At 41.4% G+C, this 144,179-nt stretch overlaps 1 protein-coding gene, 1 long non-coding RNA gene and 2 pseudogenes across 2 annotated transcripts; 3 read left to right on the top strand and 1 right to left on the bottom strand.

Annotated features, from left to right (window-relative positions):
- The first annotated feature begins 26,394 nt into the window (after positions 1-26,394).
- Positions 26,395-34,902, top strand: LOC147644196 (uncharacterized; annotated as a pseudogene).
- A 5,950-nt stretch (positions 34,903-40,852) lies between these two features.
- On the top strand, positions 40,853-41,948 carry LOC147644195 (uncharacterized; annotated as a pseudogene).
- Positions 41,949-63,727: 21,779 nt separating this feature from the next.
- Positions 63,728-133,826, top strand: LOC147644194 (uncharacterized). The gene is made up of 7 exons (XM_086829846.1): positions 63,728-63,967; positions 64,970-65,067; positions 65,133-65,214; positions 65,277-65,455; positions 75,490-75,603; positions 124,025-124,138; positions 133,710-133,826. Exons 2-7 carry the CDS (start codon positions 65,038-65,040, stop codon positions 133,767-133,769), a joined length of 579 nt encoding a protein of 192 aa, XP_086685972.1. The 5' UTR covers positions 63,728-63,967; positions 64,970-65,037; the 3' UTR covers positions 133,770-133,826.
- On the bottom strand, positions 108,159-109,303 carry LOC110183986 (uncharacterized). Its single transcript, XR_015270959.1, has 2 exons — positions 108,597-109,303; positions 108,159-108,532 (listed from the first exon to the last, which is right to left on the bottom strand). It is a non-coding gene; the product is annotated as an uncharacterized LOC110183986 (long non-coding RNA).
- Positions 133,827-144,179: the final 10,353 nt, after the last annotated feature.

Below are 144,179 nucleotides of genomic sequence, written 5' to 3'. Positions count from 1 at the left end.
CCACTATGGCACAGACGCGGATCTCGCAGCCGCCCATTTTGGGGTTGGGGCGGAAAAAAGCGGCCAGTGCACTTTCGGGGTCCAACGTTGGCCAGGAGTTTCCACGTGACTGAGCTGGTGGGAGTTATACCGCTCCTTCTCGAACGCCAGAGCCATACTACCATCAGGCCCCCCAGAACAGTCTAGGGCTCGGGTTTCACCCAATTCTCAGTACCTCATGCCAAGGATCAAGAGTAGCAGCCCAAAAAGGTATGCTACATCCAGCATATGCGGGTTTCAGCCAATTCTCAGCACCTCATGCCAAGGATCTAGAGCAGCAGCCCAAAAAGGTATGTTACATCCAGCATATGCGGAGCAGACGTGGAAGTCATATCACGAAGCTTTCTTCAGCGCGAGCAAGGGCTTGACAGCGCCACCTGCCGGTCTAGTAGCCCGAAGCCACCTGTGGCGGCGGGGGGTTGCCAGACCGGTGTGGTTCCAGACGCCCGTCAACACTAGTCGCAGCTGATCTCGCCAAGCAGCTGACGTGACTGCCAAATGCATTGGGGGCAGCCACATTCACCGCGGGAGAAGTGACTCGAAAAAAGAGGACACAACAAGGTATGACGATCTTCGGGGGAAATGCTCTTACCACTCTTTCCGCCAACCTAGATTTCTGGAATCTATAATCTTTGTACTTGTTTGTATTTGTTCTTTTTTTTTCTTTTTATAAGTAATGCACGATATATAAATACTTAATGGGCTTTGCCTCTACTGTCAAGAAAAGACGTCTACTTCTCCAAACTCTAAACAGAAAAAAATAAAATAATAAATACAAGTAAAAACCTACAAGAACTACCAACAACCGCAAGTGCAAGTACAAGTGGAAGTGCAAGTACAAGTTCAAGTGCAAGTACAAGTGCAAGAGAAGTGAAAAACTACCAACGGTACAAGTCAGAGTCGTAGGGATGGGGGACTCCCCCGACCCCGACCCAGCAAATGCTGTATCAACTGGACAGCTCCTAAAATCCCCAGGACCTAAATATCTAATTGTCTCCAGATCTGACCCCGGCCTTGACCTCAACAACGTCAACCTTTTCCTCATTAAAAAACAAATTGATGTTGCCTGTGGTGGAGAAATTGAAGAATGCAAGAAACTCCGCAACGGATCACTGCTCATTAAAACAAAAACAAATGTACAAGCGTTGAAACTCATGCAGCTCAAAACTTTCACTCCTACCATAAACGTCACAGTCACACTACACAGCTCTCTTAACTGCACCAAAGGTGTAATATACTCCAACGACTTAAGAGGAATTGAAGAGAACATCATAATACAAGAATTAGCGGCACAACAAGTAACTGACGTACGGAAGATACTAAAACGAGACAACGGCTCTCTTAAAGAGACTGGACTCATTATTATCACCTTTAACACACACAACCTTCCCGACTACATCATGATTGGCTACCAGAGAACAGCGGTCAGGACCTATATTCCTTTTGCCGCTAAGATGTTACAATTGCTTTAAATTCGGCCACCTTAACAAATTCTGCAATAACAACAAAATTTGTTACAACTGCGGATCACTGCAACACCTAGACCCATTTACAAACGAAAAATGCTCAAGACCCCAGAAATGCATCAATTGTAACGAAGAGCAACAACAAACAAGCCCACACAACTCCTCTAGCAAAAAATGCCCAGTATTCCTCACGCAACAAGAGCTTCAAGCCATAAAAACGACACACAAATGCGACAACAAAACAGCCCACGCAATCCTCAAGGCCCGCACCTCAGATAACACACCGCACTCCTACTCATCTGTCATCAAGAACCAAAATTCCCAGCAAAGCCGGAACGCAGATGGACCTCAACAACTCAAAGGACCCGGACCCAACAACCACGAAATAACCAGATCACCACCTATATCATACGCCGACATCTACCCCAGCTCCAGTAACAACGTAACCAATAAGATTACACCCTCCACAACCACTAAATCCACAAACAAATCCATAAAAATCCTACCCCTAAACACACCTAAAAGATTACTTGCTTCCATGAAAAAAGATGCTAAAAAACCTAAACCAAACACCATTTTAAACAAAAACAAATCAAACAACTAACCAAAACATGTTAAATATTATACAATGGAATATCAAAGGCTACAGAAACAACTACCCAGAATTACAAATCCTCATTAAGCACCACCACCCCCAAATCATAGCACTCCAAGAAACCCACCTCACCAATACATCTTCCCTACCAATCCCCATAAACTTCTCCCTATACTGCAGTGACAGCACCAATGCTTTCGGAGGAGCAGCACTATTGGTGCATAACTCCATCTCACACTCCAATAAAACCCTCAGCCCAGACTTTGAAGCCACTTGCGTCACAATTAATTCAAAAAGAAAAATAGATCTCATATGCACATACATTTCCCCCACCAAACAATTCAACATTAAAAACTTTGAAAATGTTCTAACCCCTACATCCCCCTCTCCTATCGTACTAGGGGATTTTAACAGCTGGCATCCTTATTGGGGGTCCCCTAGATCCAACTCCAGAGGAAACACAATAGCTAAATTCCTTGACAGATCCGACTACACATTACTAAATGACAAATCTCCAACCCACTATTCGACACACAACACATTTACACACATCGACCTTTCTCTCGCCACAGCCAATATCGCTCCAGAGATCTATTGGAAGGTCCTCAATGATCTACACGGTAGTGACCACTTTCCTATTCTAATTTCAATGTTCCCTACACATTCATCCCCGAACCTCACATCCAAACCCTCCTTCAATCTGAAAAATGCCAATTGGGACCTCTTTAGTACTCATATTTCCAATCAGTCCACTCATAATCAACCCACTAGTAACACAAACAAGGAAGCAGCTACTCTTAAAAAAATCCTAATCCAATCTGCCCACCTATCCATACCCCAGAACACCACCTACTCCCTCCCACACACTGTTCCCTGGTGGAACAAAACTCTAGCTCTACAGAAACAAAATAGAAACCTCAAATGGCGAACTTTAAAAAACAACATCAGCACTGAAAATATAATCGAATACAAAAAAGCTAACGCCATCTTCAGAAAATCCATTAGGGAAGCCAAAAAATCCTCCATCTTAAAATTCACATCTGCAATCCACCCAAACTCCGACCCAACAAAAATGTGGGCGAACATTAAACGACTCTGTGGAATATACCCTTCCAAACACATACATAGCATTCACAACCCCTCCACTCAAACAACTTCTGTAGATCCAACCGAAATAGGCAACACACTCGGAGACCTATGGTCAAAAGAGGCAAAGGACTCCAACTTCCACACCGAATTCCGCCGCAACAAAATTCTCCTTACACCACCCTGTCCCTACCCCTTATCCCCAACAGCCCTGGAAATTAAAAAAAACATTACACTTATTGAACTTAACGCAGCCATAAACTCTCTAAAAACACACCTGGCCTAGACCGCATTTCTTATCCTATGATTAAATGCACCCATCTCCTATAAGCTTCGAATCCTCCACCACTTCAACAACATCCTAGACTCCCACATCCCCCAATCCTATAAAATCAGCCTCGTACTACCCATCCTCAAGCCCAATAAACCCCAAACCAACCCCAACTCCTACCGCCCCATCTCACTCAACCCTTGCATGGCCAAAGTTCTCGACAAAATCCTAGCGAAAAGGTTATGGTGGTTTGTTTTAACAAACAAACTCATTCATAACAACCAATTCGGCTTCAAAAGAGGCAAATCTGTTCTAGATAGTCTACTTTACGTAGATCATCTAGCAACCAGATCTTTGTCTCTTAAAAAACACTTAACAATAATATCTCTTGACTTTGCTAAAGCCTTTGATAAAATTGGCATCCACACCTTCATCCGCCAATTGGAGGAATGGAAACTAGGCCCACGCATTATAAGATACGTCCACAACTTCATGTCCAACCGGAAAATAATAATAAAAAACGGCACATCCCTCTCCCATAGCTTCCCCCTCGATAATGGTATCCCACAAGGTTCCCCTATCTCAGTCATCCTCTTCCTAATAGCCTACAATTCCCTAACCGACATTATCTCCCTTTCAAAACAAATCAAGTTCACTGCCTACGCCGACGACTTCCATCTTATTATACAACACAACCGGAACAAAAACCCCGAAATCAATCTTTCAACCCTATTATAACATATCCGAGAATGGTGCTCATCCTCTGGATCCTCCCTCTCTCTAGAAAAATGTCAAGTCCTACATATATGCCGAAAAAGAAACTGCACAGCAAAAATAGTCACTGGCTCAATTAACATCCCTACCACCGACTCCATAAAAATCCTTGGCCTGACAATCAACAACCGGTACAACTGGCATTCTCACATAAACAACCTAAAAACATCCCTCTCCCGTCCCCTTAACATCATTAAACACCTCTCCTCAAAAAAATACAATTGCAACACCGCCACCCTCATCCAAATCACAAACTCCCTCCTCATCTCCAAAATAGACTACTGCCTACCCATCTACGGGAAAGCTCCAACCTCCATCCTTAACCGACTCAAATCCTCACAAAACACAGCTATAAGAGCATCGCTTGGTGCCTTCAGAACAACACCAACAAATAATCTACTGACTGAATCAAAAATAAGCCCTATTCTAATCAAACAAAAATACCACACTAGCAAACTAGCAACTAAACTGATCCACTCGCATGACTCCCCAATTGGCAAATTCCTCCAACAAAAAAAAAAAAAATACAGATACCCCAGCACAATTGATACAATAATTGACTCCTGCAAATCCCTATCCCTCCATCTCTCCTCTGCTAAAAACTACCCATCCAAAAAATACAACCCAGAAATAATCATAAAAGCCACAAACACATCCCTATCCCACTACAACAAAAACACCACACCCCCTATAACCTTCCACCAACTTTTCCATTCTATAAAAAACTCCCTCCCCAACCATCAATTCCTCTACACCGACGGCTCAAAGACTAACGACATTGTTAGCTTTAGCATAACCAACGACCACAACACCATTAAAACCGGACTCCTACCCTATTACTCTTCTGTCCTCACAAGCGAAGCTATAGCCATACTAGAAGCGGTACAATTCTGCAAGAAAAATTCAGGGAAGTTCGCTATATGCTCTGATTCCCTATCTTCCTTAAGAGCCATAACCAACTCCAACAACCACTCCTACTACCCCAGCACAATCAGAAATATAATAACCAAACTCTTCCCCAAAATTATTCTTATCTGGATCCCAAGCCACATAGGCATAAAAGGGAATGAGAGAGCCGATAGAACAGTTAAGGAAGCTTACAATTATCCACTCATTCTTACCCAAAACTTCAACTCCAAAGATATCACACAACACCTCAAAAATTACTACAGTCACATAGAAAAAGATCTGCAAAACCAATGCAACCATTGGTACAAACATATTGCACTCAATACCCCTTCAAACTACTCCCTGAAAACCACAAACCTTAACAGACAACAACAAATAATAATCAATAGACTACGTCTAGGCCACACACAAATCACAAACGCCCACTATATTAATAGAACAATACAAAACACTTGCCCTTTATGCAATAATGCCACAATAGATATAAAACACATATTAATCGACTGCACTACACTTTCCCAACATAGAACTTCATCCTTCTCCCACGAAAACCCAACCCAACTCCTCGCAAACCCAACAACAGAAAACTCAATGAAAATCCTGTCCTTTCTCCACAAAGCCAACCTCACCCACAAAATCTAGCCTATAAGTCCTTTGTATAATACTAAAATCTGTATACATTTAATCGAGCGGTAGGCCACAGCAGCCAATGCTCAATATCCTTTGTTAGCCTTTAGTTTTCAACCAACCGCTAGCTTTATATAAATAAATAAATAAATGAATAAATACTTAATGTTTAATTTCAATATTTAATTTAAATCTATACGTATTTATGTCACAATAATAATATTAAAAATAATACAAAAATATTCATTTTATAATAAATATTGGTTTAAATCGTGTCCCCACCACCATAGAGGTAGACTTTCTGACGCGTTTTATTTATTGTGGTATCCCCAATAGACCTAGTCCACATTCATTATCAAATCATCAAAATCGTTACCTTTTCTTATTTATGAAATAAAATTCTGAGCTTAGGTTGCTTCTTCCACCGATCAGCTATCACAGTTCAGTTACAATGCTTAAAAAGTAAAGCTTTTACAAGTTTATTTTAGAGATCTATCTTATGCACATAACATTCATTATTTATATAAAACCATAATGAGTATTGCCAAAAAAAATTTCCATATTTTTGTCAACGTACCTCTCATTGTCTTGGACAATTTCTGAATATTATACAGAATACTCTTGCTTCTGTATTTCTTTATGTGTACAAGCGCTCGCACGTTTGTATGCGTGTGAAAATTTCTGCCCTGCAGTATCTGTCATCAGTAATTCATCAACGTTTCATCAACAGTCAAGAGGGTGCGGTTGATTTTTCATCGATGACAGCCCATACAAACTGTTGATTTATTTAACATGGGCATGTCCTAGGCTGTCATCAATAAAAATTCATCAACAATTAATCGATGATTCATCAACAATTCATCATTAATTCATCGATGATTCATCAACAATTCGATAATGTTTCATCAACAAATTTCTCAACGGTCGGGCCATGGTACTGCCGGCGACTGCCGTCTAGACTACCGCCGTAACTGTATCGTGGGCAGAGGGTCGTAGTAGAAGTCGCAGTCGGCAGAGAATCGACTCGGTAGAAGTCGCAGTCGGCAGAGCGTCGCCTAGGTAGAAATCGCAGTCAGCGATCCTGCCGCTAAAGATGCTGTACTGGAAAATAGCACCCGCGACGCAGTTAGAAAGTACATAACCCGTTGTGGTTAAAATCATAAGTCGGGAACGTCGTTTAGCTCGAATAATTGCTTAAGCCTTATTACGCATCATATATTGAACTAACTAGCTTAAACATAAGAGCTGCGCTCCTGACCGATAAGCTAAGCTTAACTGTGCGAGAGCAGGCCCGCGAAGTGGAGCGCGAACTAGCCGTCTCTCAGCTAGCTTAGCAGCGAGCGAGGCTCGGGAGCTCGGGAGCGGGCGTTCGCGAACATCGAAGAGTGAAGCGCGGGAGCGCTTAGACTAGCACGATGAGCAGTGCGCGAAGGGCCGACTTGCGGGAGTGCAAGAGCGGCAAATCTTTGAAAACTCGGTGGACAGAGGCGGCGCCGCGGCCGCCGCGAAGGGCCTCCTGACGTGAACATTCTTCCCCCTTGCAATCACTCGGGTTGCAACATATTTGTCCTTTTTAAACTCTGCCGTGTTCTGCAGGGTGTCCTGACTAGCGGCGGAAATTTCCTATGCGTACCGGAGTGAGGTGAGGAGCGGTGGACGACGGCCGTGGAGTAGCTGAGGAGTGCCGGGGAGAGGCGCAGGATCCTAGGGGAGACGTCGACGTCGGTAGCGGATGAAGTTCGGGGGCACCCTCGGCATTGGTTGGATTGGACCTCTGATCAGAGCGTTCGCGTTTTGCGAAGCGGTGGGCATCTACTAGAAACGGACTGGAAAAAAATGTATCATTTATAAGAGCGGTCAGCAAATAAGCACGGAGTCATCCGATGCTGCGATCGGGGTACGGGAACTGGACTTCCAGGCATATGCAGCAGCATGTAGTGATGCTGATTGCACGTCTTGCACTTCACCACTGCGGCACTTGCCTTGGGAATGTTCGTGAGACAAACAGTTCGAACAGTAGCGGTTGGTGGACACCGCGCTGAGCCTCTTCTCAGCACTAAGCCTAAGGAGCTTGTGGCATTTTCGAAGCGGATGGATTCCGCTGCAGACTCGGCATGGGTAGGATAAAATTCCTCGGGAACGTCTGCTCTTGATGTCGTAGGGTACCCAGTAATTGAAGGCGTTGGGAGTAGTGATTCGCGTTGAGAACGCGGATATCCTTTGGATCGGTGAGGTTACTGGGCTGATAGGTTTTGGAGCAATCTGAACACTAGAGGAGCAGTTTCTGGGATGGAGCAGGGTGTGATGCCGTCTGCGGCATGTAAGGCAGGAGTGGACACTGGGGAAATCCCGCTGCTGATGGCCTCGTGCCAAACAATTTAAGCATAGTTGCTTTATTCGGATGATATTTGATCTCTCGACTACGGTCATTTTGAGGAAACGGGGACATCTACGCAGGGGATGGTTTTCCCTGGAACACAGGTCACACCTTCTGGGTGTTGGAGTCACCCTGAAGTCGGAAGAATGAAGCCGGGGTGCTGGGGCCCTCGGAGTCGACAACTTTGGCGAAAAACGCCCTGAGTTGTTAAGCGTAATATCGTCGATGGCCTCCAGCGTACGATGGCGTTCGGTCAGAAACGCGTCTAGCTCGTTCCAAGTTGGAATTTTGTCTTTGTTGTGGATGGATCCCAAGCCTCAACTTTAATGGAGGACATCTCTAGGGCGGTCAGGCAGCTTTGGATGGTGCTTTGCAGCTGTTTCAGCGCGACTCCCGATTCTTGAGCGAAAGCCTGGATGTTGAAGTGGATTTTCAACTGGCTGTTAACCAATAATCTTCGATTTTCGAAGCGGTCGGTGAGGCTTGGCCACGCCGAGACGAAACCTTCATTGGCGAGCGGGGCCTTGGAATCTATGGCGTTCGCGTCGCCACTTGTTTTCGACAGCAGGTGGAACAATTTTTCGACTGGTGTGACACGCGAGTTGTTGATATAAATCGCCGTGAACAGGTCCCTGAAGGTGGGCCAGCAAAGATAGTCGCCCGCAAACACCTCGGTGTCTACCGGTGGTAAACGACAACCGGTGGAAGGGGGTGTGTGGACGCTGCTGGAAGCCAGAGTTGACTGGGCCGCGCCCCTCTCTATTATCTTCTGCAGCTGGGTCACACACCTGGAATAGACAGAGCAGCAGTAGCTATACTTAGCTTCTAACACCGTTGAAGTGACCGCGCCGTCGTCGGCCACGGAGAGCAGCTCGGAGCAGCTCTCGTAACTCTTCTCCACCTTTTCCCACAAAGCCCGGATTTGGTCGCGACGCACTTGACACGTGGAAGGAGAGGGCTGGGTGATTTCTGGGGCGCTTTGAGTTTGGATCTTTGTCTCAAATTGACTCTCACGGTCTGACGTAGCAATTAACTTCCTCAACGCAATGTCGATGGCTGTTTGAGCCATTTTTGTGGTCGTCCGAGAGTGAGTGAGTGAGCCTTGACGATAGAGCTGGGCTAGTATTTAAAGCTGTTTGCTCTTGAGCGGACAACAGTGGACTTTGATTTAAGCGGAGAGGGTCGCGGAGATGCGGATCGGGATCTTCCAGAACGGATTGACGGAATCGGCCGTGGATAAAATACGGGCATATGTTTTTTTTTTTAATTTGAAATTACAATTCTTTAGTATTGGAATATATATGTGTCGGGTCAGCCATGAGATTTAGAGTCCATTTCTTTTACTAAACGTTTCTTTTGGCGATTCTTGTGACGGCAAATATCAACTGCATTCATCATCTTCATCACTATTACCATCTCGCTTACTCACACACGCCAAACAACACAAGGGACCACGTACAGCGACAAGTAGCCTTATCTCGCTCAGTCTCAAAATTATCTACGATTAATCGTCTGAGTATAACATAAGAAATAACGGAACTAAAAAAACGGACAACGTATTAGAGATGTGTGGCGCGGAACGGCCGTTTAACTGAAGTAATATAATCGTGGCACGATACGGCTATCCTGACAATTTACACGTCCTCGTGTAGTCGTTTTTATCAAACAGATTCAATTTTCTTCTGTATTCAAGTCTTAAACTTTTTTGTTAATGTTTTTCACATTTTGCTCTGTACACCAAGTTTAGCTTTACAAACAATTTTCTTCATAACAAACTCTCTTATACCTATTTTACAAACGTAATTAATTTAATTTTCGAAGTATTTTCAGTTCACTTTCTTCATTATAAACTAGATTATAACTTTCAAAATGCCTCACTTGGGCCTTCCGCCATTACACTATATTCGTCTTTTCAATTCATTAAATTCATCGTTTCTCTTAACGGATTACACATCATCCTCTCTCACGGATAACACATCGTCCTCGTTGACGGATAACACATCATCTCGCTTGGATGGATTACTTTCTGTCCGAACTGGACTCATTGGCAGACTTAACTCTTCATTTTCGATATCAAACTCATTTGGTATTTCACTATCTGACATTTTTCGAATATCTTCGTGACAATACTTGAACAAGCGTTTATTTTTTAGGGAGTTCAACATGTTCCTATCACCATCCAAGACTTCTGTTACTAAAAGCGGTCCTCTAAATTTTGAATCTGACTTAGTTTGGTGTCGCTCTTCATTTTTTAGTAACACGTAATCACCTACATTGTGTTTGACAACAGTTGCCTTGCTTTTATCGAATCTAGATTTATCATAAGAGGCTGAAGATTTCATTCTATCGGTGCGTTAGCTCTAAGTCTAGCTAAGTCTATTTCTCTTTCTGTTTCCAGCGGAGGAACTAATCCCAGGGGTCAAGCCTCTTTTCCGATCAACATTTCTAATGGGCTTGCCTCAGTTGCTCGGGTAATTGTTCAGTTTAATGCAAGCTGTACTTCACCAAGTGCGTCTTGCCAAGATCGCTGACTAGCTTCTAAGGCAGTCAACAAATTCTTTAGACGTTCAGACGTTCAACTTGGCCATTGGCACGGCTTGCTCCAGTGGCAATTAAATTAAGTTTTATTTTTTGAGAGTTGCAAAACTCTAAGAATTTCGAACAAGCAAAACACCTACCCTGGTCTGCTATGATGCGATTTGGTTCCCCAAATAATGTTACGGCAGATTTCACTGACTTAATACAACTTTCAGCATCTAACTTTAGAACGTGATGCAAATAAACGTATTTTGTATAAGCATCGATCTGAACAATGACGTACTCTTTTAAATCGCTTTTTCCGCTTAGCTTTCCTGTAATGATAGGATGATGCTCAGCTTGGACTTTCCCAGAAGGAGGTTTAGAAGTCCGACAAGTTATACAGTTTGAGACAAATTTACAAACGTACTTGTTCATTTTAGCAAACCAGTAATATTGATCAACTTTGTCAAGTGTCTTTTGCCAACCAAGGTGCGTAATCGATTCGTGTACTTGGTTAATTATTGACCATTTGAACGCTCCTGGCACAACCGGCAAGCAACGTGCCCTACCAATCCGCTGTACCTTACGATGCAAGACTCCTTTTCGCAAATCAAATATGTTGGCCAAGTCTACGGAGAACTCATCGGAGTTTAATTTAGAGACAATTTCTATTATTTCGGAATCTAAACGCTGTTCGGCGAGATGCCAGTCGCAAGAAATTTCAGCTAAATTTACTCTCTTTCGGGAATTTCAGATACAGCTGGATGTGATTCGGGAGGCAATGGGTTTTTGGACAAAAAGTTAACATAAGGCCATACGCTTTCCTTCTCTATATTGAATATCAAAATTGAACGATTGTAAACAGGCCCGCCAACGATGTACCCTTGGAGTCAAATCTATATTGGTACGAGAAGCCTTCAAAGAATTACAATCGGTAAACACAACGAAATGGCGACCAAGAAGGTAATGACGAAAATGTTTTATTGCCTGAACCACAGCTAAGGTTTCCAATTCGTAAGAATGATACCTAGACTCCGCAAAAGAGGTGGTTTTACTAAAATATTCTACAACATGAGATCTATTTTGTATTCGATGTATAAGCATCGCCCCATATCCCATGGAGCTTGCGTCTGTAAGCAACCCAATAGGGTATTGAGGGTCAAATATTACTAATACAGGGTCGTTTGTAAGAATGTCCACGATGTGTTTTCTAACTTTTTCCAATTCAGGATTCCAAGTAATACTCCCATTTCCAGAAGATAGAGAATATAACGGTTTCATAACTTGAGAGAAGTTGGGCGCAAACTTTCGGAAATATGAGGCCAGACCAATAAATTGTCTAATGCCAGTGGCAGTTAGTGGCGGAGGCAATGAACCTAACGCAGATATTTTCCGTGAATTGGGCCGAACTTCCCCCGGCCGTATCTCATAGCCTAAACACTGAACTTCTGTTTTAAGGAAACTGCACTTATTAATGTTAAAAGTGAATGTTTAAACAATTTTTAACCTTTCCATTCCTGACTCCTTTGTTGGTGACACAACCATAATATCGTCCATATAAACGATTACGAAAGTATGAGCAAGATCACCCAGAGCGTTCATTACAGAACGCTGAAAGACTGCTGGCGCGTTTTTAAGACCGAAAGGCATTGTTAAAAATTCAAATTGGCCATCTAGAGTCACAAATGCGGTATATTCTATTGAGTCGGGGTGAATTGGGATTTGATGGAAGCCACTCGCCATATCTAAACACGAAAAAAAGTTAGCTTCGGAAAGTCTAGCTATCTGGTCATTGATAAGCGGCAACGGGTATTTGTCTGAAACTGTATTTGAATTTAGTTCCCTGTAATCGACACAAAGGCGATCTGACCCGTTCTTCTTTTTGACGAGCAACATGGGGCTTGCAAAAGGGGAGCAACTAGGGCGTATGATATTACATTTAGTCAACTCGCTCAACTGATTTCTAACTGTTTCTCTCTCTTGAGGACTAAGCCTATAAGGGGGTCGCTGAACAGTTTTACTGGGGTCGATTAAACCTGTGCTAACTCATGTACATGGAATTTCTTCAATAAATGCTGTCGAATAAGTTTCAATTAGTTTAATTAATAAATTTTTCTCGTTACCGACGAATTCGGTGTCTAAGTCGTATAAGTTAAATGTTGGCTTAGTTAAAGAACAAATATTTACAGTTTTCGATTATACGAGTTCAAACTTATCTGATGAAATAACAACATTAAGGCCCTGGCTCAGGATCTCTCGCCCGATTACAATATCGTTTTTCAATTGCATATCTCTTACAACATGGAACAATATTTCATTTACATTTTCATTAATTTTAACTTGACTTAATATTTGCAACGTACTGTATATACCGGTATCACCAATACCTTTCAACATTACAATATTATTGGTGCGTTTTCCAGATAATTTGTTGCTGATTGTCTCCTTAATTATTGAACATTCGGCGCCGGAGTCAAAGCAAGTTGGATAGAGCTCACCTTGGTGTTCCATAACTGCGGTTGGTTCTGCAACAAAACATTGGTTGACACTCTTCTGCTGGATCTTTCCGGGTAAAGCTGGTGTTCCGTTACTTGAGCACTTGTTTACGAAATGCCCTGGTTGGCCACATTTGAAACACGTGAGACTTGACTTCTCGCGCTGTGGCTTCATCTCTCTCTCTTGACGCATTTTCGATCGGCATTCTGCAATTTTATGTCCTTGTTTTCCACAAAAATGACACACCCCAGATAACACTCTTCTTTTCTTTTGGTCTGATTGAGTGTGTTCGTCACGACAGCCGCACCGTTTCTTATCAAAGAGAACGCCTTCAATTCGGTTTGTAATTTACTTCGGGATTGCACGTTTGAAGTAAAAACAATTCGCTGCAAGCGGCTATCGATATTCGCCAAGTGTGCAAGCACGGTAGAAACGGCGATTTCTTCGTGGCTCTTATTTCGCCATTTCGTTGTCAATGACGTCATTAAACGACTTGCATAAATTGCGAAACATTCGTCATCGGCAGAGCGGCTGTTTAGCAAATTGAAAAACATGGCCGCCATCGTCTCTTCTTCTTCGAAGCGCTGAGGAAACAATTCTCGAAACTCATTCCATTTCATGCCAGGATAGGAGATTTGTGTTAACCAATGCGAAGAGATCCCCTCCATGGAATTACTCAATGCCATAATAAGTTTACTACCTTCCAGTGGGTGCTCCGATAGTATTATGTCGGCAGTCGCGCACCATTTTGAGGCTTCTACTCCAGCAGTGTTAGGGTTGAATTAGGGCAAAGTGACGTCACGGCATTGTTGCTGCTCTTTTGTCGTTGCCTGCATTGATTTCAGGAGCTTGATCATATTCCGATTTTGTAAGTCAAGAACTTCACGCCACTGTTCTCCAGATAATGCAGGAGCTGGCACGGATCCCACTTCTGATGTCGGGTCAGCCATGAGGTTAGAGTCCATTTCTTTTACTAAACGTTTCTTTTGGCTTTGCACACGAAAACGAATTCCCTTGTGTCTGTTACAGTGAACGTTCTAGACTACCGCTGGCTCGTGCCAGCGATTCTTATGACGGCAAATATCAACTGCATTCATCATCTTCATCACTATTACCATCTCGCTTACTCACACAAGCTAGCAACACAAGGGACCACGTAAAGCGACAAGTAGCCTTACATATCTCGCTCAGTCTCAAAATTATCTACGCTTAATCGTCTGAATAATATAAGAAATAACGGAACTAAAAAATCTGACAATGAATTAGAGATGTGTGGCGCGCAACGGCCGTTTAACTCAAGTAATATCATCGTGTCACGACATATTGTATTGAATAGTAGGGAATTTGCGAATTAAAATCCTTGTATTTTACACTTAACCTTTGGTGTGTATTAAGTAGCTCGGACGTGGAGTTTGCTTATAATTTAATTGGTCACGAATTGTGGATGGATCCAGTAATAAATTAAATACGGATGTAGGAACATATTGACCGAAAGAAATTGTTGCCAAATTTATTCTTCACGGATCCGAAATGGTCGAAGTAAGACCTTGGCTTTGTTCGAGAGAAAAACTCAGTGGGTCATGCCGTCGGAAAAGCAGTGCATATGTGCGGGACTCAAAAGAAGCAAACGGCACGAACAACACGACCGTTGCGGCGGCTAAGTTGAAAAGAATAACTTAAAAATTAATTAACTTAAATTAATTAATCAAAATTTAATTTCTGGATCTATTGATGGAGGTTGAACTATTTGTTAATTTTTAAAGTTATGAGGCGCAGATGTTCAATTATTTAAACGCCGGGAAGGTAGAATTTAAAAACAAACATCCGTTTTTGGTCGCGAAGAAGAGCCCACTGGGATAAGCCGTCGGCAAAGCAGTGGTGAGTGAGGGACCCAAAGAACTACGGGGCAAGAACAACACGGCCGTGTCGGCTGCTAAATTAGAGACAATTAAAAACACTCATTTGTGTTTGGGTTTTGCTGCTTAGCTCAGAATAGTGCGAAGCTTGTCCAATATATGGATGTATGTAAAATAATTGTGGAGATCGATGCTCAGCGCAGAATAGCGCGAAGCTTGCCCAATATATATGTATGGTTGCCCAATATATATGTTGGTATGTAAATATGTAGGGTTTGTATTGGCACAGTGGAGCTTCGAGAAGTGGACTGTTTTGAATTGTGCGAACTGAAAAAATGTGTATGGATACAGCACAAAAATTAGGCTGGCCAATATTAATTATCCCTTTCTTTTTGTAACACAATTTCACTGTTCACGGAGAACTTTTTTTTGTACGGAAATATTAGCACTAGTTTAGAATGCGTATGTGGCTGCACATAGGCCTCGACCGTTGGCAAGTGGATGAACGACGGGGAATCGAAGATACGGCGAGGAAGATGGCGGCGCACACAAAACGGACACGGATGGAAAATTTCGAAGTTCGGAGGCGAATAGAAAGTGGAATTTCTCACAGCCGTGGTGTCAAGAAAACTCGGACGAGGAGTTGACACGAACAAATCTAATTTTGCAGCGGTGCGACCGAAATTAAATGTTCGGCCCACTGTTGAAGACCGGCAGCGAGAACAAGTCAGAAGCAAGCATATACTTATCTCTAGCGGAAAAATCACCGGGAACTGCTGGTGAAAGGACGGAAAGATATCCGGATCCGACTCGAAGGACCAATGTTTGTAGAGGGGGATCCTGCCGCTAAAGATCCTGTACTGGAAAATAGCTCCCGCGACGCAGTTAGAAAGTACATAACCCGTTGTGGTAAAAATCATAAGTCGGGGGCGTCGTGGAGCTCGAATGAGTGCTTCCGCTTTATTGCGGATCATACATAGAACTAACTAGTTTAAACATAAAGGCTGCGCTCCTGACCGATACGCTAAGTTTAACAGTGCGAGAGCGGGCCCGAGAAGTGGAGTACGAACTGGCCGTCCCTTAGCTCGCCTAGTAGCGAGCGAAGCTCGGGAACTCGGGAGCGGGCGTTCGCGAACATCGAAGAGTGGGCGCGGGAGCGCTTAGACTAGCCAGATGGGCAGTCCGCGAAGGGCCGACTTGCGGGAGTGCAAGAGCGGCAAAGCTTTGGAAACTCCGTGGACAGAGGCGGCGCCGCCGCTGCCGCGAAGGGCCTCCTGCCGTGAACAGATTACATGTTGGCCTATTGATGACACGCGGTACTGTAGGGTTATGTCAATATCAATGTATGGATGTATGTATGCATATTTGGGCGCGCTTTTGTTTTAGCGCACTTGCACTATTGCTGTGACGTCATAAGCAAGTGAGCCGCCGCCGCGGCACACTGGCTGTGGCCATCCGAAATGTATGAAAAAGACTCTGCTTGCAGAAATTTGCACACGCATACAAACGTGCGAGCGCTTGTACAAATATACACATATACAAAGAAACGAGAGCACAGCGCAAAGAAACGCACCCCTGCTCATCGTTCCACGGTCGATCTTCCACTGAATAGTGAATTCTTGTTGTGCTCGGTTTTGAACGAATGATTCGAACTCGAAAAAGCCGAACGGACTCTGGGGTAATTATTCATTAACTGAAGGGTTTCTGCAGTTACCACCTATTGGACGAACACACGCAAATATTTTTTCAAGCGGATCCTGGTTAACTCGACTAGTTAAGAAGAAAAAGTGACCCTTGTGGTCTTTAAAAAAATCTTTAACGAGTCCAAACATAGCCTTAGTAGTTTGGAGCAAGCCATCAAGACAATATATATTATTTCCTTGGTATTTAACGTTCTTTAGGTATTCCTGCATTTCCTTCAGTTTGGACTTTCCCAGAAGGAGGTTTAGAAGTCCGACAAGTTATACAGTTTGAGACAAATTTACAAACGTACTTGTTCATTTTAGCAAACCAGTAATATTGATCAACTTTGTCAAGTGTCTTTTGCCAACCAAGGTGCGTAATCGATTCGTGTACTTGGTTAATTATTGACCATTTGAACGCTCCTGGCACAACCGGCAAGCAACGTGCCCTACCAATCCGCTGTACCTTACGATGCAAGACTCCTTTTCGCAAATCAAATGTGTTGGCCAAGTCTACGGAGAACTCATCGGAGTTTAATTTAGAGACAATTTCTATTATTTCGGAATCTAAACGCTGTTCGGCGAGATGCCAGTCGCAAGAAATTTCAGCTAAATTTACTCTCTTTCGGGAATTTCAGATACAGCTGGATGTGATTCGGGAGGCAATGGGTTTTTGGACAAAAAGTCAACATAAGGCCATACGCTTTCCTTCTCTATATTGAATATCAAAATTGAACGATTGTAAACAGGCCCGCCAACGATGTACCCTTGGAGTCAAATCTATATTGGTACGAGAAGCCTTCAAAGAATTACAATCGGTAAACACAACGAAATGGCGACCAAGAAGGTAATGACGAAAATGTTTTATTGCCTGAACCACAGCTAAGGTTTCCAATTCGTAAGAATGATACCTAGACTCCGCAAAAGAGGTGGTTTTACTAAAATATTCTACAACATGAGATCTATTTTGTATTCGATGTATAAGCATCGCCCCATATCCCATGGAGCTTGCGTCTGTAGCAACCCAATGGGGTATTGAGGGTCAAATATTACTAATACAGGGTCGTTTGTAAGAATGTCCACGATGTGTTTTCTAACTTTTTCCAATTCAGGATTCCAAGTAATACTCCCATTTCCAGAAGATAGAGAATATAACGGTTTCATAACTTGAGAGAAGTTGGGCACAAACTTTCGGAAATATGAGGCCAGACCAATAAATTGTCTAATGCCAGTGGCAGTTAGTGGCGGAGGCAATGAACCTAACGCAGATATTTTCCGTGAATTGGGCCGAACTTCCCCCGGCCGTATCTCATAGCCTAAACACTGAACTTCTGTTTTAAGGAAACTGCACTTATTAATGTTAAAAGTGAATCCAGCATTTGTAAGAATGTTTAAACAATTTTTAACCTTTCCATTCCTGACTCCTTTGTTGGTGACACAACCATAATATCGTCCATATAAACGATTAAGAAAGTATGAGCAAGATCACCCAGAGCGTTCATTACAGAACGCTGAAAGACTGCTGGCGCGTTTTTAAGACCGAAAGGCATTGTTAAAAATTCAAATTCAAAATTCGCCATATCTAAACACGAAAAAAAGTTAGCTTCGGAAAGTCTAGCTATCTGGTCATTGATAAGCGGCAACGGGTATTTGTCTGAAACTGTATTTGAATTTAGTTCCCTGTAATCGACACAAAGGCGATCTGACCCGTTCTTCTTTTTGACGAGCAACATGGGGCTTGCAAAAGGGGAGCAACTAGGGCGTATGATATTACATTTAGTCAACTCGCTCAACTGATTTCTAACTGTTTCTCTCTCTTGAGGACTAAGCCTATAAGGGGGTCGCTGAACAGTTTTACTGGGGTCGATTAAACCTGTGCTAACTCATGTACATGGAATTTCTTCAATAAATGCTGTCGAATAAGTTTCAATTAGTTTAATTAATAAATTTTTCTCGTTACCGACGAATTCGGTGTCTAAGTCGTATAAGTTAAATGTTGGCTTAGTTAAAGAACAAATATTTACAGTTTTCGATTATACGAGTTCAAACTTATCTGATGAAATAACAACATTAAGGCCCTGGCTCAGGATCTCTCGCCCGATTATAATATCGTTTTTCAATTGCATATCTCTTACAACATGGAACAATATTTCATTTACATTTTCATTAATTTTAACTTGACTTAATATTTGCAACGTACTGTATATACCGGTATCACCAATACCTTTCAACATTACAATATTATTGGTGCGTTTTCCAGATAATTTGTTGCTGATTGTCTCCTTAATTATTGAACATTCGGCGCCGGAGTCAAAGCAAGTTGGATAGAGCTCACCTTGGTGTTCCATAACTGCGGTTGGTTCTGCAACAAAACATTGGTTGACACTCTTCTGCTGGATCTTTCCGGGTAAAGCTGGTGTTCCGTTACTTGAGCACTTGTTTACGAAATGCCCTGGTTGGCCACATTTGAAACACGTGAGACTTGACTTCTCGCGCTGTGGCTTCATCTCTCTCTCTTGACGCATTTTCGATCGGCATTCTGCAATTTTATGTCCTTGTTTTCCACAAAAATGACACACCCCAGATAACACTCTTCTTTTCTTTTGGTCTGATTGAGTGTGTTCGTCACGACAGCCGCACCGTTTCTTATCAAAGAGAACGCCTTCAATTCGGTTTGTAATTTACTTCGGGATTGCACGTTTGAAGTAAAAACAATTCGCTGCAAGCGGCTATCGATATTCGCCAAGTGTGCAAGCACGGTAGAAACGGCGATTTCTTCGTGGCTCTTATTTCGCCATTTCGTTGTCAATGACGTCATTAAACGACTTGCATAAATTGCGAAACATTCGTCATCGGCAGAGCGGCTGTTTAGCAAATTGAAAAACATGGCCGCCATCGTCTCTTCTTCTTCGAAGCGCTGAGGAAACAATTCTCGAAACTCATTCCATTTCATGCCAGGATAGGAGATTTGTGTTAACCAATGCGAAGAGATCCCCTCCATGGAATTACTCAATGCCATAATAAGTTTACTACCTTCCAGTGGGTGCTCCGATAGTATTATGTCGGCAGTCGCGCACCATTTTGAGGCTTCTACTCCAGCAGTGTTAGGGTTGAATTAGGGCAAAGTGACGTCACGGCATTGTTGCTGCTCTTTTGTCGTTGCCTGCATTGATTTCAGGAGCTTGATCATATTCCGATTTTGTAAGTCAAGAACTTCACGCCACTGTTCTCCAGATAATGCAGGAGCTGGCACGGATCCCACTTCTGATGTCGGGTCAGCCATGAGGTTAGAGTCCATTTCTTTTACTAAACGTTTCTTTTGGCTTTGCACACGAAAACGAATTCCCTTGTGTCTGTTACAGTGAACGTTCTAGACTACCGCTGGCTCGTGCCAGCGATTCTTGTGACGGCAAATATCAACTGCATTCATCATCTTCATCACTATTACCATCTCGCTTACTCACACACGCTAGCAACACAAGGGACCACGTACAGCGACAAGTAGCCTTACATATCTCGCTCAGTCTCAAAATTATCTACGCTTAATCGTCTGAATAATATAAGAAATAACGGAACTAAAAAATCGGACAATGAATTAGAGATGTGTGGCGCGCAACGGCCGTTTAACTCAAGTAATATCATCGTGTCACGACATATTGTATTGAATAGTAGGGAATTTGCGAATTAAAATCCTTGTATTTTACACTTAACCTTTGGTGTGTATTAAGTAGCTCGGACGTGGAGTTTGCTTATAATTTAATTGGTCACGAATTGTGGATGGATCCAGTAATAAATTAAATACGGATGTAGGAACATATTGACCGAAAGAAATTGTTGCCAAATTTATTCTTCACGGATCCGAAATGGTCGAAGTAAGACCTTGGCTTTGTTCGAGAGAAAAACTCAGTGGGTCATGCCGTCGGAAAAGCAGTGCATATGTGCGGGACTCAAAAGAAGCAAACGGCACGAACAACACGACCGTTGCGGCGGCTAAGTTGAAAAGAATAACTTAAAAATTAATTAACTTAAATTAATTAATCAAAATTTAATTTCTGGATCTATTGATGAAGGTTGAACTATTTGTTAATTTTTAAAGTTATGAGGCGCAGATGTTCAATTATTTAAACGCCGGGAAGGTAGAATTTAAAAACAAACATCCGTTTTTGGTCGCGAAGAAGAGCCCACTGGGATAAGCCGTCGGCAAAGCAGTGGTGAGTGAGGGACCCAAAGAACTACGGGGCAAGAACAACACGGCCGTGTCGGCTGCTAAATTAGAGACAATTAAAAACACTCATTTGTGTTTGGGTTTTGCTGCTTAGCTCAGAATAGTGCGAAGCTTGTCCAATATATGGATGTATGTAAAATAATTGTGGAGATCGATGCTCAGCGCAGAATAGCGCGAAGCTTGCCCAATATATATGTATGGTTGCCCAATATATATGTTGGTATGTAAATATGTAGGGTTTGTATTGGCACAGTGGAGCTTCGAGAAGTGGACTGTTTTGAATTGTGCGAACTGAAAAAATGTGTATGGATACAGCACAAAAATTAGGCTGGCCAATATTAATTATCCCTTTCTTTTTGTAACACAATTTCACTGTTCACGGAGAACTTTTTTTTGTACGGAAATATTAGCACTAGTTTAGAATGCGTATGTGGCTGCACATAGGCCTCGACCGTTGGCAAGTGGATGAACGACGGGGAATCGAAGATACGGCGAGGAAGATGGCGGCGCACACAAAACGGACACGGATGGAAAATTTCGAAGTTCGGAGGCGAATAGAAAGTGGAATTTCTCACAGCCGTGGTGTCAAGAAAACTCGGACGAGGAGTTGAAACGAACAAATCTAATTTTGCAGCGGTGCGACCGAAATTAAATGTTCGGCCCACTGTTGAAGACCGGCAGCGAGAACAAGACAGAAGCAAGCATATACTTATCTCTAGCGGAAAAATCACCGGGAACTGCTGGTGAAAGGACGGAAAGATATCCGGATCCGACTCGAAGGACCAATGTTTGTAGAGGGGGATCCTGCCGCTAAAGATCCTGTACTGGAAAATAGCTCCCGCGACGCAGTTAGAAAGTACATAACCCGTTGTGGTAAAAATCATAAGTCGGGGGCGTCGTGGAGCTCGAATGAGTGCTTCCGCTTTATTGCGGATCATACATAGAACTAACTAGTTTAAACATAAAGGCTGCGCTCCTGACCGATACGCTAAGTTTAACAGTGCGAGAGCGGGCCCGAGAAGTGGAGTACGAACTGGCCGTCCCTTAGCTCGCCTAGTAGCGAGCGAAGCTCGGGAACTCGGGAGCGGGCGTTCGCGAACATCGAAGAGTGGGCGCGGGAGCGCTTAGACTAGCCAGATGGGCAGTCCGCGAAGGGCCGACTTGCGGGAGTGCAAGAGCGGCAAAGCTTTGGAAACTCCGTGGACAGAGGCGGCGCCGCCGCTGCCGCGAAGGGCCTCCTGCCGTGAACAGATTACATGTTGGCCTATTGATGACACGCGGTACTGTAGGGTTATGTCAATATCAATGTATGGATGTATGTATGCATATTTGGGCGCGCTTTTGTTTTAGCGCACTTGCACTATTGCTGTGACGTCATAAGCAAGTGAGCCGCCGCCGCGGCACACTGGCTGTGGCCATCCGAAATGTATGAAAAAGACTCTGCTTGCAGAAATTTGCACACGCATACAAACGTGCGAGCGCTTGTACAAATATACACATATACAAAGAAACGAGAGCACAGCGCAAAGAAACGCACCCCTGCTCATCGTTCCACGGTCGATCTTCCACTGAATAGTGAATTCTTGTTGTGCTCGGTTTTGAACGAATGATTCGAACTCGAAAAAGCCGAACGGACGGAACGGAATTATTCATTAACTGAAGGGTTTCTGCAGTTACCACCTATTGGACGAACACACGCAAATATTTTTTCAAGCGGATCCTGGTTAACTCGACTAGTTAAGAAGAAAAAGTGACCCTTGTGGTCTTTAAAAAAATCTTTAACGAGTCCAAACATAGCCTTAGTAGTTTGGAGCAAGGCATCAAGACAATATATATTATTTCCTTGGTATTTAACGTTCTTTAGGTATTCCTGCATTTCCTTCAGTTTGTTCCGAACCATATTATCAGTTTGAAGCGCGCATTTCATGGGGTTTTTGTCAGTTAATACTCTGCTATTTAGGCATTCAAAGTAATCATGAACTCTTCGGACATGTGCAGCAGTAGAGGCTGCCACTCTGAACTATTTCGATGGAGCTGCTTGTTTTGATTACAAGCTTTAATTTCCGCAGAAACAATGTGACTAAATACCTCTGTTGCCAAACTTACCCGCATAAGCTCAAATCTATTTGGATTAACGTGACTTCTTGTTAATTTAGCCATTCTCGTTACTGATCCCTGCTCTAATTCGTATCCCTCTCGTATAACATCAAAATCAACTATTCCGTCAGGGGTTTCAAACTAAGATTTTAGTAAGTTAATTCTTATAGATTTAAAAAGATGCGGAATGTCATAAAACATTTTTCTGATTATTGAAGCTAAAGTAAGTTTTCTCATTCGTGACTTCAAGTAACTAAGTACATTTTCTATTGTTACCTCCTTGATCATACACAACGCCTCTTACTTAAAACCCAATATTTTCAGCAATAATAATGTTTTTATAAATAAGGCTTTTAAGGCATTATCCTTTAATGGTACAAAATAGTTCAATATAAATTTCCATTTTTAACACGCTTTTATTAGTTCGGGATGTATGTATGAATGTAACGGAATCTTTCAACACTATTTTCAAGGGTTTCCAAATATCTGATAAACTTGAAAATTTGCATATTTCTCAAAGACCGATGACAATGCAATAATTTTATAAAAAATTTTCATTATCCTGATTAGGATCGTCAGGATTGATAAATTCTTTTATAGATCCTCCGTAAAGGAGTAAGAGAGACAGAGCTAGCGCGCGATCTGCGCATCATGAAATAATGAGATTACGAAATAGTTCGTAAGATATTTCATAATAACATGTCGGCAAAAATTGATTATTGATAAATCGAACTAAAATACGAAAAATAACTGATAGCTTAGAAGATTAAAAAAAACTCGCGTTTATAGGTACCCACACTAAAAAATAGAAGATAAATAACAAATAATAGTTCGAACAAAACTAAAAAAACACGCTTTAATAAATAACCAAACTAAAAAGAACATAATTTATAATTACAAATAAAATTATTAAATTCAGAGCAATAGTATATAATTATAAACAATATCACTAAATTCAGAGTGAAAAGCGTGGGGTGCATCTATAATCAATGTTACAATTATTCTAAGGGGAGAATTATGAAATGAAAAAATCCTACAAATAAAGGTTTCACTGTACAATGTTTAACTGTACATGTTTAATTATTGTTACAAACAATGATAAATGTGTTTCTGTGCACATTAAATATAAAAGAAAATATCTGATATTTACAAAAAATCATTAGATTAACAAAAAGAGTGCAGCTGTAGAATATCTCGTTACGTATGTATTTAAACGTTGTGCTTAGTGACAGCATTATGTATATCAGTCAAATGACAAATTCACAGCAATAGTCGAACTGAATACATCTTAAAACAATGATTGATATAATTAATTAAAGAAAAAAAAACAGGTACTTGGCGCGAGATACTATCGTGTCTCCGGATCCACCCCACGCTTTTAACTCTGAATTTAGTGATCTTGTTTATAATTATATACTATTGCTATTGCACGTAAAATTGGCGCGCAAAGTTCCGTAATAACGAAAAAAGTTGTAAGTTGCTATTTATACCACTTATTTGCACAATTTTTATACTCATTTATGATAGTTTTTGTCACAAATGCAACGGGTTAAATTTTATTTGAAAGAAAGCGCTTGAATAATTAATAATCCTATTAATCGTCACTCTATGCTGTTGTAGACTTTTAGCGAACGAAAGAAGGAAAACATCCGGACGAAAACAAAGAACTGGTGTGCTTCACACACAAACAAACCAAATTTAAATTACAGAAAATCATTTAACTAAATTTTATTTTCATATCACATACTAAAAATGGGTTAAATATGTATGTATATTATATATTTGAATTATTAAATATATATATTAAATATTAATATTATTATAACAAAAAAAAAAGATCATTTAAATTCATAATTGTATATGTACAACACTTATTTTCAGACCATATGTACATATTCTTCGGAATTTCGATGCCGACACATGGGACAACGCCAAAGCGCAATCCCCGCAACACTGACTGGGACAAGTACTTGAAAATTGTCCAGTCTAAGGTGAGAAACAAAAGGACCAAGGTTCGGTCTACCACAGAAGGAATCGACAGAAGAATTACCAGAAACACTACTGGACACACACTTCCCAGGAAACCGGATACAAAAATCTGGAACAACGGAAAGGCATAGAGCAGTCCAACAAATACGAGTGGCAGAGATAGTCACTATAGAAAGGATCCATTAGGCAATCGACTCCTTCGACAAGTACAAAAGTCCGGGTCCGGACGGAATTATACCAGCAATGCTACGAAAACAGAAAAACATGTATGGGTGGCTACAAGCAGTCTTTAGAGCAAGCATAAAAATAGCACACTTACTACTTGAGTGGAAGAAAGCAAGAGTAGTTTTCATACTCAAATCAGGGAGAAGAGGACAAATTCATGCCAAGGATTACAGGCCGATTAGCCTGACCTCATTCCTCATGAAAACAGTGGAACGGATACTGGATATCCACATCAGAGGTAAAACGGAGAAAAACGGATGCACAACATGCATATAGGAAGGCAGATCCGCAGAGACCGCATGACATGAAGTGGTACGATACATAAGAAAGGCACTGCTCTTCAAGAATTACACTTTGGCCACCTTCTTAGACATAGAGGTGGCCTTCAATAACGTAAACGCAGACTCCATCCTGAGGTAGGAGTTAAAGAAGTCATCAGAGCCTGGATCGGAGAAATACTAACGAGCAGACGGATAACAGCCGAGCTGAGTGGCGCTTATCATACAATATTTGTGAAGAGAGGCACACCTTAGAAGGGAGTGGTGTCTCCGCTGCTTTGGCTGATTAATATGGATGATATATTGAAAGCGCTTAACAATGAAAGTGTAAAAGTGGTAGCATATGTAGACGACGTAGTCCTACTGACTTAAAAACCCTTCTCCGACGTCATCAGCAAACTGATGGCAAGGGAGCCAAACTCAATGCATGGGCAAAAGCCTGTGGATTGGGCATCAACCCAGGTAAAACGGAGCTTATGCTCTTCACAAGAAGAACAAAGATCCCTAATTTCAATAAACCTCAGATAGAAGGCATAGAACTTGGACTATCGCTACAAGCAAAGTATCTGCGAGTGATACTAGCTGCAAAGCTGTCATTGAAACAAAACATCAACTAAAAAGTTAAAAAAGCTAGCATGCTTTTTACTCCTGTAGGAAAATGTTTGGAAAAAACACCCATACTCACATATGGGGCACTAGTGTGGTAACCAGCATTAACTAAGACCTAAAACATCCACAAACTGACAAGAATTCATTTCATGTCCCGCGGCAGTGCTTAATGTCATCCTAAACATTACTCCAATAGAACATTTCATCAGGAATACAGCAGCCCAAAATACCACACCAGGCACTGTAAGATCCTCGACGAGATCTGTTGACGAGATGAGCTATCGGATGACAGAAGACACTGATTATATGACAACCAAACTGCGATTCGGTAATGCATACACCACGACATACCCAACAAGGAAAGAATGGAGAAGAGGGAAGGTATAGTAGCCAGATGATTTATCACACTACACCTAATGCTCAAGGATGAGCTGCGTCAGCGACTGTATTCCAGGCGGAGGTTCTTGCAATACTGAAAGCAGTCGAACTCCCATTAAATCGAGACCTCCGGAATACCAAGGTATGGATCTTCTCAGACAGCCAAGCGGTCATCAAAACCCACTCAACTGCAAGGGCCAAATGCAAAGTGGCACTAAATAGACTTGCACAGGACAACAGGGTACAAATAATTTGGGTACCCAGACATAACGACATTCCAGGAAACGAGAAAGCGGACGAGCTGGCCAGTAAAGTGTCAGAGGAAAGCTCCAATACAACAGACACACTGGTCTCTTTGAACTAAGTCTGGACGGAAATTCATGAGCATTTTAAGCTATTAGTCAGCAAGGAATGGTCAAAGAAGACAGAGCACAGAAGATCGAAGCTATGCTGGCCTAATTAGAACGGGAGAAGGACCGGTGAGCTGATCTCCAAGAGTAAAAAAGACATTAGAAGGATAACGGCAACTATCTCTGGCTACTGGCCAATAGGCACGCACGCCGACAAGATGGGCCAACCCTACAACACACACTGAAAAAGTTGGAAGGAAGCGGGAGAGTCTGAGACACCAGTGCTTTTACTGTGTCACTGCCTAGTGCTCAACCAAATCACTTCGGAGCTCACCAGATTAGGTCACTAGGGGAAGTGGGGAGACAGTCAGTGACTGCAATCCTATCCTTCCTGAATGACATGGGCTGGTACTGAAGAGGAAGCGTGGACTATGACCTACGAGGTTGCGGATTAAAACGGTGCTCAGCTTTAATAGAAGGCTACTAGAGAAGCCTCACCACTTTAACCTATCCTAACCTTGAAGAAGCGGGAAATTTCTACTGACACCCTCATCTTGGCTTCGTCAAGATTCTTAAGTACTCAATCTACGTGACATGGGATTTTTCGCTTTCCGAAAAACTAATCACTTCATCCACATATACGTAAAAAAAATTGCCGATTTGTTCCAACAAAATGTCAAGTTTCCGTCATTTTTTGAGTCCGGTTTGGGAAAAACTTCCGTTCTGTATCATATAATCGATGTAGGGGATGCAAAGCCCGTAAAGCAGCATTATTTTGTGACAACTGCCAAGGGCTGTGTACATATCCAGCTTGGATCTAAAGGATCCAAGTGGCAAGTGCCTGTGGATACAGCTTTTCGCAAGAAAACGGAGTTTACGAAACTCGTAAAGGTATGATTTTCGGGCTGACCAATGGATCGCAAACAATGACGCTGTTAATGGATAAAGTTATTCAAGCGGAATTGCGGAATGAAGTCTTTGTCTATTTGGATGATTTGTTAATTGTATCAGATTGTATTAAGTCACATATAAAAGTGTTGGTGGTAGTGGCGGGGCATGTAAAGGCGGCGGGGCTCACGTTGAACGTGAAGAAGAGTAAAATTTGTTCGCGTTCCGTGAAATATCTGGGGCATATTGTGGAAGAAGGCGTCATAAAAACCATTCCTGAAAACGTATCAGCCATGACCGATTTTCCTCTGCCAACTTCTCTTAAGAGTCTTCGGAGATTTTTGGGCATGTTCGGCTGGTATTGTAAATTCATTACTGGGGAAGGAAAGAAGGCATTTAAACGATTAAAGACGATGTTATGTTTAGCTCCGGTTCTTTGCAGATTTCGAAAAGCCATTCTTTGTGCAGTGCTACCCTTGGAACTTAGAGCTCGGATGAGTCTTAGTGCAAAACACTTCCAATGGTGACGAATATCCGATAGCGTTTGTGTCGAAGAAGCTGAGCAAAGTTTAACGCAATTACTCTGTTACGGGGCCTCTAGCGGCAATAGTTAGCATAAACAGATTTAGCGGTTACGTGAAATACCACGAGTTTACGATCATTACAGACCTTGCCTCCCTCAAATGTCTGATGTCGCATCCTGATTTACACTTGCGATTGTCTCGTTGGGCTTTGAAGTTGCAGCGATACAACTAAAATCGAGCATCGTAATGGCAAGTTAAATGTCGTTCCGGATGCGTTATCTAGAGTAAATAAGGAGGTTGAGGCATTGGGAGTCAGCAGGGGCCACAGGTCGATCTAAACTCGGAAGTTGTACATTCTATAAGATTAAATCCAGGAGGTTCTAGAGAAGATCCACGATCATCCGTTGGCGTTGCATGGGGGAATTCACAAAACGTTGGAGCTGGTACGGAGGCATTGTTATTGTCCAGGGTTAATAAAATATGTAAAATCCTATGTTCTTGCTTGTGATATATGTAAAATGACAAAGGCTCCTAATACAGTTCAGAGACCAACGATGGGGGTTCCACCGGAGTCAGAAAGATTCTTCCCATTATTATTTTTTTTGTGTCGCTTCCGAAGACTGTATACGGACTTTTTATGCCCATATCCGCGCTCGAAAGTTGGGAATATTGGAATTTTCATCGTTTTGGACCATTACTCGAAATTCGTGTTTCTAAAGGCGGTCGAAAAGCTATCGAACGAGGTGCTTATACAGTATCTGCGACAGGAAATCTTTCATACTTATTGGGTGCCGGAAAAGATTATTTCTGATAATGGGTCGCAGTTTAAATCAAACCTTATCCGGGAGTATTAGGTCAGTCATGTTAGAACAGCAGTGTGTTCCCCACAATCGAATGCGTCAGAGCGAGTAAACAGGTCGGTGATCCTGACCATAAGATCGTATGTTTGCCCTGAACAAAGGAATTGGGACAAATAGCTGAGTAGTAGTCGGTGGATCTCCTGAACTCTGGTGAGTGATCTTATCACGGTATTATTTTAGATGGTTCCAAAGAAAAATATATAAGCCAAAATATTTCTCGTTCAGCTGTTCGTCGTGGTTGAAATGAAGTAAACAGCTCAAGGGCGTTCTTAAAATAAAGAAGAGGAACGTAAGTTCAAAGCCTATCGCCGGCACTGAAGGCTAATTTTTGTTTTCCATAATTTGCCTACCTTCTGCCACTATAAAACGTTCATCTGTTTATATTTTTCTGCTTGTTTAATTTGGAGCATACACAAATGCCTAAGATCGAATTTTTGCTTTGGAATATTGAATTTGAATCTGAAAGTAGCTGCATGAATATTGTCGCCTACATTTTTATTATTGGTATGTTTCCTTATTTGGCCGCACGAGATTTTATTACATTATGTTTAGATGAGGCCCACTTGCGACGTTGGAATTTTCATTGGGCTACAATTTTCCAGGATCTTGCGGCAGAACGCCCCCTACACATTTGGTCCTTCGAGCCGGATTTCTACAGGATATCCTTCCGCCGTCTTACCAGCAGTTCCCGGCAACTGTCCGCCAAGATAAGTACGCCTTCTTCCGTTTTTCGTTCTCGGTGCCGGTCTTCAACAGTGGGCCGAACATTTTTTTTTCTTCGTGTCAACTCCCCGTCCGAGTTTTTCCTGACACAGCGGCGGTGAGAAATTCCACCTGATATTCGCCTCTGAACTTCGAAATTTTCCATCCGTGTCCGTTTTGTGTGCGCCGCCATCTTCCTCGCCGTCTCTTCGATTCCCCGTTATTCATCCACTTGCCAACGGTAACCACAGATAGGGTTAGCCACTTCGAGGCTACGATCCAGACTCCGGGCGCCCTTGAGACTGAACGATTCTCCCCCTACATGTGCCAGGTTCATAGGGACCAAATCCGGGCTTTGTGGGAAAAGGTGGAGACGAGTTACGAGAGCTGCTCCGAACTGCTCTTCGGGTCCGACGACGGCGCGGACACTTCAACGGTGTTCGAAGCTAAGTATAGCTTCTGTTACTCCGTCTACTCCAGGTGTGTGGCCTAGCTGCAGGAGATAATAAAACGGGGCGCGGCCCAGTCAACTCTGGCTTCAAGCAGCGTCCACACACCCCCTTCCACCGATTGTCGTTTACCACCGGTAGACACCGAGGTGTTTGCGGGCGACTATCTTCGCTGGCCCACCTTCAGGGACTTGTTCACGGCGATTTATATCAACAACTCTCGTGTCACACCAGTCGAAAAATTGTTCCAGCTATTGTCGAAAACAAGTGGCGACGCGAACGCCATAGTTTCCAAGGCCCCGCTTACCAATGAAGGTTCCGTCTCGGCGTGGCGAAGCCTCACCGACCGCTTCGAAAATCGAAGATTATTGGTTAACAGCCAGTTGAAAATCCTTTTCAACATCCTGGCTGTCCCTCAAGAATCGGGAGTCGCGCTGAAATAACTGCAAAGCACCATCCAAAGCTGCTTGATCGCGCTAGAAATGTCCTCCATTCAAGTTGAGGCTTGGGATTGTCTTTTGGTGTATATGGTTTCCTCAAAGCTTCCCAAAGTAACCTTTTTTCTGTGGGAACAATCCATCCACAACAAAGCCGAAATCCCAACCTGGAAGGAGTTGGATGCTTTTTTGACCGAGCGTCATTGCACTCTGGAGGCCATCGACGATGTCAGATCGGCACCCACGAGCCCTCCGGTTCGCAGGCTCAACTCCTACGAGACCCGAGTGGCTCCAGCCACCAAGGGGTGCGATCTCTGTTCCCGAGAGATCCACCCCGTGCGCTTATGTCCACGGTTCCTTGAAATGAACGTGAGTGGGCGCTCCGAATACATTAAGAGAAAGCAGTTCTGCCTGAACTGTTTTGCACGAGGGCATCAGCAGCGGGACTGCCCCAGTGCTCATAGCTGCTCTACCTGCCACAGCCGTCAGCACACGCTCCTGCACCGCGGCAATCCGTTTGCAACCGGACCAAATCCGTTGGCGTCGACCAGGCCCCGGCCCGGGCCTACTACCAGAGGGACGGGAGATACAGACGAGCACTCAGATGTACAGGTGTGTTTCGCTAACGGCTCAGGAGCCGTTTTGTTGGGCACCGCCCTCATCACTGTGTGCCATTTGCGGTGCAGTTTCCAAGCGCGAGCCTTAATAGACTCGGGGTCAGAGGCGACGTTCATTACGGAGCGGCTGTTCAACCTGGTTAAGCTTCCCTTCAAGACGATCCAAGCCCAAGTGTCCGGCCTTAATCAGTCTGTGTCCGCTCAGTCCACCAAAATGTGCCACGCCAGTCAGACCCGGGTTACAACTTGAAGCCGCAGCTTACGTTCTCCCGCAGCTGTCAGGCAATCTGCCCTCGTACCCGATTCCGCGGGCTCTTCTCATGGGGCTTCCCGACGTCCCCTTGGCAGATCCCAAGTTCTTCGAGAGCTCCCAAATCGACGTCTTGATAGGAGCTGACATTCTCCCGTCAGTCTTCCTCGGCAACTTCATCTGCGGGTCGCTTCTCGGCCAGGAGACCATTTTTGGATGGGTGTTGACAGGGCCCTTGTCTCCGGCCACTCCCCGCAGTCTTTCTGCCTTTTCCACACGAGTGTCCTGCGCCCCCGGCGACTCGCTGGATAAGCTCCTGACCAAATTCTGGGAGGTGGAGGAAGTGTCAACACGAATCGGCCCAGAATCGGATGGAGTCTGTGAACTCAATTTTGTCCGAACTATTCAGAGAGACGGTTGTGGCAGGTATGTCGTGTCGCTTCCCTTGCGTGACCCTGAGCACCATGGTTCTGAATTAGCGTCTCCACGATCCTTTGCTCTTGCCCAATTCCTGCGTAATGAGCAGCGCCTGAAATGGGACCCGCCCCTCAAGGCCAGGTATGACGCGGTGATTCGGGAGTACCTTGACTTGGGGCACATGATCAAGGTTTCTCCGACTAGCCACTTCGCAACTTACTACCTTCCGCACCACGCGGTTCTCAAACCCGAAAGTACGACCACCAAGGTGCAGGTGGTCTTTAACGCATCAAGCCCTTCCGCAAACGGGATTAGCCTGAATGATATCCTTTATGCAGGCCCAGTCTTACAGTCCGACCTAACCATTCAGAGCCTAAAGTGGCGGTATTTTAAGTTTGTTTTTAATGCTGATTCGAAATACACTCCTCTCCAACGTATCCTCTTTCGCAATTCCGATGGGGAAGTCCGGGACTATGAGTTAAGGACTGTCACCTTTGGAGTCAATTGCGCCCTCTTTCTAGCGATCCGTGTCCTACAGCAGCTCACCGACGACGAAGCCTCGAGGTTTCCGCGGGCCAGTCAAATTATACGGCGTTTTATGTATGTCGTCGGCCCTGGGTTCGGCAGGGTTCCCACTTCGAAAATGGACCTCCAATAGCAAGACGATACTGGCGGGCATTAAGAGCGACCATCTCCTCCGAGCTGATTTCCTTGAAATAAACGCAGAGAGCACGGCCAAGACTCTGGGGGTGCGATGGAAGGCGACAACGGACGAGTTTTTTTTCATTCTGCCAAAATTGACCTTAGAGACGGTATTCACGAAGCGCCAGGTCCTTTCCCATATTGCCAAATTGTTCGACCCAGCAGGCTAACTCGCCCCCTTTATTGTCCGGGCAAAGATGTTCAAGCAGGACCTTTGGTTCCAGGATTTAGGGTGGGACGACGTCCTTCCCCAAGATTTCTCGCAACGATGGGTTGACTTCTTAGAGAATTACTCCGCGCTCGACCAAGTCCGCATTCCTCGATGGGTCGCGTTCCGCCCTCATTTAAAAATCGAGCACCACGGGTTCTGCGACGCTTCGCAGAAGGCATATGGCGCCGCCATCTACGTCCGCGTGGAGGTCAAGTCCACGATAATGACGAGCCTGCTAACGGCAAGGACACGAGTGTCCCCAGTGAAAACGATGTGACTCCCTCGGTTGGAGTTGTGCGGAGCTCTGTTGTTATCCGAAATGGCCAGTGCCGTGCTTCCTGAAGTGCCAGGGCCGGCATTCACCCAACACTGTTTGACAGACTCGACGATTGTCCTCGCCTGGTTGCGCAGACCGGCGTGTCACTGGACGATATTTGTAGCCAATCGGGTGATCAAGATTACCCAGCTGACCGAGGTGGACAAATGGGCACATGTCAGCTCCGAGCAAAACCCAGCGGATCTCGCCAGCGGGGGGGCAACGCTTCAAGACCTCGCAAACAGTCAGCTGTGGTGGCATGGGCCTCCCTTGTTGACGAAGCCGCGTTGCGAGTGGCCGAGTCAAAGCACCGACTGAAGCACCGTGACTGAACTCGAGATACGAGCAGTCAAGGCCCACGTCGCGATGGCTCCCCCGGAAGACATCCTGGAGCGTTTCTAAACCCTCGACAAGGCCTTGCGGGTCCTGGCTTATGTCTATCGCTTCATCCAGCGAACTCGCAAGATCAAGCTTCCGGCTGAGGATCCCCTGACGGCTACAGAGATTGCGTCGGCCGAACGACTGCTGGTGCCGGCTGCGTAACGCAGCGCGTTCACCCCTGAGATTAGCTGCTTAAGCCACAATCGACCACTACCGGCATCCAGTCCCATTCAAAATTTGAACCCGTTTATTGACGCACAGGGGCTCATGAGAGCCTGTCAGGGTCACGGCCTCCGATCTTCTCCAATATGACGAGCGGCATCCGCTAATCCTCCCGTACAATTGCCGTTTGTCCCGACTACTTGTCCACTTTACGCATCGCATAACGCTACACGGCGGTAATCAGCTAATGATCCGTCTGATCCGCTTCAAATTCTGGATTCCGAGGGTAAGGAATCTGGTAAAGTTCGTCATCCATTCGTGTAAAGTGTGTGTCATTCACCAGAAGAAGGTGCAGACGCAACTTATGGGAGAATTGCCCAAGGGACGGACGTCGTTCTCGCGTCCCTTCACCTACACCGGTATGGACAAATCCGGCCCCTTCGACATTAAGAACTACACGGGTCGGGCCTGTCTCATTACAAAGGGATATGTTTTGGTGTTCGTGTGCTTCTCAACTAGGGCCATCCATTTAGAGCCTACCTCGGACCTTACGACGGAGAAATTCCTCGCCGCTTTCGCTCGGTTCGTGTCCCGAAGAGGATGCCTCCTTTAAGTGCAGTCGGACAACGGGAAGACCTTTGTAGGGGCCGCGAAGTTACTCTCCCGTGATTTTTTTCAAGGCTTAAAGGGGGCTGTAACGAGTGCCTATAGTCATCAACAGCTTATCTGGCATTTCATTCCCCCGGGGAGCCCCCCACATGGGAGGCCTGTGGTAAGCAAGTGTCAAAAGCTTTAAGATCCTCTTTTACAAGTCGACGGCAACAAGGAAATACACCTTTGAAGAGCTGTCCACCTTCTTGGCTAAGATAGAAGCGTGCCTGAATTCGCGCCCGATTGCGTCCATGTCCGAAGACCCCGCCGACCTCTTGGCTCTTACTCCGGGTCTTTTTCTGGTTGGGGGGCCCCTCCTCACTGTGGTTGAACCCCAGATAAAGGGGAATACCACATCCATTATTAATCGGTGGCGACACCTAAAGGCCCTCCAACAGCAGTTTCGGCGGCGGTGGAAGGAGGAGCATCTCAAGGAACTCCATTAGCGAAACAAGTGGCGGGCCCCTTCAAGAGACCTCCGTGTAGGCGATATGGTGGTGGTCAAGGAAGACAACCTCCTGTCCAACGAATGGCGGTTGGGGAGAATCAACGCGGTGTTTCCGGTTTCCGATGGTCATGTTCTTGTAGTCGACATTCGTACTGCGCGGGGGGTCATCAAACGCCCTTTAGCAAAGTTGGTTCTCCTGCCGACGAATGCGTCCTCCGGCCCACAATAGTCAATCACCAATAACCGACGTCATGTGTTGTCCTTAGCTCTAATCCGTAGTTCTTGTTCGTTGTCCACACCCAGTACTGATTCCTTTCTTCTTTATCGTCATAGCAGTCTACTCAGCACGATGCCCCCACGGCCACGCAACGCTATCGCACTGGAGCGCAGACGTACTCGAGGTACTGTGACCTACCGGTGCCGAGTCTGCAGGGGGATCCACCCGTTGCGGAAGTGTCGCCGCTTTCTGCGCCTAAATACCGAGAAGCGGCTACGAGCAGTACTCGCCAATCGGTACTGCCCGAGGTGTCTGGCCCACGAGCATTCGGACGGAGCGTGTCGGCGGGGGGACCGGTGCAAAACATGCGGCCAGGAGCACCACACGCTGTTGCACCTGAGCGAGCAACCGATGACTCCGCACCAACCGCGTCAGGAGGCGCGTCGGTCGCGAAACGCCCCCGCCACGTCTCGGCGCTCTCCCACGGCGTCCCGGCCTCCGTCCGCCGCTCCACGGAGTTCGTCCACCGCGCTCTCGCCCTCGTCTGTCGCGCAAAGGCAGTCATTCACCATTGGCCAGGGGCCCTCGCGGAGCGTGGCCACGGCCCCGGCGCTGTCGTCACATCTGCAGCGGCACTGCGTCAACGTGCTCCCGACCGCCTTGGTGCGGATTGACACCGGGACCCGGATCTTCGATACGGCCGCGCTTATAGATCCGTGCACACCTACAAGCTGCATCGACGCGTCGCTGGCGGCGAGTTTCCGCTTGCCTACGACGGGCGTTGGCGGTGATCAAATCTGTTCGGCCACCATTAGTTCGAGGGTCGATAGCCACATCCGGCTGGACGTTATGTTCAAGATCGAGCCTCACGTTCGCATTCGCACTCCAGTCCGGGAAGTGAGCGAATCGGTGCAGACCCAGTTTAAGCTAGTTTAGTCTTATGTATGCAGCGAAATAAAGCTGACGATTTTGAATTGCCCACGACGCCTCCGCCTTTACTCTTCGACTTCGTTTGCGACGTGGGAATTATCATTGGGCTACAATTTTCCAGGATCTTGCGGCAGGACGCCCCCTACACACATTACGAATGCCTATTTTAAGCTATCTAACTATAAGGAATTTAATTTAAACATTTAAGAATACAAATTATAATGTGGTGAAAACACTTCTGTTTGCCTATGGCTAGGATAATCCCCTCGAGAATCGTTTATTAGCAATCCAATAAGGGGCCGTCCAAAAGATAGGAGCACCTTAATCATGGATAAGGCCGGCCAAGGAAGGGCCGGCGATTCTGAGCTCAACAATCTCTGATCTCTATGTCATCTGAGGATCTTTAGGAAGGTCGGAAGGGAGTGTCTCCCCAGTTTTTCTATTCTGAGTGAATCTTTTCTCTACCCACAAACATATTTATTGTTGTAGAACGCATTTCACTTGATAGTCATCTCCCTCAAGATGAAAGGCCAGTGAACAGTGAACTGACTACGAGCAGCTGGACCTTTGCGCGTGAGTCTTTCGTACTTTCACCTACCACCCGGGCCTGGTAATTCATTACAGAACGCTGTTCTCAATTATCAGCCCAACATGTTTTCCTTCGCAACCAATTCAGTTATGGAATAAATACAAAGACAATATATGTGAAGATATCTTCCATCGCTTGCGCAGTCAAGCGAATAATCCTGACATTCAAATAACCGATGAAATTTTCAATGAAGGTTTGATTCTGATTGAGGATCAATGCTTGACTATTGCAAGCAAGCTACTGATTAAAATAGGAATGATTACACTTAATTGATCGATGCACGGTGCAAACAATTATACGAAGCATTAATGCAAGCGGGGGACAATAATACTTGTGGTCTATTCTTCCTGGAAGCCCCTAGAAGAATTGGCAAAATATTTTTTAGTACATTGATGTTGGCCACTATTCGATTAAGATTTAAAAAAACTTTGGCGTTATCATCATTTGGAATTGCGACGACTTGTCTAGAATGCGATCGTACTGCACATTCTAAGCATAAATTGTCACCCAATTTAAACACAATTGATACTACAACATGCAATATTTCCGATCCAGTGCAATGGGAAAATTGTTGATGCAATGCAAGCTCATTATTTGGGATGAGTGCACAATGGCACATAAGAAATCACTTGAAGCACTAAACTTCACACTGAAAGACCTTCGGCGAAATAACAACTTCTTGGTGGCTTGATGATATTGTTGGCAGGCCATTCTGGCAGACGTTGCCATTAATTTCCCGTGGAAATGAATTGAATGCCTGCCTAAAGTCATCACCTTTTTGGAATAAAGCAATCAAAAATTTCTTTCACTTTGGGGACATTTAAATATATTGATTCCATAATAAATTCCGATGACGTATTAAATTATCCAAAGGAGTTTTTGAACTCTCGAGTTACCAGGACTTCCACCACAAAACTTGCAGCTCAAACTTAGTACAGTTATTATGATATTCCGTAATTTGAATTCACCACGACTTTGCAACGGTATTCGATTTTCGTTAAAAAGACTTATTCCGAGTCTGATTGATTCAACCATTATTAACGGAGAGTAAGCTGGTGAGTTTATATGTATTCCTCGAATACCAAAGATTTCGACTGATCTTCCGTTTGACTTCAAACCTTGCGTTCGCAATAACAATTAACAAGTCGCAAGGCCAATCCCTTAGTTTTTGCGGGATAAATTTGGGAAATCATTATTTTTCACATGCACAGTTATACGTTGCGTGGTCACGAGATGGGAAACCATCCGCTTTGCTTGTATTAACGTCAGACAATAAATTAAAAAATGTGGTTTAGCAAAGAGCACTTCAATGAAACGGAAAATTACGTATAACGCTTTTTGTAATCAAAATGAACTCATTAAAGTTGTAATCTATATATATATATAAATGCTCTGTTCGTGTCTACATCCTTCATAGACTTGAAAAGTTCTGAACCGTTTAAGCCCAAATTTTTAGAGAACATGCGTTGAGGTTCCAGCTCGGTTGTTGTCTACTTTTGATGTTGATAGCTTATCTGCGGTTGCGAATATATCAATTTTCTTAACGTTTCCCCGTGCCCCTACTGCTGCGCCCTCTACAGGCAGCCAGCTGAATCAAAGTATTTCCTGTCAAACATTCAAAACATATTGAAAGAAGAAATAGGATATACAAATTTTATTTTTTTTGTTCAGGTTCAGTAAGAAACGAAGTCATGCCACCAAAGAAGTCGAGATTGGGTCGTCGTATTCGCAATACAGAAGCAAAAAGACGTAAGATTACGAATATGACTGACGAAGAACGGGCCTCCATCCGAGAGACTGAGCGGCTGCGCGATGAACTTTTACTCATACAGGTTAATGGTTAGGAGGACCGATTGCAATCATATATTGAAATGTCGTCAGTTGTTTCATCAGTACATTGTCGATATGTATGCAAAAATTGAAACAGAACGTTTGCTGTTCCTCCGATTGAATCAGAAGAAACTTCGGTCCGAGGAATATATCCATTTGCGGGATGCTGTGAGGAATGACCGTAATACAACCAACGTTGGAAAGCTCACGATTTTGCCATCCTCATACATAGGTAGTCCACGCCACATGCATGAATATGCTCAAGATGCCCAGGCATATGTTCGTTGCTACGGCCGTCCAGACTTATTTATCACCTTCATATGCAATCCAGCTTGGGACGAGATAGTACAGCTGTTATTTCCTGGACAATCATATAGGGATAGGCATGACATCACAGCCCGTGTTTTCAGACAAAAGCTCAAGTCACTGATGGATTTCATTGTAAAACATGGAGTTTTTGGATCTGTGCGGTGCTGGATGTATTCAGTAGAATGGCAGAAGAGAGGATTGCCGCATGCGCTGATTTGGCTGTATGATAAAATTACTCCAGACGAAATTGACAATGGGATATGCGAGGTTGATACAGATTTGCATGCAGTTGTCATCAAGAACATGGCCCATGTGGTACCCTCAACCCAAGTTCACCATGCATGGTAGACGGGAAATGTTCCAGCCAACACCGTAACAGGGGACGATGGATATACTCTGTATAGGAGACGGTCAACTGAAGATGGAGGGACTTCGGCAACTTTAAACATGAGAATTGGTGATATTGAGGAAGACAATCGTTGGGTGGTTCCATACTCACCACTATTGTCAAAATCATACAAAGCGCACATCAACGTAGAATATTGCAATTCCGTGAAATCGATTAAATATATCTGCAAGTACGTGAATAAAGGCGGCGATATGCCAGTTTTTGGTGTTCAGGCAGAAAATGGGGACAGCAATGCAATACGAGTTGTCGATGAAATATCTCAATACCAGGCTGGAAGATACATAAGCAGCAACGAGGCTGCATGGAGAATTTGTTCGTTCCCCATTCATGAACGCTATCCAGCTTTAGTTCACTTGGCAGTCCATTTGGAGAATGGTCAACGTGTCTATTTCACAGAAAGAAATGTACAAGAAAGAGTCCTGAATCCGCCAGCGACAACTCTGACTGCCTTCTTCACCTTATGCCAGGAAGATGATTTTGCCGGAACCTTGATGTATTCAGAAGTGCCCTCTTAACCACAATATGCCACAGAGAAATGTGGCAGGGTACAGCTAGTATGAAATAAAAATATAACAAAAACAAGAAAGGAAGCTAACTTCGGCACGCCGAAGCTTATATACCCTTGCAGATAGAACTTGGATAACTAGGAATCAATACAATATAAATTATATATATTTATATTTAAAAACAATGAAGTAATACCTGCTTTAATTTCATTCACGTATGCATATTATATTTGCAATTTTACATTCACAGATTTGCATTTTTCCTCTATTTCTAACGATTGTTTGTATGGCACCTGTATGATATAGTCGTCCGATTTTCATAAAATTTGACACACAATTGTAGAATTATATAAAAAAAAGAATTCGGGTACCGAATATTTTCTTTCGCTCGATCGCAGAACACTTGGAATTAATACTAGGATCGAGGGCTGTACTGAGGGAGGCTGCTGCCGATTGCAGGTCGTTAGTCGATCTTCCACCTAACGCCAAAGCCATTAGTTCGATGTGGGTCTTCCGCATCATACGCGATGGCAATGTGGAAAGGTTGAAGTCAAGAATGGTCGCCAAAGGATACAGCCAGCAGTTCGGTGAGAACTTCACGTTTTCGCTAGTAATGCCGTATGAAAACATCCGTTTGCTTTTTGCTATAGCAGCTGAGAAGGGATTACATTTACATCACAATGACGTCACAAATGCGTATTTAAATAGGAAGCTTGGCGAAAACGAACGATGAAATGAACGATGACCTTATGCTGTTTTAAAGTTCAACACGGCCATCTATGGGCTTAAGCAATCCGCCAGAATTTGGAATGTAAAACACGATAAAGCATTCTAGGACTTAGGATGTGTACAGTCGAACTGTGAAAAATGTCCTTTTACATAAATCGATGCTAATTCTAACAATCTTTTCGCCATTCATTTAGACGACCACGTCGTAGCCTGTTCCGACAATGATGACCTGGTAAGTATTAAGAAGCTGTTGGACAAATTTTAGAGTCGCGATAACGGGCCACTTCATCACATTCTGCGTGTAAAGTTCGTCATAGTTCACCATACTGTGTGTGTGCATTTGAAGGTGAAGAGGCATTGAAAAGGGACCGTCAGCTTAAAAGTGAGTCTGATTGTGAAATTCAGTGATCATGGCACTCTGATAATGGATCCTCGTCACATACATGCCATTGACAAATTGAATTGTTACAATGCCGGCACCAGGAGTGTTCTGATTTGGATGTCACAAAGAGTAGAAAAACAGCAAATTGATGGTAATGGTGAAATGGAACATTCGGGAAACGAATAACGGTGCCATTTTAACAGAAACCAAGAAAAAAAACGGGGAAAAAAGCGACGAAAAAGGAAAACGATACAATGAGAGTGGCAACAGTGTACTGGGAAGAGAAAGATGACAAAGTAGTGCATAATGAAAACTTAAATAAAATCAACGAAGGAGTGCAAGATGAAAACGTAAAGAAAACCCACTACGTAAAGCAAATAACAACGTAAAGAATCCCGGCGACGTAAAGGAAAACGAAAACGTAAAGAAATAGACAACATGAAGCAAAATGAAAATGTAAATGGAATCGACAACGTTAGGGAAAGTATAAATGAAAAGCAAGATGAGAACGTAAAGCCGAACAATGACTTAGTGAAAAGTGGCGGCAGAGACAATGAAAATATCAATGAAAGGGGGAAAGGGGAAAGAGCAATGCGACACACTTATTATTTTACAACGCTTTGAAATGTTCAAGAAGGATAAAAAATTCGTCAATTGAAGAATGAACCGGATAAGATAAAAAGTAAACAAAGTTATATAGAAGGTACTGGAAACAAAATATCCCTGGAAATGCTAAGGGAACTGGTACACGTTTTAGAAGGGGACCATAAATTCTCCAGTATACAATAAATTCTCATGGTCAACAATGTTCGGAAAATTTACATTGTAAAATGATGCGAGCAATAATTTTTAACAAAGTTAAGACCACAGCAGAAATGGCCTAAAATTTAAAAAAAAAAACGACAAAACTGGTAGAAGACAAAAACTCAAGGCATGCACCTGGAAAATGGGAAAACGTTTTGACGAATATTTTCAGAAAATGGTATCAATGGGAAGTGAAATCGACTTCGACGAATAGGAGTTGATCGAATATACGATAGCGGAAATTCCGGATGTAAAAATGGCGAAACTACAGAATTTTTCGACAAAGACCGAAATTCTAGAAGCATTCAACGATGCCGATGCTGGAAAAGTCTTTAAACTTTTGGTAAAAATCAAACTTGAGTTAAGAATGAATAAGTGAAGTTTTTTAGGATATGTTATTTCAGAGAGTGGTATACAGAATAATGAGGAGGGCATTCAGGCAACATATAACTTTCCAATTCCCAATAAAGTCTGAGAAGTTCAGAGTTTTTAAGGAAGGCGTTTCTATTATTGTTATTTTTTGCGAAATCATTGCATGACTTTACAAAAAAGCACAAAAAGTTTGCATTCGGAGCATGATTCAATTATAAAAGGTAGTTCCGTCGGAAAAATCTGGTACCTCTTTAATCATAGCAATGAGTGCGAGAGAGAGGGGCTTAACCTAGGAAGTGCGAGCGGGACAACAATATAATGTGTTAATTTACTCTTAGATGATGTATAGGGCTTTAAGTTTCCTTTTGTAGTAAAACGAATAGAAAATTTTTTTTTATAACTTAATTTTTAACAATTTTGAGATGGAAATGAGCCTTTGTTTTTGTTTTTGCGTGACGAGTCTTTTGTTTAAATGCTTGATCCTAAAGTATTACTAGATAAAGAATAGAAAGCATAATTTAACATATATGAAATGAGGAATGGAGTTGCAAAGAGAACTTACTTTTTTATGTACCCGAATCAATGGAAACGCACATTCTTTTTAAATACCGTAAAGGAATGACACATTGGGGAACGGAAAAAATTGCAAATATTATAAGTAAAAGTTATTGGTTTCAAATATGAGAAGCAAAATAGGGGAACACATTAAAAACTCTCTGAAATTTATTCCATTAGCGGCAAAAAGTACGAGATAGGAGGCCTTCTTTATTCCATACCGAAGGGATTGTTGCCCTTCCAAGTATCAGATATAGATCATTATGGCCAATTGAAGCCATACACGGTAAAAAGACACAAATTCTGGTAGATATAGACGGGTTTCAAAATTTGTAAGGTTGTACCCAACAAAAACTACGAAATCGAAAGAGGCAATAGGTGCATTATATGATTACTTTAGAGTGAATAGTAGACCAGGGTCACCGCATGCAAATGGCCAGGTTAAAAGACAAATAGAGAACTGGGACTAATGATAAGCAAACTAACAAATACGGAAGAAAATAACAATGTTATAAAGAACTTTCTGAGGTATAATTTACAAAAGCATAAATGAATGTTTGGAATACGACAAAGAAAATGTTATTGAAAATGAACAAATTGGAAAGAGTTGAAATTAGTGAGCAATCTTGAATAGAACAAAAGAAAGCACAATAATTAAAAAATATATGTTAATGCCTAGCGGAACAACTAGGGAATTTTGTGATTTTGAAACATTTTAATTCTACATGTAGAACTTCTAGTAAACTTATTCCATTTTTAAAGGGCCTTATGTAGTTTTAAACGATAGATATCTGATTAGAGATGTAGACAATTTTCAGAAAACACCAAAGCCATATAAAGGAATATGGGCAGTACATAATTTGAAGCCTTGGATTGTCACTGCGGGAAAAAATAATAATAAATAAAAGGTTAGGTAAGGTTGAACCAGACGACCTGAGGGGGCCAATCATCGGCCAGTATGGCCCTAATTTATCCGGATGTTGTTATTCACATGGACCTGGAGAATCTTACGCGCTGTTGAAGTCCTTTATGATCGCGGTAGTTTTTGCAAAGGCAGGTAGTTCACCTGGTGACCCCTTCGGGGCATCTACTAGTGATGCAAGTTCTGGGGCACCTAGGAATTTTACTCTTGCCTGCGTTAGGACCTCAGATTCATCGCATTTCCTGCAGTTGCCGTTGTTGCGCTCCTAATTTTGAATGCTTTGCAGGCTGCGGAGTTTCCTCTCCCCCTGCTTTTTGCTAGTCCGTCTGCCCGGCTCTCCAAGTCGCTTTGGATCGTTCTTAGAGAGATTGGGACGTTTTCTGTTCTATCGATAGCTAGTCCGACTCCTTCCTTTATAAGTTCGTATGCGAATTCGTTTCCATCTATGTTCTGGACTGCCATGGCTGCTCTTTTCTGCTTTAGGCAGGAACACAATCCTCGAGTTCCATCATTGGATTGGGATATAGCCCGTACTAACCCAAGCTGTATAGATTTCGTATAGCCTTAGAGTAATGACTTCTTTGGTTGCCTGCAGCATGGCTGGAAATATTCCATCCTGGCGCTTTTATCCCCGCGAAGGAGTCTATAGCCTAGTGAATTCTTTTAGAGGATATGAGTTAATTTGGGAGATGCTCGTCCCTGGATGCTAGAACCTGGTGCTCGTTAGCATCGGTGATCTCTGTGCATCCTGGGAAGTGCGCGTGCATTAATGCTGTTAGGGTCTCTTCGCTGCCCTCAGTCCACTGTCCACTGTCCACTGTTGAGCTGACTCTGTATAGTGGGTTACTTTGAACGCAATTTGGAGCAGAATTTTCTTTGCAGGATTTTGTATTCTTCGTTGATTATATCACCTTCGCCTGCTTGGCGAGCTTGAAGAATTCTCTGAGGTTACCGCGTTGGAGCGAGAGGTCCTTGTTCCACCAGGGTGGTCGGGTCCTTTTCTTGCTTCTTAAAATCGGGCATGATGCATGATATGCTCCTAGTAATTCCTTTCAGAGGGTCTCTAAGGACTTTTCTATATCTTCATCGGTAATGAGACATAGGTTAGCTTGAAGACCTTTCCGTACGAGTACGCCGGTTCTGTTCCTGCTTACCGATGGTGTGTAAAACGCGTTATAGTTTGAGAATTTTAGTCCGGCGACGGCATTGCCCGAGGCAATACATAGCTCTTGGACTAGAACTACATCGGCGGACTCTTGCAATTAGGGACATTTCTACCGGGCTCAACTCCACTTGACGGGTTGACTACTATCGTCAGGTCACCGTCTTCCTCCTTTTCGGACTAATACAGCGTCAGTTCCTGGTAGGCGTCGACAATGGTTTTCAGACCTAGGTCTTTCTCCACCTCGCCTGCCTTCAGGATGTGATCATCCTTATCCCCGGGATGGCGCTTTTTGAAGCGCAGGTATACGCTACCCATGCCCCACGCAATCTTCCCGTATCTGGGATACAGGATGTCCTCTGCCTAGGTAACGGGCTCGTGATGTGCAGTACCTTCCAGTTGAGGTTGGGATGTTGGGATTAATTCCCTGTCCACCACCTCCAGCTTTTGGGATGGGTGGGATTAGCTCCCTGTCCACCACCTCCAGCTTGACCCCGTCTAACAACGCTTTCAACTGGCGGACCGTTTGCGTCAGCCACTTTCTCGTCGGGTCATCCTTACATCCATACAATTTAAGATTTAAGAAACATACAGATGATATAGAAAATTATGAATTAAGTGAAACGGATGAAAAATTGAATGTCAAGAAAAAAATTTGAAGAATGCAATTACGGACGTTGATGCACTACGGTCAGCACACTCAAGTGGCCCGTATGATATCAGCCAAGTGCCTTTTTGGGTTAGGTGTTAGTAGGCGCGATGGGAAATATAGGACAGAATACGAGGAAATTGACTACCGGCGTGCTGCCAGTAGGTTTGCTTGCATGTTTACTAAGTGAAAGATTTTAAATTTTAATGTGGGAAGGATATCTACATTAGAAATAAGTGTGTACAAATCATAATAATTTGCACATAAGACTTCATGCAGTTCGAAGGAGGTTCTACAGTGGCGCATCACTAGTGGTATATAAGATCTAGTACTTATACATAGTACGTGGAAATTGAGCTGACTCAACTTTCCACATCACCATGGATAAGGTTATAAATAAAGTTTATTCCTAGTACGTTATACGATTGGCTAAGGGCGGTAAGTTTATTAAGAGGAGTCTATTTACATAGGAAGGTAATCTTTGGCTTGCATCCCAATTTAAACAGCGTAGAGTGAAAATTAAAAAGTTTTTTTGAACCGACTCGATGCGTTTACTATGGACGCCGTACTGACAGCTCCGAACGCAGCATCCATGTTCTAAGATAGGACGAACTAAAAAAATATACAGGGATTTAGTGACATAGGTTATTAAATTCCTTTGATCACCGTTTAATAAATCCAAGCACACCCCTGGCTCTATTCACCATACGACATTTGATCATACGTCAAGTTTTGGGTGAAAGCGGACGCCCAAATCATCAACTGAATTAATTCTTTCCAAAGAACATCAGTTCAGCGTGTAAGTAGCAAGTTTAGAAACGACACGAGAGAATGTAATTACCTTGCATTTCGAGCCGTTTAAGTTTATTAAGTTTTCACGGCACCAAGTTTGAAATTTGTTGAGATCTGTTTGTAAATCCGACTGACAAGGCGACTTCATTGTATTGCACGCAAAGCATCCGCCTACAAAAGCACTTCTTTTGCGTTCTGCCATTCAGATAACTTGAGATCCAATTAAGAAGATCACTTGGAAAGCCCATTTAATCTAGTTATATTACGAGGAGAAAATGGTTAACAGAGTCAAATGCTTTACTAAAAATCAGTATAGATTACATCTGTGTGAAAATTTTTATGGAAGCACTTTATCATATAGTAAGAAGCTCCAAAAAATGTTTAGTTGTTGATCTTCGCTTAATAAAACCAAGTTAATATGGAGAAATAACTGATCTACAAATGTGCTGCAAGTGAGGAGTAATAATGTTTTCGAATAGTTTACGGATGGCCGCCAAATTAGAGATTCCTCTATAATTGCTGGCATCCAATTTGATTCCTTTTTTGTGGAGAGGAATAATAATCGATTCCTTCCAAATAATGGGAAAGTGGGAGGTTTCTAAGGATAAGCTTAACAATTTCAGAAGGGGATAGCACAGGGCGTCGGCACAATACCTGAGCACACAGCCAGGAATTCCGTCGGGACCTGGCGAATAAACTGGCTTGACACGATGAAGATCTAAAAGTAGAGAGATTTCGTTTAGGCTAGGACAGAAAATTAAGTTTGATTTTTGAATGTCGTTGGAATAAGTCTGGTGTAAATTCGAAGAGTTTGAATAAGTTTTTTGAAAAAACTGCGAAAGTAGATCGGTTTTTGCCTGATCATTATTTGCGAAAGTATTTTCAAATGAAAGCGAGGAAGGATTTGTTTTAGGCTTAATAAAATTATAAAACTCTTTTGGGCCCTGTGAGAAATTTAATAAATTTATAATACAGTCGAGTCCCGATAATACGAAATGGCAAGGGGATCACTTTTTTTACGAATTAGACGGGAATTCGATTAGTCGAGAAAAATGAAAGAGTCGAATAAACGGGGTTTTTACATTTCACATCATGTTTACATATGTAATTAACTTTATTAAAATTAAACAAAAATTATAAGTACATATGACCATTCATTTCATTTTTTTAAATTTAAGGAAAATTAAACAATAACATAAAATTATAATAACAAAAAATTAAACAATTAATCAGAAACATTAAATTATAAAAAACAAAAATTCAAGCTTTAAAATAATTGGTAGTTTTTGATTGCTTGGTGTTTTTTTGTTTTATTTTTTCTATTGCGTTTTCTAAACCTAACACCTAACGGTGCTTTAACTACAATAAATTTCGCATCGCATTACGATTTATAAGAGGTAACGAAACCAAATTACGATTTATAAGAGGTTCTATATTCTTTGTGTTGCGCCAAATACTTCGAATTAACGAGGGGACCAAAATGTATGGAATTTGTACGAATTAACGAGTTTTTTTCAAGGGGACATAATTTTTTACGAATTATCGCGTTTTTCAATTTAGCGGGGTACGAATTATCGGGATTCGACTGTAATAATAAATTTATCATACAGCCTACATTTTTTATTCTGAAGTCGGATCAACTCTTTAGTAAACCACGGCGGTTTATTCGAGCTTGGCGGATAATATAACGGAACGCATTCAGAAAAAAATGAATTCTTGGCACTGTAAAAATTATACACGGCAACTGCCATTTCAGTGTACATGTATAGATCGGACCAATTGAACTCGTTTATAAAATTAGTCAGCCGTTCACAGTCCGTCTTGCGAAAACATAGGACTTTATTGGCTGGACGGTCAGAAACATTCTGTACGTCACACACGATATAAAGGGTTACATCGAAACTTGGATGATAAGGATCTTCGGGCTGCGTCAGAGGCGCAACCCCAGATAATTCGGCTTTAACCAGGTTTCTGTGAGTAAAATATCCTGAGATGCAAACAAGCGGAAGCTTACTACGTAAGCCTCTTGCATGCTGATAGGAAATACCTAGGGAGTAGGTTAGTCTTTTGGGTCGGGATTTAAAGACGTAGAAGGCGCAGTGGTATAATCAGAACTGGGAAGAGTTATTCCTACAGGCCGCTATTTCTTTTTCTTCGCTTTGAACTCCTTAACAACAACGTACTGTGGCCAGAAGAGGCCTCTCTCTAATCTTTCATTTTTCCAAGTGAACGGACGTGTTTTTCCTTGCGCTGTCGTTTTGTACTACAGTTTGAATCTAACCACCGGGGTTAACTTAAATTTTCTAATTTGCGTTTATAACTTCCCGTTCACTTCGCGTGTGCATGCAGCTATTCTAATTTGTGTATATAATTGGTTTTATTTTCCAATTAATTGTGCTGCTAGAACTAGCTTTTGCATATCCCACTATCTCACTTTAGCTGTGCCGCTGCACTTCTTATCTTATTCGATCTCATTCGCTCTCCTGCTCTCTCGCTCTCACTGTGACTCTTTACTTCTTTCTTCATAGCTCTGTTGTTATTTTTCCAAGTACAAGTACAGTGGTAAGTCCTTATAATGTCCGGAAATATTGTCTGTTTCGTCAAAACTTGCAAAAAGGCAATTGTTGCAGGTGACCTTACAATCGGCTGCTGGCTGTGCGACAACGTCATGCACGCCAAGTGTATTGGAGTTGCAGCTCGGAAGGTGGACGATGTAAAAAAAAAACATCGGCCTGCGTTTCTGTTGTGAGGCCTATCGCGATGTAGAAAGGGAGATGATGTCTTTCATGCGGCAAACCAAAGGCGGTTTTAAGGGCATTTTAACGAGTTTTCGTAAAACTCTTGATATTTTCTTGGCGCCGGACACCCAATTTAATACCCTTACGCTATTAAATGATACTCCTAGGCGCTAAAAAACTGATATTGGTGGGCAGCATGTAGACGGACCCCAACTACCTGCAACGGGCTCTCAGCAGCAGCCTCCCTCGGCACAGCTCTCGACCTCAGCATTAATTCCAAGAGTGCTGAGATCGAGCGCTAGAAAAGATTCGGTACCCGAATGTGCAGCGGGAGTGGCCGTACCTGCGGTAATTTCTGCATTGTCCCCTGGGGGGTCGCAAATATTGACCCCTCAAATTTCCGTGGTAGTCCCGGAATACCGGCCGACATTGGCACGGCAGATAACCAATCTGCCTTGCCAAAAGACCTTATAGCGGTTCCACCGACGAGACATATTTTTGTCTCGCGGCTCTCCCCTGACCAAACATCGGAAGATGTTCTCGCCTTTATACAAGGCAAAACCAGAGCCGAAAACATTAAGAAAAAGGTGGAAAAAATTAAATTTTCTTACGCAAGGGACATTTCATCTTTCAAAATAAATGTCCCTAACGAGCTCTTTAACACTATTTGCTCTCCCAACTTCTGGCCAGAGTACATTGTTGTTAAGGAGTTCGAGGCGAAGAAAAAGAAAAAGGGGCCTGTAGGAATAACTCTTCCCAGGCCTTATCATACCACTGCGCCTTCTACGTCTCCCAATCCCGACCCAAAAAAACTAACCTACACCTTAGGTATTTGCTATAAGAATGCAAGAGGCTTACGTAGTAAGCTTCCTAACTTGTATTCTGCTAGCCTTTCGTTTGCATCTCAGGTTATTGTGCTCACAGAAACCTGCTAAAGCCGGAGATTTTGAGCTCCGAAGTTTTTCCAGCTGTGTTCACGGTATCATGGTATCGGTATCACGATCGCCCTATCAGACGCGGGGGTGGAGTTCTTATAGCGGTGGACTCCTCACTCACGACGGAATTCCTGGCTGTGCTCAGGTATTGTGCCGACGCCCTGTGCTATCCCCTTCTGAAATTGTTTACCTTGTCCTTGGAAACCTCCCACTTTCCTACTATTTGGAAGGAATCGTTTATTATTCCTCTCCACAAAAAAGGTAGCAAATTGGATGCCAGCAATTATAGAGGAATCTCTAAGTTGTCGGCCATCCCTAAATTATTTGAAAACATTATCACCCCTCACTTACAGCACCTTTGTAGATCGGTTATTTCTCCATGTCAACATGGTTTTATGAAGCGAAGATCAACAACAACAAATCTTTTGGAGCTCTCTTCCTATTCTCTTCCTATCCTTCCTATTTCAGTAAAGCATTTGACTCTGTTAACCATTCTCTCCTCGTTAGAAAACTCGATTCAATGGGTTTTCCAAGTGATCTTCTTAATTGGATCTCAAGTAATTTAAATGGCAGGACGCAAAAGGTCCTCTTTAAGAATAATTAATCCAATGTTCTAAGGATTACATCTGGCGTCCCGCAAGGAAGCCATTTGGGACCCTTATTGTTTAGATTATTTATAAATGACCTGCCCAACGTCTTGACTAGCTCCATAGTACGTATGTACGCGGATGACGTCAAACTTCGCGTGCAATACAATGACGTTGCCTGCCAGTCGGATTTACAAACAGATCTTAATAATTTTAAAACTTGGTGCCGTGTAAATTTATTAAACTTAAATGGCTCGAAATGCAAGCTAATGATATTCTCTCGTGTCGTTCCTAAGCTTGCTACTTACACGCTAAACTGCTGCTCTTTGGAAAGAATTTATTCTGTTGATGATTTGGGCGTCCGCTTGGACCCAAAACTTGACTTTATTGATCATATTTCGTCTATGGTGAATAGAGCCAGGGGTGTGCTTGGATTTATTAAACGGTGGTCGAAGGAATTCAATTACCCCTATGTTACTAAATCCTTATATACTTCCTTAGTTCGTCCTATCCTAGAATATGGATGCTGCGTTTGGAGCCCTCAGTACGGCGTCCATAGTAAACGCATTGAGTCGGTTCAAAAGAACTTTTTACTTTTCGCTCTACGCGGTTTAAATTGGGATGCAAACCAAAGAGTACCTTCCTCCTCTAGTAGACTCTTATTAATAAACTTTCCGTCCTTAGCCAATCGTAGAACGATGCTAGGGATAACCTTTAACCTTATACATGGTGATGTGGAAAGTGCTGACTTGTTGAGTCAGCTTAATTTCCATGTACCATGTAGAACTAATAGATCCTATACCCCATTAGTTTTGCGCCACTGAGATACCTCCTTCGAACTGCATGAACCTTTTAGAGTGCTATGTGCAAATTATAATGATTTGTACCCACTAATCTCTAATACTAACACACTTTGTAAACATGCAAGCAAACCTACTGGCAGCACGCCGGTAGTCAATTTCCTCGTATTCTGTCCTATATTTTCCATCGCGCCTACTAACACCTAACCCAAACAGGCACGTGCCTGGTGTCATACGGGCCACTTGAATGTACTGACCGTAGTGCATCAACGTCCAATAAAAAAAAAAAAAAAAGAAACACCTGTCGGCAATTTGGACGTTTTCAAAAGGCTTTCAGATGACTTTTTAGACTATATCAATTAACGCAACCTGAAAATACTTACCATGCAATGTTTATGTTATTGACTGCAAATTAGGCTAAAATAGTGAGTCCGTATTTAATTTTGAAGATCATCAATGCTCAATGTAATCGTTTAGATTTTTAAAGTAGCTGTTTGTTGTATATTTCTGTTTTTGAAAACGATTTCGGGGAATTCGCAATTGTGGTTGCGATATTTGTTACGGACCAGACTCTATTAATGGAAAGTGAAAGTATCAGAAATCGAGTGGAGTGAACGCAAACTAATACCGGGAAAGACAGACTATAATAAATACGGAGGAGGAGGAAGAAAATTCGATAGTGAGACGTAGGTGTTGTTCATCATCAGAGACCCGCCCAATCTATGTATGATTACATCTTCGAGCCTTATTCGGTGTATCCCTTGTGATACCCTACGACCGTAAAAACACCTGCAGAGATCAACAAAAATAACTAGACCATGGCTTCCTTTACATACTTTTAAATGAGATAATCTTAACTAATAAAAAATTAAATTAATAATTAAATCTGTTGCATGTGCATTTTGAATTATTATTTAAAAAGGAGGCCTTAAACTAAGACTGAAAAATCGTAAGCTGAAGAAATACAACATAATTATTCTTAAAGAGATAGCATGAGAGGTTAAGAGTAATATTAAGCATAGTATTACATTTTAACGGGAAGTTTTACTAGTTTTAAATATATAAAGAAATATCATTGAGTTTGTCTCTTATTATTCAGTTGAAGCGCTGGTAGACAGCTTGGGAATAGATCTCAATGAGTGCCATCTGTGTATCGGTTGCCAAATTTTACTTGTTGGGTAAGAGAAAACAGAATAGGTTAATAGGTGGAATGTCATTTTGTTTCTGTGGGAGCGGGTTTTGTTGCTGCTGTTAAGGGCCTTGGCATCATAGAGGAGCATCATCAGCGTCCTTTTCCATTTGAACCTTTCACCGAGAAAGTTGTAAAAACTGCTATACAAAAATGGTGTTTCTTTTGTGGTGAAAAGATTAGGCCTAGCATAGGAAAAGGAGCGAAGAACTGGAGGCGTGTCTAGGGAGGAGGCAGCAAATTCTTTGCCGAGACCTCTAATTAAGATAATTTAGAAAAGAAAAAAATAAAAGGGGATTCTGATCAGCAGCATTTTGCGCGATTGTTAGGGGCTCGACAATCAATGTTTTATTTTTTATTTTGTCGCAGCATGCAATCTGAGTTTTGATAATAATCAAAGAGGCATTTGGTGGCTAAGAGCAAGGATCCACACCATTAGATGACTAGCCGAAGCCGAGGAATATTTTTGCAAGCGCTGTAACTTCATACGTTACACCAAGCCTTATTCATATTTATAGATTCTCGTTACACAGTTTTAATCATTTTCTTTAGTTTGTTTTAAAAGCCTTAAGGCTTCTTAATATTTCTTTTGTACCTTTTCATTATTTTCTCTCAGTGATTAGATGTTACTTTGTCTTATATCTAGAATTAAATTCAGAAATGTCATCTTTAGTAAATTTATTCGGTTTTTTTGTTTTGGTTTCGTTTTAAAATAATTTTAAACGAAATAATTTTAATTTTTTAATGATTATACTTTTAATTAGTGCATAGGTTTAATATCTCGTGTTTTTAATTTTATTTCGTTTCAAATGTAAAGAAAAAATTCAATAAATGATGCATAACTTACTGTGACTATTTCCAGCGACGAAAGATCGATCTTTCGAGGGAAGGCTGTAAAAAAAGCGGTTTAAATTCGCCGGGAATTAACTTAGTATATTTGGCGCCCACAATAGTTACCTTGCTAAACCATTTTTAAACATTTTCCCTTCAACTTTTCTCTTTTTCTTTTCGTCTATCACTTCATAGAGAACGATGTTTTTGTTTTGCGCTCCGAGTTTTCGTGTTTATTTGTTTTAAGCCTCAGGGGTTTCTTTCAATTCCTCATTAAATATTATTAATTACTTACTCCGTTAAGCTACCGCTCGTGCGTATTCTTTTCTGAGTGCCGTAAAGGCGTTTTGGCTAATCAGCCGAGTCTCCATTGCTGGCATTGCAACGCGGTAGTGCATACAAAATGCATTGAGGTTACAGGTCCCACAGTTGATGCTATTTCCAGCAAAAAGAATAACATTAGTGCTGTGAGGCCCGTCGATCTGTTATGACAGAAATATTGTCCTTCATGGTCTAGACCAGAAGCCGATTAAATGATGTTATGGTACACTTTCGCAAAACGAATAACCTACTCTCCGCGCTAGACACTCAGTTTATCTCTATTAACAGCTTCACGAGTCGCCAAAACAAAAAAAAAAATGGTCGGCAGCAACTGTGTGAGTTACAGCAACCCATTACCTGCCACACCCCCGCGTCACAGCTCCTGAATCCAGTACCAAGTCCAATGGCCTGAGATCTGGAGCGAAAAAAGATTCGGAACCCGATTGAGCGTGGGGATAACAGTAACAGTTTCGCCAGTAATTTCCGTTTTGTCTGCTGCGGTGTCAGAATCTGTTACTCCGCTTGACTCTATCGAAATAATGTTTCTGGGTCCTTTAACAACCGAACTACCGATCGATGTTAGTAACAATACGTTACGAAAGACCCTTAAGTTAGTTCCACCATTGAAAACTATATTTGTTTCGAGGCTTGCCCCTGATCTCGCGTCGGAAGATGTTCTAGCCAATATACAAGGCAAAAGCCAAGCAAGGAGGTGGAGTTTTAATTGCCGTTGACTCCTGCCCTATCTCTGAACTTGTAGTGTCTGAAGATTTCACGGATATAGAATTTAAGGTAGTTTTATTTATATTTCTTGTTCGTATATCCCTTCATCGTCTGACAAGCCAACTTATGGGAAACACCTTTCGGCAATTCGGGCCGTTTCCAAAAGGCTTTCAGATAGGGACTAACTATTGGGGGACTTTAATATACCTCTCTTTGGTCTCCTGACTACGGCACTGCATGACCTCATAAATGGTTTGCTAGATTTGTACTTATCTCAAGTTAACTATGTGCATAACTCATTAAATCGCTTACTTACTTTTGTCTCTGATCTTGTAGGTGGAAACTAAGTAGAGTTTATTCATTGGCGCAACCTGAAGTTTCTTACCATTTAGCTTTCGAAGTGACTATCGATACGGGTAATATCATAGGAATGAAACCGAATCGAAAAGGTGACAAAGCCCGAAGTTTTCGAAAAGCTGACTACCAAAAGCTAAGTATTTGAATATTCGAATTTAATTGGTCTGATCTGTACATGTGCTCTGACATGGTTACCGCCGTGGACATTTTTTACAGTGCCATGAACTCTTTCTTTTCGTTAAGTGTTCCGGTAACCTATCCGTTGGTCTCTAATAAACCGCCTTGGTTCAACAAAGACCTAACACGCCAAAAAAATGTGAAGTCTAAACTTTATATTAAATATAAACTCACCGTTTTCCACACTGTTCTCTCTAGTTATCCAAGCGCTCGGTCTATATTAACCGTGCTTAATGCTTAGAGCTATAAAAATGATTTGACTCGGTAAAGGGTTCAGTTTGTGCAGAACGCCAAACAGTTTTATGACTTTTTTAACACTAATCGTAAACCCAATTTATACCCTTTCTCGCTTATTTTATATTTAAAAATACCATCACAAACTCTGACCAGGCCATCGCCGATCTTTTTGCGAAGTTTTTTAAAACAACTTATTCTCCCACTACCACTACACTTGTTAAGCCAATATATACACCAGGTCCCGATGGAATACCAGGCTGCATGCTAAGCTATTGTGCCGAGACTCTATGTCTCCGCCTTCTTAAGTTGTTCCCCTTATCCTCAGAATTTTCCCTTATTTGGAAGGAATCTTTTGATATTTGATAGGGGCATCTCTAAGTTATCGGAAATCCCTAAACTCTTCGAGAATGTAATCACTCCCCACTTGCAACACTTATGCACATCCGTAATTTCTTCATATCAGCATGGTTTTATGAAGCGAAGATTAATCACAACTAATCTTTTTGAACTTACCTCATTTGTAATTAGAGGCTTGCAACGTAAACGATGTGATTTACACGGACTTCAGTAAAGCTTTCGACTCGGTTTAACTCTCTCTTCTTGTAAGGAAACTGAATTCTATAGGGTTTCGTGGTGATCTTCTTAAGTGGATTTCGAGTTACCTTAGTGACAGGACTTAAAAGGTTCTGTCCAAAAATATTCTATCGAATTGCCTCAGTGTCACGTTTGGCATCCCACAAGGTAGCCACCTTGGTCCATTGTTATTTACACTGTTTATCAACGAGCTGCCGCAGGATCTTACAAATTCTAGAGTACTTATATATGCTAATCAAGTTCAAACTTACGGGCAGTATTTGGATAGTTAACAACTTTTATGCGTGGCGTCACGCTAACTCTTTACATCTTAACAGCTCTAAATTCAAACTGATGACATTTTGCACAAGTGACTTCCCGGTTTGCCACTTATATGCTTAACGACTGCGCTTTGGAAAGAATCTTTCTTTTTGACGATCTTGGTGTCCGACTAGAACCTAAACTTTCGTTCTCCGAGCATATTTCTCGCATGGTTAACAAAAAACCAGGCGTGCTGAGAATTTTTAAAAGGTGGTCGAAGGAATTAGATTTTTTAAAAATGTGAGGGTGGTCTACCCCCCTAACTTCCTCCAAACCAAATACTATTCTTTCTCTCAGAGTAGTCAAAAAAAAAAAAAAAAAACATGCGTTCTGGAATTGACTTTCGTCGAAATCGGAGAAGCTAGTAGCTTTTTACAAAATAATGCATATCCGATTATTTATGTGAATTAGGCTCTGTAATTAAGGGATAACTATAGCGGCTAGGTAGACCAAGCATTTTCACTATTTTCTCCATAATCCCTCTAACAAGATTTGCATGCACTTGAGCTTGGGCCTTAAAACTGCGTTTTCGCCAAGTTAACGCCCATGGCCGTCTGCACTTGGGCACTACGTCTGACTAGCTGATAGTTCTGCTGCTGCTACTCGAATGTAGATTTTCTTCTGACCGATCGGTCTGCCGCTCTACCGGGGTTTTCCGCTAGACTTGGGGAAAACCGGAATAGCTTATGCAGCCGCCGAACCGATGCGCCTGCTCCTCGCTAGGCGATGCTGCTGCGGGAACGGTGTCCTCCGCTTACCCATCTGCTGGTCTTGGAGAGTGCTCCTGTGTCGCATAGGGTTACTACTCCCGCCTCTCGAGCAATTTATGCGGCTCCTCTAGCTGCCGAACTGAGTACACTGGGCACTTCGACACGGCTGAAGACGGTATGCCCCACTATACTGCCACTGCGAGGGGTGCTCCTCCTGAACATTCCCTAAAGAAAATAAAATGCACTAAAATCAAGCTGTACTAAATCCTAAGCACTGTGCGGCTTACCTCGGCCTTTTGCCCCTTATAAATATAAACGGTCCTCGGGTAGGGAACAAACAAACCACGTAATTGATAACTTTAAAAAGTTCCGCACTCGATCTTAGCGCGAGTGGTCGGCTAAAGATTTTATTTCAAAAAGAGCGTAACCGGAATCCGGATTCAGGCCGGTGAAGTTGGCCGTGATACAGAAGCCAAGCTTTTCAATGCGATGCAGTTGTAGCCGGACTGCAGTAGTTGGCATCACACTAATTAAATAGGTTATTAAAGTTCACACTTTTGGGCCAAAATCTAATTACTTGTCACGGGACGGAATTTGAATGAAATGAATGATCAGTTTTCTTTGGCTTTGGGATACGGATTAGTGTGGCTGATTTCCAGCTATGTGGGTAGCAACCGATATGAAGCATAAGAAATTTCCTTAAGAATGTACGGAATGTTCTGAAACATTCATTTGATAATCTATTGCACATGAGACATTTCTCTTTTTTGCCGTTTAAATAGTAAGTTATATTTACAAGGAAGTGATGTTTAGTTCGAGTTGCTTTACAGTTTTGCGTAAAGAGTTTGGTTGGTGAGTGCCATTTATGTAGCTTTGCTTAAGTGAAGGCAGGATCGTTTAACTGCCTTTTTGAAACGAAAATTGGATTTTTGTAGTTCAAGAGCTTTGCAGTGGACAAGTTGGACTTATATGTGTGGATCAAAGCGCCCACCTAGGGCCTTTGGGTTTGGTCATTGGCTGCAGCTCGGATGCATTTGTTTACTTTATCAACTTGTAGTCTTGGAGTTGGATTTCCACTTTTGAGGAAAGATTAAATATTCACTCTAGAAGAGTTTCCACTTTGCAAGATCGGTTTTGTATTTCTTGATGAGGGGGGATCTTTCCTCCGCGTCGGCCGCTGCGCCGCCTCTGCTCACCGAGCTTCGCGATCGCACGCTCCAATGTTCCTGACCTTAGGAACGACTAGTTCGGGTTCCATATTTCGGGACCTGCTCTCGCACTGTTAAGCTTAGCTTATGTTTAAGCATAATCAGTACTATTCCCCTACGATGATACCGACTTGTTTTCTAACCTCTACCGCTTATATTTTGTTCTCTTCGTCTTCGATCGTCAAAATGTTCAATTTCATTTAATTTGGTGCCATGTTATCCATCAACTTGCTAACAGTCGAGGCCGAATGTGCAGCGACATACACACACATGCGCATGATAAACTTGTGCACATATTTTTGTGCATCATTAATATCGGCCAGCCGGTGTTCTCTCGCTTCGGGAGATTTATCTGTTCGGCTTTTCCATATATAATTTTTTTGTCCACTCAATTTAAATAAAGTCCACTCCTCGACGCTCCACTGTTCCACCACTTACACATAAACATACATATTTTTCATATATACAAGTCTTTTCATATATTGTACGTACAATATATTTTCAGCCTCCGATTCCACGAACTAACCTGCGATACTATAAATTAAAAATTCGAAGTACGCAAAGCCCCCAGCAATACAACACAATAGCAGACGAAAGTTTTTTTTATTTTGTTTGTTTGTTTTCAACTTAAAAGCCAAAGCGTTCTTTGGGTCCCTTACATATTCACCGCTTGCCGTCGGCTTAACCCAGTGAGCTTTTTCTCCGCGAACAAGAACCAAGGCTTGAATTAATTAAATAGTTACGGCTTCTCCGACTTTAACAATAAGACAACTACCAATAAAACCAGAGTCTGAATTGCAATCCACACGGGAGCGGCCGCCATGGGTTTTTCCCATTTTTTTCCGTTTGGTCGCCTCAGCGGCCGTGTTGTTGTTGTTGTTTAATTCTTTGGGTCCGTCGCATATGCATTGCTTGCCGCTCTCATAGCCCAGTGAGCTTTTTTCCCGCAACCACGAACCAAGGGTTTAATATCCCCCTTTCTGGCGCTGGACTAATGGACATGCGACTAATAGTTTCTTTAATTAGTAATTCACTTATTTCTTATTACGGGATAAATCAACAATTTGTGACCCATGTTCTGAGCCCGCTCACTATTGTATAAGTTGCTACACTACAGTAACGAACAATAATAATTTCAGCTCAAAAAAAAAAAATGTTCTGAGCTATAAATATAAGCATACTCCACGTACTACCCCTTCAGTACCAAAATTCCTTTCCTGTCTGATTCCTGGTGTCATGTTCTGAAAACAAAAACAAATCTCATGGGTTTCGGTATGAGAACTCCGAAACAAGGTAGGCAATGAACATTCTACCTGTTGATATCGATTTTTCACAGCTCTAATGACAGCTGAAGTATTCACAAGTGTTTTGCAATGTAATTTATTAAATATTTTTAAAAGGTAAGTGTCTTATTTGTATTCAGTTAAAAAATTCAGTTAATAAATTGCTTTTGAACCTGGACTTTTTTTTAACCTAGACGGTGTGAACGGAAGGCCATTATATATCCAGTATTTGTTTTCTTCTTAATTGGTGTGTATATTTATGGAAAATGTTGTCTATTTGATTCTAACATACATATGTATATACATGTGTATTTTAATTATATATTGACGAGGCAACAGCCGAAAGGAAAGACTCGTAACATACGTTTAGGGGAAATGGAAGACGTTATGCTAAGAAAAATGGTGGTAATCATTGAACAAATTATTAAATTTTTTAAATGAATCCTTAATCCAGGGAATTCACTCAACTCTGGGTGTTAATGACCATTTAATAGCTATGGGCGATTTTAACCTTCCTTCCATATTTTGGTTGCCATCACCAGACACCAATTTTCTGGTTCCCACTGCAGCTCATGACTTAGTCCAAGGTCTTATTGACCTTTCTTTGGGCCAATTGAACTACGTCAAGAACTGTAGTGATAAAATCTTGGACCTTATCTTTGCGTCCGAGTTCGCCAACGCCCTTGTCTCAAGAATTGACCCTATCTCCTATCCTGAAGATGCTTATCATCCCACTCTGGAGATAATTCTTGAAGCGTCGTTTCCTTTACTTCCTAGTCCAGAAGTTGAACCGACAACTTTTCGCTGCTTCCGCAGAGCTAATTTCAATGGCATTAACTCCTATTTATCCCTAGCTGATTGGACTTTTTTGGATTCTCTAGACGACCCCAATAACATGGTTATGCGCTTTTACGATATTTTATATTCTGCCTTTGACATTTATGTCCCATCCTTTCCTTCACCTGATGCGTCTTACAAGCCCCCATGGTTTTCTCGTCGACTATCTTACCTTAAAAACTTGAAGTCGAGGCTTCACAAGAAATTCACTAGGAATGGGTCACAGGTGGACCTTTCTAGATACTTGACAGCTCGCACAAAATTCTTAGCCCACAATTCTGAATGCTACAGAATCCACCTAAATCGGTGTAGGGATGAGTTCCAGGCTAATCCTAAGCAATTTTACGCGTTTGTAAATTCAAAACGAAGATCCCAAAATTTTCCTTCTTGTCTTCATCTCAATACTGAGTCCGCGTCTAACGAGCCTGATATAGCAAACCTGTTCGCAAAATTTTTCCCGTCTACGTACTCATCCATTGGCTACAATGCAACCTCTTCGTATCCTTATTCTCTTCCACTTTCTAATTCCATTTTCATGCCCGCTATTTGCGAAGACGATGTTTTTCAGAACCTCAAGACACTAAAACCTTCCTTTTCTTCTGGTCCTGATCGCGTTCCTAGCTGTGTTTTGAGACACTGTGCTGGTGCTTTATGCCGACCTCTGTCAATTCTTTTTCAGATGTCGCTTCGTCTTATATTTTTCCCAGAAAGTTCGAAGAAATCTTTCATCATTCACCTCCATAAAAAGGGCAGTAAATCTGATATCGAAAACTACAGATTAATGGCAAAGCTTAGTGCTATTCCAAAGTTATTCGAACTTCTGATTACTGCGCAGCTGCAGCACCAATGTCGGTCAATTATGTCCCCCTCTCAGCACGGCTTTATGAAAAACAGATCAACGTCTAATAACCTAGAATTTTGTGCTGTTATTAGAAACGGTTTCAAATTAAATTTTCAAACAGACGTTATCTTCACCGATTTCAGCAAGGCTTGTGACTCGGTAAATCACCTACTATTACTTAGAAAACTTACGCTTCTTGGTTTCCCTGCTTTATTGACTAACTGGATTGCAACATATGTATTTATCCAACCGTAGTCAACGTGTTGCCTTTAAGCGCTCTCTCTCAAACCGGGTTTTTGTTACTTCTGGCGTTCCTCAAGGGAGCCACCTTGGGCCACTTCTGTTCGGCCTCTTTATCAATGACTTGCCTGAAGTGGTTCTACACTCAAGTGTGATGAAGTACGCAGATGACGTCAAACTTTGTTTGCCATTGACGAACTCTCATTCACACAATCTTTTGCAAACTGACCTTAACAACATGCAATCCTGGTGCATTAATAATCTCCTCTTTCTCAACAACTCCAAATGCAAATTTATGTCATTTTACCGGAAGAATTGCCTGCTCGCCAATTACTCTATAGGTGCGTGCGATCTTGAAAGCATTTATACGGTAACAGATCTCGGAGTCCTATTTAACCACACCCTTAATTTTAATGACCACATTGGTCTAATTATTAGTAAAGCTCGAGGGGTTTTCGCATTTGTTAAGCGATGGTCAAAGGAGTTTGATGATCCTTACACATCAAAACTTCTTTATATCTCACTCGTTCGCCCTATTCTTGAATATTGTTCGTGTGTGTGGTCACCTCAATATGCGAAGTATCAAGACCTTATTGAATCTGTTCAGAAACAATTCCTTTTGTTCGCTCTACGTGGATTACACTGGGATCCACATCGTCATCTTCCATCGTATGGCGACAGGCTAAGACTTTTAAGCCTCCCCACCCTAAAGGATCGTCGAACCAGCCACGGCGTTATTTTTATTCCTAAGTTACTCAATGGTCAAATTTGCTCCACGTATTTATTAAGCAAATTACGTCTCGCAGTCCCTGTAAGGCCTTCTCGTCATTTTCGTCCAATAGCCCTTAACGTTTGTAAGACGAATAATGACGAGCATGATCCTTTCCGTGTTCTATGTTCCATGTACAATAAGTACTATTTTCTGTTACATGTTGAATTGTCCTACGAGTTAAATGTCCAAAATCTGTTAACCTACCTATCCTTACCTCTGCCAACCTGATGTGAGTCGGAGCACATCGTTAAAAAACACTCCCTTTTGTTGTGCAGAGGTAAGGGTACAATATAATTTTAAGAATGGCAGTTCATTGCTATTTTCTTTTTATAAATAAATAAATAAATAAATAAATAAATAAATAAAAAAATTTATTATAAATTGCGTCAGATATTTACTATGGGGCGGCGGGTTCCGGGGATCTTCTACACGTTTTCCTGTGGGATTCCTATCTGATTCTACTCTAAATTCCCCCACGATTCCTTGGTGATTCCGCCTGGTATTCCATTAAGAATCCTATCTGATTCTACTATAAATTCCCCTCGGATTAATGCCGGATTTCGTCTCAAATTTCTGAATGATTCTGTTTAGAATCCCTTCCGAAATTCCCTTCTGATTTAGGGGGGAAATCGTCTCGAAATTCAAATCAAATTCCTAGCAGGATTCCTTAATGATTCCCTTAAAATTCCTAAGGTAGTAGAATTCTAACGCCTACTGAATGGAAGTTATTGGATGGCTTGTATGAAAGCTCCCTAATGATTCAGGATGGAGGCCTCTCCAATCTAACAAGATTTAGACCTGAATCCTAAAGAAATGGCACTAAAGGGATCCTATAGCTCCCATAGGAACGATCGAGAATTAATTCAATTAAAAGCTATAACTTTTTCAGATTTTCAACAGAATTTGTTTAAATTTCAAATCCAATACAATTGTAAATTATAAATTTTGCAGTTTTCAACAGATTTTCATCAGATTTGACATATAGCTATTTTATATTATTCTACAATTTTGTTTAAAATTTTATGAAAATCGGACTACTATATCATATAGCTGCCATTGGAACGATCGAGACATTAATACAATTATATATTATAACCTTTTCAGTTTTCAACAGATTTTTATCAATTTTGAGAAATATGCATTTGATATTATTTTAAAATTTTGTTTGAAATTTTATAAAAACCGGACGATTATATCATATAGGTGCCATACAAACGATCGTTAGATGTTGAGGAAAAAAGCAAATCTGTGAATGAAAAACTGTAAATATGTATAGGTGAATGAAATGAAAGCAGGTATTACTTCATTGTTTTTAACATAAATATATATTATTTATATTGTATGGATTCCTAGTCATAAAAGTTCTATCTGCAAGGGTATATAAACTTCGGCGTGCGGAAGTTAGCTTTCTTTCTTGTTTTTTACTGAATGTGTATCGTTATACTATCCGCCAAGCTCAAATAAACCGCTGCAGTTTACTAAAGAGTTGAGCCGACTTAAAAATAAAAAATCTTGGCTGTACGCTAAATTTTAATTCACCGGTTCTCAATCTGCCCTTTTATCTTATTTATCAGCTGGGTCAAACTTTACCGTGCTGAACGCGCAGTGTTATAAAAAGTATTTAATTCGTTGTACGGACCAGTTCTCACAGGACCCAAAACAGTTTCATTATTTTGTTAACACAAACGTAGGCCTAAAACAAATCCTTCCTCGTTTTCATTTAAAAATACTACCGAAAATAAACCAAATATAAAGGAATAAATACATAAATACTAATTTCGTATAATAATACAAATCAAACTCTTTTGACTATTTTTCCGTTTCGACATCTGCACTCCAATGGCATCAATTTAAATTGATTCTGCCGCCACAATTTTTTTAAAATTTATTTTTGGGCTTCAATTTATACGCGATTTTGTTATTTTTATAATTTTGTCAACTACGGAGGTTGAACAAATCTCTCCACCGGGTCTAGTGTGACCGTATTCGTTTGGAGTTATAGCCCTTAGAGCCTGTAGACAAATCTGACAACCCAAATCAATTCCAGTTCTATTAATCCGTTTGGAGAGACCCCAATTCAATCCACTATTGTGATTCCACGGGCTAGTAGCGAGAATTCCGTGAATACTATTCCAGTCACTTCCTCGAAACTAAGTTGTTCCTCCGCAAAAAATGGCTCAAGCTGCCGTTGACATTGCTTTAAGGGAGTTTGTCACAACCCCTTCAGCGGTTGTCGTCTGCCACCGGTGGACACCGAAGTTTCTCTGTAAGTCATCATTTAAAGTTTCTTAATAGCCTTAGAGATGTTATCTATTCAAATTGAGGCTAGAGACTCCCAAAACGTGTATATGATTTCCTCCAAGCTTCCAAAGCTTACACTTCCAATGTGTGAGCTATCCATCGACAATAAGTCTTACATTCCAACCAAAAGTGAGTTAGACAAGTTTCTTATAGAGCGCCATAGTACGCTGGAGGCTATATATGTTTTGGTTATATAGAAAAGTTTAATGAAGATATGTAAAAGTTCTAATTTTTTTTCTAAAAATTCTCCGATCGCTTCTATGTATGATAGATATATGAAATAGTTGTCCGATCCGACTTATACACAAATGAGAGTATATAGAAGAAAGTTTCATTCCGATAGCTTCAGAGCTGAGACACTAGTTTTCGTAGGAACAGGCACATATGGCTAGATCTCGACGGCTTTTGCTGATCAAAAATATATATACTTTACAGGTTCAAAAATGTCTATTTCAATTGAAACTTATATTAATAGAAAGCTGTCAGTGGGCAGATCAACAGCAAGCTCAAGGTGAACAGCCTTTAACGAAATGCACACGAAGACTGCAAAATAAGTCTTAAGTCTTGAGCATTAAATAATTAATGAAGCTTTATAAAGTTTGCACAAATACACATCTTACTTTTCAAGAAAGAAAACATAAATTTCTAAACAGTTTTTAATGAAGATATGACATTAACTTTTGCAAGAAAAAACTGCCCTCATTTTCAAATCATAAATAGTATCAGTGGTTTCGCTTGTTTGTAAGCAAAAACCAACTCGCGAAAATGAAAGCGGAAGTTTTACTGACAGTCGCCTTTTCGGAGTTTAATTTATATTTAATTTAATTTTTTTTAGTTCCTATCTTGTAAGCAATAATATGACCAATTGAGATACGTTTAATTTTATTATTACCTAAACAATTTTAAATAATTTGCAACAAATTTTTTTTCTTTTCCTTTCCATTAAAATGATGATAATTAAAAAAAGAAAATCGGACAAAACTCTGCCATATTCCTTAGATGAAGATGAATATGACACTGGGGACATAACTGGTTATGCATATGAAAGTGTTAAGAACTCCGGAAGTAATTTTAATGTGAGTTAAGCTGGATTTTTTTAATTCTCATAAAATTTATTTACCAATTTTAAGAAAAATCATCCTGTTGGAATTATGTCAAAATTGACAATAAAAGATATTATTGCTCCCAATATGAATAAAAACAGCAATATGGGTAAATATGAAATAAAAAAAACTTAAAACCATAAAAAAGGATTAAATATTTTTATATTTCAGGATACGATAACTCGTACATATCCCAATTGGTTAATTTTGAAAGTCCGCCATCTTCGACAGATATATCTAAGGGAAAAAAAGAAATAAGGTTAAGAGATATAACAGATATCGCACTTACAACATTGGGCTATTTATCATTTGGAATGTTTACATTGCAGGTGGTAATGTGCATCGTAATGGTAACATATCTTATCTTATTTCATACCTTTATTTAATTATTGTAATTCTTTATATATTTTTGTTCCTTGGATAATAATACCAAGAAGATTACCCTGTCACATAAGAACGCAGGTGGGCAATAGACTTAAGAAAAAAGTTTTACACTTATTACCGTTATGAAACTTAAAAAAAAGCTGCGCTAAAAGCAAGTAAATGGCATTCGTTCCAAAGAAAAGAATTAAGTTGATGATTTAGGTGTCCACTTGACCAACACTAAAACAAAGGTTTTTCCATAAGGGTGGGCAAACTATTTGTTATTATTGTATGTGTTACCTTAGTGTAGTAACTTGAACAATGGTGTGTGGAAAAGTTCAATGATAATTTTAAAAAATTCAGGGTTTAAAAGTGGGTTTAATGGGCGTAAGAAATGTCAAAGTTTAAACTGTGTTTAATAAATCTTCCCTTTTGGAAGGTCCATGGGGTGAATCCTCCTGAGTCTTCGTGGAGCCCGTCGAGATACAAGTCTCTTGGCATGGTTATTTGGATGTTTCGAAATCTTAAATATCATATATTTGTTTAGCAGATCTCCCCTGATCAAACATCGTGTTTTCACCTTTATCCAAGGCAAAACCAGAGACGATGAATTAAAGATTAAAGTGTAAAAATTCGAATATTATTATGCTGGGGATATTTAATCTTTCAAAATAAATATCCCTAGCGAGCTCTTTGACACATCTTGGTTTTCCAATTTCTGGCCAGAGTACGTTGTTGTTAAGAAATTTGAAGCTAAGAAAAAAAAGCGGCCTGTAGGAATAATTTTTCCCAAGCCTGATCAGACCAATGCGCCTTCTACGTCTACCAATCCCGTCCCAAAAAACCAACCCACTCGCTTGTATTCTGATAGTCTTTTGTTTGCTGCTGGGTGGGGTAGTTCTCATAGTGCTTCACTCCTCACTCACGTTCCTCTGAGTGAAGCTATCTATCAATGTATGATCCATTGTTATGACCTGTTTCTACATACCTTCATTGTTGGAAACTCCAATTTATTGGAACCACCTTTCCACTATTTATTTAGTTTCAAATTGACTTTTGGATAGAGACCATTTGATATTTCTATGTGATTTTAATATCCCTGGGGCAACTTGGTCCTCAAACAATTCCACCAATACCCTCCTAATTTCTACTTTATAGCTGGCTTGTACAATTTTTCGCTGTCTCAAGTCAACAATGAGAGCGCTTGCTCCATCTTTGTTTTTTCTCATATCTGGCAAGAGCCAGTTTAGCCAGGGTGGCGCCTGATGCAACACGAAGATCCGTATCCTCCTACTGATTTACAGATATATCTTACAGAATAAATCCAACCAAAAAGTCCTCTGTTTCCGCCAAGCGGATTCTAAAAGGCTAAATAATTTTATAAATGAATTCAATTGGTCCGATCGATACATAAGCTGACATGGCTGATGGCGTAGACATTTTATTCAATGCCATGAAATCATTTTTTATCGAATGTCTTCCCTTATACAATCATCCTTTGTTTACTAATGATTTGAGACAACTTAAAAATAAACAAGAAAGGAAGCTAGCTTCGGCACGCCGAAGTTTATATACCCTTGCAGATAGAAATTCTATGACTAGGAATCCATACCATATAAATTATATACATTTGTGTTAAAAAAACAATGAAGTAACACCTGCTTTCATTTCATTCACCTATACATATTATATTTGCAGCTTTTCATTCACAGATTTGCATTTTTCTTCTACATCATATATTAGTCTTAAATTTTGTGTCAAATTTCATGAAAATCGGACGACTATATCATATAGGTGCCATATAGTTTGTATGCCATATAGTTTGTATGGTACCTATATAATATAGTCGTCCGATTTTCATGAAATTTGACACAAAATTTAAAACTAATATATGACAATAATAAGACAAATTTCATGAAAATCGGACGACTATATCATATAGGTGCCATACATGATGTAGTCGTCCGATTTTCATGAAATTTGACACAAAATTTAAAACTAATATAAAATGGCTATACCTCAAATTTGATGAAAATCTGTTGAAAACTGAAAATGTTACAATTTTTTATTGTATTAATTTCTCGATCGTTCCTATGGAGCTATATGATATAGTAGTCCGATTTTCATACAATTTTATACAAAATTGTAGAATATAGTAAAATGGCTGTATCTCTAATTTGATCCAATTCTATTGAAAACTGAAAATGTTAAAATTTTTTTTTGTAAAAATTTTCTGATCATTCCTATGGCAGCTATATGATATAGTCGTCCGATCCGGCCCATGATACGAGTGAGAGTATATAGAAGGCTAACTAAAAAGTTTCATTCAGATAGCTTCAAAACTGAGAGACTTGTTTGCGTAGAAACAGACAGACGGACAGAAGGACAGATGGACAGACGAACATGGCTAGATCGACTCGGCTGTTGATCCTGATCCTCCATATGTCGGAGGTGCCTCCTTCACTGCGTTGCAAACTTCTGACTGAAATTATAATACCCTGCAAGGGTATAAAAATCTAGGCCGAATGCTAAATGTAAACCGGTTTTTCAACGGTTCTCAATCTGCCCTTTCATCTTATTTATCAGCTCGGCCAAACTTTACCGTGCTGAACGCGCAGTCCTATAAAAACTATTTAACTTTTTAATAATTTTGTTTACACTAATCCTTCCTCGCTTCCATTTGAAAACGCTTCCGTATGTAATGATCAGGAAAAAGCCGATTTATTTTCTCAGTTTTTCAAACAACGTATTCACACTCTTCGGATTCAAATCAGACTTATTCCAACGTCATGCCCAAATATACTTAATAATCAGTCCTAGCATAAACGAAAGCTCTATTCTTTTGGATCTTTATTGTGTCAACCCAGTTTATTCGCCAGGTCCCGAAGAAATTTCTAGCTACCATTTTAATAGACGTTGATGCACTACGGTCAGTACACTCAAGTGGCCCGTATGACACTAGGCACGTGTCTGCTTGGGTTAGGTGTTAGTAGGCGCGATGGGAAATATAGGACAGAATACGAGGAAATTGACTACCGGCGTGCTGCCAGTAGGTTTGCTTGCATGTTTACAAAGTGTGTTCGTATTAAAGATATTATAATTTGCACATAAGACACTAAAAGGTTCATGCAGTTCGAAGGAGGTTCTACAGTGGCGCATCACTAGTGGTATATAAGATCTAGTACTTATACATAGTACGTGGAAATTGAGCTGACTCAACTTTCCACATCACCATGGATAAGGTTATAAATAAAGGTTATTCCTAGCATCGTTATACGATTGGCTAAGGACGGTAAGTTTATTAAGAGGAGTCTATTTGAATAGGAAGGTAATCTTTGGCTTGCATCCCAATTTAAACAGCGTAGAGTGAAAATTAAAAAGTTCTTTTGAACCGACTCGATGCGTTTACTATGGACGCCGTACTGTGGACTCCATATTCTAAGATAGGACGAACTAAAGAAGTATATAAGGATTTAGTGATATATAGGTCATTGAATTCCTTTGATCACCGTTTAATAATTCCAAGCACACCCCTGGCTCTATTCACCATACGAAATATGATCAATCAAGTTTTGGGTCCAAGGGGACTCCCAAATCATCAACAGAATTAATTTTTTCCAAAGATCAGCAGTTCAGAGTGTAAGTTGCAAGCTTAGGAACGACACGAGAGAATGTCATTAGCTTGCATTTCGAGCCGTTTAAGTTTATTAAGTTAACACAAGTTTGAAAATTATTGCGATCTGTTTGTAAATCCGACTGACAAGGCGACTTCACTGTATTGCACGCATCCGCCTACAAAGGCACTCTGAAGTTAGTCAAGACTTTTGGCGGGTCATTATAAATAATTTAAACAAACAGGGACGTCTGAAAATTATTACGGAAGCCCTTTAAAATAAAGGAAGAGAGCTCCAAAAGAATTTGTTGTTGTTGATCTTCGCTTAATAAAACCATGTTGTCATTTAGAAATAACTGATCTACAAAGGTGCTGCAAGTGAGGCGTTTTAATGTTTTCAAATAGTTTAGGGATGGCCGACAACTTTAAGTCGGCTCAACTCTTTAGTAAACCACAGCGGTTTATTCGAGCTTGGCGGATACTATAATGGAACACATTCAGTAAAAAACAAGAAAGGAAGCTAACTTCGGCACGCCGAAGTTTATATACTCTTGCATATAATGCTTCAATGACTAGGTATCCATACAATATAAATTATATATATTTATTTTAAAAAACAATGAAGTAATACCTGCTTTCATTTAAGTCACCTAGACTGTTAAATTATGTTAACTGTATAAATTCACAGATTTGCTTTTTTCCGTTTTATCTAACGATCTTTTGTGTGGCACCTATATATATCGTCCGATTTTCATAAAAATTGACACTAAATTTAAAACTAATACAAAATGGCTATATCTCAAAATTGATAAAAATCTGTTGAACAGTAAAAAGTTATAATTTTTAATTGTATTAATTTCTCGATCGTTCCTATGGTAGCGTTATGATGTAGTAGTCCGATTCTTATAAAATTTTATTTTACACAACATTTTTGAATATTTTGAAGAAGCTATATCTCAAATTTGATGAAAATCTGTTAAAACTGAAAAAGTTATCATTTTTAATTGAATTAATTTCTCGATCGTCCCTATGGGAGCATTATGACACAATTGTCCGTTTTTCATAATATTTTACACAAAAGGGTAAAGTAATAAGTTGTTTCAAATTTGATCGCATTTCTTGAAAACTGAAAATGTTATAATTTTTTTTATTTTTTTCCGATCATTCCTTTGGCAGCTGTATGATATGGTCGTACGATCCGGCCCGTTCCTACATATCATATATACAAGTGAGATTATATAGAAGGCTAACTACAAAGTTTCATTCAGAGAGTTTCAAAACTGAGAGACTAGTTTGCGTAGGACAGACGGACAGAAGGATAGACGGACATGTCTAAATCGACTAGGCTGTTAATCCTGATTAAGAATATATATACCTTATATGGTAGGAGGTACCTCCTTCAGTGCGTTGCAAACTTCCGACAGAAATTATAATACCCTGCAAGGGTATAAAGAATTCATGGCATTGTAAAAAATATCCACGGCAACTGCCATGTCAGTGCACATGTATAGATCGGACCAATTGAACTCGTTTATAAAATTATTCACCCGTTCAAAGTCCGTCTTGCGAAAACATATGACTTTATTGGCTGGACGGTCAGAAATATTCTGTACGTCACACCCGATATCAAGGGTCACATCGAAAGTTGGATGATAAGGATCTTCGGGCTGCGTCAGAGGCGCCACCCTTACTAAACTGACTCTTGCAGGATCAGAGACGAAACAAAGATCGAGAAAGCGCTGTAAGGAATTTCGCACATGGTTGACTTGAGACAGCGAAATGTCAAACGAGCCAGTGATAAAGTCATGTTGTGTAGAAGTTAGGAGAGTATAGGTGGAATTATTTGAGCACCAAATAGCACCAGGGATATTAAAATCTCCTAGGACTACCAACTGGTCTCTATACAAAAGTCTATTAGAAACCATCGGAGTAGCGGAAAGATTCCAATAAATAGGAAGTAATAAAAATGGAGCTACCTTTGATAGATAGCTTCACACAAAGGAATTCAATATCGTTGAGAAAAAGAGAAGAAGAGCGTCAGAAATCAGATAAGATAAGAAGTGTTAAAGAAGAGTTGGAGAGCGTGGGAGATAAATAACTAAACGTTTAGCTCTTGCGACGGCGCAAACAAAAGCAAAACTAAGAAGGCACAAAAAGGAATGTAAATTATTAAGAGGCTAGCACCAGCAGCACAACTAAATTGAGAAATAAAATCAATCATAAACACAAATCAGAATATCTGCATGCACATGCAAAGTGAACGGGAAGTTATTGATACAAAATAGAAAGTATAAGTTAACTCCGGTGGTTATTTGCAAACTTTAACACAAAACGAGAGCGCATGATAAAAACATGTCGGTTAACTTGGAAAGATAAAAGATGTGATGCATTCTATTGTAATTATCAATTTTCAGTTTGCAATCTGCAGGGTATTCAATATTCGGCATCCCTGTATTTGCTTCCTTTTTTGGTTAAGTTAATACATAGTCTTGACAACTTCCATTAAATGGCATTAAAGCCTAGACTACCAATGGAAATAGAAAAATACTTAAATTTATCCAATTATTTAACGACTGCACAAACTTTACCTTTTTAATAAGAAAAAAATGTTCAACTTAAACTTATTATTCAGGTGGTTCAAGTTTTCAGGGTGTTATTAATATATAACCTTATTTATAGAAATACATAAATTTATCTTTATGTTATTTTTTGCATAAAACTACCGGGGCTTAATTAAATCTTTTGTTTACAATAACTTCGAGTGTGCATGCAGCTATTCTCATCTCTGTACTTTATTGAGCTTATTTCCCAATTTTTAATTGTGCTGATAGTGCTTTTGCGTTTTGCATTTCCTTTCGTGCCTTTTCCCGTTTAGCCGTTGTTTGCGCCGTCGCGACAGCTAAACGCTCTTAGCATACTAACTCCCACACACTGTCCTGCTCTCTTTATCTCCCTCTCTCTCTGTGACGTAGTACCTCTTATCTTTTTCCGCTAATCCATCGCTCTCTCTCTTTTAACTACAAATGTTAAAAAACAGTGGTGATACGTCCTAAAATGACTCAAATTATCTGCTTTGCCAAAAACCTACAAAAAGATCATTAATGCAAATAAACATCGGCTGCTGGCTGTGCGACAACATCATGCTCGTCAAGTGTTTGCTGTTGCAGTTCGGACGGTGGACGATGTGTGAAAAAACATCGACCTGCGTTACTGCTGCATTAACTTCAAGGTTGCATAGATCGTGCGCTATAAAAGATTCGGTCCCCGAAAGTGCAGCAAGAGGACCCGTACCGCCTGTTATATCCGTTTTGTTCCATGGGAGGTTTCAAATAATGACCCCACAAAGCCCAATTAATATTATTCCTTCCTCCTTCCTTTCTTCTTCAATCTAAAAATTCAAATATTGTTTATCTTGGGGTTATTTAAGTTTTCAAAATAATTGTCCCTTACGATCTTTTTGACATAATTTGCTCTTCCAATTTCTGGCCAGAGTACGTTGTTGTTGTCGGACTGTAGAAAAAACTTTTCCCAAGCCTGATCATGCGCCTTCTACGTCTACCAATCCCGTCTACAACAATCTAACCACTCCCCCTTCAAGATGCTTGTATTCTGATAGTGTTTTCTATGCTGCTCAAGTGGGAGTGTAGTTCTTATAGCGCTTGACTCCTCACACACGTTACTAACATTCGAGGAATGAAATGATATTGAATTCCTTTGAGTGTAGCTATATATAAATAGTAGTTCCATTGTTATGACTTGTTTCTACATACCGAATTTAATTGGTCCGATCGATAAATGTTTACTGAAATGGCTGATGCCGTGGATATTTTTTTTCAATGCCATGAAATCATTTTTTAGCGAATGTCTTCCGTTATACTACTTGACAAACTCGAAAAAGTTTTCATGGTTTACTAAAGAGTATAGCTGACTTAAAAATAAAAAAATCTAGGCTGTATGCTAAATTTAAATTTACCGGTTCTCAAATTGCACTTTAATCTTATTTTTCAGCTCTATCAAACTTTACCGTGCTGAATGCGCAGTGTTATAAAAACTATTTGACTCATTGCAGGGTTCAGTTCTCTCAGGATCCAATGCAGTTTTATAATTTTGTTAACATTTAACGTAGGCCTCACAAATCCATCCTCGCTTTGTTTTTAAAACGCTACCGTTAATGGTGGTCAGGAAATAGACGATCTATTTTCGCAGGTTTTTCAAAAAACGTATTCACACTCTTCAGATTCAAATCAGACTTATTCCAACGTCATGCCCAAATCGAACTTAATTATCAGTCCTAGCCTAAACGAAAGCTCTCTTATTTTAGATCTTTATTGTGTCAAGCCAGATTTTTCGCTAGGTCCCGAAGGAATTACTAGCTGCATGCTCAGGTATTGTGCCGTCGCCATGTGCTATCCCCTTCTGAAATTGTTTACCTTATCCTTAGAAACCTCACACTTTCCCCTTATTTGGAACGAACCATTTACTATTTCTCTCCACAGAAAAGGTAGTAAATGGGATGCCAACAATTATAGAGGAATCTCTTCAGTTGTCGGTTATCCCAAAACTTTTCGAAAAAGTAATTAGTCCTCAATTCCAGCATCTTTGCAGATCCGGTAATTCTCCATATTAACACGGATTTAAATAGCGAAAATCAAAAACAAACAACCTTTTGGATCTTTCTTCCTGTATTATAAAGTGCTTCCATAATAATTTATACTGATTTCAGTAAAGCATCTTCTAGCCCTTTCCCTCTTCCTTTCTCTTTCAAGTTGACTTTCTTAATTGGATCTCAATTTATCTGAGCAAAAGGTCCTCTTTAAAAATAATTTATCTAATATTCTAAGGGTTACTTATGGCGTTTCGCAGGAGAGCCATTTGGGTCCCTTTCTCTATAAGTGGCCTGCCCAAAGTTTTGGCTAACTCCACAGATCTTTTTCGCTGATGACGTCAAGCTTTGCCAGTCTGTCAGTTAGATTAACAAACAGATCTTAATAATTTTGATGGTGCCGCGTAAGCTTATTAAACTTAAATGGGTCTAAATGCAAGCTAATGACATTCCCTCGTGTCTTTCCCAAACTTGCAACTTACACGCTGAACAGCTGCTCTTTGGAAAGAATTAATTCAGTTGATGATTTGGGCGTCCGCTTGGACCCAAAACTTGACGTTATTGATCATATTTCGTCTATGGTGAATAGCGCCAGGGGTGTGCTTGGATTTATTAAACAGTGATCGAAGGAATTTAAAGACCTATATAACACAAAATCCCTATATACTTCTTTAGTTCGTCCTATCTTAGAACATGGATGCTGCGTTCGAAGCTCTCAGTACGGCGTCCATTGTAAACGCATCGAGTCGGTTCAAAAGAACTTTTTAATTTTCACTCTACGCTGTTTAAATTGGGATGCAAGCCAAAGATTACCTTCCTATTCAAATAGACTCCTCTTAATAAACTTATATATCGTATAACGATGCTAGGAATAACCTTTATTTATAACTTTATCCATGGTGATGTGGAAAGTTGAGTCAGCTCAATTTCCACGTACTATGTATATGTACTAGATCTTATATATTACTAGAACTGTAGAACCTCCTTCGAACTGCATGAACCTTTTAGAGTGCTATGTGCAAATTATAATGATTTGTACACACTAATCTCTAACGTAGATACCCTTCCCAAATAAAAATCTTTAGTACTAACACACTTAGTAAACATGCAAGCTAACAACCTGGCAGAGCGGTAGTCAATTTCCTCGTATTCTGTCCTATATTTTCCATAACGCATACTAACACCTAACCCAAACAGGCACGTGCCTGGTGTCATACAGGCCACTTGAATGTACTAACCGTAGTGCATCAACGTTCAATAAAGAAAAAAGGAAACATTTATGAATGCCTGCAAGAGTCCCCTTCGGCACCACTTACTTCTCCAGGTGAATGCTATATGAAATAGGCGGGCTTACATCGCGGCGTACGCGAAGCTGGTTATGCTTTTTTAATAAAAATAGCCTTTATAAAATTCTAAAAACCTGTCCTAACCTTGACGCGAATAAAGCCTTTGTCTGAGAGGACATCCAGCATTTGTATTTTTTTCTTTTATAATAAAAAAGCATTTGCATAAAAATATTTTGGACTTTTACCAATTTAATTTAAGTTTTTCACTAATCCTAGCCGTAGTCCTTTTAGATCTTCTTTCGAACTTTGTCAAATTAATTTTTTAATTATTTACGAAATGTCCAACCAAATTACTTAATTATTTTTTTTTAACACTTAACGTGTACCCGATATCCATTTAAGCACATAAGATAAGGATTTTACATTTAACCTCTTATCTTGTATGAACACTCTATATTCAATATAATTTCACATATATACATAGTTTAAAGAATTTCATTGAGTTTTATTTACTTATAGGGTAAAGATGATGCTAATAGCGTAATGATGCTACCCATTGAAGCTACGGAGTCGACTGAAATAAATAGTGGAACCGATGAGATCCGGCGACGGAAACGGTCGGTAATATATCAGGTAATTTATTGTTTTTATTAATTCGAATGGAACTACAGTGAATCAAATGGATTGGTTAACAATAAATATACGGGATGTGGATTATTGCGCCTTAATTATTTTCCAATATATTTTAAATTGTTCTATACATTTATACATGTTTCTAGGCATTTATAGATCATTCGTTTCACAGATATTAATATGTAATCTCTATAGTGACCAGATAAGTTTATAGATTAAAAATTTTTTAAATTATTCTCAGACATTCGCGACAAACTTAGTTCATACGATTGTACAGTTATGTAAATAAAACAGAAACCTTTCCGAATGGAGCTTTTAAAAGCCTAATTCATTCTATTGCTACACCTTTTCTCAAATGCACATCGAAATTTAAACAACCACTTACATTGCGCTAGGTGACTTAATTCGTTCGACTGATACAAGTGCAGATCGTAAACAATATTGTTTTCGTGATTTTGTGTATCTGAGATAAAGTAAAAAAGTTTAGATTTTGTGCGTCCTAATATTAATATGGTTTTCATAGGGATCTGCACCAAAACATCTTTTCCAGGTCTACCGCCCTTACAGTCCACGCTAACTTCTTTAGGTTCCATTCTAGGACTATCACAAACCAGTTAGAAGCTTACCAGCAAAAATCATAGTTATTGGAATATTTGCTAAATAAAAGAGAACGAAATTATGGTGATCGAATGTGACTACGGCTTACCAAATACCAGTTAAGTGATTTTTATACCCTTGTAGGGTGTTATAATTTCAGTCATAAGTTTGAAACGCAGTGAATTCTTGATCATCATCAACAGCCGAGTCGATCCAGCCATGTCCGTCTGTCCATTTCTACGCAAACTAGTCTCTCAGTATTTAAGCTGTCTGAATGAAACTTTGCAGTTGGTCTTCTATATACTCTTACTCGTATATATGTCTGAACGGGCCGGATCTGGCGGATCTGATAGCTATCATTGGAACAATCGGAAAATTAAAAAAAAAAAAAACAAGAAAAGAAGCTAACTTCGGAACGCCGAAGTTTATATACCCTTGCAGATAGAACTTCGATGTCTAGGAATCAATAGAATATAAATCTATATATATATATAAAAGTCGTGTCTGTTACACCACTTATAACTCAAGTACGGCAGAACAGATTTAGATGAAAATTGGTAGGTAGGTAGCTTAGAGCCAGAAGACGGAGATGGAATACTTATTATCCCGCTCGACAGAAAAGCGGGAAATCCACCGCTGATATATAGCATTTACTACAAACCATTATGTCAAGTAGTCGTTTCCAAACATTTAAATTGGATACAATAAAATAAATATAGGTTTGGCATTTGTCTTTAAGGTGGTAAGTTGAAATGTGTTAATTATGTGGATCGTGCATTTGAGGTTATAGTCCAAAAGGACGACGTGCGAACGAACATCATCATCAACAAGTGTATTCACAGAACTTAAGCGAAGAAAGAAATTATAATAAGAGAAAATTCCCTATTGAGTCAACGCGTGAGGACACGAAGATCATTGGCATCATACAATCGATTGGCATTCCAAAATGATCCCTCTGAGAACTACTGTGATGATGAAAATTTAAATATTGGACCAATGACGACTATATGCCGATATTGCAATGCGTTAAAGTTCCATAGGGACACGGCGGGATTATGCGCAAGTTGAAAAGTTAAACTGGATCCATTACTTTTCAAATTTAAAAAAAAAAAAAAAAAAGTTTTTCATTTTTTAATCACCAAACGAAATGTTACATAAAGCGAAGCCATCTGGTGGCGAATCAGAGTTCGTCAGGTTTCCTAGTTATATAGTTATGTTAAAAAAACAATGAAGTAACCTGCTTTCATTTCAATTATTCATTCAAAACTGCAAGTCTGTGAATGTAACACTGTAAATATATAATGTATTATTATATAATGTCGTTTATGGGACCCATATGATATAATTGTCCGATTTTAGTAAAATTTGACATAAAAATGTATAATAATATAGAATGGCCATATCTTACATTTGATGAGAATCTGTTAAAAACTGATCATTTCTAATTGTATTAATTTCTCGGTCGTTTCTATGGGAGCTATATGGTATAGTAGTCCGATTTTCATAAAAGCTTACACAAAATTGTAGAAAAACATGAAATAGCTATAACTTAAATTTGGTGAAAATCTGTTAAAAACTGAAAAAGTTATAATTTTTAATGGTATTAATTTCTATATCGGTCCTATGGCAACTATATGATAAAGTAGTCCAATTTTTAAAATTTTACACAAAATTTTAGAATAATATAAAATTTAATTAAATTCTGTTAAAAACTGAAAATGTTAAAAATTATTTTTTGTTAAAAATTTTCCTGTTATTCCTACGGCAGCTGTATATAAATATAAAATATATAATATAAAATTTAATTAAATTCTGTTAAAAACTGAAAATGTTAAAATGTATTTTTTTGTAAAAATTTTCCTGTTATTCCTACGGCAGCTGTATGATATAGTTGTCCGATCCGGCGAGGAGTCTTAGTCAATTATTTTGGCAGGATCGGAATTGTTTCTTTACCAAATAAGTGAGATGCACACTTATAGTATTAATGTCAACATGCGCTTGAGTCCATTAAAACAGCTTTAAATTTTAGTTGACTTAGACAAAAGTGTAGATGGAATCAAAAGCAATTGCTAAATGTCCTTTGTGTGGAATTTACCAAGCCCCTATGCATTCATGTCCTGTGCGAAATTTATTTTAACAACTACTTACCTTACTCAACATCAAAAGAATATGAGGGCTTTCGCGGATAATTAAAAATAATAAATTTTCTTCACATTCGGCGAATAAGCCAAGTTGCGCAGTAGTTTAAAGCCCTGCCCTTGATGTATCATATTGTAACGAAAACCGCCAGATTCGAAGAGTCCGCGATATTTGTAACCGTTGGCAAAGCGAGAAACCGCGAAATCCCTTATAGGCGCAATTATGATTGCTTTTTGACAGCCAAGATGCCTGGCCTCTCTAAGCGCTCTCGATTTCCTTCTCTTCTTCTTACGGACGTGTCCGGGAAAGCACGCGTCTCTGATCACTAATAAAGACAAGCTAAGTAATAACCACCTTTCCACATGGAGCCAGTAGATTTGGACGAGTGAGTGGGTCAGACCGGGTTCTAGGCAGCCACACCTATTAAAAAGTTCCGCTCGGCTTTCTATAGTGAACTCTGCCCGTGGCCCAACAACAATCACGACAGAAATTCATTACATTGGTGCCAGGTGTGGGGTCACTAGGGTTTGCGAAAACCCTGACCTATGAATATGCCTAAGAATTCTGCTCGCCACCGCCGTCAGGCCTCACCCAAAGGTGGTAAACAGGGAGAGCTGCGAGATGGAGTCGCAGCGATGGACGCCGTGGACCGAGCCGTCGACCGCTCATTCCGGCGAATGGAGCAGAAAGTGGACGCGTTGGATCAGTCGCTGCACCTTAAACTGGAGCAGAAGTTTGAGCAAATGTGGGCGACTTTTGAGAGGACTATGCTGGGTGACCGTTCTGGAAGCAACGGCGGCCAGCCGGTCCGCCGTCGTGGTAGCATCCCGCCAGCCGGGAGCGATCGCCATTCTGCGAGCACCCCGCGTATAGATGAGGCATCGAACGTGGGCCCCGGACAGGCGCGGCAGGTGTTTAATCGAGGGATGGATACCGGGCCAGGTGCAGCACCAATCTCTGCGCTGCCTACAGCGTGCGACCTAACCTCACATTGGGGATTTTCGGAGGTGTCGGACGCAGAACTACCGCCCACCTTCGACGGCACCCGTCCATGGCCGGAATTTCAGCGCCTCATAGACGACATGGCCGAGGAATACCGCTGGTCAGAGAGGAAGAGGTGCCGGAAGCTGTATACAAGCCTTCGAGGGCGCGCTCAGCGCTTTCACGCCACGTATGACGCCGTAACCGCCGCTATGCGCGAATATTTCACGGTCGGCAAGCATGCCGGCTATCACGCCTTTCATAATCGGATGCAAGGACCCCGAGAGTCCTTCGAGGACTTCGCAATGGAACTGGAGCGTTTGGGAAGATGTGTCCTGGGCGAGTTACCACCCGCGTCTTATAACAGCATCATAGTGCAAAGCTTCATCGATGGGATCCGGGAGACCGGATACCAGGTCCCTATCATCAGCAGCAATCCACGATCGCTGACCGAGGCTCTGGACATAGTCTGCCGCATCGAAGCACAATGTCGACGACGCCCAGCAGCCGCCGTGATGACTGTCGCCGCCGTGCCTGCAGCCGATCACATCGGCGCACCCCGAGGAGGAAACCGAGGCCCGCACAGAAACGAAATGACCGGCCCAAGCTTCTCCCGGAGTCCCGTGTCGTCCTCGGGAAACTAACTGCCGTCAACTTCTCAGGGCGGAGGTTTACATCCCACCCCGAAAGCCCCAGCGAGTATCCGCTCCCTACGTCTCCTACCCCTCTTCATCAACGGAATAGTGGACCGGACTCCCATCTCTGCAACCCTTCGCCGCACCTTATTGCGCCGCCGCCGCCGCCCAATGAGCAACCTGGCGCCCGCCACAGCCTTTCTCCTAAGGGAGTCGAAGCTGGCCTGGCCGCCATGCTCTCGCCGCCGCCGCCCGAGAGTGCCCCCCGTCTCAGGGCGTAGAGTCTGCCGCTATCCAGAATACCGCCACGCTGCGCCGACCAAGAGAGTCGTCGAGCACCCCCAGAAGAACTGTCATAACGGGCCCCCCCTCAGAGGAGGCGCAGGCCGCCCGTTCACAGTTGTCGCAGGAGCCGGCGCCAGGCGAGATCGCCTACCGCCCGCCGTTCTGGAACAGTATCTCCGCCGCCAGCCGAGGAAGAGGATTCGGACCTGACCCATGTGGACTCCATCTTGAGCTGTTTGTTTGCCGAGCGCCCACCTGGAGAACCACCACCCACCCCCTTAACTGCGGCGAACCGGAGGAAACCTGGAAATCCTGACCCTGAACTTCGCGGGATCCAGCCTCCACTCAGTCAAGCTACGTATACGTGTAGTGCCGCTAGTGGCCCACATTTACATTGTTTGATGTTTTTACAGAAGCATCCGGTACGCCTCATCGTCGACACCGGTGATACCGTAATGCCGTTTGGCTTGATCAACGCGCCAGCCACCTTTGAGCTATTGATGGACGGATTATTCTCCGGTTCTACACGGAAATTCACCCTGGTTTAACTCGACGACATCATCGTACACTCTCGTACCGCCGATCAACACCTCGACCACTTGCAGCAAGTCTTCGATAGATTGCAGAACGTAGGGCTGGAGCTGAGCCCCAACAAGTGTCGTTTCTTTCGGACAGATGTTAACTATCTGGGTCACAAACCCGCAAGGGTTTGTGAGCGTGCCCAGAGAAGGTTCGAAAAGTCGGATTAGATTGGACCCGCCACCGTCACTCTGACCTAGTGTACGAGATCCGCTTACAGAGGAAGCGTACCACTAGGACCGTTCATGTTAACCGCCTGTCACCATATCTGGACCCGAATCCCGAATTACTCGGCCAGAAGCCTCGAGTCTGAGAGGGGGGTAATGTAACGAAAACCGCCAGATTCGAAGAAGCCGCGATATTTGCAACCGTTGGCAACGCGAGAAACCGCGAAATCCCTTATAAGCGCAATTATGAGAGCTTTTTGACAGCCATGATTCCTGGTCTCTCTAAGCGCTCTCGAAAAGCACGCGTCTCTGATCACTAATAAAGAAAAGCTTAGTAATAACCACCTTTCCACATGGAGCCAAGTGTAGATTTGGACGAGTGAGTGGGTCAGACCGGATTCTAGGCAGCCACACCTATTAAAAAGTTCTGCTCGGCTTTCCATAGTGAACTCTGCCCGTGGCCCAATAACAACGGACAGAAATTCGTTACAATATAATGACTGAAATCAATTAAGTAAGATTATACACCGAAGGTTTGGGGAATCGAACAACGAAGAAACCAATAGAAGTTACTGAGAAATACGTCTCTCACGCGGCGTTCGTTACGAATGTAAGCCCTTTAAGCACCATTGATAGAACGGTTCACTCTCTCAGCTCCGTTGGGTATCCGTTTTGCTATGCAATATTTCGAAAAAAAAGTTCGTAAAATCACGGCTCCTGAATTGAGCATACAAAGATTTCATTCCGCAATATGTAGATAACCTACCCTTTAAAATGTTTCTTGGACGTTGGACGTTGATGCACTAAGGTCAGTACATACAAGTGGCCCGTATGACACCAGGCACGTGCCTGTTTGGGTTAGGTGTTAGTAGGCGCGATGGAAAATATAGGACAGAATACGAGGAAAATTGACTACCGGCGTGCTGCCAGATTGTTAGCTTGCATGCTTACTAAGTATGTTAATATCAAAGATTTTAATTTGGGAAGGGAATCTACGTTAGAGATTAGTGTGTACAAATCATTATAATTTGCACATAACACTCTAAAAGGTTCATGCAGTTCAAAGGAGGTCCTACAGTGGCGCAACACTAATGGGATATAGGATCTAGTGGTTCTACATGGTACATGGAAATTCAGCTGACCCAACAAGTCAGCACTTTCCACATCACCATGGATAAGGTTAAAAATAAAGGTTATCCCTAGCATCGTTCTACGATTGGCTAAGGACGGCAAGTTTATTAATAGGAGTCTACTAGAGTAGGAAGGTAATCTTTGGTTTGCATCCCAATTTAAACCGCGTAGAGCGAAAAGTAAAAAGTTCTTTTGAACCGACTCAATGCGTTTACTATGGACGCCGTACTGAGGGCTCCAAACGCAGCATCCATATTCTAGGATAGGACGAACTAAGGAAGTATATAAGGATTTAGTAACATAGGGGTCATTGAATTCCTTCGACCACCGTTTAATAAATCCAAGCACACCCCTGGCCCTATTCACCATAGACGAAATATGATCAATAAAGTCAAGTTTTGGGTCCAAGCGGACGCCCAAATCGTCAAAAGAATAAATTCTTTCCAAATATCAGCAGTTCAGCGTGTAAGTATCAAGCTTAGGAGCGACACGAGAGAATGTCATTAGCTTGCATTTCGAGCCATTTAAGTTTAATAAGTTTACACGGCACCAAGTTTGAAAATTATTAAGATCTGTTTGTAAATCCGACTGGCAGGCAACGTCATTGTATTGCACGCAAAGCTTGACGTCATCCGCGTACATAAGTACTCTGGAGTTAGTCAAGACTTTGGGCAGGTCATTTATGAACAATGTAAACAATAAGGGTCCCAAATGGCTTCCTTGCGGGACACCAGATGTAACCCTTAGAATATTGGATAAATTATTCTTAAAGAGGACCTTTTGCGTCCTGCCATTCAAATAACTAGAGATCCAATTAAGAAGATCACTTGGAAAACCCATTGAATCGAGTTTTCTAACGAGGAGAGAATGGTTAACAGAGTCAAAAGCTTTACTGAAATCAGTATAGATTACATCTGTCTGACAATTATTATGGAAGCCCTTTATAATATAGGAAGAGAGCTCCAAAAGATTTGTTGTTGTTGATCTTCGCTTAATAAAACCATGTTGACATGGAGAAATAACCGATCTACAAAGGTGCTGTAAATGAGGGGTGATAATATTTTCAAATAATTTTGGGATGGCCGACAACTTAGAGATTCCTCTATAATGGCTGGCATCCAATTTGCTACCTTTTTTGTGGAGAGGAATAATAAACGATTCCTTCCAAATAATGGGAAAGTGGGAGGTTGCTAAGGACAAGGTAAACAATTTCAGAAGGGGATAGCACAGGGCGTCGGCACAATACCTGAGCACACAGCCAGGAATTCCGTCGGGACCTGGCGAATAAACTGGCTTGACACGATGAAGATCTAAAAGGAGAGAGCTTTCGTTTAGGCTAGGACAGAAAATTAAGTTCGATTTGGGTATGTCGTAGGAATAAGTCTGGTATATATACGAAGAGCTAGAATAGGTTGTTTGAAAAAACTGCGAAAATAGATCGGCTATTGCCTGATCATTATTTGCGGTAGTATTTTCAAATGAAAGCGAGGAAGGATTTGTTTTAGGTTTACGTTTAGTGTTAACGAAATTATAAAACTGTTTTGGGTCCTGTGAGAACTGGGCCCTACAACGAGTTAAATAGTTTTTGTAACACTGCGCGTTCAGCACGGAAAAGTTTGACCGAGCTGATAAATAAAATGAAAGGGCAGATTGAGAACCGGTGATTTTAAATTTAGCATACAGTCTAGATTTTTTATTTTTAAGTCGGCTCAACTCTTTAGTAAACCACGGCGGTTTATTCGAGCTTGGCGGATAATATAACGGAACACATTCAGTAAAAAATGAATTCATGTCACTGTAAAAAATATCAACGGCAACTGCCATGTCAGTGCACATGTATAGATCGGACCAATTGAACTCGCTTATAAAATTATTCAGCCGTTCAAAGTCCGTTTTGCGAAAACATAGGACTTTATTGGCTGGACGGTCAGAAATATGCTGTACGTCACACCCAATATCAAGAGTCACATCGAAAGTTGGATGATAAGGATCTTCGGGTTGCGTCAGAGGCGCCACCCTTGCTAAACTGACTCTCGCAGGATCAGAGACGAAGCAAAGATCGAGCAAGCGCTGTAAGGAATTTCGAACATGGTTGACTTGAGACAGCGAAATGTCAAACAAGCCAGCGATAAAGTCATGTTGTGTAGGTGTATTGAGAGTATTGGTGGAATTATTCGAGCACCAAATAGCACCAGGGATATTAAAATCTCCAAGAACTACCAACTGGTCTCTATCCAAAAGTCTACTGGAAACCATCTGAATAGCGGAAAGGTGATTCCAATAAATAGGAAGTTCCGACAGTGGAGGTATGTAGGAACAGGTAATAAAAATTGAGCTACCTTTGATAGATAGCTTCACACAGAGGAATTCAACATCGTTGCATTCCTCGAAGGTTAATAATTCTGACGTGAGTGAGGAGTCCACCGCTATAAGAACTCCACCCCCGCGTCTGATAGGGCGATCTAGCCGATATACCGTGAACACAGCTGGAAAAACTTCGGAGCTCAGAATCTCCGGCTTTAACCAGGTTTCTGTGAGCGCAATAACCTGAGATGCAAACGAAAGGGTATCAGAATACAAGTTAGGAAGCTTACTACGTAAGCCTCTTGCATTCTGATAGGAAATACCTAGGGAGTGGGTTAGTTTTTTTGGGTCGGGATTGGCCTGGGAAGAGTTATTCCTACAGGCCGCTTTTTCTTTTTCTTCGCCTCGAACTCCTTAACAACTATGTACTCTGGCCAGAAGTTGGGAGAGCAAATAGTGTTAAAGACCTCGTTAGGGACATTTATCTTGAAAGATGAAATGTCCCTTGCGTAAGAAAATTTAAACTTTTCCACCTTTATCTTAATTTTTTCGGCTCTGGTTTTGCCTTGTATAAAGGCGAGAACATCTTCCGATGTTTGATCAGGGGAGAGCCGCGAGACAAAAATATGTTTCGTTGGTGGAACAGCTATAAGGGCTTTTGGCAAGGCAGATTGGTTATCTGCCGTGCCATTGTCGGCCGGTATTCCGGGCCTAACACCCTGGGTAGATAATGGTGTGTGCACGGGACTTTGAGGGGTCAATATTTGCGACCCCCCAGGGGATACAACAGAAATCACCGGCGGTACGGACACTCCCGCTGCACATTCGGATACCGAATCTTTCCTAGCGCTCGATCTCAGCACTCTTGGAATTAATGCTGAGGTCGAGGGCTGTGCCGTGGGAGGCTGCTGCTGAGAGCCTGTTGCGGGTAGTTGGGGTCCGTCTACATGCTGCCCACCAATAGCAGTTTTTTTGCGCCTAGGAGACTCATTTAATAGCGTAAGGCTATTAAATTGGGTGTCCAGCGCCAAGAACATATCAAGAGTTTTACGAAAACTCGTTAAAATGCCCTTAAAACCGCTTTTGGTTTGCCGCATGAAAGACGTCATTTCCCTTTCTACATCGCGACAGGCCTCACAGCAGTAACGCAGGCCGATGTTTTTCCTTACATCGTCCACCGTCCGAGCTGCAACTCCAATACACTTGGCGTGCATGACGTTGTCGCACAGCCAGCAGCCGATTGTAAGGTCACCTGCAGCAATTGCCTTTTTGCAGGTTTTAACAGAACAGACAATGTTTGAGGACATTATAGCGACTTACCACTGTACTTTCAATTGAAAAAAAAAGAACAACAGAGTTATGAAGAAAGAAGCGAGAGCGAGAGAGCGGGAGAGCGTAATAGATTAGATAAGATAAGAAGTGCAGCGGCACAACTTAAGCGAGAGAGTTGGAGAGCGTGGGAGATAAATAGATGAAACGTTTAGCTGTTGCGACGGCGCAAACAAAAGCTAAACGAAGAAGGCACAAAAAGGAATTCAAAAAATGCAAAAGCTAGCACTAGCAGCACAACTAAATTGGAGAATAAAACCAATTATATACACAAAATTAGGATAGCTGCATGCACACGCGAAGTGAACGGGAAGTTATAAACACAAATTAGAAAATTTAAGTTAACCCCGGTGGTTAGATTGAAACTTTAACACAAAACGAGAGCGCAAGAAAAAAACACGTCCGTTCACTTGGAAAGATATAATATTCTAGTTGAAAAGTGATCATGCAACCAATATTTCTAGACCAAGGCTTGGTAGTTTCAAAGAAAATTTATAATTAATGGTCTGGAACGTCTCCTAATGTGGTACGTAATCACGAGAGCTGATAACTATATTTCGCCAGCATAAACGACCTCAACGTCTTCAAAACAAGGAGCATTAGGGTTCATTGAAAGATACAAAATTGATCATCTACGACTTGAAAACCATGTATCTTTAACGACAAGAAAATATTTCAAAGGGCAGAGTACATTTCCAAACAGAATTCACTTCATGAGATTTAAATTTCGGGACGGATTTACAGGTCTGGGCAGCATTATCACCAATACTCTAGTTTTAACACGCTTCACAAGCTATTAAAATCTTGAATGTACCTTCTGAACTTTTTGATTACCAAAACTACAGATACAATGCCAAAAAGTTTAGTAACTGTAAACATACGATTCGCTTTCATATTCTGCTTTTAAGATGCGAATGCTATATGATGTTTACAGCTAGAATCATTACATAGGGGCTAAATCTACCCACACCATATAGTGAAGCCTCACACTTCATTAAAAAGGTTTTATCATAACTGGGGCAAACGAGACAGGAGCACAGTATAACTTAGCTCTGATAGCATCAAAAGACTATTGAGCCAATTTGTCCCATTCAAATGTGTCACATATTATTTCTATGAGATGGAAATTAATATTGAGATATGAGTCGCTGATACCAACCTGTAATTCCAATAAATCCTTTTAACTGTTTTTGGGTCTAAGGATATCTAATGATAGGACGATCTAAAGAACAAAGTAAAGATTTTAAAACATAGGGGTCATTGAATTCCTGTTAAACAACTGTTCAACAACTGTTAAATAAATAAAAGCACAGACTGCAGGGAACGTACGTGTTTTCTTTCATCTCGGGTTTCTCCAACGCAATCATATTTGATCGATCTCGAATTGTTCATTTTCGTCTGTAACCCTGTGTTCTTTTTCTCTTCAAATCATTTAGTTGAAATAAAAAGACATTTACTTTATATATACAAAACTAAATTAATTATGCCTTTGCTTTGGGCCACGGGCAGTCCGTCCCGGATCTTCAAGAACCCTGGCTGCATCACTCGCGGATACATGTTCGCACCCAGGACCACAGAGATCTTCGCCGGTAGTCGGACAGCTCGTCGGCTAGCACTATGTACCGGAAGTAGGTCCGCACCGTGTCGCTTAATTCCCGAACTGGAGTGCAAATACGAACGTGAGGCTCGCGGATGCGCTCTCCAGGGGGCGCGGCGGACGAGAGGTGGTCGAAAGCCGTGGAGTGGCAGACGGAGGCCGGAAAGCGCCTAAAGGCGCAATGGCGTTCCGCGACCGGCGCGCATGCCGACGCGGTTGGCGCGAAGTCAGCGGTTACTTAAATAAGTGCGACAACGTGTGATGATCTTGGCCGCACGTTTTGCAACAGTACCCTCGCCGACACGCTCTGTCAGTATGCTTGTGATCCAGACAGCTTGGGCAGTACTGACGTCGGATCATTGGAGCAGGATGGTGGCTAGTTATTGTGGGCTAGCGGACGCGTTCGTCGGAAGGAGGACTACCTTTGCTTAAGGGCGCTTGATGAGTCCCCGTGCAGTACGGTTGACGACCATACGGACATGGCCATCGGAAACACCGCATCGATTCTACCTAACCGCCATTCATTGGACGGAAGGTTGTCTTCCCTGACAACCCCCATATCAACAAAACGGAAATCTCTCGAAGGGGCCCGCCATTTGTTCTGCTTATGGAGTTCCTTGAGATATATTCTTTCCACCGCAGCGGAAACTGCTGCTGGAGGGCCTTCAGGTGTTGCTAACGATAAATAATGGATGTGGTATCCCCCTTTATCTCGGGTTAAACCCTAGCGAGGAGGGGCCCCCCAACAAGAAAATGCTCAGGCGTGCCAAGAGGTCAGCAGGGTCTTCGGACATGGGCATAATCGAGCCCTAATTGAAGCACGCTTCGATCTCAACCAAGAGCGTGAACAGCTCTTCGTGGACTTATAGAACGGGGTCTTAAAGCTCTTAACGCCTGCCTCCCACAGGCCTTCCATATGGGGGGCTCCATGGGGAATGAAAGGCTAGATAAGCTAGTAATAGCTATAGGCACCCGTCACAGCCCCCTTAAAGCTTTAAAGAAAATCAGGGGCGAGTGCGGCAGCAGCCCCTACGAAGGTATGGGGCATCCTCTTAGGGACACAAAATGGGCGAGAGCGGCGAGAAATTGCTCTGTCTTAGTGGAGAAGCACACGAACACATTGTAATGAGACTGGCTTGGCCCGTGTAGGTGTAAATGTCGATGGGAACGGCGTAGTCCATACCGGTGTAAGAGAAGGGACGCGAGAACGACGTCCGTCTCTCATGAAATACGTCTGCAACTTCTTCTTGTGGATGACACATACCTTACACGAATAGCTGACACACTTGACCAAATTCCTCACCCTCGGAATCCAGAATCCGGAGTCAGGCTCTTTAAGTCCCTTGGCTTAAGCAGCTCAGGGGCGAAAACTCTGCGTTGCGTTGCAGACACCAGGCGTTTGGCCGAAGCTGTCAGGGGTTCCTCAGACGGAATCTTGATCTTCCGAGCGCGCTGGAGGAAGCGGTGGACATAAGCGTGGACCCGGAACGCCTTGTCGAGTATGGAGAAACGATCAAGAATGAGCATTCCGGTGGAGCATTCGCGACGTGGGCCTTGACTGCTCGCTTCTCGAGCTCAGTCACGGGGGAGTCATTGCTTTGAGCGGACATGTGCCCATTTCTCCACCTTGGTAAACTGGGAATTCTTGGTCACTCGATTGGATACAAACGTTGTACCAGTGACACGCCGATGAGGACAATCGTCTAGTCTGTCCACAGTGTAGGGTGAACGCCGACCCTGGCATTTCATGAAGAACTTCATTGGCCATTTCGGAAAACAATAAAGCTCCGCACAACTCCAACCGAGGAAGAGACACCGTTTGGACTTGGGACACTCGCGTCTTTGCCTTTAGCAAGTTCGTCATTACTGTGGACCCAACCTCCACGCGTAGGTAAATATTGGTGCCGTGCGCCTCCTGCGAAGTCTCGCAGGACCCGTGGTGCTCGATTTTCAAATGAGGGCGGAACGCGACCCATCGAGCAATGCGGACCTGGTTGAGCGTGGAGTAATTCTATGGGAAGTCAACCCATCGTTAAGAGAAATTTCGGGAAAGGACGTATTCGTACTCTAAATCCTGGAGCATTTTGGCAATCTAGGATAGGACCTGACGCTTCATGAATGACGATCCGGAGTTCAATTCTGGAGTAATAAAAAAAACACGGATCTCTAGGAAAGGGCGCAATTGACTTTAGAAGTGACAGTCTTAAATTCATAAACGCGGATTTCCCCATCGGATATGTGAAATAGGATACTTTGAAGAGAAAAATGTTTAGGGTCTACCCAAATTTGCCGAAACATCTTGTTGATGTCAGATGTAAGATCTGAATGGTTAGGTCGGACTGTAAGACCTCGCCTGCCTGCAGAGATGTATAAAAATTAGCAAAGTAAATGATGTGATTCTTTTACGGTATGTACTAAGCGCACTACAATGTTGACCGGAGCACCAGGTAAGACTACATTATCACCTGCACCACTTGTGCGGCATATTTGGCATGTACTGACGCAAGTGGTGCTTCATTTTTTTTGCTGCACATTTGTTCGTCAAAACAAAGGTGGACATATTTTAGCACAAAGTCAAACCGTGGTTCACCCATTTGATCCGTTCGCGCTCATCACGTAGCGACAAGTACTTTTTGATTGCCTGGAATCTGCTTCGGGTCATCCAAGTTTATATGGGCTTGAGCGTATTTTGGCTCCAGTAGATCTTCAGATTTGGGTAGCAAATGGACATGAACATCAAAATACCTATGTAATGGTGCATCTCATCAGTGTTAATTTTTAACTTATTGTTATTATCGTCCGTTAAAGCTGGACACGATATTCATGATTTCCGCATTAAATAAATAACAGTTTAAAAAACTAAAAAAAACACGCTTTTATAAATAACCGAACTAAAGAGAAGAAAATAATTTATAATTACAAACAAAATTATTAAATTCAGAGTTAAAAGCGTGGGGTGCATACCTTATTATTATTTCATTTTTTTCTTGTTTTCTGTAATTAATTATACCAATTGTTGGTTTAACATGTATTCAGTTCGACTATTGCTGTGAATTTGTCATTTAACTGATATAAATATTGCTGTCACTACCCTTCAGTACCAAAATTCCTTTCCTGTCTGGTTCCTGGTGTCATGTTCAAAAAACAAAAACAAATCTCATGTGTGTTTCGGTAAGAGAACTCCGAAACAAAGTAGGCAATGAAAATTCTACCTGTGTTCGGCTACTGCCGAAGTTCTGACTTCATATTTGTTGTTGTTTTTCGAAGGATTCGGAGCATCGGCATGCAACCGACTAGCAAATTAGACAGAGATGGAAATGGTGGAAAGGGGGAAAAAATGTGTGTCAAAAACTAAAAGTGTATCGGATCGACATCAGAATACCCTTTTTAGAATTAGTTGGAATGTTAATAAATATTTAAGATTTTATTTAATTGATGTTTACTAATTTTATCGTATGGTATATTGACACGTATTAAGAATTTGCTTTAGGCAAAGACAAAATGTTCAAAACGAAAAAATCTGCCTTGTGTTAGAATATTTACAAGGCATCGCTTGGGTCGGCTATACCCTGGCACGCGCCAGAATTTTCGGTCGGCTATTTTCATATTTGCTTTGCTTCTCCATATTCCCGTTGCATTTAAAGTTGACGTGTGACAGCAATTAGAAGTGCTTTTTTTCAATTAAATTAAATTCCAAATATTCGGAAAAAATTTACAAAAGGTGAGTAGAGTGATTTCTTTTTCATTGCAATTTATATATTGCACTATTGGGTTCGGTGTTTATTCAGCGCATGTGCAAGTCCATTCGCGGCATCGGCATAGTACATACATATACATACATATGTACATCTATACATAAATTTTGTGTGTTTAAATCTACCAATCTACCTGCTCATGCGCGGTAAATGAATGCTTGTGAAGTTAAGCATAAAACATACGCCATAAACACCATTTAATGGAATCCAATTGTGCAATATATTTATATTTTAACACAACATAAAAAGACAGCACTTAAAAAAAATATGATTTATACATATACATAAATTTAAAAAATTGCATTTCTACAAAATATAATGTTTAAAGTGATGGTGTTGATTGCGAAAAAATATTGTTAAGAAAATATTTAAAATAATGAAAAGTAAATAAAAAAATAAATAAAAGATAAATGAAAGTGAATTGTGTCATGACAAATTTGTCAAATGTCAAATTTTATGAAATTAAAGATGTATCTATTTTCCTTTATTTTATATTGCATCCTTTCCTCTATTTGTTTTTATTATCGTTTCTCTTTGCTCTCGTAAACAGTGCAGTGGTCTGCTTCCTAGGTAGCTCGCATTCAACCCTTTTTTTTTGTCTGAGAGGCGCATTCTTGAGAGAGTATTATGTTCTCTCGAGAGGACCTGCTCCTAGCATATAATATTGAAGGGGTCAGTGGGAAAAAGAAGTTAAAAGCCTTCCCAATGTTCTTTTCAATTTTAATATATTAATATATTAACTGATTTGCATTTTTTTTCTTTACAGAAAGTATTTCCAGCTTGGAGAACCAGAACCAGCCAGCAGAGAAGGTCCTGGCGCACGCGTTAAGTTGCGTTAAAAACAATAATAGTAAAAAGAAGAATAAAAAATAAAATAATTAAATATAAATATATGTATATTGATTTTTGTAATATTTTATGGAGGGGGGAATAATACTGAAAAAATACCATGGGATTCATTGGGGAATCCTGGTGTATTTTTAATTGTACTCCGTTGAGATTCCTGCAGGAATTCCTATATGATTCCTACGCAAATTCCCCTACGATTCCTTGCTGAGTCCGCCTGGTATTCCTCGGAGATAAGTGTCCAATTCCGCTGTGAATTCTCCTACAATTCATAAATGATTCCTAAGCAAATTCCCCTATGATTTCTTGCTGATTCCGCCTGGTATTCCTCGGAGATAAGTGTCCAATTCCGCTGTGAATTCTCCTACAATTCATAAATGATTCATAAACGAATTCCCTTACGATTCCTTGGTGATTCCTATCTGATTCTACTATAAATTCACCTACGATTACTGCCTGAATCCGTCTCAAATTCCTGTATGATTCTGTTCAGAATCCCTTCCGAAATTCCCCTCTGATTCAGGGGGGAATTCGTGTCGAAATTCATGACAAATTCCTAGCAGGATTCCTTAATGATTCCCTAAAAATTCCTCAGGTAGTCCGAATTCAGGTTTGCTAACGCCTACTGTATGCAGATTCCTGGATGGCTTGTATGAAAGCTCCCTAATGATTCAGGATGTAGTCTAGAACATTCCAACCTGATTCAGACCTGAATCCTAAAGGATTGGTACTGAAGGGATTCCAACCTGATTCAGACCTGAATCCTAAAGGATTGGTACTGAAGGGTAGTTCGACTATTGATGTGAATTTGTCACTTGACTGATATACCCCTTCAGTACCAATCCTTTAGGATTCAGGTCTGAATCAGGTTGGAATGCACAGCGGAATTGGACACTTATCTCCGAGGAATACCAGGCGGAATCAGCAAGGAATCGTAGGGGAATTTGCTTAGGAATCAGGTATGAATTGTAGGGGAATTTGCTTAGGAATACTATAGAAATTCCTGCAGGAATCTCAGCGGAGTACAATTAAAAATCCGCAACGTTTCAATACATACGTGACAAGATATTCTACATTCTAACCTAATAATATTTTGTAAATATAAGAATCATATAAATATATGTTTACAGAAATTCATTTATCATTGTTTGTAACAATAGTTAAACATGTACTTGGCAAAGCATTGCACAGTGAAACTGTTATTTGTAGGTTCTTTCGATATTTTCGTAATTCATAGTTGCCCTTAGAATATTTGGAACATTGATTATTGATGCACCACTAACTCTGAATTTAGTGATCTTGTTTATAATACTATTGCTCTGAATTAATTAATTTTGCTTGTAATTATAAATTATTTTCTTCTTTTTAGTTCGGTTATTTATTAAAGCGTGTTTTTTAGTTTTTTTTTAACTATTTATCTTCTATTTTTTAGTGTGGGTACCTTTAAATGCGTGTTTTTTTAATTTTCTAAGCTATCAGTTATTTTTGTATTTTAGTTCGATTTATCAATAATCAATTTTTGCGGACATGTAATTATGAAATATCTTACGAACTATTTCATAATCTCTTCATTTCATTTAAGGCCTCTTTGTTGCATGGGGTTTTTCCTGCTAACTTTGAGCAATCAAGTTCTTCAATGCGAATAGCTCTGTCTCTTTTACTCCTCTACGGAGGATCTATAAAATAATTTATCAATCCCGACGATCCTAATCAGGGTAATGAAAATTTTGTATCAAAATATTGCATTGTCATCGGTCCTTGAGAAGTGTGCAAAATTTTAAGTTTATCAGATATTAAAAAGTAGAAAAACAGCTCTAGTGGAGTTCTAATCTCGTTTATTTCTGCTGGCAGCGAAAAATCGCCGCGAAATGCTACATTGTTAACTTGCAACTGCATACTTTTCTCTCGCCACAGAATCTTACTCGAATCTTTTGTTATTGATTCAATGTCTTTGTAAATAAAGCTACTTGACACTTGTAGGGAGAGAATCGTTTTGTCTCCGGGGCGACTGGAGTGTGGATAATAGCCTCAAATTGACTGACACCTGACCGAGTTAGTCTTGGCGAGGATCCGGATAGTATATCGACGGACTCTTCGCTTTTTGCCCTTGGATTGGCAGCAGTATCCCTTGGCTTCAATTGAGACGTACGCGGAGATGCGGATTGGGAGCTGTCCAAGTGGATAGAGGGGTTCGGACGCGGTTTCTTGTCGTCTCCCGTGGGCATTCTCGGAATCGAACGCTGCTGATCAGTGCTTGTCAACTGTCGAACGGGACGGTCACACTAATGCACTATCTAGATCGGTAAAAGGAGATGACCTACGAAATTTAAATGGAACTCGGTCTCAATGTATGTCACTCGGATCCAGGAAGCCGGTTGAAGCTCTGCACATGCAGCGAAGAGGGAGCAACACACCCGAAAAAGCGGACACTATTCAACGAGACTTGTTTATCTGGGTTTCGAAAAGTGTGCTCGGGGTATGGAAAAAATCAGTTCATGCAATGCGTACGACGACCAAGGGGAAAAAATTCCGTCGCGCAAAAGCGGACACCGATGGAAAACTAGAAGGAGGGATTAAGAAACGGAGTTTCTCAACTGCCTTGGTGTCAGGAAAACTCGGACTGGGAGTTGCATTAATGAAAAGGTAAGTCCGAAACTGAATGTTCGGCCCACTGTTGCAGAACGGCAGCGAGGATAGACGAATAATAAATCAAAAGCAGGTTTCAGAAGAATCGTTTTGCATTTTTTGGTAAATTTCGCTGCCTGGTTATGAAAAGATCTGACGTTAATAATAAAAAACTTAAAGGGTCAATATTAGTGGCTAAACGAGACATTTTACGTATATGATCTTAACGTCCTTGTTCCTTTACTCCGCAGCTTCTTTTGAGAGCTCTCGAATGAATACTTATGCATATTGAATAACATTTGCGGGTGAATTAATATTTTATGCACTGAGGAAAGCAAATATACCAGGAATACTTTGATGTTAATTCTTTTGCAGTATTTTGAGCTAATCGCGTATAGAGGATGGTCTTGGGTTTTTCCAAATAATTTTCTGTTCTTTATCACTATCAGTTTTTGTTATAAGTTAAATAGAAAAATATGTAGTAACAAATAAGCAACTGTCTTCCAAAGTATTGTTTCCGATTTTTTTTCTCATATTGGCTGTGTTTAGTACTACTAGTTTTCCTATCCGCTTCGTTCTTTCTAAGCACTCTGCCGGCCTAATTTTTGACGTCCTCGATAAGAAGCACTGGATTGACTTTGAGAGACAAATTCAAATTGTAACAATCAGTCAGAGTAGTGTTCAATAACTTTTCTATGACATATATTCTATGACATATATTTCAAAATGCTGTAAACTTTTTTAATAAATAATCCAGTAGTTTCTAAGAAATATTTTCAATGACTCAATAACAGTGAGATTGAAATCTAAATTTTTGGTCATCATAGGCTTTTTTAGCCTTATCAGGAAATGAACTAGTTACTGAGCACCAGATCTCAAAAAAATATAATCGTTGCAGTTTGCAGCGATATGAATTGCTATGTATTAAGAAATAAGTTTATCAAATTAAGAAATGCAATTTAAGAATTGAGCAATTAAGACTTCAAAGCACAAATGACTACAACGAACACAACAAAACCCAAAATATGCACGAACGAAAAAATTCGCAGAAGTTGCAAAAAGTTGCAGCTCAAATTTAAAACATATATTAAGAAAACCTACACAAGTATTAATAAAAATTTATTAAGGGGTATGTTTATGGGGAAGACAAAGAATTTACCACCCCTGAGCAATAATAACTAATGCACGAATAGGTCGATTATATGCCGTATTTATATTCTTCTTTTATTGTTCTCTCGTCGGAGCTGCAACTCCCGATCGAACGCTTGGCTTCAATATATAGGCGCTTACAATGTAGCTTAGCTTAACAAATAAGGCGACAGAAGAAGAAGAGATAGGGAAATAGATAACGAAGAGAAGAGCTAAGAGCGCAGCAGGTGCAGCGATACACTATGCGGGTATAATTAGACGCTAGCGGTCTGCTAAGAACAGGGTAAGACGGGTAATACAACTACATATGTCTCTATCTCAAATTTATGTATACAATAAAAAAAACACCAATCTTCAGGGCACTAGTTAGACTTTAAATTTATAACAATAACACAACATATTATGACATAAAAATGACTTTGTTTTATACTATACTAGCTGTACCCTGCCACGTTTCTCTGTGGCATATTGTGGTTAAGAGGGCACTGCTGAATACATCAAGGTTCCGGCAAAATCATCTTCCTGGCATAAGGTGAAGAAGGCAGTCAGAGTTGTCGCTGGCGGATTCAGGACTCTTTCTTGTACATTTCTTTCTGTGAAATAGACACGTTGACCATTCTCCAAATGGACTGCCAAGTGAACTAAAGCTGGATAGCGTTCATGAATGGGGAACGAACAAATTCTCCATGCAACCTCGTTGCTGCTTATGTATCTTCCAGCCTGGTATTGAGATATTTCATCGACAACTCGTACTGCATTGCTGTCCCCATTTTCTGCTTGAACACCAAAAACTGTCATATCGCTGCCTTTATTCAGGTACTTGCAGATATATTTAATCGATTTCACGGAATTGCAATATTCTACGTTGATGTGCGCTTTGTATGATTTTGACAATAGTGGTGAGTATGGAACCACCCAACGATTGTCTACCTCAATATCACCAATTCTCATGTTTAAAGTTGGCGAAGTTCCTCCATCTTCAGTTGACCGTCTCCCATACAGAGGATATCCATCGTCCCCTGTTACGGTGTTGGCTGTAAATGCTCGAGGATATCGCTTGGAACACTTCCCGTCTACCATGCATGGTGAACTTCGGTTGAGGGTACCACATGGGCCATGGATCATGTTCTTGATGACAACTGCATGCAAATCTGTATCAACATCTGCCCGTGAAATCTCAGCGCATATCACATTGTCAATTTCGTCTGGAGTAATTTTATCATACAGCCAAATCAGTATGTGCGCATGCGGCAATCCTCTCTTCTGCCATTCTACTGAATACATCCAGCACCGCTCAGATCCCAAAACTCCATGTTTCACAATGAAATCCATCAGTGACTTGAGCTTTTGTCTAAAAACACGGGCTGTGATGTCATGCCTATCCCTATATGATTGTCCAGGAAATAACAGCTGAACTATCTCGTCCCAAGCTGGATTGCATGTGAAGGTGATAAATAAGTCTGAACGGCCGTAGCAACGAACATATGCCTGGGCATCTTGAGCATATTCCTGCATGTGGCGTGGACTACCTATGTATGAGGATGGCAAAATCGTGAGCTTTCCAACGTTGGTTGTATTACGGTCATTCATCACAGCATCCCGCAAATGGATATATTCCTCGGACCGAAGTTTCTTCTGATTCAATCGGAGGAACAGAAAACGTTGTTTAAATTTTTGCATACATATCGACAATGTACTGATGAAACAACTGACGACATTTCAATATATGATTGCAATCGGTCCTCCGAACCATTAACCTGTATGAGTAAAAGTTCATCGCGCAGCCGCGTCTCTCGGATGGAGGCCCGTTCTTCGTCAGTCATATTCGTAATCTTACGTCTTTTTGCTTCTGTATTGCGAATACGACGACCCAATCTCGACTTCTTTGGTGGCATGACTTCGTTTCTTACTGAACCTGAACAGAAAATAAAATTTGTATCTCCAATTTCTTCTTTCAATATGTTTTTAATGTTTGACAGGAAATGCTTTGATTTGCTTGTAGAGGGTGCAGTAGTAGGGGCACGGGGAAACGCTAAAAAAAATTGATATATTCGCAACCGCAGATAAGCTATCAACATCAAAAGTAGTCAATAACCGAGCTGGAACCTCAACGCATGTTCTCTAAAAATTTGGTCATAAACGGTTCAGAACTTTTCAAGTTTCTTTTTTCAATATGTTTTGAATGTTTGACAGGAAATGCTTTGATTCAGCTGGCTGCCTGTAGTTGGCGCAGCAGTAGGGGCACTTGGAAACGCTAAAAAAATAGATATATTCGCCACCGCAGATAAGCTATCAACATCAAAAGTAGACAATACCCGAGCTGGAACCTCAACGCATGTTGTGTAAAAATTTGGGCTTAAACGGTTCAGAACTTTTCGAGTCTATGAAGGATGTAGACACGAACAGAGCATTTTTATATATATAGATTATAATTTCAGTCAGAAGTTTGCAACGAAGTGAGTCACCTCCGACCATATAAAGTATATATATTCTTGATCAGCATCATGTCCGATCTAGCTATGTCCGTCTGTCCGCTTCTACGCAAACTAGTGTCTCCGTTTTTAAGCTATCTAAATGAAACTTAGCAGTTAGTCTTCTATATATGTCGGAACGGGCCGGATCGGACGACTTTATCATATAGCTGTCATACAAACTATCGTTAGAAATAGAGGAAAATTCAAAACTTTGAATGTAAGTGTAGAAATGAAAGCAGGCATTACCTTAATGTTTTTTAGCAAAAGTATATATAACTTATATGGTATTAATTCTTAGTCATCGATGTTCTATTTTCGGCGTTTCAAAGTTGGCTTCCTTTCTTGTTAATATTCATTTTATTTGATAAGGTTTGGACACGATTTAATAATAAAATTTAATTTGTTTGTGGAAGTTAATTTTTAATTTATTCGTAGCGCGTACGAATGGGAGAATAAAAGTACAGTTAGGTTTTTGCTATGTTAAAAATTATATTTAACATAAAAAGTGAAAAATTTCAGAATTTCGTTTTTTTATTTTCGGCTTATAGAAATAACCACTGTACGTTGACCTAAGTGTGTTAGCCGCCGAAATCATAAAAGGTATTAAGACAGTAGCTAATGTAGCAATCTCGCTAACCAAACCGTGCCTACACCAGGGAATCGTCCGTTGGTGGACCCAAAAGTTTCATGATTTAAGGAAATAAAAGAAATCTCATTGGCACCTATAAAGAAAGTAGGAATACTGTTGTTTTGATTTCTTACAGGAAATTCAATGCCCTTTTCAAATACAAATCTAAAAAAGCAAAACAGGAATCCTTCGAAAGAAGTAGGTCAAATATTATCCCTCTAGCTAAGAAGACTTGGTCCGATTTAAATCGCCTAAAAGGAAACTCGTCATATAGGCTCAGAAGAATTAAGTATAAAGATGAAGAGCTGCATCACTCTTCAGACATTAGCGACGCTTTTGGTCGGACTATTCCAAAGACGACAATTTCCTTCACCATTTGCAAAGAGGAAATTCTTTTTCAGGGGCTCTAAGTCCGGAGCCACAACTACCTTCGCAGTGGTCCTGGCTCAAATAGGAATAACTGGAAACGAATAAGCCGACAAAGCCGCAAAGATAGCCGTACGGACTCCCTGCCATACAATTATACCTGGAATACAGCAGGACATCTGGGAAAACATCAAACAGATCCTGCTCGGTATCGAATTTACCCACTGGTATAAAAACTATAAAACAGGGCAAGAAACAACCAATTTTCTAATGTCGTGCTACAGAAGGGAATGTGCCATTATTTCTCGATTAAGAACTGGACACACAAGCATCACAAACAAGCACATCTTAAACGGCGAAGGCGGCAAAACTGTCCCAACTGTGGGGAGGAACTATCAGTTATGTGTCTACCCGCCCTTAAACCCATTAGCTCGTGAGGAACCGATGGTTCCCCACTGATCTACAATGATAATATTTTTAGATGTAGCTATTGTAAATAGTAGGCATTGCATTGGAAAAAATAGACAGCAAGGAGGGCAAAGTGTAGCTAGTAATAAGATTAGCAGTAGGGATAGCGATAGGAATATTAGTAAGAATTGTATTACGATTAGCAGTAGGGATAGCGTTAGGAATAGCAGTAAGAATAGTAATAAGGATAGTTGTAGGACAGTAGTTTTACAACACACTCGACCGGATTAAACAAACACACGGCAGACCCACACACCCGGCAGAGCCACACACCTCGAAGGGGCACACACATGGCGGAGACACACACGGCGGAGCCACACACATGGCGGAGACACACACACGGCGGAACCACACAAACGGCGGAGCCACACACGCTGGATCTGCACATCCAGCAGGGCCATCCACAGCGGCAGAGCCTCTCGCTATCGGCCGCGCCTACACCAGCACAGCCACTCGTCCAGTCAGTACAGAGGAGGGCGGCCGAAGGCCCCTATGCCCGCCAATCAGGGAGTCGATTTTTAACACGCAGAGGACAGACGTGCCTCTCGAAACCGGGCTCCATGCGGCCAGGAGGGCCGCCACGCCTCCTGGAGCCGGTAGCCACGAGGAGCTAGAGTCCCGGGCGAAACAGGCTCAAGACGACGATGCAGCCGGCGACCGCCTTGGATACCACCCATGGGGTCCGCCGCCGTGAACTGGGGGCCCCATGATGAACCCCGTGGAAAGGCTGAGCTAAGCCTTGGCGCCGATCGCCTTAGCGGGACTCATGGGCGTGAGGAAGAGATAAGGATTGGTTTGGTTAGCGCCACCTTTAGACAATAGAAATTATTTCTGACTACTACAACTGTGTGTGTTGTCCACTTAGGGCTCTCTCCCTCCCCTATCCTACCACCCGGGTTGGCGGCCAAGGCGGGAAAAGCTCACGGCTGACGGGGCCGTGACCGCCGCGGCCAAACGACTCATCCGTAGCCCCCTGTGTGAAAGCGACCCACAGTTGATGGGGCCGCAACCTATCAGGGTTTCTCTCGTGGTCGCAATGTCAATGCCCGGAGGTGTCCTTCCACCTAGGCGAGTCCGGCTCCGATACCCGGGTGACGCCTTGGTTGAGGGACGGTCGGCACCCGGCACCGGGGCCGGCCCAACCTCAACCCGAGCGAGTCCTCCCCCCCTGGCCGAGAAACACGCCGATGGCGCCCGAGCAGGGACAAGGCAAGATTTTTAGGACACCACCAACGTCGGTACCAAGCGTTGAGTATAGCTCCACTTTAGGAACGAACAGGATCAGTAGTTAGGTTAGGGACGAAGCAGTGGAGGAGGCACGTGGATGCCATAGGCCATTGTGTTTTAGGTACATGCCCAAGGTCATGGGTACAGTCGGCTTGGCAAAAACCAAGCCTTTCGATACCCGAAGTCCCAACCGTCGGCGCACACGACGCGAAAAACAGGCACGCAGAGTTTCAGACCCGAAGCTCTTAAACACGAAGGCACACGAAAATTAACATGTACAAGACAGACGAATGTCGAATAAAGAATATAGGAAGACGACGTCTACATTGCAGCTGACGCCGCCGCCAGTAGGAAGCATAGGCCCCTATCTCTTTCAACCGCCTTGGGTTTCTGATACGAGGAAAACGCCCGGGGCCGGCGCTGGCATATAAGGCTTACGGCCGCCAGCTACAAGGACAGTATTCATCAACAAACCAAACGGTCAACATCGAACAATCAACAAAAAATCAGTATTTAACGAGCAAGCAAACGGCTTACATCCAGCGATCAGACAGTTCTCATCGAGCAACCAAAGGGTCAACATCGAAGTATCAACATAAGGACAACGAAACCTAATCCTGCATTATTGACCAGGATTCATAAGGATCCTCACACAGGACTACTCACAGTCACCAACGTCTAACCCCAGTCACTCTCAAAGGACAACGAGTCCTTACGGGATATCCACCTGGATAATCCTACTGCATAACCATTTACTTTCAAAATCGCCGCGAACCAAGGTAGGTCACAGTGGTGAGGCCCAATACTAGGGCCTCCAATAAGGGCTAAGATCCTCTTTGTTTCACTCCCTCTGTTCGTTGTTGGTGGTCCTGATCACTATCAGTACCAACCAAAATCAGTAAGGAAACCTAGGATTGCCGAAACTTTCAGCTTTCCTATACTTTCCAGTGACTCCATCTGGTAGGCACCAATGTGGCGAAGTCTGATGTGATTCAGCGCTGGGCGGAAGAAGAGCAGATTTCTCGGTGTCTCTTGATCTGTAGTTTGTTTGCAGCTTCTACAGATTGTATTGTGTGGCAGTCCCATCTTCATTGCGTGCGATCCGATCGCCCAATGTCCCGTGGTGACTGCCGTGATCCTGCTGATATCCCGTTTGCTGTTGGATAGCAGTTCATTGGTTTGTTTTTTGACGTACCTCGGCCAACATTCTTTTGACCTTCTGCGCTCGCTCTTACTTAGCCATTCTTTGTTAGCTATCTGCTTTAAGTGATCATGGATCCTTGTCTGGATCGCGTTTAGGGAGATCGGTAAGTCGAAGTCTGTACTTAGCCCTGCCAAGCCTGCACGGGCTAGTTCGTCTGCCTTATCATTTCCCGGGAACTCGTTGTGTCTCGCTACCCAGTATACTTGTACCTTATTTTTATCAACAAGTCCATTAAGGACCTTCTTGCATTCTGCCACTTGCCGTGAGTTCGTTTTCACGGCAGCTAGGGATTTTATAGCCGCTTGGCTATCCGAGTAGATCCGCACTCTGGTGTCCCTGAGGTCTAGCCTTAAGGAGAGATCGACTGTTTCCCTAATGGTTAGTAACTCAGCCTGAAAGACCGTCACTGAGTTTGAGAGATTGAAAGCCTTTAATTTCCAATTCTCAGAGTAGATCCCAGCCACTGCGCCGCGGCTCGTCTTGGAGCAATCGGTGTTGAGGGACACCTCGTTCTCTACCACCATTTTGCCCCTGCTCCAGTCTTCCCTTGTTGGATATGAGATCGAGAAAGCTTTCCCGAAATTCAACCCCGCGATCATGTAGTCAGTCTTTTCGTTTGCATTTATGCCGTTGCTCACAAGAATCTTGCCCTGCCCAGCGCCGTATTCCCTCCAGCAATTGCTTGCCTTCAGTCTCACTGCGCTCTGTGTCCTTCACGAACAGTTCTATTGTAATAAGTTCAGTTTATTCGTTGGTGCAATAGTGGTTATTTATTGATTCATTCTGTTCCGGGCTCATTTCATGAATGCCCTGCTTGACTTAAGAATCTTTTGGCTTGGCTTACAATTCACATAACTGTCCGAGCAGCGCCGCGGCCAACGCTTATGTATCTAAATATGTATATTAATGTCTATGTGCCGCTGCAGAGCAGCGGTCAATGCTGATGCATAAGTGTATATAGGCGGCACAAACAGCGGCCGCGCATGAGGGAGAGTGTTATGCTAACATAGTAACCGAATGATCGGCCGGATTCTACAAAATCTATTCTCTAAAATTTTTTAATTAATCCCTATAAACTGCTTAAGTTTTTTTTTTTTTTGTATTTAAAATTGTTTTATTATTATTAGCTTCTACCTTCTTTACCGTATAGGGTCCTATATTTTAAAGTCTAGCTTATGGGTCGTTTCATTTTTTAATAAAACCTGGTCTCCTATTTTTAATTAGAAATCTAAGCTATTTTTGTCGTGCCTATCTTTTTGTTTTTGCTTATTAGTTCTAGCATTATTCTTTCTCTTTTATATGCCTGTTCTAATCTAAATTTACATTCCTTAGCATAATCTTCTATATTATATAATGGTTCTATTCTATCTATGCTATTAAAATGGTTTGGTAAGTTTGAAATTTTCCCAAATACTAATTCGTATGGACAATAATCATGTGCCATAGAGGGGGTTGTATTAAATCAGTATTGTAGCCATACATCCCAATCTGTTTTATCAACTGAGATATATGAGCGTATGAACTCGTTAAGTGTTTTGTGGCTTCGCTCCACTGTTCTGACATGTTCCCATGTCCGTAATGAACGTCTTCATTGGACCCTACTTCAGAATAAAATCTTCAAATATTCCCTTGTTCAGACTTAGGCAGTGGACCGATGGAAAGCTGTTTGTGGCGTTTCAGTAATGGTTAATGCAAGGTCACTACTTGGGCTTTGAAGCTTTTTCTATTGATTGCCTAGGCAAGTCTATTTCTTTTTCTCCTGCGAAGGATTTCTGTCTACTCTGGCATCTTGTAGTGACTTTATTTATATTTCCGGTTATATTTTGTAGTTCTTTGGTGGTTGTTCTTGATAACGCATCGGCTACGAGATTGTCTTTTCCCTTTAAATATTCAACTGTGAAGTTGTTGTCTTCTAATTCTAGCCTCATAAGTGTCAGTTTGGGACTAGGGTTTGTCATTGAGAACAAGTATGTTAAAGGTCTGTGATCTGTTTTGATAGTGAAATGTTTGCTATAAATGTATGGTCGAAAATGTAATATTACCCAGTGTATTGCAGCTAGTTCCTGCTCGGTAGTACACTTATTACTTTCTCCCTTGGTAAAGGCTCTTGACGCATATGCAATGGGAAGTTGGAGTCCGTTATGGTTTTGAGTTAAAACCGCTCCACATGCTTGCTTACTGGCATCTGTAATTATACAACATTTTTTACTGAAATCGGGATATTGTAGCAAGGTAGGTTCCATAAATTTTATTTTTAAATATTCGAATGCGTTTTGGCATTGAGCTGTCCACTCAATAGGAACATTCTTTCTACATAATCGTCTTATGTGTCGTGAATAGTCGCCGAAAGTTTGTATGAATCGTCGTAATTGCAGAATGCTACAAAACGTCTTGCGCTGTCTGCATCGTATGGAGCTGGATAATTCAGTATGACGTCATATTTCTTGTCGTCTGGAAGTATTCCTTTATCGGTGCACTTATGACCTTGAAAAGCCACCTCATGCATAAAGAATGAACATTTTTGTGGATGTAACTTAAGGTTGGAATTTCTACATTTCTCAACAACTTCTGTTAGGTTTTTAAGCATATGTTTCTCGGAGCAATCTATAACTAATAAGTCATCCATATAAAGGAATGCTTGTAAAGGTTCAAGTCCACAGAATTCAATAGTCCTCATTCTCTGAAATGAATTTGGCGCTATTTTTAATCCAAAAAGTAATCGTGTGAAGCGATACGAGCCATTGCTCGTTGAAAAGGAAGTTATATCTCTTGAGCTTTATTCAAGTTCTATTTGATGGAATCCTGACATTAAATCAAGACATGAAAAGTATTTTGCTCGACCTAGTTGATCTAAGCTTTTATATTCAGATACAGAGGGTTCGACAATCCCGTCGGTGATTAATTTTCCGACTTGCTTTTGAATTTCGTTCACCTGACTATGTGGGCTTCTATAGTTTTTTATGTATACGGGTTCATCATCTTTTAATCTCAGTTTTTGTTTGTCGAAATTATTTGTGCTAATTGGTTCGGTTTCTAATCCGAATATTTTTTTTTTTTTTTTTTTTTTTCTTTATTATTTATTTACAATCTGTCTAATTAACAATAGGTAAATTTTATGAGGAGTGTTAAGCTAACAGAAATAGCAGTTCTCCAGTGAGCTCTGCTATTATATATTTTACATATTTACAGTAGTTTAATTTATCTGTCGGGGAGATCGAGAATGTGGTATCTTTTCAGTCTTCTTACTGTTAAACTATTGTCCACTAGATTTAAGGCTAAATTGTTTTCATGGTTATGGAGTCTGTCGATGTATTTTTTACTGATTTTATTTATTTCTTCTTTTATGGTTGGGATGTTGAGGTCTTTGTGGATGTTTGCATTAGTTACGTAGAAGGGAGCATTGACAATTTGTCTCAAAGTTTTGGATTGGTAACGCTGAAGAATTTCAATATTTGATTTGCTAGCAGTTCCCCAGAGCTGTAAAGCGTAGGTCCAAACAGGCTTTAGTATGGCTTTGTAGAGGCGGATTTTGTTTTCCAGAGAGGTTTCTGATTTGCGACTTAACAACCAGGACATTTTTAGTGTTTTAAGTCTGAGCTGCTGACACTTTGCTTTGATGTGATTTTTCCATGTTAATCTGCGGTCGAGATGCATCCCGAGGTACTTCACACATGTAGTTTGTGGAATTGGTGAGCCGTTAAGTGCAACATTAGGGCAGCTGCCTGGTCTTAATGAAAAAGTGATTTGGACGGATTTTAGGGAGTTGATTTTAATTTTCCATCGAAGAAACCAGTCTTCAATTAAGCTTAGCTCATGCTGCAGGAGTTCAGACGCTTCATTTTTGGATGTGCTTGTAGCCAAAACGGCTGTATCATCAGCATATGTTGCTACAGTGCATGTGTTTGTACCTGGCATGTCAGCCGTGTATAGGGTGTACAGAATTGGCCCCAGTACGCTTCCTTGTGGGACGCCTGCGTTAATGCAGTTTAGCGTTGATGAGTCGCTTTTCTGCTGCACGTAAAAGCATCTTTTAGTCAGATATGACTTGATTAATAGATAGTATGGGGCAGGTAGCCATTTCTTTATCTTGTACAATAAACCATTGTGCCAGACTCGATCGAACGCTTGTTGTACATCAAGAAACGCAGCAGTGCAGTATTTTTTGTTTTCAAATGCAGAGACTATATCATTAATGACCCTGTGACATTGCTCAGGTGTCCCGTGACCTCTCCTGAATCCAAATTGATATTCAGGAATGATGGAAAGCTCGTCCAAAATTGGCAACATTCTCTTCAATAGTATTTTTTCAAATACTTTCGAGAATATTGTCAACAGACTAATGGGACGGTATGAGGTCAGTTCTGTTTCTGTTTTGAGTGGCTTTAGGATCATAATGATCTCTGCGCATTTCCATTGACTTGGAAAGTGATCTAGTCTGAGAATTGCATTATATATGAGAGTGAGAAGTCGAATGCATTTTGGTGGTAAAGTTTTTAGGGTGATGCCGTCTATTTTGTCAGGGCCTGGTGTTTTTTTTGTTGTTCAAGCATTTGATTTCTGTCACAACTTCTTCATACTTAATGCTTTTGATAGGCAAGCTCATTTGACAGGGTGACTCAAGAAAGTTTTCGATTTCAGTCTCTGTTATTGGGTTATTGATGTCGTTTGGCTGAAACACGGAATGCAGATGTTGGGCAAATGCTTCCGCTTGTTCTTTATCAGACCTGCACCATATTCCATTGCCTTTACGAATGTTTACGTTTCTTTTAGTTGGTCTCTTTAGGTATTTGGTCGCCCTCCATAGGTTGTGTTCGTTGTTGCAGGAGTTTGGGTCAAGGTTTCTCAAATACGCAGCTAGAGATTCATTGCGTAAGTTCGACAGCAGTTGTCTAAGCTCAGATGCAGCCTTGTTGTATAATCTTTTATCAGCAGGGTAGTGAGTTTCTTGCCAGCGTTTTCGCAGATTTCTTTTATTTTGTATTTTTTGTCGAAGTTCGGTTGAAAGGTACAATTGATTTGGTTGTTGAAGATTAGGAGCATGATTCGTGTTTCTATAGCTCGCTTTATGAATTGTATTTGTGAAAAGCTCCACAGCATAGTCTATCTCTTCTCCTGTTTTTAACGAAATGTCCAGGCTTACAGCTGAGTCCAAATAGCTTTTAAATGCGTTAATGTCTGTAGAGGCTGTAATGACTTTATAGGGTTTTTCCAGCATATGGGCTATTGTGCTGTATGTTGCTATTATTGGAGAATGATCTGAGTTAAGGTCGAAGTTTTCCATTACACGCATGTGTGATTGTGGAATTCCAGAGAATATTACGAAGTCCATTAGATCTGGAATTTTTTGATTATCTGTTGGCCAGTATGTAGGCTTTCCAGTTGACAATGTGGTAATATTATTGTTTCGTATGCATTTGTATAGCTCCGATCCTTTCGGGTTTGTCAGTCTGGATCCCCACCATGGATGTTTGGCATTGAAGTCGCCTCCCACAATGAACTTTGTTCCCAGTCTTTCGAAAAAGTTTTTAAAATCCGGTTCTTTTATTGAGAATCTTGGTGGGAGATAAATCGCTGTTACTGATACGTCAGCATGCATACATTTTATCTCAATTGTCGCAGCCTGTATGGCATTTTCTCTAGTACTGTCCATGATTTTAAATTTAAGGCCGCGCTTGACAATAATTGCGGCACCTCCATGAGCTCTATCTGACGGATGGTCAGCTCTTACTGTATCGTATCCAGTAATTTGAAAATAAGATTTGCTAGTGAAGTGTGTTTCTGAAATGAGCATGACGTCGATGGCATTTGTTTTTAAAAATAAAGTTATTTCATTTAAATGATTGGAAAGCCCGTTGGCATTCCATATTCCTAAGTTTAGATTTACTTGCATAACTTATTTACAAGTAACATTATCATGTTAAGTAAATTATTTGTTAGCTCGAATTGTTTCTCTAGAAGCTGTTCTATTTTTTCTAGAGACGCGTTCGAGACGCTATTTCCTGCAGCAACTTGAGCGTATGATTGGAAGTCTTTGGGTTGTTGTGTCGAATTACTAAACGGAGCAAATGATTGAGATGTACCAAGGTCATTTTTATTATTGTTATCTTTGGTGTTTTTCAGGTGGTTGAGTCCGCTTACAAATTTTTTTGATATAAGTTCCTGATAGACTTTGCACCCTTTGTAGCTAGCAGCATGATCTTCTTTGCAGTTGGCACATTTTGCTGGTTGCTCTTTATCTTTTGGACAAATGTTGCTGGGGTGGTTAGAAGAACATTTCACGCACCTGTGAGTTTTGGCACAATATGACTTTGTGTGTCCAAATTCCTGGCATCGATAGCACTGAACGATCTCTTTAGTTTTGCGGGGAGGTTCTATGTTAACAACAGCGTTACCAATATATTTAACTTTGTAAATGTCTAAGTTCTTATTGTTGGGCTCAATATCTAAGAAGAACAGATTCAATGGCTCTTTAGTTACACGACTTTTGATATTGCTAATGTTTCTTACAGTGTGGCCTTTGGACTGTACATCTTGTTTAATTAAATCGATATCCGTAGAGAAGTGCAAGTTCTTAATAACGACTCTGAATGCCCTTTCTTGTTTAAGCTGGTATGTGTGGAATTTGACAAGGTCTGTAGTAAGGGTTTTAACAAGTTTCCTGTATTCTTCAATGGTCTTTACCATTACTCTCACATGACCATCGCGTTGTACTTTATAAAAGAAGAGCTCTTTTTTAGTTTTAGACTCGAGATAAGCTAGCATTCCTTTAATATCGTTGACTTCAGATAGGAATATAGGTGGTGGCTTGGCAGATTCATCTAAGGTGTCTTCAGTTATTATATCCAGTGTTTCAGTTTCGTCTTCATTTCCGTTATTTGGCGTGCTGTCGCTTAGGAGAGAGAATTGATTGGTGCTGGTGCTGGGAGCAAAGTCCAGAGCGATTTTTTTCTTTAGCAATATTGGAGAGTCTTGATTTGGTCTCTTGATTGCCTTGGGTTTCGGTTTTACACTCTGCCAGCTCCAAACCATTTTGTCGTCTTCGTCGTCGTTCATGGTAACAACAACACTTTCTTGATGCTTATCAGCAACCACTGATTTGTTTTGTTTTGTGTTTATAGTTGAATTTATTATTTTATTTTATTTTATTTTTTTTTTTTTTTTTTGTTTAGAGTTTGGAGAAGTAGACGTCAGCTCTTGACAGTAGAGGCAAAGCCAATGAATCCGAATATGTCATTAAATTTTTTACATAAGATTCAGAGCTGTTATTTCAATTGTGGGGGGAAATTTTTTGACAATTAGGATAATACAGACTTTTCTCTAGTTCCTTTGTTTCCTTTACTACTTCGTAGTTCAAAAGAGATTCATATACTAAATTATTCGCACTGACCACATTATCTTCGTCTGTTGTATTCAGTAGTCTTATGAAGGCATTTTGTGTTGTGGCTATGGTATATAAATTCAATGCAAAATTTCTTGAGTTGGAATTAATACACCGTCCTCTTTTGAATTTAATTTTATTTTTCTTATGACTTGTTATCTTGCTGACAAAAGAATTTAGTTATTGCCAGAACTGCATGCTATTGAAACATAAATTTGAAATTTTAAATTGTTTGGTCTTATTATAAATCAATCTTCAGATGGCTGAAAGTCTAGTTGACAGTTGTATTTTTTAATGAAATCGATTCCTAATATGCCATCACAAGGGACAACTAAGTGTAAGTTTACGATATGAAAATCGTGTGGAATTATGTACTTTGTAGTCTGTATTTGAATTGATGTTAAGCCTTTGGATTTAGTGATTTCTTGGCTTATTCCCCGTGTATGTATTATGTTATATCCTTGTGTGTTTTGAAATATATCGGAATTTTCTTTTACTATAGAGATTTCGGCACCTGTGTCTACCAAAAATACAAATTCTTTTCTGGTTGCCACATGGGTGAATAAGGCGAATATATTCTGGCTGAGATTAATAGTATGAACTGTTACGTTCTCTACTGTTGCGTATTTAAAGGGTTTTGGGAGTTTCCCGAAGTGTCATTGACTACTCTTACATTATTTGAATAGTTGTTATTGTAGCCTCTGTTCGAGTTGCCACGGCCCCTTGAGGTTCTTCTGTAGTTGCCGCGACCTTTGTTTTGGTTGGTATTGTTGTAGTAACTATAATTGTTACTATGTCCACGGAACCTCTATAACTCTCTCTCTCTACCTCTATAACTTCCGCGTCTGCGACTTCCGCCGCGCTGTGTATAGTTATTGTAGTGAAGGACCGAGTTTGGTTGTCCAGTTGCTTCTGTGCAACTGTTTACGAATTTTGAAACGGCGTCATTCGTTGTGTTGAAATTGCCGGCTTGCATGATAAGTTTTACCTTATCAATCGTGCAGTTTTTAGTCATTGCTTTTACTGCGTGCTGTGTGGAATAACTTCTTGCTAGTTCAAGTGTTAAACCGTGTTATGTACCCACTTTCTAAAGCCTTCGTCATCTGCTCAATCTCTGATGTGTATTGATTGGCAGTTTAATTGCGTTGCTGTAGATTCATCAGCTTTTCTGACAATACTTCTACAGTCTCGCCTTTGACGTTAGTTTTTATTTTAGCAATTACTTCACCTACCGTTGTTTCGTTTCCAATCAGAGTTCTGGCTGCACCCTTTTGCTTTGTCTTTATTAAAGAGACAGCTAGGTTTTCGTGTTCGCCTTTTATTGACTCTATTATATGTAATGCATCAATGAAACTGGTTAAGTTTTCTGCTTTACCATCGAAAACTGGTATAAGCTTTGATGCAGTGTTAATGAAGTCATTATTTGGTTGTGCCATTTTGAAGTCGTTGTTCTCAGTTATGCTTGCGCTTGAGTCTGAGTCTGTTGTATTATCTACGTTTGATAATAAAGGGGCTGGGATAGTATGGTTATTTAAATCTTCTTCCTTTATTTTCGCGTTGAACTCTTCTGACTTTGTCTGATCGACGCCAGTTGGCTCTTCTAATGTTAATTCTTTATCGGTTTCAACTGTTATTGCGATATTAAGAGTGGTCGGTACAGAGATATCTAAATTGGAATTTTCTTTTATCGATTATTAGATTTTCTCTGAGCCTTACCAAAAATTTTTATACTTTTGACCAATGATCATCATTTAATTTTTCTCGTTGTCCATGTATTAATATACATTAAAGCAGTTTACTATTATTTCAGCATGTTTCTTTTTTGTTCTTCTTGAATTGGTCTATTTTGATTATTTATTTTTATTTTATTCAGTTTCGCATACAAATTGTTCCATTCCATGGTAATCTTATCTATGTAATTTTACCATAAGGATCATGGTTTCACCAAGGTATATGATGGTAATCCACGACCCGAGACGTCCGATAAGTAAACTTTCTCAATAATCTCTTGGATATTTATATTTTGAGGATCGACAATCATGCAATAAATGGGTATAAAATTGAACACTCTAGCCTTTTTTTAGATCTTATCTAGATCGATTGCTCTGCTTATATACTTCTTCTTTAATCATTTATTGTGCAACTTGTATATTTTGGTAAAAAGATTTGCGCTCATTATGACAACGATTATTAACTTTTCCTGGTTCTGCTGCTGGTTTTTTATTTGTTTTTTTTGTTAGTGTCCGGGGCCTATGGTTTTAGGCGGTGCTGGTCATCGCACAGGCTATCCTCACTGTAGTTTTTATAGTTTTTTGCATATTTTCTAATGTTTTATTATTTATATATATATTTTTTTTTATTTTTTTGCTTGTTTTGTTCTTCCAGTCTGTAGACCATAGGACATAGGCTGTTCTTACACTTTCATTGTACTTCCGCCGGTTGTTTTTTTTTTTAATGTTAATTTTTGGCCCAGTCATTTTTTTTGTATTTATTTTTGAGTTGATTTTTTCACCAAATTTATTCCGTTTTTTTATTATTCTTATTCTTTTTATTATTTTATTATTATTTATTATTTATTCTTTTTGTTTTTAAATTATTTAAAAATTATATTCCTTGGGCAGGCCCGGACTTTTGTCACGGTCCCTGTGTAATCAGTTCAATAATAACTTCAATTTATTCGTAAGTGCATTAGTGGTTATTTATTGATCCATTCTGGTCAGGGCTGATTTCATGAATGGCCCGCTTGACTTAAGAATCTATTGGCTTGGCTTACAATTCACATAACTGTCCGAGCAGCGCTGCGGCCAACGCTTATGTTTCTAAATTTGTATATTAATGAATATGTGCCGCTGCAGAGCAGCGGTCAATGCTTATGCATAAGTATATATAGGCTGGGAAAGCAGCGGCCCCGCATAAGAGACAGAGTAATATTCTCATATGGTAACCGAATAATCGGCCGCGCATGCAGATATGCCGGCTCAGCATTTAGGATGTCCATAATATTGTTGTATGGGTCGTATTACTTCGCACTTGAAGTGCTGCCACAACGTTGCAGTGATATAAGTGGTACAGTGTGTACCCGATGTGTGGGTATACTACACTATTCTAGGCATTATATTCAGGATAGCGTTGAGGGCAGCCGCGCGGCATGAGCCCATTGCACCCACGGCCCCCGCACTCGCTGCCCGTTGTATCCGTGTCAGCTGGGCGATAGACCCCGCCCTGAGGTGTGCCTCAGTCCCACTCAGTTCGGCTGTGATCGTCCTGTTCTTTAGCATAACCCATATCCATTCTCTTATGCCTTTCTTAATACCAATTCCTAACAAGTTGAGGGATCACAGGATAGAGTCGGGGTTTACGTTATTGAGCACGCCTTCGATGTCTAGGAAGGCGGACATCGTGTATTGCTTGTGTTGTAATGTCTTCTCGCATGATGTAAAACTTCGTGTAGAGCTGTTTCCGTTGACTTGCCTTCCGGATGTGGACGTCTAGGAGTCGGTCTAGTGTCTTCAGGGAGAAGGAGGTGAGACTTATCGGTCTGTAATCCTGTCCATTTGAGCGATCGTTCCCTCCTCGGGTTCCGAGCTCACTCGTAGGTTTTCTGGGAAGTGGGTATCAACTAGTAACTCTAGTGACTCCTCAATTGTCGTCGTAGCAGAACCATCTGCTTTGGACTTGTGTGCCCCTTGGCGTGTATCTTGCTTACTCTCGCCGTGTCCTTTATGTCTTCTAGTGACTCGCAGTAGTTTTGCCAGGATTCTTTCTTGGCCTTTTATACTGATTTTGTAAGCTTTTTGTACTTCTTTGTATGGCTTCCGTTCCCGGGTTACGAAGCTGTTGTTGAAGGACATTCGCACTCTCTTTCTGAGCTAGCTTAGTTCCGTTGTCCACCACTGTGGATATTGCTTCTTCGGCGGGGCCGGCTCGTCATGGGCCATGTATGCCGATGCAATCCTAATTCCGCTCCCATCCGCCGCAACGAATCTGACCACAGCTAGGTCAGGTGTGCTGAGATTGGGACAGAGAAAAGCATGAAATTGGTTTTTAATTACTATGCAAGTTTTGAACTTACCATTCGAGTTTGTGCACAGTAGTGTGTATCGTGGGATCCTTAGTCCAGTGACATGCCCGTCCCTTGTCCAAGGCTCCTGTATCAAACCGATGTCGATTTCCCTCTCCCTTAGAAGGATCGTGAGATTAGCTGAAGCGTGCGAGCTGCGCTTCGTATTAATCTGCACGATTTTCGACATCGATGTTGGTTAAGGTAGCGTCAGGGGATTTGTCGTCGATGACCATGCCGTCCAACAGTTTGTTGGTGTCATCGACCTCCTCCAATATCTCGTCTTGGCCTTCCTGATGCCGTACCGGACCTAGTAGTCATTGGCCTCCAGTAACGGTAGGCTGCGCTGGTTTATCATCAGGAGTAAAGATTGGCTCACCTTCATCTCCTGTTCAGCTCTGAAGATGGTCCAGTCCTCTGTATGGATGTCTCGGTTCTGGGCCGTCAAACAGGCAATCACTCTGGCGTGGTCGGTTTGCCCCTTCGGTAACCAGATGCGAGCTCTTGGTCTCCTTGGGATCTCCCTGGCGTCGACTAGCCTAATATAAGCCAGCCCAAGTGTCGATAATCGTAGCCACTCAATCCGCACTGAAGCTCCGGGAGAACCCGTCGTCACATCTGAAGACCCAGTGTACACTGACCACGTCTAAGGAGTCGAAGGAGGGGATGGGACCGGTCGGCATGCTAACCAACGTGTCGGTTACGATGTCGGCCAACTTGGCCTCAATCTCCTCCCACTTCTCCGACAGCAGGCGACCGTCATCATTGTGCTCATCCGCCAAAACCATAGCCAGACTGTTTCTGGCCACCTCGCTAAACTTCATTGCCTTGCTGACGAAGTTTGTAGCCCGCGTTTTGTACGCCTCGAATTCCGCATTCTCCGCAAGAAATTTGGCCTTGTCCATGGCGTCCCAAGGGTCCGTCTTGCCCTCAGCCTCGTTCTTGGCTATCTTGCCGAGTGCAAAGCGGGCTCTTTTGATCCTCGCTCGTCTCTGATGGTGTGACATTTTCGCCATCTCTAAGGTAGTGCCCAACTGAGCCCCACTTGTGTGCTTTGATTGGGGAGCGCTACTTGATCTCCCGTCGGATTGCGACTCTTCCTTGTCGGTCTCCGATACTATGTGAGATAGCGCGACCAATCTGGGCCTCAGAATCTGCTTCTCGTCCTTCGTCGACTATTTTTGGGGTTTATCCTCTCCCGGAGGTTCCGAAGCTCGGTTTGAAGTATTCATTTTTCATTCATTAACGCCCGCTTTGCTCGTCCTGGCAAGCTCAGAGCGCTGGAGGGGGTTTGGGGCATCGAAAACAGGTCGACCGCAGCTTCGCCCCAAAACTGCGGCAAGGCCACTTACGACAGGGTTGCCTGGCCCTGGGAAGGCTCCGTACAGACACAGCTGGATTAACCCCGTAGCTGCGAACCTGGATTGGCTGTTTAAAGACTTGCCTAGGTCCGCCCAACTACAATTGGTCAGTATTTCCGGTCGAACCTCGTCTGGGGACCTGCTTCGAGCCGCCCTCATTTGGAGAGTATAGTCACACTACCGATGGTGTACACAGTTACGGCAGTTGACACGGTCATCCGTTGATCCCCCTGAGTACCCTATCGGCTGACGGCCCCGCGAACCATAGACAAGCCATTCTTGCTAAGCGCTTGTGACCGAACCGTCAGCCACCGAACGCGAGTGCACCCGAAGCGAACGGGCTCGACTGTACGAATTCGCACATCAACCTGAAAACTCGAACGCAGTCCTGACCCAGCTTGGGGAGAAGGAACTCATGTACGGAAATGCTCCTTCCGGGGACATCAAACCACTGTCGCCTCTCCTAGGCGATATGGAGAAGCCCAGTGGTAACCAGACACTCGCGATTCCACGAAGAACCTCACATTCGGCTCGGAAGTCGGAAGGTAACAAGGTCGAACAACCACACAGCTGGACATGAACACCTGCTCTCTTTTGGTAGACAGGGTCAGCAAGTGGGGACTACTGTTTGACGGTACCTCAGACGCGCTTAGTTTCATAGAGCTCCTGGAGGAACGGGATGATACCTACCGCATCGAGAGAAAGTATCTGGCCCACGCACTCATCGTCTTACTATCCGGACAAGCGGAGAACTGGTTCCGTACCAGCGGTCTCCAAGGCAAGACTTGGACCGAGGTGCGCTGGGAGTTCCTGAAATTCTTCCTCCCGCCTCGATATATCCGACGACTAAAGGACGAGATCCGCACACGCTACCAACGGAACAACGAGCCATTCAAGGAATATCTGGTGGACCTACGACTCCCAATGTAACGCGCAGGATTAACATAAGAGCAGGAACTGGAACGCATCTACGAGAATATGCTTTTCGAAGCACAGATGTTTAAACGTCGGGAGGATTTCAGGACTTTGGCCGAGTTAACACAACTAGTCGTTAACTACGAAGTCGCACGCAACCGCGGAGAAAGAACTCTCCGCGGATATACAACGGTGGCCGAAGACACACGCCAAACGGCGACCTCAACGAACAAGATGAACGCTAGCTATGCTACGAATGTCAGCATTTCACAGCAGCCACGACAACGAAACTCTCTAGTTGACGTCACACGCCGGACTCCATACGTGAACCAGAGCAAGCAGCCTCTGCCATCTCCGCCCTTGGGGCGTATCAACATAAACACGTACGCACTGCTTGCCGCAACTGCGGGCTGGGAATGTCGTAACCCCAGAATCATGTTCTGCATGGACTGTGACCGACAAGGCACTCGAACCATCGTTTGCTGCAGGAACCAGACGCCGGGAAACGAGTATCAGGGAACTACCCAAGGACCCCGTTAAACGCCCTGAGAAACTGACCTGATAGCCGTATCCGGGCAGAGGTCACGTTCGAGGGACAACCTCTCACGGCCACCTTGGATACGGGGCCTCAGCTTCATAAGCGAGCGCCTCGCCAGACGATTTGAAGACAACAGGAACCTCCGAGCCGTGCGCTCCTACGTCAAAGTAGCAGATGGGACCGGCCGAGAGGTAACTCGAGCGCTTAGATTAACCATTCAGCTGGGAGGAGCCCAAGTTAGCTCCGTATTCCTTATCATGAAAGACGTCCTAGACGATCTCCTATTAGGGTTGGATTTTCTTTGCTACGGATCACCAACCCTCCAATGCGGTGGTTACCGACTCACTCTCAAACCGCCCATGCAGCTTAGGGCAACACATGCCGCCACGAAGACACACACATTCCTCACAGGCGCATCCAAAAGCCGCAACACAGGCGCACCCACAAGCCCCCACACAGGCGCATCCTAAAGTCGTCCAGGCGCAACAACGAGCCGCTACACGGGCGCATCACCAAAAAAGCCGGGCGCATCCAAAATCCGCCGCCACAAGTCGTCACACCGATGCACTCAACAGCCTTGGCGCACCCACTACAAGCCGCTTCACAAATGCAACTGCAGAGTGATTACATCACGACCACTCTAAATCACATACTCCACCAGAATACTCCAACGCTGGTCTCACATGCAGGTCCAAGGACAGCCCCTAGCTGGATTGGAGTCTTGCCCGCAACCGAGCCCTCGCCGATCCGATAAAACCCGTTTTGAAGGAAAGCGAGACGAGTTAGGTTCTAGGACCCGGAACCAGCTGGGACTACAAGCATTCCCTTATGCGAAATTGCCGACGCTGAATATGACTCAGAGGAGGAGCCACCCTCCAGTGACCACACCAAGATCTACCCAGAATCCTGGGTAGGACAGTTCCTCCAGCGAGAACTTTCTCGGTTAGATACGCTTACCGGCATCTCCCACATTGCTGCATCATCATGCGTAACAACAATCTGATCAAGCAGAGATACCATCCACGGAATCCTGCAATGCGAGCCGTCATCGACGAGCTGCTGTCCCCATAGAGCTCCGATCGTCAGAAACACTTAGACGTCCAGATGTGCGTCGACTACCTTCATTTCAACGAGAACTTAATCCTTGACGCAAATCCTCTACCGAGGATCCATTATATTTTGGAACGGCTGAGCAACGCCCGCTTCATATCGACGCAGGATCTTAAGAATGGATACAAACCTCAAGGAGCTTAGCCGATGCCTCGGCATAGCGTTCTGGTACAGACGCTTTGTACTGAACTTTGCCGACGTAGCGGAACCAATGACTTCCCTCCTTAAGAAGGATTGGAAGTGGGAATGGTCTCAGAAGCAGGAACAGGCATTTCAAGGATTAAAGGAACGGAACGGAAGCCCCGAATCTTGCCTGCCCCGACTTCTCGCAGAAATTCGTTTTCCAGACCGACGCCAGTGATTATGGTATTATATTATATTACATCGCATATGCCAGTCGTCGGCTCAACAACGCCGAGCGGAACTACTCAGTCGCAGAGAAGGAATGTCTTGCGATAGTCTGTGCTATCCGCAAGATGCGATGCTACTTGGAAAAATACCGATTCGAGGTACTCACCGACCACCACTCCACGCCTTAAATTCCATCGACAACCCCACGGGCCAGATCGCTCAGTGGGCGTTGGAATTACAACTCTTCCAGTACGACATCACCCATCGACGCGGGTTGCCGGCTGTCGCGATAACCCTTTGCAACTGTTCAACAAGCGCTGGTGCAGGACAACACCTGCAAATGGATCAATAAGATGCTTCGCCGGATTCAGCAGGAACCCGCCGAATATCCCGCCTACCGCGAGGAGAACGAACAGCTATACCGTTGTATAGGCTTGCGTCCGGAGTATTAGTACTACACTTCTACTACGACTTCTTGGAACCCCTCCCACGGTACAAACAACGGCGACGAGCCGCAGAATACCTGGGACCAGCGTGTATCCGACACAACGGGATTCAGCCCCGCCTTCCTTGTCCATGACCGGTAGCCCCGTTCGGCTAAAGGAACCAACTACTCGCCGCCGCCTTACAGCCAGCATCAATTATCTGAAGCCGTATCATCAACACGATGACAGTAACAGCAACAGCGAACAGGGAAGAAACCCAATGAGGAAGACCATGACAATCACCACACTCGTGCCCTGGCCGAGGATACCAGGGTGTCATGGGGGACACTTGCTGGCGAGCGCGCTGGCCCAAAGTCCCACCACGGTGAGCATAGCACACGCACAAGGTTCCCCTCTGACCAGCCGGTAAGAGTTGTGATGCCTAATCGAGCCATCACGGAAACCCAGGGTTGCCAGATCTGCCGAAAAACAGGGACGATCGCGTTTAGCGGAAAAAAATCGATAAAAAACGATAACGATTGTATTCGATCCCGTCACCCGGCAATAGGAATTCAAAGGACCGACCATTAGAACGGAACCAGCAAACGAACAGCAGAAATGAAGCGACGAAAACGACGGTCACCACCGCGTCTGATACCCATTGGGGCCCCCGGGCCAATCCCAGAGCGACGCTACGCCAACAAATGACACCAGCGGAAGGACCTACTTACACTGGAGCCAACACCACGTCACCGCCAATCAGCCCGGATTGGTGCGAAGGCCTCACATATGAGGAGGTGGTGCAGGTCTGAGTGGACGAGGAGCCGGCAGAGGGCCCGCAACGGGCCTGGCTGCAGGATCCCAGGCCCCCAGGCCCCGGCACCCAACACCCATACGGCCGCCCCTTAGGGTGTCGCATATGAGGACATCTCCGACAACGAAGTAATCGAGATACGATCCTCGCCCAACTCTCATACGGGTCCTGGACGAACCCAACCCCAGTTCCTTGAGAGGCTGCTGGAGTCCCTCAGCCCCTTGCAGTGGGAAGGACCGCCCGACGAGGACACGCAATTATGGATGCTCGTCGGCCATGACGACAGTCGCAATGATGTCCCGGGACAGCCGCTAGCGAAATGGGGCACCGCCAAGGACGCCCGTTCGAGAGGCCATTGCCGCCAGAGGGACCGTCAACGTCCGCGGAACCGGGCCGCCATCCGGAATGCGGTAGGGCGCCATCTGGCCGCGCTGGCCGAAGCAACACCCACCCAGCTGGGATTTTAGCGTCGTGCTGGGTCGCGCAAACGGAATCGCCCGGTTATGAGAGTGAAACCCCTCCCATCCACCAACGAGTACCGGTGGCGTTTCCGGGCTAACCTCGAGCAGGCCCTAGCCGAGCTCCGGGAGGAGCAGCGGCGCATCCTTCTGGGCGTCGGCTAGCACCGCCCCAACAGGGATACCTCCACTGACGCGGAAATCGAACCGGAGCAGATAATACCCACGCCCGAAGCATGCCATATTGAAGGGCGGAGAATAGAGGTAGACTTACAAGCTTTGATTCAGGAGAGGATCCGACGGGCACCAGACCGCAAACGGCGGTTCCTCGTCGAGTACGGCGTAAGCCGATACCGCGTACAAGTGACGGGAAACGGCGCCATCGTCCGCGTTCACATCTACCCCCATGGTAGGGTTGGGGTGTGAGGAATCGATGGTTTCCCACTCCCCTACAATGTAAATATTTGTACATATAACTCTTGAAAATAGAAGGCGTAGCATTGGAAAATACTGACAGCAGTAGATCCAAGGAGGGCCAAGTGTAATTAGTAGTAGGATTAGCAGTAGGGAAAGCATTAGAAATAGTAGCAAGAGTAGTAGTAAGATTATCGCAGTAGTAAGATCTCCCACGCTTTCCCGCTCTCTCGCTCTCGCTGTAACTCTTCACTTCTTATTTTCATAAGTCTGTTGTTTTTCTTCCTCTTTTTCTTCAAGTAGAAGTACAGTTGTAGGTCTTAAAAATGTCCTAATATATTGTCTGTTTCGCCAAAACCTGCAAAAAGGTTATTTTTGCAGGTGACCTTACAATCGGCTGATGGTTGTGCGACAACGTCATGCACGCCAAGTGTATTGGTGTTGCAGCTCGGACGGTGGACGATTAAAAAAAAACACCAGCCTGCGTTACTCTGCAAGGCCTGTCGCGATGTAGAAAGGGAAATGATGTCTTTCATGCGGCAAACCAAAAACGGTTTGAATCCCTTCAATCATTTTGACGAGTTTTCGTAAAACTCTTGATATGTTCTTGACGCTGAACACCCAGTTTAATAGCCTTTCGCTCTTAAACGAGTCTCCCAGGCGCCAAAAAAAATGCTATTGGCGGGCAGCATGTAGACGGACCCTAACTACGGGCTCTCAGCAGCAGCCTCACTCGACACTGCCCTCGACCTCAGCATTCATTCCAAGAGTGCAGAGATCAAGCGCTAGAAAAGATTCGGTACCCAAATGTGCAGCGGGAGTGGCCGTACCGCCGGTGATTTCTGTTTTGGCCCCTGGGGGGTCGCAAAAATTGACCGCTCGAAGTCCCGTACATACCTTTATATCTACCCAGGGTGTTAGGCCCGGAATACCGGCCGAAAAAGAGGTTCCACCGACGAGAAATATTTTTGTTTCGCGACTCTCCCCTGATCAAACATCGGAAGATGTCGCCTTTATACAAAGCAACACCAGAGCCGATAAAACTAAGATTCAGGTGGAAAAGTTTAAATTTTCTTGTGCTAGGGATATTTCATCTTTTAGAATAGAATAAAAATAAATAAATAATAAATAAAATAAAAAGGCTTACGTAGTAAGCTTCCTACATTTTTTTCTGATAGCCCTTCGTTTGCATCATAGGTTATTGTGCTCACAGAAACCTGGTTAAAGCCGGAAATTCTGAGCTCTGAAGCTTTTCTAGCTGTGTTCACAGTGTATCGGCTAGACTCCATCGCCAAGCTCGAATAAACCACCGTGGTTTACTAAAGAGTTGAGCCGAGTTAATAAGAAAAAATCTAGGCTGTATGCTAAATTTAAATTCACTGGTTCTCAATCTGCCCTTTCTTCGTATTTATCAGCTCTGTCAAACTTTACCGTGGTAAACGCGCAGTTTTATAAAAACTATTTTACTCGTTGTAGGGCCCAGTTCTCACAGGACCCAAAACAGCTTTATAATTTTGTTAACACCAAACGTAAGCCTAAAACAAATCCTTCCTCGCTTTCATTTGAAAATACTTCCTCTAATAATGATCAGGAAATAGCCGATCTATTTTCGCAATTTTTTTTAACAATTTATTCAAACTTCTGGAATTTACACCAGACTTATTCCTACGACATACCCCAATTCAAATTTAAATTTTTATTCAAGCCTAAACGAAAGCTTTCTCCTTTTAGATCTTTATCGTATCAAGCTAGTTTTTTCGCCAGGTCCCGACGGAATTCCTGTCTGTGTGCTCAGGTATTGTGTCGATGCCCTGTGCTATCCCCTTCTGAAATTGTTTACCTTATCCTTAGAATCCTCCTCCTTTCTTATTATTTGGAAGGATTATTATTATCGATAGTTATTCCTCTCCATAAAAAGGTATCAAATTGGATGCCAGCAATTATAGAGGAATCTCTAATTTGTCGGCCATCCCTAAACTATTCGAAAATATTATTACTCACTTGCAGCCCATTTGTAAATCAGTTACTTCTCTATATCAAAATGGTTTTATTAAACGAAGATCAACAAGAACAAATCTTTGCAGCTCTTTACCTATATTATAAAGGGCTTCCATTAAAATTTTCACAGATGTAATCTATACTGATTTCAGTAAAGCATTTGACTCTGTTAACCATTCTCTCCTCGTTAGAAAACTCGATTCAATGGGTTTTCCAAGTGATCTTCTTAATTGGATCTCAACTTATTTGAATGGCAGGACGCAAAAGGTCCTCTTTAAGAATAACTTATTGAATGTTCTAAGGGTTAAATCTGACGTCCCGCATGGAAGCCATTTGGGACCCTTATTGTTTACATTATTTATAAATGCCCTGCCCAAAGTCTTAACTAACTCCAGAGTGCTTATGTACGTTGATGTCAAGGTTTGCGTGCAATACAATGACGATTCCTGCCAGTCGGATTTACAAACAGATCTCAATAATTTTCAAGCTTGGTTCCGTGTAAACTTATTAAACTTAAATGGCTCGAAATGCAAACTAATGACATTCTCTCGTGTCGATCCTAAGCTTGCTACTTACATGCAGAACTGCTGCTCTTTCGAAAGAATAATTTCTGTTGATGATTTGGGCGTCCGTTTGGACCCAAACCACACACACAGAGCCACACACGCGGTAGAGCCACACACATGGCAGGGCGACACAATCGGTGGAGTTACACATCCGGCAGGTCCACACACACGGCAGGGCTACACTCACGGCGGAGCCACACACACACGGCGGAGCCACCCACAGCCACTCGCCACCGACAAAGCCCACAGAGCCACTCGCCTTCGGCAGAGTCCACAGCGGCAAAGACACTTGCCTTCGGCAGAGTCGAACGCATTCATCAGAGCCCACACACACTTGGCAGACAAGCTCATGGCAGAACAACAAGGTTAGCCATATACACGGCAAAACATCAGCATTGCCACACACCCGAGCAGCGCCGAGTACATTCAGTACAGAGGAGGGCGGCCGAAGGCCCTTCTACCCGCCGATCAGGGAGTCGATTTTATACTCGCAAAGAGGACAGACGTGCCTCTCGGAGCTGGGCTCCATGCGGCCAGGAGGGCCGCCACGCCTCCTGGAGCCGGTAGCCACGAGGAGCTACCGGGCAACCCAGGCTCAGGACGACGATGCGGCCGGCGCCTCCCAGGGATACCACCCATACCAACCGCCGCCGTGAATTGGGGGCGCCATGATGAACCACGTGAAGAGGGTGAGCTGGGCCTTGTCGCCGATCGCCTTAGCGGGACTCATGGGCGTGAGGAAGAGGTAGGGGTAGGTTAGGTTAGGGCCACCTTTAGACATTAAAAATAGTTTGTAACTACTACAACAGTGTGTTTTATCCAGTTAGGGTTCTCTCACTACCCTACCTACCACCCGGCTTGGCGGCCAAGGTCGTGACCGCCGCGGCCAAACGAGTCATCCGTAGCCCCCTGAGTGAAAGCGACCCACAGTTGACGGGGCCGCTACGTATCAGGGTTTCTCTCCCGGCGTAGCGGGCGGCACACGGGTGACGTGGTCGCTATGCCTATGCTCGGAGGTGTCCTTCTACCTAGGCGAGTCCTGCGGCTCCGATACCCGGGTGAGGGGGTCGGAGACGCGGGCCGCGCCTTGGTCCTCCAAGTCCGAGTCCTCCTTCCCTGGCCGAGAAACACGCCGCTGGTTGACGAGGCGCCGGTGAGACAGGCATCGGTATCCGGTTGGCGGGCCGATCTTGAACCGCCGGAAGTCTGTGCGAAACAACATCCTTTCCCATCTACTCCTCCCCTCCCGTTCCCCATCCTGCCTGTCCCCGAAATTACAAATGTAGGGGATACTGGTCCGACTTTGCATGTATGTTACAATCTAACCTTCCAACCACTAATTTAAACCAAATCATTATTATACACAAAATTTAAACCACCCTATTAAATATTTAATACATGTACATTTAACAATGAAATGAATTGTTGAGTAAATGGCCATAGTAGCTAAGTAGTCTTCTATTTAATTAGTTACTATATTATAAATATCTTTTGTTTTATGTAATATAGTTAATATCGAAAAAAAATTTACTTCTATGTACTTATAGGATAAAATAGATGAAAAAAGTAAACTGATGCCACTCATTAAAGCTACGGAATCGCCCGAAATAAGTTGTAAAACTAATGAGATCCTGAAACGAAAACGATCGTTAACATATCAGGTATTTTATTTTTTTATTATATTTAGGGAAACTGTTGTAAAATAAATATATGTACGTTATATAAATTAGTGGCACCTTACTAATAACATTATTTTATGTACTACATATAAAGAGATCATTCCTGTTGTAAATGTTTTAATGTAAGGTTGCCCTATTTTGATCAAACAATTTAACATAAAGAGTAATAATACAATTTTTTGCGAAATACTGAGTTTATATAAATTTTAAAATTATGCCTTAATTTTATCAAACCGTTCTTTATCATACACTGCTGTAGATACAACATTATTTTCAGCTTGCGCTCTCACGTTTGACAGGTCAACTTCGTTTTCTATGTCACAAGGTGGAAGTAATCCTAACGGCCTTGATACTTTTCCCAATAACATTTCTAAAGGACTTGCCTTCGTCACTCGGTTAGTTGTACAATTAATTGCTAACTGCACCTCTCCTAGCACATCCTGCCAAGACTGTATTCCCGTTTCAGCCGCCGTTAACATATTTTTCAACGTGCTCATTGTTCGTTCCACTTGGCCATTAGCTCGACTTGCACCGATGGCAATCAAATGCAAATTTATTTTCTGATCAGAACAAAATTGACTAAACTTTGCTCCTGTAAAACACCTTCCCTGATCGGCTATTATTCGGTTTGGTACTCCAAACAACGAAACAGCGGACTTTACAGCTTCTATGCAACTGTCACTGTCTAGTTTAAGCGTATGACTAAGTTAGACATACAGTCGAGTCCCGATAATTTGTACCCCGCTAAATCGAAAATCGCGATAATTCGTAAAAAATTCTGTTCCCCTGAAAAAAAACTCGTTAATTCGTAAAAATTCCATACATTTTGGTCCCCTCGTTAATTCGTATTATTTGGCGCAACGCAAAGAATATTGAATCTCTTATAAATCGTAATTTTGTTTCGTAACCTCTTATAAATCGTAATGCAATGCGAAATTTTTTGTAGTTATAGCACCGTTAGATTTTGCAGACAGATATTATTTTAAGGCTTGAATTTTTATTTTTTATAATTTAATGTTCCTGCTTAATTGTTTAATTTTTTTGTTATTATAATTTTATGTTATTGTTTAATTTTCCTTTAATTTGAAAAACGTACAAATGAATGTACATACTTATAATGTTTGTTTAATTTTAATAAAGTTAAATACATATGCAAACATGATGTGAAATGTAAAAACCCCGGTTATTCGACTCTTTCATTTTTGAGCCCCGTTAAATAGAAATCTCGATAAATCGAATTCCCGTCTAATTCGTAAAAACAGTGATCCCCTTGCCATTTCGAATTATCGGGACTCGACTGTACTTGGAAAACGCATCAACTTGAACAATAATATACTCCTTCTGGTCACTTTTCCCACTTAATTTCCCTGTTATGTCGATGTGGATAGTATGCCAAGGAGTATTTTCTTTTGGGATTGAATGCAGTTCAGCCTGAATTTTTCCTGAACGTGATTTCGACAATTTGCAAGTGATGCAGTTCTCTACAAATTTCTTAATGTATTTTGACATATTATCAAAATAAAAATCGTAAACTTTATCAAGTGTCTTTTTGAAACCTAAATGCATATTTGACTCATGGACTTGGTTTATGACGGACCATCTAAAAGCACGGGGTACCACCGGTAAACAACGGGTTCTGCCATTTCTCTGAATTTTTCGGTGGAGAATTTCTGCCCTTAGTTCATAAGTTTTCGCAATATCTTCACCAAGAGAAAAGTCTTTTAATTTGTTTACTATTTCGGCTATATCTGAGTCTCGACGTTGTTCAGCAATTAGCAAATTACTTGAAATTTCAGCCAAGTTAACTCTCTTCTGTTCAACTACTTTTACAGCAAAGGACCCTGGTGCGATAGGGTTTCTCGACAAAAAGTCAACATGTGCCATTCTTTTCCCTTCTCTATATTGAATATCAAATGTAAATGACTGCAAAAAGGCCCACCATCGCTGTGCTCTAGGAGTCAAATCTTGCTTATTTCTTGACGCCTTCAATGAGTTACAGTCGGTAAAAACTGTAAAGTTCCTGCCCAACAAATCGCGAGGCGCGATGAAAAAAATATAGGACAGAATACGAGGAAAATTGACTACCGGCGTGCTGCCAGATTGTTAGCTTGCATGCTTACTAAGTGTGTTAGTATTAAAGATTTTAATTTGGGAAGGGTATCTACGTTAGAGATTAGTGTGTACAAATCATTATAATTTGCACATAGCACTCTAAAAGGTTCATGCAGTTCAAAGGAGGTTCTACAGTGGCGCAACACTAATGGGATATAGGATCTAGTAGTTCTACATGGTACATGGAAATTAAGCTGACTCAACAAGTCAGCACTTTCCACATCACCATGTATAAGGTTAAAAATGAAGGTTATCCCTAGCATCGTTCTACGATTGGCTAAGGACGGCAAGTTTATTAATAGGAGTCTACTAGAGTAGGAAGGTAATCTTTGGTTTGCATCCCAATTTAAACCGTGTAGAGTGAAAAGAAAAAGTTCTTTTGAACCGACTCAATGCGTTTACTATGGACGCCGTACTGAGAGCTTCGAACGCAGCATCCATATTCTAGGATAGGACGAACTAAGGAAGTATATAAGGATTTAGTAACATAGGGGTCATTGAATTCCTTCGACCACCGTTTAATAAATCCAAGCACACCCCTGGCGCTATTCACCATAGACGAAATATGATCAATAAAGTCAAGTTTTGGGTCCAAGCGGACGCCCAAATCGTCAAAAGAATAAATTCTTTCCAAATATCAGCAGTTCAGCGTGTAAGTAGCAAGCTTAGGAACGACACGTGAGAATGTCATTAGCTTGCATTTCGAGTCATTTAAGTTTAATAAGTTTACACGGCACCAAGTTTGAAAATTATTAAGATCTGTTTGTAAATCCGACTGGCAGGCAACGTCATTGTATTGCACGCAAAGCTTGACGTCATCCGCGTACATAATTACTTTGGAGTTAGTCAAGACTTTGGGCAGGTCATTTATAAATAATGTAAACAATAAGGGTCCCAAATGGCTTCCTTGCGGGACGCCAGATGTAACCCTTAGGACATTGGATAAATTATTTTTAAAGAGGACCTTTTGCGTCCTGCCATTCAAATAACTTGAGATCCAATTAAGAAGATCACTTGGAAAACCCATTGAATCGAGTTTTCTAACGAGGAGAGAATGGTTAACAGAGTCAAATGCTTAACTGAAATCAGTATAGATTACATCTGTCTGACAATTATTATGGAAGTCCTTAATAATATAGGAAGAGAGCTCCAAAAGATTTGTTGTTGTTGATCTTCGCTTCATAAAACCATGTTGACATGGAGAAATAACCGATCTACAAAGGTGCTGTAAGTGAGGGGTGATAATGTTTTCAAATAATTTAGGGATGGCCGACAACTTAGAGATTCCTCTATAATTGCTGGCATCCAATTTGCTACCTTTTTTGTGGAGAGGAATAATAAACGATTCCTTCCAAATAATGGGAAAGTGGGAGGTTTCCAAGGACAAGGTAAACAATTTCAGAAGGGGATAGCACAGGGCGTCGGCATAATACCTGAACACACAGCCAGGAATTCCGTCGGGACCTGGCGAATAAACTGGCTTGACACGATGAAGATCTAAAAGGAGAGAGCTTTCGTTTAGGCTAGGACAGAAAATTAAGTTTGATTTGGGTATGTCGTAGGAATGGGTCTGGTGTAGATACGAAGAGCTAGAATAGGTTATTTGAAAAAACTGCGAAATTAGATCGCCTATTGCCTGATCATTATTTGCATTAGTATTTTCAAATGAAAGCGAGGAAGGATTTGTTTTAGCCTTACGTTTAGTGTTAACGAAATTATAAAACTGTTTTGGGTCCTGTGAGAACTGGGCCCTACAACAAGTTAAATAATTTTTATAACACTGCGCGTTCAGCACGGTAAAGTTTGACCGAGCTGATAACTAAGATGAAAGGGCAGATTGAGAACCGGTGATTTTAAATTTAGCATAGAGTCTAGACTTTTTATTTTTAAGTCGGCTCAACTCTTTAGTAAACCACGGCGGTTTATTCGAGCTTGGCGGATAATATAACGGAACACATTCAGTATAAAATGAATTCATGGCACTGTAAAAAATATCCACGGCAACAGCCATGTCAGTGCACATGTATAGATCAGACCAATTGAACTCGTTTATAAAATTATTCAGCCGTTCAAAGTCCGTTTTGCGAAAACATAGGACTTTATTGGCTGGACGGTCAGAAATATTCTGTACGTCACACCCAATATCAAGAGTCACATCGAAAGTGTGATGTTAAGGATCTTCGGGCTGCGTTAGAGGCGCCACCCTTGCTAAACTGACTCTCGCAGGATCAGAGACGAAGCAAAGATTAAGCAAGCACTGTAAGGAATTTCGCACATGGTTGACTTGAGACAGCGAAATGTCAAACAAGCCAGCGATAAAGTCATGTTGTGTAGGTGTATGGAGAGTATTGGTGGAATTATTTGAGCACCAAATAGCACCAGGGATATTAAAATCTCCTAGAACTGCCAACTGGTCTCTATCCAAAAGTCTACTGGAAACCATCTGAATAGCGGAAAGGTGATTCCAATAAATAGGAAGTTCCGACAGTGGAGGTATGTAGGAACAGTTAATAAAAATGGAGCTACCTTTGATAGATGGCTTCACACAGAGGAATTCAACATCGTTGCATTCCTCGAAGGTTAATAATTCTGACGTGAGTGAGGAGTCCACCGCTATGAGAACTTCACCCCCGCGTCTGATAGGGCGATCTAGCCGATATACTGTGAACACCGCTGGAAAAACTTCGGAGCTTAGAATCTCCGGCTTTAACCAGGTTTCTGTGAGCACAATAACCTGAGATGCAAACGAAAGGGTATCAGAATACAAGTTAGGAAGCTTACTACGTAAGCCTCTTGCATTCTGATAGGAAATACCTAGGGAGTGGGTTAGTTTTTTTGGGTCGGGATTGGCCTGGGAAGAGTTATTCCTACAGGCCGCTTTTTCTTTTTCTTCGCCTCGAACTCCTTTACAACGATGTACTCTGGCCAGAAGTTGGGAGAGCAAATAGTGTTAAAGAGCTCGTTAGGGACATTTATTTTGAAAGATGAAATGTCCCTTGGGTAAGAAAATTTGAACTTTTCCACCTTTATCTTAATTTATTCTGCTCTGGTTTCGCCTTGTATAAAGGCGAGAACATCTTCCGATGTTTGGTCAGGGGAGAGCCGCGAGACAAATATATGTCTCGTTGGTGGAACCGCTATAAGGGCTTTTGGCAAGGCAGATTGGTTATCTGCCGTGCCATTGTCGGCTGGTATTCCGGGCCTGACACCCTGGGCAGATATATTTTTAAACTCGGGACTTTGAGGGGTCAATATTTGCGACCCCCCAGGGGACAAAACAGGGCCGCTGCACATTCGGGTACCGAATCTTTTCTAGCGCTCGATCTCAGCACTCTTGGAATTAATGCTGAGGTCGAGGGCTGTACCGTGGGAGGCTGCTGCTGAGAGCCTGTTGCAGGTAGTTGGGGTCCGTCTATATGCTGCCCACCAATAGCAGTTTTTTTGCGCCTAGGAGACTCATTTAATAGCGTAAGGGTATTAAATTGGGTGTCCAGCGCCAAGAACATATCAAGAGTTTTACGAAAACTCGTTAAAATGCCCTTAAAACCGCTTTTGGTTTGCCGCATGAAAGACATCATCTCCCTTTTTACATCGAGACAGGCCTCACAACAGAAACGCAGGCCGATGTTTTTTTTTTACATCGTCCACCGTCCGAGCTGCAACTGCAATGCACTTGGCGTGCATGACGTTGTCGCACAGCCAGCAGCCGATTGTAAGGTCACCTGCAACAATTGCCTTTTTGCAGGTTTTGACGAAACAGACAATATTTCCGGACATTATAAAGACTTACCATTGTACTTGTACTTTGAAAAAATAAGAACAGAGCTATTAAGAAAGAAGAGAAGAGTCTCAGCGAGATCGAGAGAGCGGGAGAGCGAATGAAATGAGATGAGATAAGAAGTGCAGCGACACAGCTAAAGCGAGAGAGTGAGAGAGCGTGGGAGATAGATAGATAAAACGTTTAGCTGTTGCGACGGCGCAAACAAAAGCTAGAAGAAGGCACAAAAAGGAATGCAAAATATGCAAAAGCTAACACTAGCAGCACAAATAAATTGGAAAATAAAGCCAATTATGTACACAAATTAGAATAGCTGCATGCACACGCGAAGTGAACGGGAAGTTATAAACACAAATTAGGAATTTGAAGTTAACCCCGGTGGTTAGAATCAATCTTTAATACAAAACGAGAGCGCAAGAAAAAAACACGTCCGTTCACTTGGAAAGATGAAATATATATTGTGGAGGCATAAGGGCTGTTAACGCTTAAATTTTCTGAGGGCTTGGACGAATTTCTCTAGCACTGACACTAAAGCCTAAATATTGCACCGATGTTTTCAGGAAGGAACGCTTTGTAATATTAAACGAAAATCCAGCCTCTGTCAGACCATTTACAACAATTTCCAATCTTTCAAAAGCATCCTCTAATGTTATGGCAGTTATCATAATGTCATCCATATAGACGATAACATAAGAATTCGCTAAATCCCCTAGCGCCTGGATTACTAATCGTTGAAAAACAGAAGGCGCATTTCTAAGCCCGAATGGCATAGACACATACTGACCATCTGGCGTCACAAACGCTGTGTACTCTATCGAATCAGCATCCATAGGAATTTGGTAGTATCCACTGGCCATAGCTAGACACGTAAAATATTTAGCTCCTCGAAGTCTATTTATTTGATCTTGTATAAGTAGCAGCGGGTATTTATAAGCCACTGTGTTTGAATTAAGCTCTCTATAGTCAACGCAGAGTCTGTCCGAACCATTTTTCTTTTTAACTAACAGTATAGGGCTTGCATAAGGGGAACAGCTTGGCCTTATAATATTACACCTAAACAACTCCTCAATTTTCCCTCGAACTAAATCTCGCTCGCATGGACTTAACCGGTATGGCCTTCTCTGAACAGTTTTACTTGGATCGATCAATCTAATTTTCATTTCACCTACTTTAACTTTAGTGCATGGAATTCCTTTAATAAAGCATTTTGAGTACTTTGCCAACAATGAATTTAGTTTTATTTTATTTTCTCCGTCAAGTTCTGTATCAATATCAGTTGGCTCACTACCAGTACACAAATTAATTATTTTGGCTCTTGAAATCGTAAATTTGTCTAATGAAATGGCAATATCAAAACCCTGTTTTTTATTTCACGTCCAATGTCGATATCGTTTTGCATGTGATCATCGCCTACTACATAAAACAAAATTTCAATATAATTATTATCAATTTTTACGTTACTTAGAACTTGTACTGTACTACATATTCCATTACTCCCAATGCTTCTTAACATAACAATATTATTCAATCTTTTACCAGAAAACTTTGTACTTAGCTTTTCTTTCATCAGTAAGCATTCCGATCCGGAATCAAAAGTGACTTCAAAAATGTGGATATGTGACCCCAGTCTCCGCACTTGTAGCAAGAAACATTTGCTTTGTCACGTCGATGTTCATCGTGTCTGCCATGTCGATCTTTGTCATTCGCCTGGTGATGTTGTTGTTTCTTCAGTTTGCATTCAAACATCTTTTGGCCTAATTTTCCACAAAAATGGCACTCTATCGAGGGTTGCTTTTGCCTTTTTGGGTAGCCTTCAGATTGCTGCTCAACAAATCCAATTTTTCTTTTATTGAATGTGAACGCCTCGGGTTCGAACATTTGATGTGAAACTTAAACGCTGCAAGCGATTATCGAAATTTGCCAGCACAGCAAGAGTCACGGATACGGCAATTTCTTCTTTTTCCATTTTGCGCCATTTCGTCATTAACTCGGTTACCATGCGGCTGGCGTGCACTGCGAGACACTCGCCATCAGTCGGTCGCTTTGTTAAAATATTTAGAAACATAGCGGCTGGTTTTTCTATTGTATCAAAACGTTGTATGAGCAATTCCTTGAGCTCGAGCCAGGTTATATCAGCATAGCACACTTGAGATAGCCATTGCGAAGCGCTACCTTCCAATGCTGAGCTTAAAACCACAACCAACGCACTGCCTTTTAAGGTATTTTCTTTGAAAATTATTTCCACAGTTGAACACCACGATGAGGCGATGGCGCCTGCTTTGTCTGGATTGAATTTTGGTAGTTGCACAGATTTTCTTTGTTCTGCATCAGGATGTATTGTTTTAATTGCTCGCACAAGTTCGATTAAATTTTGATTTTGTAGTTCCATGATGGCACGCCAAGGTCCATCTAATGTATTAGGTTGAGGACCCGATCCCACTTCTGATGTCGATTCGTGGTCGCGTTCCATTTTCGAGCGGAGTGAGTTTCGACTTTCCTGGCTGACGATCGCTGAAGACTGCCCGATCGTTCTGCCGAAGAACTGCTTTCGAACCACACACGGCGACAGCGACGCGACGCTGCCGCCTCGCTATAACGATTCCTGTGAAAAAGGGAACTAACAGCGCAGCTGTGTCGCGCCACAACGAACTAAGAGGACCAATCATAGAATAGAACCAAGAATGCCAAAGTTCCGCGTAAGACAAACTTTCCAGGAACTAGCATTCTGCTTACGCTGGTATACGATTGTTATATTCATTCGCCGACATATATATAATATAAAATACCGAACGTATGTTTTATCCGAACTTTACTATATGACCAATCTGGTCAGATCTAACATATATCCCAATTTTTTTTCTTGTTCCAAGCATATAGGTACTTCAGAAATTATGTTGACTAGATGGATAGTAGTTAAGCTGGTTTTTTATAAATAACAGGGTCGGGAATGAAACCATCACTGTGTCGAGAAGTAAAGTATAAAATTAAAACTATATTTCAAAAATTTAGGTTTTTAAATCACAGAAATAGTTCTGAATGCTTTAACGCCAACTACTTTATGAAATAAATACACCAACACACTATAAAATAAATTATATAAATTATTTAACAGACATCGGAGCGGATATTTCCCAATTAAACACAATTCTGTTAACCTTACAGATACAGACTTTAAAAATAGGCAAATAAACAAATAAGTTAGTACCTTACTGTTTGATTAGATGCGTCTAAATATGTTTGAGGACCTATGAATATTATACTCTGCTGTTTGATTACTCTCTATGTGGAAATTAATCTGACATTAATGGTCGGTACCTTCCACGTTATCGCGGATAAGGTTCTCGTAAAAACAAAGGTTGATTTATTCCCTTTGTGGTTTGGAACGCCTCTGGGCGTTCAATAATAAATTTTACTTTTGGTAGACTTTTGAAAAACTTAGCGTATTTAACGTTTCTTTTTTTTTGCTATAAAATATATAAATAATTCTTGTATATGTATTTAGAAGAGGGAGGGGATTCCTTCTCAGCGCCAGAATTATCTAACTACTTTGAATATCCAAAACCGTTCTACATAAGTTAAAAGTAATATATATTATAAAATATTTTGTAGATAATCCCATTAAGACCATTTTGGCTAAAAAACACTGATATCCTTTTTTTTCAGAAAGGGATTACACAGGGCTTCGGCAAAAAACCAAAGCACAGGTATTCCGTCCGGAGGTAACAAATAAGCTTGCTTAATACAATGAAAATCGTAAAGAAAAATTTGGTTCGATTTTGGCATCCTGTGAGTACAGACTTATTCTCACGGTAGTGTAGTTTGTGTAGGTTGTTTGAAAAAGTTAAGCAAATAGATTGGCAATAGGCTGTAAATTATTTACGGATGTTCTTTTATATAAGGATGAGTATAGGCTTATGTGTGGTTAAAGTAATAAGGCTCTCTTTTAAGCAGAAAATTAGAGCAGGGCTCCGTTTCGTTTTGTTTTCTGGTTGTGACATAGCCTTCTTAGCACCTACTAGTAAATTCTCACCAAGGTCTCCCTATGGCCTTGATGTCTCCACTACAGCAAGTACCTCAGATTGGAAGAATGTCTTCTGAAGACTGAAAGTCGATTCAAGCCTCCAGCTCTCAGCAAAAATCCCAAACCCCACTCCGCAGCTCATCTAAGAGTCATCGGTGTGGAGTGACACCTTGATCGGTAAATCTGTCCGAGTCCACTCTCCCTCGATAAGTAAGAAGTGGTGTACCCGTTTCCGAATAGCATTTCGATGATCATGTAGTCACCATACTAGCGCTCTGTACGTCACTTTTGGTCTTACTACTGCTTTGTAGGGCTATAATATTGTCTTTAGGTGTAGCCCCCAGTTTTTTCCAATCAATTTCCTACAAAAACAGATTGTAATCCCGGCTTTCCTGACTTTCCCATCAATGGGATAGTTGTATCATGGGATTTTTGATCTCTTTGTAAATAGCAATAAGTCAGTCTTACATGGTTTAATACTTAGTTCCCACGCTTTGGCCCAATTGCTTAAGCATTCCAAAGCACCTGACATAATGTTTCTAATAAAGTTGGAGTTCTCGTAGTCGTCGTTGGCATATGATAATGCTGTCACTCACACACATTTAACTTCCTTTAATATGTGGTCCAGTTTGAATAGCCAAAGTCATTTACATATGTCTTATATTGCTTCAAAGTAGCCATTTAGGAATTCCTTTTTGGTTTTGCATACTGTTTTTTTAAATTGTTTTTGTTATTTTTTTATGGAGTCCATTCTTTGGATACAAAACGTGTCTTAATTTCTTTCCCTTGATTTTAGTGCTCCCTTTCTGAGATCACTCAGCTCCTATGTCCACTTTGTTTGATACGGATTTTTGAAGAATGACACTTTGCATATCACTTTAAAGGCACTTTTTAGTACGTTTGTGATAACCTATACCTCCTTTTCAAGTGCTTTTTCTGTGGATTGCCCTTTTATCCTCCTGCTGACCTATGAGTGGGCAATTTCGATAAATTTTCCCCAGTTTTTTTTTTTTTTTTTTTGTGTGGGTTACGTCTCGCTATCGGTTTGTATTTTGTATGTTTGTTTTTGTTAATGTTCATGTCAGGAGGCCCTTCGCGGCGCCGCCTCTGTCCACCCAGTTTCCAAAGCTTTGCCGCTCTTGCACTCCCGCAAGTCGGCTCTTCGCGCACTGCTCATCGGGCTAGTCTAAGCGCTCCCGCGCCCACTCTTCGATGTTCGCGAACGCCCGCTCCCGAGTTCGCTCTCCACTTCTCGGGCCCGCTCTCACACTGTTAAGCTTAGCTTATCGGTCAGGAGCGCAGCCCTTATGTTTAAGCTAGTTAGTTCTATGTCTGATGCATAATAAAGCGGAAGCACTCATTCGAGCACCACGATGCCCCCGACTTATGATTTTAACCACTACGGGTTATATACTTCCTGACTGCGTCGCAGGAGCTATTTTCCAGTAGAGGATCTTTAGCGGCAGGATCGCCCCCTACAAACAGTTAATAAATAAGTAATACAATTAAGTATTAACTAGACAACCCGCAATAAACAGATAATAATGCACACTTAAATTTTATGAACCACACACTCTCAATGCCAGAATAGAAGTGAGTGAGAATATCGAGAGGACAAAAGAAAAACAAACAGGCGAGAAAGAAGGAACACATTGGAATGTGTATCTACTTTTTATACACATAGATTTAAGCAAATATATATGTATACGTGCATAATTATCTATGTGACTTTTGCATATTTGAACACGCAAATTTCAACAGTTTGCTTATCGATAACGATAATTCATAGAAAATGAACTTGTGATACTGCAATGCTGCTACGATATATTCCATTTATCGACTCTGTAATGGCTGTATTCTACGAGTGAGGTGAAATCTTAAATCTTCTCCTACCCTTGAAAACCCTCCGTACTCGTAAAAACAAAGGTTGGTTTATTCCCTTTGTGGTTTGGAACGCCTCTGGGCGTTCAATAATAAATTTTACTTTTGGTAGACTTTTGAAAAACTTAGCGTGTTTAACGTTTCTTTTTTTTGCTATACAATAGATAAATAATTCTTGTATATGTATTTAGAAGAGGGAGGGGATTCCTTCTCAGCGCCAGAATTATCTAACTACTTTGAATATCCAAAACCATTCTACATAAGTTAAAAGTAATATATATTATAAAATATTTTAAAGATCATCCCCTTAAGACCATTTTGGCTAAAAAACACTGATATCATATCATCATTATCATATTTAGGAAATCCTAACTGTTCACGTCAGGAGGCCCTTCGCGGCGGACGCTGCGCCGCCTCTGTCCACCGAGCTTCCAAAAGCTTCGCCGCCGCCCTTCGCGCACTGCTCATAGAGCTAATCTACGTGCTCCCGCTCTCCTCTCTTCGGTATTCGCTTCGCTCGCTGCTAAGCGAGCTGAGGGACGGCTAGTTTGCGCTCCACTTTTTGGGCCCTGTCTCGCACTGTTAAGCTTAGCTTATCGGTCGGGAGCGTGGCCCTTTTGTTTACGATATTTTTGTTCTATGTATAAAGCGAAATAAAGCTGACGCATTAAAGCGAGCCCCACGACGCCCCGACTTCTCTTTTGTACCCTCTCCGGGTTATATTTTTTCTGACTGCGTCGCCGGAGCTCTTTCTCAGTCCAGGATCTTTAGCGGAAGGATCGCCCTTCTACTCACAAATGTTTTGAATTGATTCATTCGAATTTGGTTTATCTTCATTATACCCTTACAGGGTATTATAATATCAGTCAGAAGTTTGCAACGCAGTGAAGGAGGCATCTCCGACCATATAAAGTATATATTCTTGATCAGGATCAACAGCCGAGTCGATCTAGCCATGTCCGTCTCTCCGTCTGTCCGTCTGTCCGTTTCTACGCAAACTAGTCTCTCAGTTTTCAAGATATCTGAATGAAACTTTGTAGTTAGCCTTCTATATAGTCTCACTCGTATATATGTCCGAACGGGCCGGATCGGAGGACTATATCATATAGCTGTCATAAGAATGAACAGGAAATTTTTACAAAAAAATCTTTTAACATTTTCAGTTTTCAACAGAATTGGTTCAAATTTAAAATATAGCCATTTTTGTATACTCTACAATTTGGTGTAAAATTTTTGAAAATCGGACTACTATATCATATAGCTCCCATAGGAACGACCGAGAAACTAATACAATTAAAAATTATATCTTTTTCAGGTTTCAACAGATTTTCAAATTTGAGGTATAGCCATTTTATATTAGTCTTAAATTTGGTGTCAAATTTCATGAAAATCGAACAACTATATCATATAGGTGCCATACAAACGAATATTTGATGTGGAAGAAAAATGCAAATCTGTGAATGTAAAACTGCAAATATAATATGTAAAGGTGAATGAAATGAAACCAGGTCTTACTTCGTTGGTTTTAACACAAATATATATAATTTATATTGTATGGAGTTCTAGTCATTGAGGTTCTATCTGCAAGGGTATATAAACTTTGGCGTGCCGAAGTTAGTTTTCCTTTCTTGTTTTATCAATCACACACAAGAATTTTTTTTAAAACTTGGGAGGAAGATAACTATTTTTTACCTTGCAGATTGTAATTCACCATTAAAGTTATTGAAAATAAAAAAAATAAATAATAATATTTCATACGCGTGTTCCACGCCCACTTGTTGATCAACCGATTGAGTGGAGCAGTCGTGTAACGGACGGCACGTTCGCGTTCTAGATAGATGCATGAGAAGGAAAATAGGTCATATAAAGAGGAGGATACATTACGAGCAAATTCTACAAGTACTACAGTTTAAAGTTTGTAATCTGTACGTAAAACCCTTAACGGTTCAAGTACTTCAAACTTTATCCTACAGTGATTAACTATTTAGAAAATATACGTTCTAGATGTTAGTCGGGAAGCATGGAAATTGAGCTGACCTAAGTTTATGTAAACATATGACGCCAAGCGTCGTCCTACGGTTAGCTAGGGAAGGAGAAGTCTCTTAGAGTAAGACGGTAATCAAAGGTCAGCATCCCAGCCTAAGCCCCGGATGGCAAACAGCAAAAAGTTCTTCTGGGCATATTCAATGCGATTACAATGGACTCCGAATTAAGGACTCCAGGCACAAGAACCATACTCCAATAAAGGGCGAATTATTGACGTGACGACTTTGTAACATAATGAGAATCAAATTCCCTCGCCCAACTTTTGATAAATACAAGCACGCCCCTGGTTTCCAAAGAGAAGTCGTTAAGCATATAAGAGGCAAACTGGGGAGAGACGGCTGAAAATGTCATTTGTTTTCATTAAGACCTGCACAATTGTAAAGAGTTTATAACACCACACTTGAAAGTTGTTAATACTCGACTGTACGCATCAGCATAAATTCGAGCTCTGAATTTTTGTTAGAAACAGCGGAAGGTCAGTGGTAAATAATGTATAAAGCACCAGTTGTAAAACTGTGACTGATGGATAACAAGTTTTTGAATATAACTTTTTAAGTTAAAGGGGTAATAAAAATGCAATTAATGGGTTAGCTGTCAAAAAATTTAATTGCTTTGAGTAATAAAAATGCAATTAATGAGGGTTAGCTGTCAACCTGTCAATGGATGGGGGTAATAAAGATGCAATTAATTAGGGTCAGTGTATGTAAAAGGACACTTGTGAACAAGTGTTCAAGCGCCCCAACAAGGATGTGGATACGAGTGCGAAAGGGAGGGGAGCGATCCCGAGCGATCCCGGAGCGCACGTGTACGTTCCCACGACCCTCACTGAAAGAAAGGGACGGGGGAGGCAATTGAAAAGGTCGCACCGCAGCGATCCTGGGCCGCATCGATCCCGTTCACTCACGTGGACGTTGACCCACAATCCTCACTTAAAAAAGGGATGGGGGTGGAATGGAAGATGGGTGCTAACGGAAAATTCCACGCCCACGCTCTGCTCGATCCTCGAGCACACTTGGACGTTGACCCTCAATCCTCACTTAGAAAAGGGATGGGGGTGGAATGGGAGAAGGGTGCTAACGGAAAATTCCACGCCCACGCTCTGCTTGATCCTCGAGCACACTTGGACGATCACCCACGATCCCCACTTAAGAAGGGTACATGTTTGGATCGGAAAATTCCACGCCCACGCTCTACTCGATCCTGGAGCGCACTTGGACGATCACCCACGACCCTCACTTAAAAAAGGGACGGGGGTGGAATTGAAGAAGGCTACATGTCATGTAACAGAATAACCAAAGTACAACCATATGAATGACGCACACCACGAGCGTGGATTTTCCCTGTGAGATAGTACATGCTTACACACACCACCACCCCATCCTTTCACAAATTCGAGGAAGGATCACCCTCACCACCCTTTCTTTCATTGACCAAAAGATGTGCCCTTCTTTGGTATGGAATTGTGTCTTTTAAGTGATAGAGTAAATCTGAAAAATAAATACTGAAAAAAAATCCCCAAGCCCTTTTTTTTCCCAATAAAAAATGGATATATATTTATTTATATATTATAATTTTATTTATCAAATATAAATATCAGAAGCGATGTTCTAAATTAACATACATTTTCATAATTTTTAATGATTTTTGAGAGCGAACACTAAAAAAATGACAGGCGCAAGTATCGAGACCATTGTTGACATTATCATTCGCCCAAGAGCAAGATGTGAAATGTTGTCCATGTATATTTGAAACCAGCGGTGTATCAGGCATCCTCTGATGGAAATATTTTAACGAATCCTCCAGATATTGCTCGTGTTCGGGGAAAATTTTATTCTTATACATTTTCATGAAATTATTTATTCTAATTACAAGTTGATGTATTGTAAAAGAGGATGTGGATTTGGTTTTGTTTTCAAATGACATCATTTTTTATGGCTCCGTGGACGTCTACTCCCAATGATTATAAAAATTGAATGATCTTATCCTCTAAAAATTTTTAGACGATATGTTGAGCTAATCCACTCAATGGTGTATATTTAACTAGTCGATCATGGATGAGAAGGCAATATACCTTTGTATTCATCTCACTCGCCACACTTAGCTCTGTGGAAATTTTTACATCGATCGGTCCTGATTTTACAGACTCATTCTGGTATGAGAGATTAACAACAACGACAGGAGCCTTCCTTATAAACTCGATGGGTGATAGAAGTGCCCGTGGTTCTCGATTGTAGTAGCTCTCTTGGAATTTTGTATACATGTCGTACAAGACGGCAAACCGATTCTCATTATATTTAATATTCAAATCCTCATAGGGATAGACTTCAGAATTTAGATATACTTTTGCATTTCTCAAATTGTTTGTAATTAGCTGTCCATTTAACGTAAATGCAATGACAGAAAAACATGGGCGTTCCATATTTGCAGACAACTTTACATTCCAGATATGATGTGTTCCCTGTACCAATGTTGGATTAATATAAAAATCCCAACTCCGGAATGCGAGTGGGAGAGTAGCTCCACTTTTCACTACATTAAACATTTTAATTTTAGCACTGTCACTTGGAACGATTTGGGGAATCTTCCAACATATGTTATGTATAGCAATATTGTGTGTTTTTCCATCAACTGTTTTAATATGCATATCATCAGTGTTTTTTGTAAGCAAGAGAACGAGCTCATGTTTACAATTTAACACTACTTTCTTGTAGTCTTCAGCGAATCCCATCAACATTTTTAAAGGTACAGAAAAGCTGAAATGTCCTCCCGAAGGAATATTGTCACCACCACTCCACCCGGCATTACGACAAAGAACTCCTTCCTGTTGACCGACTGAGAGAAAGTTCTTAATAGTTGTTGTAATTCCAGTAAACCGTATCCTATCCAATTCACACCCTTCTAACACATTTCTTATTTCATCTAGAAAATAGGCCTTGCAATTATTTTTAAGCATCCCGGTAACTCCATTTGTCGAAGTCGTTCCTGTATTTGTATCACTAATTTTGCTAAGTGTTCCCTCAAAGTGGAGAAAACTTTCACATGGAAGGACATACAAACCTTGATTCTGTCTTGGCTTAATACTTGTAAGTCTTATTTAATATTAATTCCCAATGATATTAAAATCAATTTATTTTTTAATGTGAGAGTCGGCCGTTGATTTGAAGGACCTCGGGTTAATGATGATGATTTTGAAGATGATGATGCTTTCACTTCAACTGTAGGTTTAATAATGTTATCAAAGGAGCTATGTAACGTCTTTTTATTATAAATAATCATTCTGTTGATCGTAAGTGAAGACGAATTGAAACAGTTTCTCCACGCAAATTAATTAATTCTCCGTTTTGATCAGTTATCCGTACTTCGAGTGTGCTTATTTCTCTGGTGTTGACAGGTAAATAAATCAAGTTGTGTGGTGTAATGTTCATTTTGTATCCAGGCGGAACATTGATTCCAAATTCATGAAGCACATGATTTGGTTTATTCCCCACATATGATCCACTAACAATGTTACACTCCAATCTAACAGAATTTATTTTTAAAATATTTACAGGGTTATCCGAAACGTAAATTTCATTTTCATTTGGTCTTAATTTACGCTTATTAAATCCAAATAATCGTCCAATTGATCGTTCATGATTAAAATATACTGTCTCTTTTTTACTAACAACTTGAACTTGTAAAGTATTGGTGTTACATTCAATTGTTACACTATTGTGAAGTTCATATTCCTTGAGCTTATTAAAAATATATTTTATTATATCCTCAAACTCATATGAGCCTATAGGTATTTCTATGACTTTGTTTCCAATATAAAATAGATTATTCCCCTTATCTTCATTCGGTATAGAATTGAATGTATAAAAGTCGATTAGAGCACATTCATAATTACGATTTAACTCAATTTGAGGAAAAAATGTTCGCTTAGTACAGATGTGTTTCCATTTAAAGCAATTGTTAGCGATGTACTCATTATGAAGCTTAATCGTGAACTGTATGTTTTTTTATTAACTTCATTATACTTATATTATTATTTATTCGAGTATAATAAACTGATCGAATCCTTTTCTGTATCGTCCAGTTTTCAAATCATCATCCTTAGAGATTAGAAGAAATCCAAATTTATCTTTCCAACACCTTCTTGGTATATTCATGAATGAATTATGTTATAATCTGTTGGCTGAATTCATAATTTTGAAGTTTAGTGTAGTTAGTTTAGGGCAAAGGCGAGAGCGCAATAAAGCTCTCTCGCGCTCTTCGCGAATTCGCCTCGCCTTCGCCAACCTTAGCATAAGCTAGGCTAAGCTATGAAATATAGTTATTCGCATTTTTTGAACTCGAAGCGACGCACCAATTTTTTCGTTCGTGCCAAGTCTGCCACCACATCTCGGTTTTCGTTAATTTTAATTTTTTAATAAACTAATTAAAAAATTCATCGCGCCCCCGGGTGGACAAGACGAAAATTGGCAACATAATTAAATAATAAATAATAGTGACAGTGACACAGTATATATATATGTATATATACATATAAATACATACATATATATAAAAAATATAAAAATACATAAGTGCAGTTGAACAAGCCAGTGATTAGTGCTTGTAGAAATTGTTGCCCGCGACGCGCTGTGTGAAATAAATTTAATTAAATAATTTAAATAAATTAACCGTGTCGGTCGGGAAAAAACTCTGCTGCGCCAACTACTGCCATCAACGAGGGAGCAAGAAGCACAGGAAAGTGGCAGCTGGAATATATTTATATACATATATATATCACCAATCAGAGGTATTTGTGCAAAAAATTGAAAGCTGGAGTAAAATAAATTTATTTTTTATTGTCTTGTGCTGAAATATTGCACCTCGCTTTCAATTCTTGGCACATACGTATTTATAGTAGAGCAACATTGCATGTATTTATTCAATTATATATATTGTCTAAAATTAACATATACATACATAAAATTGAATCGCACTTGGACGCAACATTTATTTATGTTATTTATTGTATTATATTGCAATCACTGTCGCCCCCTTCCCCTCCTCCCTCGTTAGAACTCGCTTTAATAGTTGGGAAGTTAATCCAAGCTTGCGCACCAATACATAAAGCCTTATATACTAGCAGCTGCAGCGGTGAACTTTTTCGTTTTCGCTTTCGCTTGTGTGCCGGTGCAGTCGTTGTTGTTGTTGGGCTCCTTTAGTTTGGCGCGCTTAGATTAGCGGACCGCCAAGTGACGCGCTACCCTGTTTTTGTCGGGTATACTCTTTTTCGGTAATTTGATTGGCGGACCGCCAAGTGACGCGCTACCCTGTTTTTGTCGGGTATACTCTTTTTCGGTCATTTGATTGGCGGACCGCCAAGTGACGCGCTACCCTGTTTTTGTCGGGTATACACTTTTCGGCGTCACTTGCACCCACTATTATTATTGATACTGCGTGACTCGTTTCAATTAAATAAATTATTGTCATCAGAAAAAATATTTAATAGACTTTTCGAACAAAATAAAAATATTAATTTGTAATATTAATTAATTAATTATTAATATTAAATATTTATTAAATTAAAAAGAATATTTATATATATATATATTTTTATTCTTTTTAATTGAGGGTTTATTTGATATTATTTTGATATTATTTATATTAGATTCGAAAGCTATAATTAATACTTTCGTCGTCTTTCTGCTTTAAACAATAATTTTCGGCCATTATTATCATTCTTGGGAAAATTAATTTAATTAATTCGTAAAAATGAGCCAGGACACAAAGAATAAATCTCTTCTGGAGGAGTTAAAAAGCAAGCTCCAAAATAGGGTCAGAACCATTCGCCGATTAAACGAGCGGCTGGAACAGGGCTCGATTCCGATTTTAGAAGAAGAATTGAAATGTCGACTCGAAAACTTAAATGCTTCAATTAACAAGGCAAATCAAATCCAAGAACAGATAGAATAAATAGATAGTGGCGATGAATATGGCGACGAGTTGGAAGAACTTAGCATCGTGACCAAGGCAAAATTGATGTCATTATTAACTGCCATTAAGACAGCAGCCAGCAGCGAAACTCCGGGATCAGCTGCTGTAGCACCAACTCGTGCGCGACTTCCGAATTTGGCATTGCCAAAATTTAGTGGAAATTATTCGGAATTTAAAAATTTTATCAGGCTCTTCGAAACTTTGGTTCATAAAGATGC

This window comes from Drosophila serrata, unplaced genomic scaffold, assembly GCF_035046125.1.
Source record: "Drosophila serrata isolate PLE 108 unplaced genomic scaffold, ASM3504612v1 contig_221, whole genome shotgun sequence".
Lineage (NCBI taxonomy): Eukaryota > Metazoa > Arthropoda > Insecta > Diptera > Drosophilidae > Drosophila > Drosophila serrata.
Note: the sequence above shows the minus strand (reverse complement) of the source record. Positions and strands in the feature narration are given on the sequence as shown.

Bases quoted from the DNA above. Each gene is read 5' to 3' on its own strand.
- LOC147644194 (XM_086829846.1), top strand. From the start codon at position 65,038: ATGCATATGAAAGTGTTAAGAACTCCGGAA. The intron at 65,068-65,132 runs GTAATTTTAATG...ACCAATTTTAAG, and splicing joins AAGTGTTAAGAACTCCGGAA to AAAAATCATCCTGTTGGAAT. The intron at 124,139-133,709 runs GTATTTTATTTT...CTTTTTTTTCAG, and splicing joins AACGATCGTTAACATATCAG to AAAGGGATTACACAGGGCTT.